The following is a 144,179-nucleotide window of genomic DNA, read 5'->3' on the forward strand; positions in this document are numbered from 1 at the left end:
CTCTGTTTTCTATCACTAAGCCAATTACTTACCCAGATACACAGATTTTCTCCTATTCCCAGCAGTCTCATTTTATATACCAACCTTTCATGTGGCACGGTGTCAAATGCCTTTGAAAAGTCCAGATATACAACATCCACAGCGTCCCCCAGATCCAGTCTTGAACTTACCTCCTCGTAGAAACCAATCAGATTAGTCTGACAGGACCGATCTCTCATAAACCCATACTGACGCTGGGTTATAAGGTTGTGCAAAGTGAGATACTCCAGGATAGCATCTCTAATAAACCCCTAAAATATTTTCCCCACCACAGCAGTTAGACTTACGGTCTGTAGTTTCCAGGATCGCTATTTGATCCTTTTTTGTATATTGGTACCACATTTGCTATGCGCCATTCCTGTGGAACATAACCAGTCCTCAGTGAATCTTCAAATATTAAAAATAACGGTCTGTCTATCACCGTACATAATTCATGCAGAACCCGGGGGTGTATGCCATCTGGCCCAGGTGATTTATCTATCTTAGTGGTTGCGAGGCGGCGCCGTACCTCTTCCTGGGTTAAACTGTTGACATTATAAAAAGAATTTACATTATTCCTCATTGTGTCTTCCACCAGGGGATTTTCCTGGGTAAAGACAGTTGAGAAGACGACATTCAGTAGATTGGCCCTTTCCTCATCTCCTTCCACCATGACCCCCATGTTATTTCTAAGGGGACCCACGCTCTCTGTTTTTAGTTTCTTATCATTTATATACTTGAAAAATAATTTGGGATTATTTTTGCTCTCCCTGGCAATATTTCTTTCAGTCTCTATTTTTGCGGCCTTTATCTGTTTTTTACAGGATTTATTTTTCTCTCTATAATCCTGTAATGCCTCATCGCTACCTTCACGTTTTAGCACCTTAAACGCTTTATCTTTCTCGCTTATTGCTTTCCTTACAAGACTAGTTAGCCACATAGGCTTTTTCTTGTTCCTTTTATGCTTTTTCCCATAAGGTATGTGTTTCTCACAGGACTTTTTCAGAATATATGAGAAAAAGTCCCATTTTTGGGGGGGGCTTTTGTCTTTGAGAGCATTATCCCAGACTATGCCTTTAAGGTCTTCCCTTAGTTGATGAAAATTTGCCCTCCTGAAGTTTGGAGTGTTGGTTGCCCCTTCACTAACGTGCTTAGTAAAGCGTAATACAAAATCAATGATATTATGATCACTATTCCCCAGGTTCCCCCCAACCTGTAGTTTTGATACCCTATCAGGTCTGTTGGTAAGGATAAGGTCCAGCAGTGCCCCCCCTCTTGTTGGCTCCAGGACTAGTTGCGACAGGTAATTGTCTTTTGTTGTTGACAAGAACCTGCTACCTTTGAAGGACCTGCAGGTTTCTGCCCCCCAGTCAATATCTGGGTAATTGAAGTCCCCCATGATAAGTACTTCACCATGCTTTGAAGCCGCATCCATTTCACTTATCAGCATTTCCTCTACTGCCTCCATTATATTTGGAGCCTTATAACCCCCTCCCCCTTTTTTATTTATACGATCCTTTCTAAAAAGACTATAACCATCTATAGTAACAGCCCAGTCGTAGCTACTGTCCAGCCATGTCTCGCTGATACCCACTATATCATATTTCCGTTCCAACATCAAGAGTTCCAGTTCCTCCATTTTGTTTGTGAGGCTTCTGGCATTTGTGTACATACACTTTATATGGTTTTCCCTGTCCGTATTCCTTTTGTCCTTATTCCCCAATCTCATTCCAGCCCCCCTTCCTCCCCCATGGACTATGGCTCTTCCCAGATCTCTATGTACACCGTCTATTTGCCCTGCACAAGTGTAGTTGCCCTCCCCCCAGGTCTCTAGTTTAAACACTCCTCCAACCTTCTAGCCATTTTTTCCCCTAAAACAGCAGCCCCCTCCCCATTGAGGTGCAGCCCATCCCTACTGTAGAGCCTGTAGCCCACAGAAAAGTCAGCCCAGTTCTCCATGAACTCAAACCCCTCCTTCCTACACCAACTTTTGAGCCACTTATTTACCTCCTTGATCTCCCGCTGCCTTTCTGGCACTATTTGATTCTGTGCTTTACTGCAATTGGAGCACTAACCAATAGCTATTGTGAGGCCTGTTAGGTAGGTGAAAGGAGTTGTGGGTGAGTCCAGGGCCTGCACCCCCTTCTCTATCGTGACAACCTTCTTGTGTTTTTAATGATTCCATGAATCAGAAGAGACGATACTTAGACTGATTGATTTACTAGTGAATGCTCGTGAGCATTATATAACAATTGATGGCAGATAGAATTAACTAGGTTTTGTAGGGCGAAGAGTTGTAAGAGGACAGCCCAGTGTGGCCTGATCCTGACTCGTGTGAGATTAATTCCTGGGACTTTACACATTGGGGCTTATTTACTAAGGGTCACGGATCGCACTTTCGCCGGACTGTTGCTTTGACAGGTATTTAACGGGTTTGCTCTGGAATTGTGTTGCACACGATTGAATTGTGGCGCAGCTGTCCTGGCTTCCATGCAAGAGAAATCGGAGGGTGCCGTCGGACGATCTGACTGATTCGGACTAAGTGGGATTTATGATTCAAATTCTGTCGCAAGACAATGCACTTACATGCACCAGGAAGAAGAAGGTGAACTGTGTCGGACCTGAGCGGGGAAGCAACACGAGCAGGATATCGGCCACACAATCTTAGTGCATTATTGTCGGACGATGCACTTTGGGTGAACTCCTCCGACAGGTAAGTAAATGTGCCCCATTATGTGTATCACAGAGATTGAGAAGGGAGAGAGTAAAGGGCACTCCCAACAAACATAAGGGTGATGCCACTTTTTTGGTCCACTTTTATGCAGCCCGTTAAAAAACGCATGCGTTTTTTAAAGGACTGCTTAAAAACGGACCCAAAATGGTTAAAAACGCCATGTGTGGCATCATCCTAAAGTAGCTGCTGTAGTGTTTGTATAAGGTATTGGTATAGGTAATTCTGCCATACTGGACACTGAGAATTGATGGATACAATTTATAATTGAAAGGATTTTGCTGAATCATCAGGGTTTGAGCAAGTTCATTGTCCCAGTGACAAGAGGAGGCTATGGGATAAGCCTTTTTGCTATAAAATTTTATATCGTGGCTATAATTTTCATTGCCATGCCTAAATGCGATGCTGTATTACCTGCCATCAATCTTTATTTATTTTTTAAAATGGATATACAGATAAAAGTATTCAGTGCCAAAGCAATCAGCATTTCACATGGTCTGTGCCAATTTTAAGCAGATGGCAATTAGAAGATGACAATTAGAAGATGCTTTATAACTATAGGCTATAAGGTCAGGGACAAGGGGGTAGCCCTATCATGCACCATTAGCTATTGGGAAGGAAGAGTGCTATTCTTGTGCATGTGAGCCTTAGGTGACTTATAGAGGGAGTAGATTACAAGCGCATACGTTTTCAGTCCATTTAAAAAACGGTACAAAAACGGTCCAAGAAGTTGACGTGTGGCATCACCCTTAGCCAAGTAATGCTTAAAGAAACGCTCCGTTATCAATTGCTGAGTGTGAACACTGGTCTAGTATACAAATCCTCTCCAGCTTATAACCGTATAACCTTCCAAATACACCTGAGACCGTACATGGAAACAAATTCCTTTTTATATACCAACCGGAACACACACCCGGTGTGTCCGGTGATGTTTCGGAGGAAGGAGGAACCGGGCGCTCAGCGTTTCAGTGAAAGCCATGAAGATCTGAGTGTGGACTTTGATATATGCACTACGACATGCTAGCCAAAGAGTGGTGATGTACTCATGCCTTATGTCGTTTTAGTAAAAGTTGATATATAAAAAGGAATTTATTTAATCTTCTGCCAAAGTGTTAAGCTCAGGGTCTACAAGTATCTTGGGTTTTATACCAGCTAAAATCATGTCTCTGGTATCAGATTAAATAATTTTCCTTTCAAACCCCAGCAGAGTTGGGTGGATGGGCTTGGACAACCTTGTAATGTTTGGGGCAAAATCCCACCTCTCCCCAATGACATTTCTCAGGGAAGATAAGGATTGTACACAGTGGGGCAGGCTGGCTATATATTGGGGGGGGGGGGCTGGCTATACACTGTGGGGGTCGTCTGGCTATATACTGTGGGGAGGGGGCTGGCTATACACTGTGGGGGTCGTCTGGCTATATACTGTGGGGGCCGCCTGACTATATACTGTGGGGGGCTGGCTATATACTGTGGGGGCCGTCTGGCTATAGACTGTGGGGGGCTGGCTATATTCTGTGGGGGCCGTCTGGCTATATACTGTGGGGGGGGGGGGGGTTGGCCATATACTGTGGGGGGGCTGGCCATATACTGTGAAGGGGTTCAGACTGGCTGTATACTGGGGGGTAGGCTGGCTGTATACTGTGGGGGAGATGGCTGGCTATATACTGTGGGGGGGTCTGGTTGGATATATACTTGGGGGGGACTGGCTGGTGTTTTATATGGCAAAGTAGAAGTAGTAATAGTAGTTATATACCTGTACACAGGGGGCAGTATTATAGTAGTTATGTTCTTGTACATAGGGGGCAGTATTATAGTAGTTATATTCTTGCACATAGGGGGCAGTATTATAGTAGTTATATTCTTGTACATAGGGGGCAGTATTATAGTAGTTATATTCTTGTACATAGGGGGCAGTATTATAGCAGTTATATTCTTATACATAGGGGGCAGTATTATAGCAGTTATATTCTTATACATAGGTAGCAGTATTATAGTAGTTACATTCCTGTTCATAGGGGACAGTGTTATAGTAGTTATGAAGATCGATAAGGAGGGAAGGGGAACCAGCACAGCAAAACATAGTCAAAAATTTAATCTTCACGTTAAAAAAAACATATTGGCGAAAAAATACATGGACACAAAAAAGACAAAAAATGTAATACAAAAAACAGCAGCGGTAACTTCTACATCTCAGTCCTTAGTCATACCTACTATAGTAGTTATATTCTTGTACATAGGGGGCAGTATTAGAAGCTTTATTCCTGTATAAGGGAGGTAGTATGAGTTTCTTTCTCTGCTCTGTACATGTTAATTTAGACCATCTATAAACAGTTTGTGTGGAGTTTCTAAACTCCACCCACATTGCATGACCATGCCTACTTGTTTTGACCCCACCCACAAAAGGGGGCCGCTTTTACAGTTTTTTCCAGGGCCACTTTAAATTTCCAGTCCGCCCCTGTGTGCACTGTACCCCCCCCCCCCCCCCCACTGCACTATGATGTATGCACTGTACCTCCCCTCTGTACTATGATATACGCACTGTACTCCCCACCCCCCCTATGCACTGTAATGAGTGTACTGTATCCCTCCTGCACTATGATATTTGGACTGTACTCTGATGTGTTCACTGTACCACCCATCAGCACTATGATATGTGCACTCTACACCCTCTGCACTATGACGTGTGCACTGCCCCCCTCCCTGCACTATGATGCGTGCACTCTACCCCCTCTGCACTATGATGTGTGCACTGCCCCCACCCCCCACTATGACGTGTGCACTGCCCCGTTCTTCACACTATGACGTGTGCACTGCCCCCCTCCCCACACTATGATGTGTGCACTGCCCCCTCCCCACACTATGACGTGTGCACTGCCCCGTTCCTCACACTATGACGTGTGCACTGCCCCCCTCCCCACACTATGATGTGTGTACTGCCCCCTCCCCACACTATGACGTGTGCACTGCCCCGTTCCTCACACTATGACGTGTGCACTGCCCCCCTCCCCACACTATGATGTGTGTACTGCCCCCTCCCCACACTGTGACGTGTGCACTGCCCCCCTCCCCGCACTATGATGTGTGCACTGCCCCCCTCCCCACACTATGACGTGCGCACTGCCTCCCTCCCCACACTATGTGTGCACTGCCCCCTCCCCACACTATGACGTGTGCACTGCCCTGTTCCTCACACTATGATGTGTGCACTGCACCCTCCCCACACTATGATGTGTGTACTGCTCCCTCCCCACACTGTGACGTGTGCACTGCCCCCCTCCCCGCACTATGACGTGTGCACTGCCCCCATCCCCGCAATATGACGTGTGCACTGCCCCCCTCCCCACACTATGACGTGCACTGCCCAGTTCCCCGCAATATGACGTGTGCACTTCTCCCCTCCAGCACTGACGTGTGCACTGCCCCTCTCCCCGCACTATGATGTGTGCACTGCCCCCTCCCTGCACTATGATGCGTGCACTGCCCCCTCCCCACACTATGATGCGTGCACTGCCCCCCTCCCCGCACTATGACGTGTGCACTGCCCCCCTCCTCGCACTATGACGTGTGCACTGCCTCCCTCCTCACACTATGACGTGTGCACTGCCCCCCTCCCCGCACTGTGACGTGTGCACTGCCCCCTTCCCCGCACTATGACGTGTGCACTGCCCCCTTCCCCGCACTATGACGCGTGCACTGCCCCCCTCTCCCCGCACTATGACGTGTGCACTGCCCCCCTCCCTGCACTATGACGCGTGCACTGCCCCCCTATCCCCGCACTATGACGTGTGCACTGCCCCTGCTGTCACCCTGTGGGCAGTACAGTAGTTGTGCTCAGCAGTGAGGAGGAAAGTTGACAAGTTTGCAGTCCCTCCCGCTCTCCTCCCCCTGTGCTCAGTGACACAGCAGCAGATCCGCCTTCTCCTCACCCTCCGCACATCCATAGGCTGCACTGCTCGTCTTGTCCCGGTCCCTGCATAGCTGTCACCCTGCACACAGACATCTGCTCGGAGGTAAGTGGGGGCTCAGGCCCCAGGTGCCCCCGCTATGAGGAGATGTGGCCCCCAGGGGCGGGCGGGGCTGTGCCAGGCCTGGACTTGCTGTGTGCAGCAGGGATTTCCATGTGTCAGCCGCTCCCTGTCCCAGTGCTGTGCCGGCCGGGTGCTGGGGGAGGGGGCCATCCTGTCACCGGGGCTTCTCTGCAATGGCGTGCAGTCTCGTACCTGTCACATATTGTGGGAGCCACAGGTCTCTCCATGTACTGTACGGGTATGACTAGGCAGTTATTTATGCTTGGAAATCTGACGTTTGTGTCATAGTGTACTGATGATGTCATCAGTTTTACATGATGTCATTTCTTTTTTGAAGGATGGTTATACGTGTAAACGATACACAATGTGACACAGTACAGGGAACATGTTACATTGACTTACAGAGAGATTCTTTACAATTGTGGCTAAGGGAGCGATGGTGGAGACAAATGTGTTGTTACTGTAGGAGACCCCTGAGAAATGTGCAGACTGTTTCTTTCATCAGGCCTCATTATCAAGAAAAAATTATAGGGACCGAATTGGGACGTTCTGAATAAAAATCAGTGGTTGGTCCGTGGTCACAGACTGTGCTGTGTCCTGTGTCATGGACTGAGTACCAGTGAGGGGGATTTAGTGCCCCCACACACTAACTATAGCTAGAATTGTGCCTAATCCACCTGATAGATCTGGCGGGTGTTGGGGGAGTTTGGAGTCCCTGCTTCCCTGCAATACAGCAGTACTGAGCTATAATGACTACAGTTCTGCACTGATGTATTCAAGAGACTCCTTGTATCATATATCACTATGATGCAAGGAGTCTTACCCCAGTTCTGTGAAATCCCTGCCCCTCCACAGCAGGATAAAAGTAACAATTCCTAGCTGTGCACCCCCATTGTTTTTACTGTTTAATTCCATGGATAGAACACATCCTCATGGGTTCACACGCATGGTTGTGATTTGCACCCCAGATCCCAAGAAAACATAGCTAAGGCTGGGTTCACATCACGTTTTATGTGTATGCTCAGTCTATACATTGGGAAAGATCCTGATGGATACGCTGAGGGCATACATTTACATATAGTGGTAGAGGGAGGCATAGTTGTTGCCTCTGACTGACCACTATATGTTGGATGCTGCCTCCTGCTGAGCAACAACAATTGAAGCCTATAGGGAGCTTGCTGAGCAGGTACACCGCTGAGCAGGAGGAGGGTGATGTCACTGTCCATATTAGGACATATGGCAAATAACATGATGTGAACCCAGCCTTAGTCCGGGAACATGTGGGACATAAGTCCAAAGATTTCAGCTGTGGCTGAAGATGGACAGAAACTGTTCCTGCATCCTCGCACGTTACCTGCAGGGGATGGATGGGGCTTGTCTGGCAAAGGATGGAATAGGCGAGGAATCCATGTGTTTTCACTCCATCTAACCTGCGCCCATATGTCCTTGGCCTCCGATATACAGTAGTGTATAGTAGCTTTCTTGCCATGTAGTAAAGTGTAAAGCCAGAGCCATGAGCATGTGTGCATTTTGGTTTTTTTTTCTTGCCTTTTGTGGTGCAGATCTTGCTGCAATGTGGTGATAACAGCTTGGATTTGCTGTTTTGCGGGGAAGAAGGGACAACTTGTATCACAGACCGAACACTGGGATGAGGATGGAATGTAGGGATTCATGATCCAAGTAGTCCCTACTTGCCAATCTGTTATCACCCACCACACTGAGTAGCCAGTCTTTGGTTGTGCACATCTGGGTTGGGGTTTGCTTGTGCAGACTCCTCCTTGCAAAAGGGCAATGTTTAGTTTTTTTTAATCTGCAATGGGCCCATTCTAATCAGTTCTCATAAGAGTTTACCCCTTTAGACTGTGTTCACACACTGGGTTTGATTTGCGTTTCTAATGCAGCATGTAAACGTGGCCTCTGGTTCACCATGGATTTTCAGACACATTTTATAACCAATTCTAAACTAACCCTAAGGGCGCGTTCACACGTTGCGTTTTGGTTGCGTTTTCATTGCGTTTGAAACGCATATACAACAGCTGATGTGAGGTAATTTGCCTAATTACATTACCATGCGTTAACATCGCGTTAACATTGCGTTTATGATGCGTTTTGTAAACGGAAACGTTAACAGTGATGTAATTAGGCAAATCACCTCTCCTCAGCTGTTGTATATGCGTTTCAAACGCAATGAAAACGCAGGTCAAACCGCAACGTGTGAACGCGCCCTCACACAGCAACTCAGAATTGCATGTAACAATAAAGCTGCTTTTGACCTATTCACTATGGAGAGATTTCAGGTCATGTTGGAATTTATAATATATTCACTAGGGTGCATGGGATTTTTTTATGCCCATAGAGAGTAACAGAAGTCTCGTGTGACTGCGGCTTTCATGCCACAAGCATATCATTAAGTGACTGTAGTGTGAGATTGTATTTAGGGATATCTTCTTGATGGTTACCTACCTTACATGTCTTACATGTTAGGTTTATTACGACTATATGATCGTCTCACTGTATATATATATATATATATATATATATATATTATGACATATATGTAATTGGTGTAGAGTCGATCCCTCTCTTCTGGGGTGATCTCCTCTCCTGCTGTCAGGCAGATGTCCATGCACAGTAGTGTCACACAAGTAAACATTGTAAAGCTCCGATGTTTACATGACACATGGCTGTAAAGAGGTTGTCCAGTCACTTTTCCACTTTTCTGGATTTGTGGGATATCGTGATTCATTCTCTTCCAACATAACATGGAGATGATTTGCATGTCATTACAGGTATGGGAGGACATGAATATTCCAGCAATGTATATTTAACCCTTAGGTCCTTGGGGCCCACTCTCTAGAAATTAATATTTGTTTATACGGGTTTATTAGCTTTTTATCAAATTTTCTTTATATAAATCTTTTTGATATTTTGCTAATCACACATAGTGAATCATATGCTCTGTAAGAGAATTATGTATAAAGCGAACATCTGAACAATGTTGTGCTGCTCATATGGCGCAGTACAGATGGTAGGAGCAGTGTGTTACTTTCTACACATGTAGTTGTACAATGTGCGTGCAAACAAGAAGGGAGGCTCAAGGCAGAAGAGAAAAGCTTCCATGTGACTCTCTTAGGTAATCCAAATGATCCACGGGTACTCTTAATTCAGACATTTATGGCAAATTCACAGGTCCTCGAAGACGAAGCCTTCTCTATTACAATAATGGTAAAGATGACAGCTTGGTTTTAGAATACTTGGCTTGGAGCCATTTGTAAGTTATGCCCTGTTGCTTCTAGGGTCACATTTTGCATTCCTGTAAAAGAATGTCACGCTCCTTTTGTGAATATATCTCCCAAACCATAGTGTACATGTAGAAGATGTATCACCGTGAATTATATAACAGCAATATCATATCATTTCAGCTTTTACACCTAGCCATGCATTACACATACAACACAGCACTGATAGCAAGTTGTGTATATTACAGCATCAAATAGCAGATGGATCCAGAACTTCTTTGTATGATATTAGATTGTATTAGAAACTAGACCCTGTTAGTGGATCCTTACACTGGGAGCTTGTAGGTCCTGCAAGTGCAGTTATGTTCATTGGTGGATAGCTATAAGGTATTTTTGTATCAATAGTGTGAGGGTCTGTCTGCTGAGACTAAAGTGAAGCCGCCGGATTCGATGATATGGGAGGGACAGAAATTGCAGAGCACAGCGCTCTGTGATCTCTGGCACTGGGGGTGCTGGAGATAAACATAAATTTCTGATGCTTCCATTGTATTGAATGATGTGGGAGGATGCATCCTTGACCTTCATTCAATTACAACAGGATCCTTGTAACCGTGATCGGAGTGGGCCCCAGCAGTCGGATCAGGAAAGGGGATAAAAATATAAGTTGGTAAAATCCCTTTAAGAAGCTATGTTTTATGACAGACACATATCACCTTTAAAAAAAAAAAAACACTTCAGAACCATCCAGGCCAGTATAAGGAGAAGAGAGTGTAAGGTTGATGATCAAAATTAGGTTTATCTCCTCAAAACCCTTTTTAGTATGTGATAAATGTCGGACAAATGGTATGAGGAAATCCTTGGTTACCCTATAGATGTCTCTTGTATACTGCGCAGATGGACAGGCTATGTAAACATCCTTACTCGGCAGCTGATGGGGATTTCCTGCTGTGCCACTCCATGCAGCAGTATAGAAAGGGTTAATGGGGGAAGATTCACTTCTAGGCTGAGCTTCCTGATTTATACATGTTTACAGTGTGCAAGATACATGACCAGTACATTCATATTGTTCTATTCTCATATGGGCGCTAAGTATTCTGAATTTACTAAATATGGTTATATTTTAGCTTTGGAGAACAAAGAACGAATAGCTCAGGGACCATTTCCCAGTTGTAGGTTTCAAGCATTTGCTGGCATTTCCACAAATATGTGTGTATTTAATACTTTTGGCATCCAGGCTGTGACATATCTAGTTGCAGTTCTGTAACTTCCTCTCCCCGGGCAGGTGGGTGTAATAGAATCTTTTCACAACGCTTTTGCGTTCTCAGGGTCGTCTGACTGTATGCGATGGGGCGTTATTTGATGGTGGTTTGGATTTTTATGTCTCATATTCTGTATTTGCTGAGAACTTCATTGTTTTTGTGGTTGTGCTGAGTGCGAGCAGCTCTTCTCACTCCCAATTACGTCCGGTCGGCTGATAATTACGCTCCTGCCAACTCAGCATATAATAGCTTATACCAGTTGGGTGAGAGCTCCAGTCACAGAAAGTTTCTTATTATTTCTAATTCACCTCCATATAACACATAATAATAAATCCACACTGCCCAATATTATAGAACATTGAATCTTACAGCCGCTAAAGCTAAGACAAGGTCCATGACACAAAGGGACAAATCTTTTAATTTTATTTTATTACTCTGTACGTTTAATTCCTGAATATTGACAATAACAGTACTGTACTACAACACACAGTGGTCCGGTTACCCAAGCCTTCTATGGTCAATACGCCTGACCGATTCCTTCTGATGGGTGATTATGTGAATGTTTTTTCCAACAGTCAGCCATATATAAGGAACAGATCCTAATACATATTACAGGCCTGGGACATTTAATTTGGCCAATGCACACAAACTCTGGCTAACCCCATAGCCCTCTATTGGGCACGTCTGTGTTGCATGCATCATGAGGTACCATGTTGTACCGCACTGAGAAAGTGGCGAATGCATATAATAATAATAATTCTTTATTTATATAGCACACACAGATTACTCAGTGCTACACAGAGCTTGCCAAATCAGCCCTCTCCCCAATGTGGCTCACAATCTAATCAACCTACCAGTATGTTTTGGTGTGTGGGTGGAAACTGGAGGACCCAGAGGAAACCCACGCAAACACGGAGAGAACCTCTTTGCAGATGTTGACCCTGGGATATTTACCCTGGTCTCCAGTGCTGCAAGGCTGTAATGCTAACCACTAAGCCACCGTGCTGCCTCTGATCACTTCCAATGAACATTGGCTTGATGAGTGGCTCTATTGTGCCGATATCAGACGGGCAGCGAGTAACGACACACAGCCTAAGAATGTGGGAGAAATGCCTAATTTTTCCATGATTGAACAGGTTTATTTGCATGTCACAATATCTCCATCCTCTGCAATATCACAGTGTGGCATCTTCTTTCCACTCTGCATAAATTGATAAATGAATTCTTCTCTACCGCTGTAGGTATAAAGGCCGGGATGTATGGATTTTGAGAAAAAGCAAAGCTGTATGTGGTGTGACAAGCTGGATATAGTCAATAATGGCTTCTGAAAGTGTCACAGCAAATTGCTCTCTGCATTTCTTCCATTTAAAGCGGCTTTGATCTCCCGGGATGTTGTGTTGTCCTTCTGTACATTAAAGTTGCTGCATAATTGTGTACAATGTGCACTTATGTCTGTTCTTAAACTGCCCTTCTGTTGCATTTGGCATTGATTTTACTCCTTGATTTCATGGTAAAGTCTAGAAACAGTAGACTGCAAGGACACTTATGAAACTGCTTCACGGCAAATGGTGGTCAAATACTCTGACAATCATTTAAGTTGAAAGACCTCTGGAAGATGGGCGTGGTCTCGTGAGTAGGTCTAAAGTAGGAACCAACAGTCTTATACTGCATCAAAATTCATCATCACAGTGATAAATCTGGCGCAAACCTGTAAACTTAAGCAATGAGGTCCTAAAGCTGTATGCAAATGACCTGTGAAATGTCCAATGAGTCATTAGCATATTCAAGCTGTCCAGCTTATTCATGAGTGGGAGGTACAGCCACACCCCCAGTACTTGACTGACAGCTGCTCCATGTAATGGCTGCTCCATGTGCTTGCTGGTGGTCATGCCTCCTGCAGCCTGTGTGTGTGTGTATAGGAGAGATACAACAGCTCCAGGATGCAGCCATGTTATATCAGAACATGTCAGGTACTTGTGTAGCTGATGTCTGTGTCTCTCACATGTGTATAGCAGAACATGTCAGGTACTTGTGTAGCTGATGTCTGTGTCTCTGTGTATCAGGAGGATGCAGCATGTCAGCAGACACAGCACACACACTAGCAATGCTTTACTACACATTACACATGGACATGAGCAGGGGGAGGAGAGGGGAGAGGTAACAGGGATGACATCACTGCCTCTGACCATGTGACCAGCCTCATTTACATAATAAAGAAAAGATGATTTTACAATGATTAATGTATGAATTGACTAGATAAAGGCTGGGATGGGATCCTTGTGAGCTGCTCCAACAGGTAGAGGTGACAGGACAAGTGACAGAGACCTGATGACAGGTGTCCTTTAAGAAGTAGTCACGCAACATAGGTTTTGCAGGCGACCCTTTTATGTTGTGGCTGCACTATTCCTGATGCAACAGAGATGTCTGCACTGAGATGGGCGTTCCGGTGCTTATTCTGAGTGTGCACCAGATTTAACATGAAAAGTCAGAAAGAAATGTGGTGCACCAAAAAAAGTGCAGTGCAGGGATCGCCAGATTCATGAAGAACAGACGCCACAATGGCGCCCTCTGCACACTACACAGGTAAACTGCACATAGTACAGTTTGCACTGTGCTTAGTAAATGTGCCCCAGTGAGTTGAAATGAACCAAAATCAGTTAGACGTTTTTTTTCATGGGCCTAGTTTTTTCAATATTTCACTTTGTGGTCCAAATAATACCCCCCCCCCCCTTTTTTTATATTTTATCGCTGGACGGGTGTTTGAGAGTTAGTGTCTGCACATGCGTGATAAGTGCGGAGATCTTGGTGACGTCACTGCTCTTGGCACCTGAAGGAGAGCAGGTAGAAAGACGGAGGCATGAATAATTAACTATCAGAAGGCATCTACAGGCAGCTGATGACATAGGGGTAGCACCGGAGGGCTCATTTACATAAATCGCTGTGCCTAACCAAAGTATGTGCCAACATCAGGATTAAATAGACTACAGGGTGGTGTGCAGTGGTAGGTTTCTTTCAACATTCTCCATGTATGTGGTAGTTGGAGTTAGGGAAATTGAGGAATCGGAGGTTTGGCTTACCGACTCCACAGCCCTGCTGTTTATTATTGCCTGCTCTATTTTGCAGATGATTAAAGGAAACCTACCACTTGAAGTGGCAGGTTTCAGATGGAAATACCGAGCACCAGCTCAGGGTGAGCTGGTGCCGGAGCTTATTTCTGTTAGTGTTTTAAACCGCTGTATTGCGGTTTAAAACACTTTTTAAACTTTATAGCCGGCGCAGGGAGGTACGCGCTCGGCGCTTACCATGCGCGCGGCTCTCCTTCACTTCCTATGTAGCCGCGCGCACGGTAAGCGTCGAGCGCGTACCTCCCTGCGCCGGCTATAAAGTTTAAAAAGTGTTTTAAACCGCAATACAGCGGTTTAAAACACTAACAAAAATAAGCTCCGGCACCAGCTCACCCTGAGCTGGTGCTCCGGTATTTCCATCTGAAACCTGCCACTTCAAGTGGTAGGTTTCCTTTAACAGTTTTCCTGGTCCCACCCTGAAAAATGTTTTTGCATATTTCCCAGAATCCCCTAGTGAAGCATCAATGTCTAAAAGTCTCCATATGCCTTAATTGGCAAAGTGGTGGTCTTCAGAAGCTTCCAGACAGACTGCATGGTGGTCCTTACTGAATCCATCATAGATGTTACCAATAATACATACATTTTTATCCTATTTTATTCAGTGTTTTTTTACACTTTGAAAAGTTGTATTGATTATTTTAAATTCAAATCCTTTAAAAGTAAGTAAAAAGGAAAGAGATTGATTGGGGCAGCATCAGGTAACATCCTGAGAGTGGACAAACAGCCTGCAGTGTATCTTGTTATTATTGTGCATTTACTGCCCTGGTGGTTCTGGCAGAGCCTCATCTATTGTGGTTAGGTAATGAGCTCACCAGGGAATGGTGTAGGAGGGAACAGTCCCAAATCCCAATACATGTTCTTGTTATCTTTAGTATCATAATGTAGAATGTGGAGCATGTGGCGGTGATGGTGGAGAAAGAGCCTGGATATGATAATTGTCATACTGTTTCTTGTATATTAGGGTATAGTCCATATTGCTACTTTTTACTTTAATTAAAGGGGTTGTCCTAACTAAGCAAGTTGGGCCTTATCCAAAGGATAGGACCTAACTTGTTGATCAGTGTATGATCTCAGTGATGGGACCAACACGGATCACTAAAAACAGGGCTCGGATGTACACCCGTCACACCCCGATCTGACCGGAGCAGCCAGTTGTGCTTGTTGGGCTGCCCTGTTTATCTCTATGGAGCAGAGGGTGTTAGCCATAGACAGTGAGTGAAATGGGGTACACCGGAGAACCCCACCATTCAAAAATGTATCCCCTCTCCCATAACCTGTTGTGACTGGACAACCCTTTTAAAATAAAAAAAAAAGGTTTATACAGCTATATGACGATGCTTTGAAGTAATGGCTTGTCATCTTGACTTGTGAATGTCCTTTAAACATAATCTCTGGGAGGCTTATTCGTGTAGAGGATGCGGAGCTGGCAGCTTGGGTATATACATAGTCCTGTATATGTATATGCTTGTTTGCCTCATTAGCCGCTTTAGATCTTTTGAGAATGTGTGCGTTTGGATCCATATGGCACATACATCAATAATCTGACTTCCACCTTGTATATAATACAGTGTTTAGATTAGAAGGTTTTCCATACAGGATCTCCTTCCGTTTACGCCTTCATCCCATGTCGGGGGTAATATTTTCTCCTATAGTGCGAGAGATAATAATAATCATATATCATACATACTAAGGAAAAAAAGAGACCACATGGCTTGAAGGATTTCATAAAAGATAAAAATAGAAGTAATAAATCAGATGTCTTTTATTTCCATGCTACCAGCTGACTCATACAAGATACACTGACATCTCTGGTACAGAAAATGTTGTAGGATGAAGGGTACAAAAATAAGTTCTCTCCACAGATCATGTGGAATTAATGTCATAATTTCTTCATTTTTTAATAGAACACAGTTATATTTGCATAAACAGACGTATCATTGTCTGATAAATCTTTGTATGTTGAGAATAGAGTAACAATATATATATCACAATATACAGTGGGCAGTCCCATAAGGAGTCATGGGGGTGGTCCTAACCACTAGTTAGCCATATCTTTATGTTCATTCAGGGAAGGCAGTCATCTTTAGGGAGCGATTTCTACTTAACAGCCTCCAACAAAACTAAGGCTCCTAAATCTTCAAGGCTCCAAACTGTAGTCCATTAAGTGATAAAATGTAAGGGAGTCTTCCACTCTCTGTTAAGCAGTGATGTTTTATGTACCCCAAAAGACACATTTTTAACTAGATGAAAAGCGAAGTGCCAGCAGTGATTTTCTATTTCATCTAAAAGTTGCCCTTTGCTGTTCCTTATGTTGACTATCAGATCATTTCTAGATCGGGCACAAATATGTCTGTATAGTGACTGTACATGTAGTGGATAGAGAAGTGTAGTATATCAGGACTAAGTGCATCACTTTGGTTCAGTAAGTTCCTTGTTTACTTCTCAAAGAAGCCGCAAAGAGCTGTTGTTCCAGGCATTAGGAGAGGCATGTTCAGAGCGGACAAATCCCCTGCTTCCCGATGATAGACGCTCATACTTCATGCAATTAAAAACCTGTCTGCCATCAAGTGCCTTGTGTTGTTCTGATCCTTTGGAGTGCTCTGTGGCATACAGTCATTATCAGGGGACGGAATAAAGATGATGCATCTGTTTACGCCTTGCTAAACTGTAATATACACTTTAACCTTTCAATACACTGGGGCATATTGGCATCCATCCAGACGTAGCTTTATTAGCCAAGCGTGCCATTTTAGCTACATGTTTTCTATGACATAGACACATTCTTAGTATTCCAGCAATTGTAAGCCTATTATCCATTGTGAAACCTTTCATGGCTTTGTCAGCTGGTAGCCCCCCATCCTGAAGCTCCTAGACTACACACTTCCTTTACATCAGCAGAGACCACTTGTAGCTTTGTACTAGAAGTGTTCTTCTCAATTCTGTCTACCATATAGTAGAATACAGTGAGTGGAAGTTTTGGATTTACAGGTTGGCCTTATCAGAAAACTTGATTACCGTATTTTTCAGACAATAAGGCGCACAAAAAATCCTTTGATTTTCTCAGAAATCAAAGGTGCGCCTTATAGTCCAGTGCGCCTTATATATGAACTGTACTTACAGACAACAGCTGCCTTGTAACTGTGCACAGGTCTGCCACCTGCTGGTCATTTATCCTTATAATCAGGTGCACCTTATATATGAACCTAAACATTTTAGCAGGCATTTATTGATGGTGCGCCTTATAATCCGGTGTGCCTTATATATGAACCTAGACATTTTAGCAGGCATTTATTGATGGTGCGCCTTATAATCCGGTGTGCCTTATATATGAACCTAGACATTTTAGCAGGCATTTATTGATGGTGCGCCTTATAATCCGGTGTGCCTTATATATGAACCTAGACATTTTAGCAGGCATTTATTGATGGTGCGCCTTATAATCCGGTGCGCCTTATAGTCCGAAAAATACGGTACTCATTATTGGATGCATGCAGCTCAACTGCATAGAAAACTTTGCTATGGAAAACGATATGGAACAGATACAGTTTTCAGTTGTTCTTGGCTCATACAGTTTGCATAGGTAGCCTTTGTATACAAATTCATTAAAAATAATGTTTAGAGATGGGGAGATGCTAGGCATGTGTGTCATGATGATGAAGAGGTAGGTACCTAGAATTAAGATCACCTATTTTCTGCTTAATGAGCGATCCACCAAAGCATGAACAAGAACTGAATGCTCTATCCAGACATTTAATAGAGATAAATGACAAAAAAGAGGAGAGATATCTATACAGAGGTTTATGTCTTCCGAATCAATACCTGGAGCATCATGATGCTACTTCCAGTACCGTCCTAAAAGCCTATTGAATGTATAATTCAAGAGACTTTGAGCTATTCTCCATCATTTCTTATTACTGGAATAAAGAGAAAGTACGAAATCAGACTTGTGATAAAGTGTGCCTCCATTTATATTTATTCCAAATTTCCCTACAATGCTTCAGGGTTGTATTTGTTCCCTGTTTCAACTGCATACTGAGGTCTTGTTAAACGCTGACATCACATGGTCTGGTGATGACAATATTCAGTGCAGTTACTGTATGTATGATGAATGTAAAGCTAAAATAAAATATTATATTGATGTATTTTTTGGAATGATAATCTTTGGGATATCCTCTAGATGTATCAGAATATTTCATTTAGAAAGTAAGGCTATGGGGGTCATTTACTAAGGGCCCGAATCACGTTTTACCGGTGGGTTTCGCAAATATTTCCGATTTGCGTCGATTTTTCCCTGTATTGCCCTGGGATTTTGGCGCACGTGATCGGATTGTGGCGCATCGGCGCCGGCATGCACGCAACGGAAATCGGGGGGCATGGCTGATTGAAAACCCGACAGATTCGGAGAAACCGCAGCATTTAAAAAAAAAAAAAAAAAAAGTGTCGCAGGACATGCGCTTACTTTCACCAGGAATAGGATTGTGCACTCTGGCGGACCTCGGGGAACTTCAGTGCAGCAGCGACACCTGGTGGACGTCGGAGGGACTTCCTTAGTGGATCAGCGGAAGACCCGAATCCACTGCAGAGAACGCACCACTGGATCGCGAATGGACCGGGTAAGCAAATCTGCCCCTATGTGCACATGGTAAGGCCAGCGGGACTACTGCACATGTTTCACTTGGAAAATCTGTGTGTAGTATGCAGCAAACGTGGGCAACCTTAAAGATATTGGCCTCAAAAGTGAGGCAAAATGTCTTAGTGCCTTAGGGTGCGCCAGATTATTCAATACTAGCGCACGGTCTTCAATTATCTGCAGTGCTCTGGAAGTCTGCAGCTTTTATATACAGCGTGCAACACAATTCTGCCGAGCTCCTTTGATAAATGTGTCGTAAACTGGGACAAAGCACTAACAAGTCCTTTTGGGTGCAGATTTTTCTAAAGTTTGGAAACACAAAACTGACACAAACAATTCATAAATATATGTGCAGTCTCCAAAGAGACAAATGCAGACAGAAAACTAATGCAGCCAGAATAATAGATCTGGGCTAGTGTGAATGAATCATTTACGCTTGGACTTAGGCTACATTCACATGATCGTTGGGGGGGTGCTTCGTATATACATCCCCCATAGTCTGGCAATGGGCATACGGAGCAGTACGGTGCAGTACACGTGCGGCACCATACCATTCTGTACCCGGGGAAAAGACAGAACATGTCCTATCTTTCCCCGTATTACGGGCCGTGCGCCATGTATCTCTATGCAGCACTCATCCCCTCCTCCTCTCTCGTGCCCTGACATGTGTCCGTTTTACTGTTACTGTACTGTTTTACTGTTTTACATTTCTGCAAAACCTGTAAGTTGCATAGGGCCATAATACTGTGTAGATAGAGTTCTGTTGGCGCTATATAATATATATATATATATATGTATGTATGTATATATGTGTAATATATATATATATGTGTGTGTGTGTGTGTGTATTGAAATCTCTGCCTACTATGACCAGGTTTATATTCTTTTTCGGTAAATGCCTTGAGTCACCCATGCTTCATATTTTAAAGGCTTTTTACTAAAAAGTTAAAGTTAGTGTTTTCTGAAATGCACTACCTGCTGCTAAAAACCATGCCTCTGACATCACAATGAGGGTCTGTTATTTCCTAGTTTTTTGTATGTTATTGTTAGATGACATCTGTTTTCTTTGGTATTGAGAAATAGTTAAAGGACGGCAGGCTTTTACTAAGATGATTTATCAAAGCTCATTATTTTCATGGTGAATACATGGCTGACCTAATTTCGGGAGGTGACAATATGTCAACAGTAAAATGGGGAAGCAGGGATGAGAAATGGTTTCACCTTTGTGTGTTACAAATTTGCCTGTTATTATCTTCATTCATTTCGCTTTAATGGAGATTTATAGCAATTGTCATTTATCAGTGAAGTATTATTCCATTAATCACGACTGCTGTTTACTTACCTATTGCATGTTTAAAACTGGGAGCTCAAATGCAGATCTATTCCATCTAAAATTTGTGTGTCCAGAAAAAGTCTGATTGTGCTGGATAATGGATATAAAATGTACTTGTACATTGTGACCAACCTCTGATTCAGGCCCGAAAGTTTGCAGGTTATAGCGCAATTCTACATCAGGCAGGACTGCCGCAGAATTGTCCACCAGCGCAGCCACCCAGTAGATACATCCAGAGGGCCGTGGACTTCATACGCCGTTGTAGGAACATCTGCATATGATAAATGTCCATATTAAACCACATAAAAGAAATGTGGGTATATGCCTTCCAAAAATTAAAAACTAAATTTATTACACATTAGACACAATAGATATGAAACCATTTGCAGTTAAAAGTAAAAAGCCATATAATAATTAACTCCAACAATAAACCCTGATAAGTAATTTTACACATAGAACCTAACATGCACTAAATATATATTATTATAGCATAGCCCTCCAATACATAAATACAAACGGTATCATGTATAGATGGTACCACCAGGTAGTATCCAAAGTACATATAACACACACATAATAATGAGTTGTACTAGGTAAAGACGGTAATCAAATCTTACACCATAATGGAGTGAGTACCACAATGAACCCTCTAAACCCAGTAATCAAGTGGTGAACTTGAGCACGTGATAAATGGCTTCCCACGCGTTTCGTTGCCAATCTCGAATGGCATATGATAAATGTCCCCCAATTGTAAGTGTTAAGGTCTACATCCACCAGCGATTAGAAGAAGCTCCTCCTTAATGCGCTTGAATTGAGTTTCTAAATTCGATTCAGTTGCATTGTGTGAATGCGGCCTAAAGGATTTTTATTTTCTGTTGCAGAACATAACTTAAAAGTTAGGTCTAGAGAGCGTTTATACACTTGTAGGATGTTTTTTGTAGTGGGAGCGTATCCTGTGCTAATTTTTTTTATCGCTATTTGTATCTTAGTAAAAGGATAAAAAAAACTGTTTGTCTCGCCTGGTAATGAAATGTAAAGCAGGTTGTGGATATAGGGGCTCCTGTGCTATACATATAGCAGCCGCCCCTCATGGTCTACACTGTGACCAGGCCCATCTGATAAATTCTGTCTTGTCAAGAAACAGAACCCCGGCTTTTTTATTGCGGGACCCAGCTGTTTTCCATTACAGAAGGCTAAAAGACAGTTAACATGCTCCAAATAAGATGAATATTGCTTTCAAGGCCATTATGCAGAACATTTGTGCCAACCTGTGCTTATCTTGCTGCGAGAATCACTAGTGATTGCGGTTGTCATAGAAACCGCTAACATGATGCTTTTCAAGTCTAAGCAGAATCTGATGTTAATTTGGCAATAAATTAGTTAAATACCGCTAAGTAAATACCATTGATAATACCATTAATATCCAAGATTAATTTTACTACGCTTGATTATTCCCATCTAAGCTTTGTTTATTGATGTCACCAATGGGGTAACAAGATGAAAAGGATTCAATGTTATATAACATCTAATATTCCCTGTTACTACATTATTACAATCATCTGGGCAAGAGTCTATATTGAAGTGAAGTGGTTAGGTATAATAATATTATCTGAGATCCGCCTTAGTGGTAAAGCCTGTGCCTTGTAGCAGGGGGAAGTAGAATATATCATGTAGGGTACCCAGATGCTGGAATCACACGTGCAAATACCGTATTTTTCGGCCTATAAGGCGCACCAAAAATCCTTTAATTTTCTCAGAAATCAAAGGTGCGCCTTATAGGCCAGTGCGCCTTATATATGAACTTATACAGAAATGTACTACAGACAAGATGTACTGTACATTTACCAGTGTTTAATAGCTCCATCCCCAGAAGTTTCCTGCACCTTCCCACACTGTACACAGGGTCCCTAGCTCCTGAAGTGCCCTGGCACCACAACTAACATTGTGCCCATCCTGCCCTCCCCTAGCACGGAGAGACCGGGGCCGCCATAGTGCCAACCACGAGGCAATCATCATCATCAGTAAACAATCCCCCATACCTGCCAGCCCTGTAACAGGGGAAAGAGAAGGAGCCACAGAGAACCCCACAGGAATAACACCCTGGCTGAGGAGGGAAGGAGAAGGGGCAGAGGGAGACTGCTTAACCCCTGCTGCATCACCCTGCATTAACCCCCAGCAGCCCATACCTCTGAGATCGGAGCTCTCTGACACGCTGAAGACAAGTTTCCCGGGAAGTGTAGCTGGCTTGAACTGTGCACAGGTCTGCCACCTGCTGGTCATTTTTAGGTACTGCGCCTTATACTCCAGTGCGCCTTATATATGAACCTAGATGTCTTAGCAGGCATTTATTAGAGGTGCGCCTTATAGTCCGGTGCGCCTTATAGGCCAAAAAATACGGTATTATAGCCGGCTATGTGAAAGCTTGTATGCAAGGTCCAAAGGAAAGAGTAGCTCTTCTACTGCCTTCTATAGTTACTCTCAAAACCCTTTGCTTATACAAACTCAATAAAATGAACTCAAGTTTGAGGGGGGCTCATTGGTGATGTTCACATTTGCATTGGAAACCCCTTTGCCCTTGTGGGTCTGCTTCCTGTGCCAATCTCTGTGTATTATCTGCTGACCACGATTGATCTGTGGGGGTGCTGAGTGTTGGACTAAATTGGATCAAATTGATATTGGTAAGTGTTCCTTATAATAATATTTTAGCCGAAAATACCCCTTTAAACTTATGGATAGTGATAGTGATAGTGAAAGGAGTCTAAGGGTACACATGGTATTATTATGTTATTCTCCCATGTGGTAGATGCACAGGGTAATAGATTGGCATTGCAGTGTATGAGTATATGTGTATGTTTTTTGTCAATTCCATACACACATTGTGGAAAAAAATCTGCAGCCAAAGTGCCTCTACTGATTCACTGCGAATAAATATGTCACTTATTGCTGTGGATCATGGTGAGGAAATGTGAAGTTTCAGGGCTCTTTCCCTTAGTTTTTCACATCCGCGGTTTAGTGATTTCCATGGATGCCTCACCAAGCCATTGATTTATATGGGTGTTTTCACATTGACTTGAATTTTCACTGATCCGTTGTCCATGGAAAAAATGTCCTATTTTTTCACGGGTGCAGATAACGGAAGGCAATAGAAGTCTATGGGTCTGCAAAAAAAAACCTGCAAGTGCGCTCCCGTACGGCGCTGTGAGGCCATAGAAGTGTATGGGGGACGTGTATATATGTACGTCCCCCATATGTTCGTTTGAATGTAGCCTTAGTACTATAAGGGGTTACTGGGGGATTTCCCTTTCTCCCTCTGCCAAGGCATTATACGCAATGGAAACCAGATGAATTGGGCAGGTTTCTGTTCCATGTGTAACAGCTGCAGACGTTCTGCTGGGGTAAATCCATCTACCATTCTGTAACAAGCGCAGGTACCCTAATACATAATATCCACTTCATTGGAAATGATTTCAAGCAGAGCATCCTTGTCCATTTGGCCTAATAGAAAATGCATTATGAAAATATTCCCAATACGCTGTATATTAAGAGTCTATTTTGAGAGTGGTTTGGATAATAGAGCAGAACATGACATTTTCTACAGCTGATACTTTTCCAACCTCTCTTCAGGTCTCCGGCTCCTGTATTATAAATAGACGGATACATCCGTCTCATATAGTGCGGCATATAGGTATATAATTACGATTGCAGTCCATTAAGCGTGTAGGCTCTGTATTTACAATGTATACTACTCATCCCACTTACAGATTAAAGTCCAGACAACGACATACTGTAATGTATCCTGCCTAGCTGTGACAGTCCAGGAATGGGATGTCTGCTGTCCTTGGCGACCTCCCTCTATACTTCAAGCCTCAGAATAATCCTGCTGAATCAACGCCTGGGAGGGCAGAAGAAACATTATATACATTGTGGTCAAACAGCTCAAGTAACTGCAGAGTAAATACCTGATTAGAGCAGCTCCCTCCCGGGGATTACACATGTTCTTATTGCTTCATTTACATATTGAGGCATTTCACATAATCTGAAAAGCCAATAGGTTTTTCGAATTTAAAAAAAATCCTAAATTTTACTGCAATATGTAGAAATTTAATTAAACTTTTCAAATATTTTCCTACACACTTAATAAATTTCCTTGGTTGAATGCAATAACCCTTTTTCCAGAAAATAATAGATCATTCATGAATATAAACCCAAACGTTTACCAAAGTACTGTATATTGGGAGTAACCGGATTACGTACAGGATGGGTTCTTTAAGTTTGTACTTAATTTGAATTCGCATGTAACTAGGAACTGGTATATTTTATAATTGTAACTCCAGAAAAAAAACCATTTTTATGGTCCCAGTAACAATCGGATTTTAAAAATTTTGTGCTGTCATGGGAACGAGGATTATCAATAAAACTTCATTACAGACGCCTTACAGCTTATCACTGCAGCCTGGGACTAAAGGGGACTAAAGGACTAAAGGAGGTCACAGTGGGCAGAGAGGTCAGTCCATAAGTTGGGTGTCCTCTAGTCGGTGTAATAGTAATGTTTCAGACATTTAGTGTTTCCCCTCTCCCCTCATATCTATATAAAATTTCACCCATTTCAGATAGGGGGGGGGGGCAGTCATTCAGGAATTAGCTGAGAACCTCACCATCAGCCCAGAGAATGAAGCCCAAAGTACTGCTCCATTCTGTTCAGAAACCGCTTTGAAGTGAACTTGGCCACTTACCAGATAGCGGATCTGCACTTCGGGCTCCTCTCTACTTGTTGATCCAGACTATGGTGCGCCACTACTTGATGATGGCATCTATGTGACAAAATACTTTGGAACGGTCAGTTTCTTCTTGTGGTTTTGACATTTTCCTATGTGGTTATAGGGACGGTAATCTGTTCTCCTTTGTCTTTGATGGGATCTGAGCATATCATGGATCTTTCCCTGATTCGGTTCTGTCTTTTTTAGCAGAGTTTTCAATTTGTGCATCTTTAATTTTGTGTCCTTCTAAAATGTTTAAATTTGTTACTAGAGTAAGAGAAAGTTGACTATCAATAGCTTCTGTTTTATAGGAGAAGAACAACATAAACTACTGATGCACACAGAGGCCCTTTCCATTTTGGTTATGCTGGCTTTCATGCACTGAAGGCTAGCCTGCATCATCCTTGTGTTATTTATAATAATTAATAATTATAATGATTCTCCTTCACAACATGCGCTGAATGAATCCTGGTTAGATAGTCGGCCAGTCAATATGTAGTTATAGTTTTGATGTGTGACAAGTACATATATATTTCCCGTTTATGTGTTTTAGTATTTTTTTTGTGACACTGTATCTAGTTTTCTCTGTGGTTTTGGTCTAATGGCTTTTGAATATTCATTCTGGGGGAGATATTGAGGAACTATTTATCTTGTTACTATGGAAGCACATTTTGTATGCTACAGATATGATCACTGGCGGCTTATAGTATTCTAGATGGTAAAACTGCAGATAGTATTTGGGAGATGCATGCACGGTGTATTGGGTTTATAAGAACAGTATGTTATCCTGCAGGGAGGCTGCATATATGGCCTTTGATGGCAGCAGCTTAAAATAGACAAGTGCCTGATCAAGTGAGAGGTCTCTTAGGGTGAGTGGCACGGATGTTGAAACTATCACAGAAGGTTCTTGGTTAATAGTTAAATGTAATATGATTCAGATTTCATTGCTAAAATTTAGATATGGAAAATATTTTTTCTCAAATTTAGATGACCATGAGAGGTGTATGGATAAGTTCTCAATAGGGGGTCAGCACCCACCCCCGCACCATTCAATACCGTATAAACAGAGAGCACTGGGTTTTTCGTCCTAATTGTGGCTGGACAGCGTCGCTACACCATGAGATCCTAAGTTTTAACAGTTTGGACACTTGCCCCCTCCGAGGTCATGAAGCCATCAACGCACATGAGCTGTGTTTATTGAAGCCCTGGCTACCTATTAGGTGCATCCTAAAGATGGGCATCAATCCCTGGAAAATCACTTTAAGGGAAACCTTCTGTGATCCATGTTTCGTATTTGTTTACTTGCCTATGTTTTCTTTACTAAGATATTGTCCTGGAATTCCTGAGCTTCCTGTTCTGCTGAAGTAGGAAGTGAGTGGCTGATCCAAGAGTAAACATCCGAGACATAGTTGGATTGGTGTGATATTGGTCATTCTTGAAGAGAAAGTGATATTTTTACAGCTATGTAGTGTTCTCTCTTGAGCTGGTTTGTACCTGGGCATAGTATATGGCCGGGTGCAGGAAGGAGAAGGGGTTGAGCACTCCCTAGGACAGTGATGGCGAACCTTTTAGAGACTGAGTGCCCAAACTACAACAAAGACCCGCTTATTTATCGCAAAGTGCCAACACAGACATTTAATTTGTGATTTATACTCCCTTCTATGTCACAGTTTTCATTGATACCAGTACCCGAGGACACCAATGCAGCAGAAAATAGTCCCAGGCAGCGCTGTCACTTTAAAATAGCTCTGTGCACAGCAAGTCCTGGGCTGTCTGGGACTGCAGGAAGATACCTGGAGTCATCTCTGGTGATGGCCTGAGTGCCCACAGAAAGGGCTCTGAGTGCCACCTGTGGCACCAGTGCCATAGGTTAGCCATCACTGCCCTAGGAAGTTGGGTGACACGACTATGACCGGTACAGAGGGCCATTCAATTACATGACCGTATTACCGATTGAAATGAATGTCACCATGTGCTACCCATATTAAGTCAGGACTGTACGGATAGCACACGGCCATAAAAACACATTTGTGTGCAAGGGTCAGTGTAAAACCGACGTGTCCTCTATACATGTAACCCCATTGCTTGCACAGTTTAGAAACTTTACATTGCATTAAGTTGAAATTGCTATATCGCTGTGAAAAATCACACTCTTATGCATCTTCCTTATCACCAGTAATTCTGAGCTATGAAATTCCCTACATGCAATTTAATAGATGGTAGGATGCTGGTATGTGAAGGTTGCAGAGGGGTGAATGTGCATGTAAGGTACATTAGCACTGCTGACCACTATCCCTAAGCAATGCTCACAGGGGTTCCTATGACTTCATCAGGTTAGTAGCATTGAGCGGTGACAGCCAAGCAGCCAGACATGGTGAAAGTGATTGCTGACTGTGCAGGATTTTCTGTCAGCTGTAGAAGAGCAGCTGAATGTTGGGGGTTGGGACACCTTATGCTGCACAAGCTTTCCTATTGAAGATACAAGTCTAAAATTGACATGAGTTGCTGAAACACTTGATGCCTATTTAGAAATATTACCCATAGGAGCACTTCTTTGAGAGCAACTTTAATAAAGCCGAAAGATTTTTTTACAAATCTATGTGAGATCTGACTAAAACGCATTAGTGAAAAATAGAGGTTAAACAAATAACGTGGAAAACCATCACATGCAGTATATAAGATGCTTTATTTTTCTATACAAACAATAGGCAACCAACAATAGCGAGCTTCTGATTTTACATTTTAGAATTATATCATTTCTGCCATTTACTACTATACAGTTCCTTGGTTAATATTTAAGACTTACATGCACACAAATGTTGTTTTTTTGTGTGTGCTATCTGTGTTTTTGCAGATGGCACACTTAGGGTGATGCCACACATGGCGTTTTGAACCTGTTTTTGGTTAGTTTTTAAGCAGTCTGTTAAAAAACGCATGCGTTTTAGTTAGTGCGTTTTCAGATTGTAAAAAACGCATCAGTTTTTTAAAAATGCATCCGATTTTGTTCGGTTTTCTGAATTTGCGCAATTAAAAACGGACAAAAACGTATTAATTTTCAAAAACGCATGCGTTTTTTTTACAATCTGAAAACGCAACTAAAAATGGCACAAAAACTGCCTAAAAACATGTGTGGCATCACCCTAAGCCTATTGCATTCTGGGGGGGGGGGGTGGAATTTATCACTATAGTGCCTGGTTTGTTGTTCTACTTTGAGACTTTTTGTCTCAGTCAGACAAATCTCTGCCTCCAAAGGCCGGCGCCACACGTAGCGCTTTGTCTGCGCTTGATAACGCAGACAAAGTCGCGCCCACCGGGGCGAGCCTCGGCCCGATCGCATCGGCGTTTCTATGGAAACGTCTGCGATCGGGAACGAGCCGCCGGTGTTTTGCGTTAAATTAACGCAAAACACCGGCGGCTCGTTCCCGATCGCAGGCGTTTCCATAGAAACGCGGATGCGATCGGGCTGAGCCCCGCCCCGGTGGGCGCGACTTTGTCTGCTTTTGCGTTTGCAAGCGCAGACAAAGCGCTACGTGTGGCGCCAGCCTAAGGGTGAAGACACACATGGCGGTTTTGGGCCGTTTTTGGGCCGTTTTTACTAAGTACGTTTTCAGATCGTTAAAAACGCATGCGTTACAAAACGCATCTGTTTTTTAAAAACGCATGCGGTTTTGTCCTTTTTTCATTGCGCAATTTTGGAAAAACGGACAAAAACGCATGCATTTTCAAAAAACGCACTTAGTAAAAACGGCCCAAAAACGCCATGTGTGTCTTCACCCTTAGTTGAGTAGTAATCCTGCAGAACGTCATCCATACTGTGCCAAAGCCCCCTCCCCGCCTGTGCAGGTAAGGTTTTCAGCTATGTGTGTTTGCGAATTACAAAAATCTTTTACAAATCCCATATGGCAGTGGTGGCGAACCTATGGCACGGGTGCCAGAGGTGGCACTCAGAGCCCTTTCTGTGGGCACTCAGCAAGGAATTTACCAAATAGGACTCAAGGCTTCCTCCTGCAGTCCAATACAGCCCAGGACGCGCCACGCTCAGCACTATTTTAAAGTGACACCTATTTGGCTGCCAGGACTAAAGGAGGAGTGAGAAGGTGTGGACAGAGATGGATTATCGTTGGAACTCCTGCTTTGGGTCCCCTGATTCTTCCTCTTCAGGGGACCCTGGAGGGAAGCTACAACCAAATGTCTCCCACTTTCTATTGTATTGGTGTCCTCAGAACGCCAATACGATTGAAACTTGGCGCTGAGATCAATAGGTTACTGCTCAAATTGTCATGTTGCGACACTTTGCGACATAAAAGTGGGTTTTGGTTGAAGTATGGGCACTCTGTATCTTAAAGGTTCGCCATCACTGCCATATGGGATAGTTGGAACCAAATATTTTTACTTCTACAATCAGAATATCTGTTGTTGTCAGCATGATGTCTCTGTGTGTATAATGTATCAACAAATCAGCGAAAACCAGTAACTAATCCATCACGTAGATTATTTTCTTTCATGATGTTTTCATGACTTGCCTCATTTTCCTTAGTAATCAGACATGTCACCTCCCTGCGACCATAACATGAATCTGCAAGAAGTTTTGCTGTCTTCTCTGACTAGGCTTGCTTATGTCGGCAGATAATGTTAGCCTTCGATAATAATTATTTAATGCCTTTATTTTTGCTATCACAATAATACTATAATATATTTATGCTTTTAATTCCCCTAAATCAACCCTTCTAGCCCAGTACAGATGCCCCCTCACTAAGGAGAGAAAAAAAAGATTTCTGTATTTAGACATTTTACTGAACATTTTAGCTGCTTGAGAAGTAATTGCTGATCACTTGGTCTTATTGATCCATCCATTATGACTATTTAACCTACGGATATGCTCTCCATTACCTCTCAACTCAGCTGGATGTGTCTAGTTACAGATATAGCCATCCTTGAACAAAATCTGATTTTGTTGCACTATGTTATTGCACAAAAAATACATGTACCGTATATACTCGAGTATAAGCCGACCCAAGTATAAGCCGAGGCCCCTAATTTTACCACAAAAACCTGGTAAAACCTATATATTTTTTACTCGAGTATAAGCCGAGTTTGGGTTTTCAGCACAATTTTTTGTGCTGAAAAACTAGGCTTATACTCGAGTATATATGGAAAATGATTGCTAAGTTATTATTATTAGGTTTGTACGTGTGGCCTGTCTAGTCTAGTCTGAGGGTGCTGCCACACAGTGCGTTCTTGGACCGTTTTTAAACATGCGTTTGGCTGGTTTGAACCTGTTTATCTTAAAGGGGTATTCCCATTTCAGCAAATGAATGTTATTGTTTGTATTATAAAAATGTATACAATTTTCCAATATAAGCTTCTATGTTTACTTTGAGTGGACAGAAATCTGACCATGGTCACACAGGTGCGCGGCTCGTTATATCCCACCGCTCTGATTACTCTCTGATACTAACGAGCCGTGCACCTGTGTGATCATGGTCTGATTTCTGTCCACTGAAGTAAACATAGAAGCTTTCTATAGAAGGACAGCAAGCAGAGATCTAGACAACTGTGAGGAATTGATACAGAAAGTATATTGGAAAATTTAGAACTTTTTATAAAAAAAGCAATAACATTAATTTGCGGAAATGGGAATATCCCTTTAATTTCTAGAAGTGTAGGCAGGTGAGAAATGGATTAAAACCAGCCAAACGCATGGTAAACATACCATTTCGGTCCATTTGAAAACTGTCCAAAAATGGTCTAAGAACGCCCCGTGTGGCAGCACCCTGATGCCACCTATTAGTTGGCTTTTTTGGCATACAATGCTGCAACTGAGGATGCGGTCACACGTTGCAGTTACAACTGCATCACAATCAGTTTTTAGGTGGTTCTAGGTGCAGTTTTGTTCATTTAACTGATTTGCAGACAGTTGATGCCACTGGCATACAAAGGCGTGCATAAATTACAATCTAATTTGCATAATTTTTGAAAGTCTATATATTTTAATAATGCTAGTGTAGCGGGACCCAATTGAAACAATTTAATCCCCTAGATTACACGCAGAGCAAGTAAGTTACAGTAGTCTACATCGGTATATCTGATGGTAGATGTCCATTAATATATACACACATAAGAATGAGGGAAAGGTAAATACAGGCGGTCCCCTACTTAAGGACACCCGACTTACAGACAACCCATAGTTACAGATGGACCCCTTTGCCCACTGTGACCTCTGGTGAAGCTCTCTGGATGCTTTACTTTAGTCCCAGACTGCAATGATCAGCTGTAAGGTGTCTGTAATGAAGCTTTATTAATAATCCTTAGTCCAATTTCAGCACAAATTTTGAAACTCCAATTGTCACTGGGACTAACGAAAAAAATTTGTCTAGAACTTCAATTATAAACTATACAGTTTCGACTTACATACAAATTCAACTTAAGAACAAACCTCCGGACCCTACCTTGTATGTAGCCCGGGGACTGCCTGTACGTCAATTAGTTTTTTGTTGTAATGAGAATGAAATAGTGAGTGTTTTTTGGTGGTTGTTTGACTTTAACCCACTTTTAAATACACTAATGGAAATACATTTTGGGGTTCATTAATGGGACCTACATTTGACAGATGTCAGACATTCAGGTGAATGAGCAGCCACTTACTACATACCCTCTTTCCAAGGGCACACCGTTCTGGGGGAGAGATTCCCTATAAAGACTTACAAAAAGAGGTCATCTTTATTTAGTGATCACTTTGAGTTCTTTCATTCCTGGTTATTTTGTGCAGATATTTTCTTAAGATTAAATGTAGGACACTTGCAATCATTATTTCTTGTTCCCATCAAGAGAAAGTGATTGTTGTACAAGTGAAGTGTGAACAGGCATCAGTACCGTGTCCGGGATGAGGGCATTCAGAAAGTGATGTTGTCTCTCACAATCAATTTCAAGAACATGGAGTGAAGAAGATTCCATATTCTGAATCATTCGGATGCATTAGTACTGCTTTAATAACTCCAGATATTGTAAAACATAAACATAACTCTCTAAATATATACCATATATACCCGAGTATAAGCCTAGTTTTTCAGCACAAATAATGTGCTGAAAACCCATACTCGGCTTATACTCAAGTAAAAAAAAAAGGTTTTACCAGGTTTTTGTTGTAAAATTAGGGGCCTCGGCTTATACTTGAGTCGCCTTATACTCGAGTATATATGGTAATAACATTGCTTTCATTTTAAAAGGATAATACTAATAAATCTTTATTTATATAGTGTCTTCATATTCCCCAGTGCTTTACAAATCATTGTCTGACCTTTAATAAAAAGGGCTTATACTTACTTTATGTACCTATTTCCTGATCCCTACTTGTTTATTATAGTAGCACTTTGCTATCTTGCCTCTCTGCTACATGGTCTTGTAGCCACCATTATTTCCAGGGATTAGCTTTGGGTCAAGTGTTGAAAGGACGGGATTTGTAACCCATACATTTCTCTCTCAACTGTTACTTTAGGGCAGTGATGGCGAACCTTTTAGACACGGAGTGCCCAGACTACAACCAAAATCCACTTATTTTTCCCAAAGTGTCAACATTTAAGTAGAATTTAAGCAGTAATTTCTTGCTGTTATAGCTTTCAATCGTATCAGTATCCTAAGAACACCAACACAGTAGAAAGAAAGCGTGAAAAATTCAGGTTCCCCTGAATAGGAAGAATTTTCGGGCCTGGAGCTGCAGCTACAATAATATTCCAGATAACCCCCCCCCCCTTCCCATTCCTCCTGTCGTCTTGGGCAGCACTGTCTCTTTAAGATAGCACTGAGCGCAGAAAGTCCTGGGAATCCATGAAGATCCCTTGTGTTCTCTTTGGTGATGGCCTGGGTGCCCACAGACAGGGCTCCGAGTGCCACCTCTGGCACCCGTGCCATAGGTTCGCCACCACTGTTTTAGGGGAAATGTAACATTATATTATTGAACCACGCACTGATCTAATGATCTATCCTGATGATAGGCTATTAATTGTGACTCTCAAGCATCCCATTACAGTTTAGAGAAGAATTCATACAACTTGTATTTCCTATATGTTCTTGCTATGCTGAGAAGTTAAGGAGACGGCCCCAACATTGATTGGCAGTTTTTGCTGTACATAGGAGGCAGTCAGTCACTGGTCTTAGATGTATCCAGCCAGTAGTCTTATTCCTGAGCTGAATAGTAATAATGACGTTTACATTACATTTCTCAATAGACAAAACCAGGGCATGGCAGCAGCTATACCAACAACCTGGATGAAAAAATGGGACTTTTCAACCACAATGGAGTAAAGATGCAATTTATCATTGGACATAGAGTATGTGAATGCCCACTAATGTTATTGAAGCATATTATATTTCATAACCCTTAATGGCAGATTTATGAATGTTCTCGTTACAGAATTTGTGCCTTCATAGGAAAAAGGCGTGTACAAAAAAATAAGCAAATGCGACAGAATTTTGGCAACTTTTCTGGCAGTAACTAATTTAACTAATAGAAGGGGCAAAGCAAAGTCTTATCAGCATCAAGCACATTGATAAATCTGGTGCAGAATAAGACAGTCTTGTCTAAAAATTCAGTTACTTTTAGATATTTTTGGTAAATCTGCCCTAATCCAGAAGGCGGTGGGAGGGAGGAACATGTATTAAGTTCTCGAAGGGAAGAGGTGGGATGGGGCTGGATCATGAATCTACTGCTGGAGCTTCTTTAGTAAGAGCAATCCATATGGTCGATTTCCTTTAAAAGGTGCATTTCTGGTGCATCCCCTGACTTCAGCTGTATCCTGCGTCAGTTTTCTGGCGGTTTTAAGGCATTTCGGACCTGGACCTCCTTATTACCTGCCTTCCCAATCATTTTTAAATGTGATGACCAGCACACAAAAACCCCAAAAAGCCACAATTTTGCTCCAGAAATTGCTACCATACTTTTTCATGCTGTGCTTGTCACTAAACTCATATGTAGGACATGATAAATCAGCCCCATTGAGGGAGACTTGGATAGCCTCACAGGGAATCTGTCACCACATTTTTCACAAATGCAGGTTCCCTTACAAAATGACACCCTTCTTTTAGCCAAACATTGTTCCCTTCGCATCCCTATAAAATCAACTTTGTTATCTTACCAGGCATCACAAATGAGTCAGAAAGGGCTTGTCCTGCTCAGCCAAATCCAGTGGCTCCATGCTTCCTTCCCACTGTATGCCTATACATCGGGATATATTGCTTGGGTATCCCCTCTCCCCTCTAAATGTGGGGGGTGGATTGTACATGGCCAGCAGCCAATGATTGTCTGCCGATGAAAAAGGTGTTCCCCTATTGATGTCACTGTCCTAATATGGACAGTGACATCACCGGGTCCCCTCGTCCTGTGTGTATGCGCTTGGCTGGGCTGTGGGGAGGAATGCAATCCGATCCCCATAGCTGTCCCTTGCCTCTGCTAAGTGCATACATCGCTCAGGTGCAGGATAGAAAGACATAGCTTGACAGTCAAAGCATTTAGTGGCCAGACAGAGCCTATAACTATCTGTCCGTCTGCCTACGTTTGTCAATGTATACGCTAAGCGTATACTTCGGGTGCTTTCCCTACATATATGCTTAGTGTATATGTCGAGTGCTTTCCCTCTTTATACGCTTAGAGTACACAAATAACGTGATGTGAACCCAGCCTACCATATATTGCCATACTACATGTCATTGGCACATATTAACAGATCTTCAGAAATTAAAAATCCTCAGGTCTTATAAAGACCCAAGGCTGCCATGGTGACAGATCGTGGCTTCCCAATGACATCACAGGGAGCCAATATATCTGCACTCATGTGACGGCGGTGGAAATCAAAGGATTAACACGATCGAAGGTGTTACTGGTGGGCAGTTGCTTCAACTGTGAGCCCTCTCCATACTCCCATAACTGATGTGTGATGTACTAGTACGTCAGACTTTGGAAGGGGTTAATATGGCTCTATGGCAGTGGTGGCGAACCTATGGCACGGGTGCCAGAGGTGGCACTCAGAGCCCTCTCTATGGGCACTCTTGCCATCAATCCACCGCAGAGTTCGCCAGGCAGCACTCAAGGCCTCTTGCAGTCCAAGGCAGCCCAGGACCCTAGAAGGAAGCTGCAATGATAACCAAAGCTTTTTCTTCTTCTCTCTACTGTATTGGTGTCCTCAGGTCCCTATACAATTTAAACATGTGACACAGCAGGGAGTAATAAGTTACTGTTCAAATTGTCGCATCTGCACTTTGCGAAAAATATGTGGGTTTTGGACGTTGTTGGGGCACTCTGCGTCTAAAAGGTTTGCCATCACTGCTCTATGGGAACCTGTCACTAGCTGTATTTGTGAAAAATGTGGTGACAGGTTCCCTTTAATACCTTTACACGTATAATGAGATTTAAAGGGTTATTGCATACATCTGTAATGTCCTTATGACCATGGAATAGCTATTTTGGATAATAAAGTGTAGATTTCTGGATTGGATCTGCTTGTAGTTTCAGAGAGTGTTTTGAGTGCCCCAGACATCCATTATTGCTTCTATCAAGTCTTTATATCACAAAGTAATGTCAGGTTATGTCTAGTTACTGTAGCTGTGTTGTGCGTTTGTACCTTTGGTCGTGCTGAAATTTTTCAATAAATTCTATGGTGTTGCCTATTGCCTGCGATTTGTAAACATATAGTTTAGGTTATTTAATTTCTGATTTTATGCTAATGATTAGATGGATAGATGGACAGAAGGTATTCCAAACTGTAGATATATATGTAGATAAAGCAAAAAGATGGAAAACAGTAGACATAGTAGATATAAGGATAGTGTGATAAATACAGTACAGCTCATTCCCTTTGCGTCTTCCTGAAGTGCATTACATGTCTAAGTGCATTAAGCGCAGTATCAGTAAATAAGGGTTATGTCAGCCACTAGGGAGCTACTGTCTCTGCTACAAGGTGCTGTGGGCTAATGTAAGATAAATGTCAACAGAACACCTTAAAAAGGGAAGGTGCATGATGTATTTACTTGCTGGGATTGTTTGAGCCATCTGTAATGCTTTTACGCTGCAACTATCATTCTTGTAAGATATTTTCCAGATGAGACACTTAGGCAGCCCAATTCCTTTCAAAGGCAGACATTAGCACCTCCAAGAGCTGAGAGCCAACTAGTATGGAGTTATCTAATAGAACTAGAATGACATGTTACAGTGATGTCGTGTTCTTCTGGCCTTTGCTGACCGCTTGTATATCTTATAGATGTTCACCAGGTGTGCTCTTATTGAAAAGAATGACACATTTCAAGTGATATGTGGTACACACAGGTTTTTATACACATTTATGCTACTTTTGTTGTGTCCAAGGGCCAACTGTTTACACCAAAAGCACTAGCGCAGTAGAGGAGGAATTGCCTGGGCGGACTCCTTCTTACTCTGTGATATACTAGCCTAGTGGTAGGAATGACGTGTCCGCACTACTGGGTTCACCATTTGGATCATATGGAATAATATACTGTACAGCGGGAGTCTGAAGCATTTCACCATTAGTGCTGCAGATATGCAGTTTGGTGTGCTGTGGTATCTGCAAGGCCTTGTGGCTGTAGTATGATTGATAAAATGCAGCCATATTATCTCCATCTGGAAGGGGAGCGCCTAAATCTTACTTGCAAACGTTGACGTGATGTTTAAAGCCTTTGGCCATATATTCCCATGGTGAAACATTTTATCACGGACATTGAGAAATACAGCCATCCCACACCCCAACTATTTTGATAAGCCAAAAAGTAGGGAGACTGCATTTGGCTGAAACAGATATTCTCGCTAGTACCATAGTAGTCATGAGAAAAAGACCTTGAGCCGCTTTGAGAAGTAACACGGAAGGAGTATCATGACTAATACCTTCAAAGGGGTTTTGCTACATTTTCTTTGCGTCCAGACCCTGTCTGGGGCCTCCCTCTTTTTCTTTTGGCCTCTGGCATCACTAGTTGCTTGCCCTGTATGACAAGTCATGACGGCAGCAAAAAAACTGGGTAAGTGGGAAATAATAAGGCCAGTGAATTTTTAGGCATTGTATACTGATAAATTATAAATGGTCAGACATCCCCTCAAGCATTTCTAAAAATAGAAATGTAAAGGTTTTGGAATAATATTTATTAATATAGGGCAGTGATGGCAAACCTATGGCAAGGGTGCCTGAGGCGGCACCTGGGGGACCTGGGCCATCACCCGAGCACACTAGGCAGGACTCAAAGAATCTTCTTGTAGTTCCAAGAAACTTAAAAGATGCTGCTTTCAGTAATATTTTGATACTTACTTCGCTACTTGGGACTGTAGGAAGAGGGAGAATTAGACGGGGTAAAATTATTTTTGGATAACCTCCTGCTGGCCCCATGATTCTGGAAAGAAGCTAAAATGATGACAATTTCCCAACCTTCTACTGTGTTGCTGTCCACAGGAGGCAAATACGATTGAAAGTTGTTGAAGAACAGGGAGCAGTAACTTACTGCTTTAATTTTTGACTGGCACCTCACAATAAATAAGCAGGGTTTTGGGTTGTAGTTTGGGCAATCGCCCGCTAAAAGGTTCGCCATCACTGATATAGGGGAAATTGGAAGCAGCCAAATGAACCACATTTACATTGGGGACATACAATGCATCCTTATTCTGCTTTGTATTAGAGGATAGGGTCCAAGGGCTGATAAACAGCTTATAAAAGTGAAAAGGGGGTTTTCACAATAAAATACTTCTATCCAATGGAGGACACCACTTAAAATACACAGAAAAGGAGCAGAAGACAGACTTAAGGACATAATGGGTTTTCTTCTGATTGCAGTCTGTGTTTTTCCTGTGTTTTGGAAGAAGTGGATCAGTGGCTTGGCATTAGTTTCTCTTTACTGGAAGTGTACAGACGGAGCAGCCAGGGACATGTTGTACACACTGTAAAGTGGCCCATTTTACTCTACAACCCGTGTAATGAGCTGTCATATATATTTATAGGGACGCACAAAACAGAAAATAAGCGCCTGTCACCAATGTCCAGGGAAAGGACTTTTCCACTAAGCCTTTATTGCATGGGGCTGGTATCTGTGATAAGGTATTACAGTCTTCTACTTTATGTTATTCTGATTTTCATGTTTGGCTTTTAAGAAAGTGAGGGATCATAGCAACGGAGAATTGTAGTGCATTCAAATAACAGAATTTGAAGGCGTCATCTTATCAGCGTCAATCTCTTTCAGAGGGAAGCTGTCACCATCCAGGCTTGTACCCTGTAGATTCTGCAGGTTTATTGTATGTATGACCAGAGGTCGCATTAACGCCTCACCACGCGTCATAGACGCGTGATGAGGCGCCATTACCCCCCAAAATAATTGCCATGCGTAAAGTTACGCATGGCAATTATTCCCTGTAGCGCGCAGGCTGAGAGGCCCGGCGCGCGCTGCAAAGGAGGTACAAGTCAGTAGCGTGATCGCAGCGCGCGCCGGGCCGCTCAGCGCGACACGTGACACAGTTTCAGGGGCGCGCCGGAGAGACCCGAAGTGAGTGCACCGGCCCCGGGGGAGACTTGTGGGCTGCGAAGATGATGCTCCCCGTCCCGCTCTACCTGCCCGCAGCTGCCTGCGTTTGTGATCGAGGAGACCTAGAGCAGTGCTGGGTGAGTGTGTGCAGTGTTGTAGTGTGTGCTGTGCAGTGTTGTAGTGTGTGCTGTGCAGTGTTGTAGTGTGTGCTGTGCAGTGTTGTAGTGTGTGCTGTGCAGTGTTGTAGTGTGTGCTGTGCAGTGTTGTAGTGTGTGCTGTGCAGTGTTGTAGTGTGTGCTGTGCAGTGTTGTAGTGTGTGCTGTGCTGTGTTGTAGTGTGTCCTGTGCTGTGTTGTAGTGTGTCCTGTGCTGTGTTGTAGTGTGTCCTGTGCTGTGTTGTAGTGTGTCCTGTGCTGTGTTGTAGTGTGTGCTGTGCTGTGTTGTAGTGTGTGCTGTGTTGTGAGCGGTGAGTGTGCAGTGTTGTGAGTGTGCAGTGTTGTGAGTGTGCGTGCTGTGCAGTGTGTGGGTGGGTGCTGTGCAGTGTGTGTGTGTGTGCTGTGCAGTGTGGGTGGGTGGGTGGGTGCTGTGCAGTGTGTGTGTGTGTGTGCGTGCTGTGCAGTGTGTGGGTGGGTGCTGTGCAGTGTGTGTGTGTGTGTGTGTGTGTGTGTGTGTGTGCTGTGCAGTGTGTGCTGTGCAGTGTGTGTGTGTGTGCTGTGCAGTGTGTGTGTGTGCTGTGTGTGTGTGTGTGTGTGTGTGTGTGTGCGTGCTGTGCAGTGTGTGGGTGGGTGGGTGGGTGAATGTGTGCTGTGCTGTGTGTGTGCGTGCTGTGCAGTGTGTGTGTGTGTGTGCGTGCTGTGCAGTGTGTGTGTGTGTGCTGTGCAGTGTGTGGGTGGGTGAATGTGTGTGTGTGTGTGTGCGCGTGCTGTGCAGTGTGTGGGTGCTGTGCAGTGTGTGTGTGTGTTGTAGTGTGTGCTGTGTTGTAGTGTGTGCTGTGCTGTGTTGTAGTGTGTGCTGTGTTGTGAGCGGTGAGTGTGCAGTGTTGTGAGTGTGCGTGCTGTGCAGTGTGTGTGTGTGCGTGCGTGCTGTGCAGCGTGCAGTGTGTGTGTGTGTGTGTGTGTGTGTGTGTGCTGTGCAGTGTGTGTGTGTGTGCTGTGCAGTGTGTGTGTGTGTGTGTGCTGTGCAGTGTGTGTGTGTGTGTGTGCTGTGCAGTGTGTGTGTGTGTGTGTGTGTGCTGTGCAGTGTGTGTGTGTGTGCTGTGCAGTGTGTGTGTGTGTGTGTGTGCTGTGCAGTGTGTGTGTGTGCTGTGCAGTGTGTGGGTGGGTGCTGTGCAGTGTGTGGGTGCGTGCTGTGCAGTGTGTGGGTGGGTGTGTGTGTGCGTGCAGTGTGTGTGTGTGTGTGTGCGTGCATGCAGTGTGTGTGTGTGTGTGCGTGCATGCAGTGTGTGTGTGCGTGCAGTGTGTGTGTGTGTGCGTGCGTGCTGTGCAGTGTGTGTGTGCTGTGCAGTGTGTGGGTGGGTGGGTGAATGTGTGTGTGCTGTGCAGTGTGTGTGTGTGTGTGCTGTGCAGTGTGTGTGTGTGTGTGTGCGTGCTGTGCAGTGTGCGTGCTGTGCAGTGTGTGTGTGTGCGTGCTGTGCAGTGTGTGTGTGTGCGTGCTGTGCAGTGTGTGTGTGTGCGTGCTGTGCAGTGTGTGTGTGTGCGTGCTGTGCAGTGTGTGTGTGTGCGTGCTGTGCAGTGTGTGTGTGCGTGCTGTGTGTGTGTGCGTGCTGTGCAGTGTGTGTGTGCTGTGTGTGTGTGCGTGCTGTGCAGTGTGTGTGTGTGTGCTGTGCAGTGTGTGTGTGTGTGCTGTGCAGTGGGTGGGTGGGTGCTGTGCAGTGGGTGGGTGCTGTGCAGTGGGTGGGTGCTGTGCAGTGGGTGGGTGCTGTGCAGTGGGTGGGTGCTGTGCAGTGTGTGCTGTGCGTGTGTGTGGGTGGGTGAATGTGTGCGTGCTGTGCAGTGTGTGTGTGGGTGTGTGTGTTGTGCAGTGTGTGTGTGTGCGTGTTGTGCAGTGTGTGTGTGTGTGTTGTGCAGTGTGTGTGTGTGTGTGCGTGCTGTGCAGTGTGTGTGTGCGTGCTGTGCAGTGTGTGTGTGCGTGTTGTGCAGTGTGTGTGTGCGTGTTGTGCAGTGTGTGTGTGTGCGTGTTGTGCAGTGTGTGTGTGTGCGTGCTGTGCAGTGTGTGTGTGCGTGTTGTGCAGTGTGTGTGTGCGTGTTGTGCAGTGTGTGTGTGTGCGTGTTGTGCAGTGTGTGTGTGTGCGTGCTGTGCAGTGTGTGTGTGCGTGCTGTGCAGTGTGTGTGTGCGTGCTGTGCAGTGTGTGTGTGCGTGCTGTGCAGTGTGTGTGTGCGTGCTGTGCAGTGTGTGTGCGTGCTGTGCAGTGTGCTATGTGTGCGGTGTATTACCAAAATTTTCATACTCCTCCTCGGGTAAAAATACTCCTCAAAAATGGTGAGAGGAGTATTTTTACCCTTTTGGAAAAATGTTAGTGCGACCTCTGTGTATGACTATTCTCCAGCAACTGATGACCTTTTAGCGGTACTGGATGCACCCATTCAGCACTGAATCAGATCATAAAAAGGCTGCTTGTAGTGTTTTTTCTGTGGATTCTGCATAGATGTAGAGCCGTACTGTGCAACAAGTGATGCTAGCTTTGCCTAAAGGAATCGGCTCTGGAATCGGTTTCCTTTCTGCATTCTTTCCCCAAAGCCAGGGTGACATTGATATCTAGTATATATGTATATGAATGAGCCCATTTATCCATGGCTTAAGTCTGCAGGAATTGTAGCCATGTTTACTGGACAGTACTCTGATAGAAGGACATATGTTGTGTTTGTGAGGCAACCCATGTTTGAGCATGGCAAATAGCTAGAAAGTTGTCCGAGACTTGTATTCAGCTAGCACTTAGAGGATACTTCTACAACAAACGAATATCCTTGGTATTAACATTACACTGGGTTCTAGACTGGTGATTGCATTGTCTGTATGCCCAGTCAACTCCCAAGTGTAAACTAGTGTACTAGCAAATACAAGAAGAAACTACTGGCTTGTCTTGTCATAGATCAGTGATGGCGAACCTTTTAGAGACCGAGTGCCCAAACTACAACAAAGACCTGCTTATTTATCGCAAAGTGCCAACACAGAAATTTAATTTGTGATTTATACTCCCTTCTCTGTCACAGTTTTCACTGAGGACACCAATAAAGCAGAAAATAGTCCCAGGTAGAGCTGTCACTTTAAAATAGCTCTGTGCTCAGCAAGTCCTGGGCTGTCTGGGACTGCAGGAAGATACCTGGAGTCATCTCTGGTGATGGCCTGAGTGCCCACAGAAAGGGCTCTGAGTGCCACTTCTGGCACCAGTGCCATAGGTTAGCCATCACTGTCATAGATGGTCTGCTCATTTAGGAACCTAATAGCAGGTTTTATTGCTCCATTTATTTAGAGACAAAGTGACAATCCCACGGTCATTGGTACGAAGTGCCCAATTCCGGCTTGCAGTTTTTTCCGTATCCTAAAGGAAAAATATGGGTGTAGTATATATATATACAACTATTTCCTACTATTGACATGTTCCTTTCCTGCTGGCTAGTGATAAGATGGCTATACATTGTGTCCGTGGTCACAGCAGTGGGGTGTATGCTATAGACTGCAGTGTCCCTGCAGCAGGAATGGTGATCTGCTGGTGATGCTGCTGCAGAGAGCACTGCTGTTTACTCAGCAGGATGGGGAAGATTTCACTGCAGCTGTTGCTGAGTTACAGTCCCCATCACCTTCAGCCGCTGAGGATCCTGGGAGTTGTATTTCTGGTGAAGGTTGCTTACCCCTGCAGTAGAGTGATGCAGATGCCTTGATCAGATCCTCATGTGGGTGACGCTGAGATTCTGGAAAGGAAATTCCATTTTCATCGGTATGGATGTTGTTTTTGCCCAGCAGTTCTGCTGTAATGCAGTGTCAATCAGGATCCTTGAGCCAGTGCAGAGAAACCAGGGATGAGGGACTTGCCGCTTATTGGTTCCTGTAGACTTGGAGGGATTGAAAGGAAGGGCTGCAGATTTCCAGCGACACTCTACAAGCCATCTCTCTCTGCTTCATCATCTGATGGGAAACCCCTGGAAGGGCAAAGCATCTGTGAGGGTGCCAACACGACAGGGGCAAGACAGCTAATTCACCAGGCCAGGGAGAAGGATGCTGCTGTGTATGAGAGCAGGCTGGACGCTCAGTGCTCACGAATAACAAGTGCTGGGAAGGTAAGAGCAATTCTTACTGCTCCTCTATGGAAGAAGAGTTTGCTGCAGTCTGCTGCATACAGTGTGTGCTATGCACAAGTCAGGAGCAGTAAATAACCTATGTAATGCTAGATGTCATCCCTTCATCATAAGGGATCTTACTTTGCAGGATTTGACAGCTCAGGCAAACACCTTATGTTAAGTGCCTATGCTTGGCTTCAGGGCGCCCTCCTTCTCCCTGGGGTACAGATGAAAGTGTAAAGGGTTACATAATCTGCCTGGTTTGTATTGATCTGGTGTATACCGAGTCTATAGATTGTAAGTGTATATTGGATTTGCTATGATAATAACGCCTACTTCAATTATGCCATGTTCATGCAATATTAATGAGGACGCACAGCCAGCAGAATAAATTAATGGCATGAGATTTTTTTCTTTCCCTGAAAAGTCATTCTATTGCTTGAGCTCTTTATCAACTTTCTAGTTTTCCCTCAGCCATAGAGGTCTATAATAGCTGTTTGATATTTCTGTGGCTATAGCAAAGGGCAGTCGGCAATACTACCCTCCCTGTAGCCCTGCCAGTCAGACTAGGCCTCAAGTGCAGCCGAGACTGGTACTGGACAGAGCAGAGACCTCCTCTAAGCCAAAATTAGCTCGCTTTATATGAAGGTAAGACATCTCAGCTGCAAAGCTCAACAAGTGGGGTGTGAATAAAGTATTTGTTGTGTACAATGCAGTTTCTGAAGACCGTGAATTCAGTCCTTCCATGTTCCAGATAGATACGTAGATAGATATGAGATAGATAGATAGATAGATAGATAGATACACACATACATCTATCTATCTAACTGCAGCAGTGAGGAGCCACTTTACAGTAGTGGGAGCAGTAGACTGCAGCACCTCTGCAGTGTATATGTCTAATTGGTGCCTGCAATTTAGGGAAAAGTATGCAGTGCCATAAAATGCTCTCAGCAGGCACTATAGCCTAAAAAATATTCATGGGAATACAACTGGCTACTTTGGATTAACCTATGTTCCATTTAAATCACCTTTCCCATATTGTTCATTTTAGTTCAATTAATTACGAATACATGTTTATAAAAATTTTCAATTTTCATTATTTATTCATTTTTCCTATTTTCAAGTTAAGCATTGCTTGCGTTATTTTTCCACTGCAGTGCTTATATGTGGTGTCACGGGAATGTGTTCTTTATAAAATATACTCCAACAAAATATAGGCTTGGAAGTTTAGATAGTCGTTGTGGTTCCAATAACTATATGTAGATTGTCCTGACAGAAGGGTGTAGTTACCAGTGTTTTAAACAAAATACCCTTCTGTAGGCGCTAGGAGACTAGCATAGTTTTGGGGGCTTATTTTGACTTGTTTTTGCTTGCCACATAGATTCTTAGTTTCGTTAGAGAAAGGAAATTGTTACTGCCATCAGACTGATCTCTATCATACCGTGAAGCAAAAAAATAGCTAAACCTGGTTATGATGTCTTGTTTCCTCAGTGATATTGTTATAGGTGAGTGGATTAGTCTTAAAGGGAAGATATATATGCCCCTTTATACACTCTCCCTATTAGTCAGAGCAGACTAATTTTTCCTCCCCTACATAATTCCACAATTCTCCTGCAGGGGCAATGTGCCGATAAAAGCAGCTATTCCAGTGGTATCAGCTGATCTTTGGTGATAAAGGAATAGGGTTGTCCACTTGGTAGGACCTCCCTTTTGGTAGGCTTTAAATAGTGATCACTTTACAGCTGTATAAAGTATGTTGTTTTTTTTTTAACAACAAGGAGGGTCCAGTCATACTAAATCAGGATTTCTGGAAACAACCATGTGCCTTTTTTTAAAAAAAGAATGCAAATAAGTTTTCCAAGGTGTTAAATGGAAAACAATATCTCCTTTTGCTACCTTGAAAGGCAGGCCCCTTAACATCAAGTATGACCTACAAGAAGTCTAAAAACATGATGTGGGATTAAGCCAAACCAGTATATCTATTCCAGAAGGAATAGTCTCCCAACTGTAGACAGCACTGTTTCCACCTGGTTGGGTCTCCTTAGTACAGCGTAGGGAACTCATTTGGCTATGTGAGAGGCTATTGACCACCTTATAGGTGGCCTTAATTGGCAATGTCTCCTTAAGGAGAACACCTACTGTCTGACCCTTTTTTTAAAGGCTGTTGGCACTTTTAAAGAATCGGAAACCTTATTTTAATGTCCATGTCCTAGTCACGGCCATTTTTCATGTATCACTCTAAGTATATAGTTTATGAGGAAACCTTTAAAATGGTTGCCAGACTGAAGCATATTGGGTGTGATAAACGGACTCGAACGTCCCTTTTGCATGGCCACTTTTGCCAACATTTGTGTACAGGTAGCTTTAATAGAGCTGTGAAGGTGTGAAGTCAGGAGCTGAAGTGCAAGAATCAAAGGAAATATAAACTAGAGGTCAAAATTAGAGAACAGCAGACATTTTCATAAATGTCAAGGTCATTGTGTAGTCCTATGTGAATATATCCTACCTTGAATAAAAAAAAAAGCTTTATTTTAAGCTTACTTCATAAATTGTATATACTATACAAGCACAGAATAAAATAAATAAAATGAGATAATTGTAAAACACAAACTCATTCAAGTACCCTAAGAAGGCTGGTTGCCCTCAAAAGACAAATGCAAAAGAGGATTGGATAATGCTTCAACATTGCAGTTGAAATTTCTCACCAGTTCAGCACTGAACAGGGTAAGGATTTGGCTTGTCATACAATGTCTAAAGGTTTAAAAGCCCACTCTGCAGTGAACAAACCTCTGAGAAGAAAGAATTAAAAGTCTAGACTCACTTTTGCGGAGAAGCATGTTGTGTGGGCACAAGAGACCTGGTCCACAGTTCATTTTAGTGATGAAAGCAAGTTTAATTTATTTGGATCTGATGGGAAATATTATGTTTGTTGACAAACTGGAGAAAGACTGATAGTGTGCAAAGCGGTCAGTTAAATGTGGTGGAGAAAGTGTCACGGTTTGGGGAATGTTTCTGCAGCAGGTGTGCAAGTGTGGTTCCTTCCTTGCGTTTTTCACCCAATCTGACAACCATTTTCAAGCAGGACAATTACCCTGTCACACAGCAAAACAGATAAAGCAGTTCCTTGAAACAGAAAACATTGAAAAAGTGAAATGGCCAGCCCAGAGTCCTGATCTAAACCCAATAGAAAACCTCTGAAAAATCATCGGTAACAAAGTTATGCCCAAGAAACACACAATTACAGAACTGTGAAAGAGACTGGACCCAAATCCCACCAGAGCAGTGTGAGAGACTAGTGATGTCCTGTGGTCACAGATGTGCTGAAGTCATTCACAGCAAAGGCCTGTGCACTCCAGAAAATGTAATTATAATCTTTCTCTGTGCTACAGTCATTGCTGTTCTCAAATTATGAGCATTACATTTTTTTAAAAACAAAGGCCTTACATTGATCTACTTTGGTAAATTTCAGAAAAAAATTCCAATCAAATACAAATCAAATGTTAATCAATGGACATTACATTTTTAAAAAAAAAAAATCAAGTGACCATACATTGTTCTCTAATTTTGCTCTCCTGTGTAGGTTGAAGATCTCTATGGCCAGGAAGGAATGTAAAAAAAAGCTATAAGGGAGGCAATTCTTATGTCTTCTGGGCTTTTAGTTACATACTTTTTTATTCTTATTGTTCTTATTCATATTATTGTTACAATTTGCAGTAACTATGGTTGACAAATGAATTGTTATACTGGTTAAAAAGTAACCGTCATTTCAGATCATTTTGAATATTGCGTGTGGGTGGAAGTGTTGTGAACATTTTTCTAATATGCTTAAATAAGAAATTCTGTGAGTGCTAACCCTTCCTGCTCTCACTCTGGCTGTAGTATGCAATAAGCAGTATTTACAATGAGCAAGTTGAAAGTGAAGGGGTTTATCCTCCCTTCTCACAGCTGTTTAACCAAACACAAGGTGATGAGATGTGACACACACTAGACAGGCTGGGATACACATCTCTATGTGAGGGAGTAGCTTGATATTTTTTTTCAAACTAAGCAGAAGTTTGGTAAGTACTGTATATTAGAAAATGTTCACCACATCCCCCCACAAAGAAATTAAAAATTATTCTTTCAGCTTAGTGATGGGAGCAAGGCGTAGCACATAGAATATTCCTAATTGCCCATGGAAACCAATTGCAGCTCAGCTTTCATTTTACCAGTGCTCATGAATATTTGTGATTGGTTGCCATGGGCAACTAAAAATATTCTGACTTTCAGACAGCTTGATAAATCTGCCCCATAATGTACATTAGGTACATGGGTAAAAATGAAATGATACTTAAACATTATGATACATAAATTTCATCTAATAGACAAAGGTCTATTAGGGCTATTAAGGTCTATTAATTCTGGGTTGTTCTCTATGTGTCTGCAGTTAGCGCTTTTATGAGGGACTCAAGAAATTTGCATTACAAGATATATGTACCCCAGGGAGTGTCAGATCGAGAAAACATAACAGTATTTTAATTGGAACAGGGAAAAAAGATATTGCAGTTGCATTGCAGTTCTGGTGCCCCTGGGTGTCCTTACAATTCAGAACGTCCACCTCCTGGGATATATTACTCATACACATCGAATTCAATTCACTAAAGAGACTGCACGTTCCTATATGAAGGACTCTATGACTGATATATACCTATGCAGAATTATTATTTTACAGCACATATTTTCTGTAATGGGGATATTTACAGTATAAAGTCCTACCACATAGCAGCACATATAGATGTATTGCATTTAGCTAGTCAATGACTGGAGTCATTTACATACCCTGTGATCAGTAGTGTGTGTGTGTGTGTATATATATATATATATATATATATATATATATATATATATATATATATATATATATATACATACTATATATATACACTCACCGGCCACTTTATTAGGTACACCATGCTAGTAACGGGTTGGACCCCCTTTTGCCTTCAGAACTGCCTCAATTCTTCGTGGCATAGATTCAACAAGGTGCTGGAAGCATTCCTCAGAGATTTTGGTCCATATTGACATGATGGCATCACACAGTTGCCGCAGATTTGTCGGTTGCACATCCATGATGCGAATCTCCCGTTCCACCACATCGTTTTTCGATTGTCTTGACCATGTTTACATGCATAAATGCACTGAGTTGCCGCCATGTGATTGGCTGATTAGAAATTAAGTGTTAACGAGTAGTTGGACAGGTGTACCTAATAAAGTGGCCGGTGAGTGATATATATATATTATATATACACAGGGTACAGTCATATGTACTAGGTAGCATTTAGCCTATACCTCCAGGACATTTACCATCTAAGGTATGTTTTGCACTTACCGTAGCGGCAGAATTGTTTTGGTATGTGTGCCTCTTATTAGGGTAGGTGCTGTATAGTTCACATCTAGACATCTGCATCTTTGGGCCCCTATTTCATGTGGTGGCATACAGAAGCTTTTTCCCAGGTTACTAAAACAGTTGGGGGGTATGCATGTTCTACCTTATGCTATATTATGGAAGTCTTCTCCCTTAGGCTCCTTTTACACTTGCGTTTTTTATGTATGTGTTCTGCACATGCTTTTGATGTGTCAAACTTACATCGCACTCGGACCCATTGTATTCAATGGGTTTTGTCAACCTTGCAATTTTTTTTCACACACACACAACAACATAAAAATCTCAGCAGGCCCTACTTTGGCAAGTTACACAAATGAAAACGCACCATACAAGTCTATGGAGACTAATCAAAAACGCTTTGCACTCTGAGACACACGCACGTACAATGCGTTTTTAACGAATGGGTTGTGACAAAAAGGCAGGAAGTGGCAAGTGTGTACCAATTGAGGAATCATGTGATTTGAAATATGTGAAAACATGTGAAAAAAACTCACTGAAAATCCAGTAAAAACGCGCATGAAAAATGTGCCGCAAAACCATTCCAGTCCCCTCTGTTTGTAGGAAATACTTAGGAATCAGTTGTACAAAGATAACAGCTTTTTTGTGACTTTTTCACCAGGGAACAAGTCACCAGGTTTTACCACACTAAACTACTAGCACACTGACCTAGGTTATGAAATGACCTTTGTAGAATAGAATTTAGAATGTAGAATTTATGAGAAATCCCCCCTGTTTACCTATGAAAAAAAAATATCCTTCAAAACTGCCAGTTATGACTCTTCTTGCCTCATTTTCCGTTTCAAGTTTATTGGTTGCAGGGGTAGAGTAACTTAAGAATTCCCTGTCTTTGGTTCTATAGCACCTATAAACATGACTATTCTCAAGTGTGAATGTGGGAAGTCATATTTGGCTGACTTTGGGGGAGATTTTTTTTTTATATGTAAACCGGTGAGATTTCACATAAAAGAGGGAATTCTAGAAAGGACAATTCATAGCCTACTGGAGGCGCTAATTTGGGGTTAAGTGGGGTAAAACCTGGTACAGGTTCTCTTTAACACTTCATGCTGCTATGTAGAACATTGAGAGAGAGCTCTGCTACATCATGGACACTTTGTGTCATGTGACCAGGGTGATGTCATCTAAGGTACATGTATGTATCTGATCACATGGAATCACAGTATGCCTCCATGGAGGATGGGGAGGAGTAGAAATCTATGGAGGCAGCTGTGATCATACTATGATACTGCCATGTGATCAGATACATACACGGGGTACACATTGCAAATATACCTTAAATGACAATGGTCACATGACATGCTGAGAAGAAGCATGGTACATGGGGAGGAGTAGATGGTTCGGCCGAGCAGGAGAAGTCACTTTGATGCCATGTAATGTAAGATAAAGTGGATTTATGGGAATGTAAGGGAAATAAGTTTTAGCTAAAAGTGTGTTTGCTTTATAGGAACCTGTCATCAGCTGTACTTGTTACAATGTGAGGACAGGTTCTCCTTAATACAGTCTAAAATATAATCACGGAAATTTCTAGTTGTCTTGTGTGGATAAGGCACTAGACAGTATGTGGATGGTTTTCTTTAACATACTGTTACAATGTAAAATCACTGGTATTTTATTTATAGATATTATCACTTTTCACTTATTGGTCTTGAGTTTAGAATGTGACCAGAAGTCAAGCAGAAAACCGTGGGAAGTATTATGAGATCTGGGGTAGATATTTTTGTACTGTAGGATGTGTTTGTGCATACTACACTCCCCAAAGTGATAACATTAGTTACACCCTGTACGTCAATAATTTCTTCTTTTGCAATGCACCCCATGGATTACAACTACTGTAATGCAGTGTCACTGCCAAATGTTTATCCCTTTACTGAATAAAGGTGAAATCTAGTTGATAAGGAAAGATCTTGTTACATGTTGGGTAAGAAGGATAACATAGAATATTTGTTTGGATTGACATTTAAAGGATGATAATTCTTATAAATTATTCATCAGTACAAAAGGATTTCCTTTTTGTTTTTTATTTTAGATTTTTCTTGTAGACAGGAGGCGGAGATTGTAGACAGACGCAGTGAGAGTGAAAATTTTCTGTCTATGGCATTGTTTAGAGGAGGTTTTGGTGCAGATGCAGTTTTGGGACCTTCCATGGGGAAAAGTGACGTTGGCATAGACCTTGCTTGTGACAAATTCATTAAACTGGTTTAAGCTATTTTTCACAAAAGGAATGAATTCATGTATTGTGACACACGATTTGTTGAGAAATGACTGCATTCCCCCTTCCCAGGTGAATGTGCTGCCACTTTATAGGAATTTTGTGACAACAATCATGGAATTAGGACACTACAAACAGATTTATTTAAGGGGTTAAACAAATCAATTATTTACTTTAAGCGCCCCTTTAATTTTTAAGTCACCCACTATCTCTCTAACTCTCCCCCATCCCACTCCATACATATAAATTAAGGCTGCGTTCACATGTGGTGTTTGCATTGCATTCTGAATTGAAAGGCAATACAACAGCTGAGGAGCAGAGATTTGACTAATTACATTTCTGTTAACATTCATGTTCAGAAAAAAAAATGTGTGTGTTAACACCATGTTAACATTTACGTTTTTAAATGCAATGCTAACAGCAATATGATTAGGCAAATTTCTTCTCCTCAGCTGTAATATTGCAATGTCAACACCATGGGGTTAATTAATTATTACATTTTGTCTTTGACTTGGTTGTCTGTGTTCAATTCCATTTTAGTTTTATCTGAATTCGGCGAGTATGTTGTAGCATTTTATTTATTTTTTTGGTCTGTCAAATAATATTGTTTTTTTTCGTGTTTGTCACAAAATGTTATTTTTTGGCGCACTTGTCCCTCTAAGGAGCAATTGGTCTTGATAAATTTGACAGTGGTTTTTGTCCTATTTCTACGCCAGGGGCTGACTAGAGTAAATTTATGATAAAACATGCGCCCAAACGAAAATTTGCACCAAATTGTGAATAATGAATTTAGTTCAGTATTGTGAAAACTAGTCTATGCAAATAATGAATTTGATGAATTTCTCCCCATGTTTAAATGTGGCCAGAAGGGGGTGCACACCTGGGTGAAATGTAGGAAGGCTGACCTGCAGTTCCATCTTACTCAGACTGAGGGTGGGTTCACATGCTCATTTTTTCAAACCTCTCAATGATATCATCCACACCTGCTTTTGGCTTTGAAAACTGCATCTAAAAAACTGAACATGTAAAAGGACCCTGAGAGTGTGGTCATAGGGTGTGCCATGGGTCGATCGCATTTGCTTTTCTATGGAATCGCATGCGCCTGGAAGGCTGGAATAACAAACATATAAAACCCAGTTCACATCTCATTTCTACAGCAGTAGCAGTAGTTTTTAAAAGTCTGTGGCGAAACCATCCAAAAATAACTTAAAATTGATAAGTGTAAGCCAATGTGAAGGCCTAGATTTCCAGTATAAATTATAGTTTTTAGCAACAGATGACAAAATGCCCCTTTGGTTGTACATGTAGACACATATAAAGTGATGGTCTCTTGTTGCTAAGGAATAAAGTAGAGAATATTTACTGACATGGTACAGAGACGGTGCCCAGAAGTGTTGTCATGGGGAAATAGGGGTGAGAACAACTTCAGGATTCACTGGTAGCCTGAGCCATTACTGTCCGTTACCAAATGTAGGGCTTGAAGTAGTTTCCCATTGATAACACTATTATACAGATTTTCCCCAGGTGCTATATGTATAGTGCAGGACTGTTGATGTAATGTCTGTTTTAAGCTTTTACTTGTTTACTTGGACTCTGCTAAGTAGTTCTCCATGTATGGCTAGGTGCCTGAGCGGCAGGGAGGCAATAACTCATGGTAGTCATAGAAAGCTGGCAGACCATAGTGCCACACTTCATAAACTAATACCAACTGCTTCCTCTATTCTTAGTTTATGTCCCACTTTGCAGTGTTTTGGGGTATCTAAGGCTACAAAGCAGTTAACAATATAGAAAATAAGTATATGTAGTACAAGAGGGGATTGTAATTTAGCTTTTCTCTTATTTAACTAATATTGTCATGTGTTCAATAAACTTATGCCAACAGTTTCCTACAAAAGTCTGAATATTTGTGTATGTTAAAGCTTACGAATTCAAAAAAGCATTTTTCCACTTTTTATTTGATGTACCCTATACATAGTATAAGTTATGGCTATAAGGATGGTGGGAGGTCGAATTCTCAGGACTCCCACCAATAGGCTTAACCAGCTGCCTCTAGCACCAAAATTATCACTTAGAGCAGAGCCAGAGGTACAGCCAGATGAACCTCTATGTATATAATGGAACTGTTTACCCCATCTTGTTCTCTGTGCCCAACATGCAGTACTACATGGACTTCTACTCCTTTCCATCCTCCATTGAGGCTGCTGTGATTTCATGTAATCACATACATGGTGTACAGTTTGCTATTATTAGAAGGCTAAAGGACCTGCGATGATGTCACTCTGGTCACATGTCATGAAGGCATCGGGTAAAAAATGGACACAATGGGGCACTTTTAGTTACCTGGTCCCTGCGCAATTCCCAAGGTGCGTTGGCCGATGAGGATGAAGTCTTCAGCAATTCAACAAGATTGTGCGTCCGAGATCCTGCATGTGTCGCTTCCCCGCTCAGGTCCACTGGAGTTCACCTTCTTCTTCCCGGTGTATGTGAGTGCATTGTATGCGACACAATTTGACTCGTTAAATACCGCAAGTAGTCCGAATCCGTCGGATTGTCCATGGCTCCCCCCCCCCCCCCCGATTTGTGTCGCGTGAAAGCCGGTGTGATTGTGACACAATCTGTTCGCGTGCGACCGATCCCCGGCGCGATCCCTGAAAACGTTGTAAAACCCAACAGACATGCGGCCGGGGGGCCATAGTAAATAAGCCCCAATATTTCCCATCTGTACATAGAGCTTTATATGTCTGTAGTTGAATATTAGCAGACGTCCCTAAGTACAAGGAGGCAGGGAAGTGAATTGAAGAGACACAGAGCTGTCAGTCAGATTAATGGGGCGTGGCTCACTGCCAGCCTGAGAGAGAAGAGTCACAGATGCCAGACATGAGCCACAGAAGCTAATTTGCATATCAGAGAAACATTTGTAATTAAGGTACAATGCCCCACTGAGAGCTAATGTTAGGTGATATGGGGAGGACCAGCAGGCATTGTTAGTCAGGGTGATCAAAATCTGGTGACAGGTCCTCTTTAAGGCAATTAATACAATAGAAAAGATGGAGAACCCCTTTTATAATGATAGAACTGGCATATTTGGGAAAAATGGCTGTAGGCTGGTGTTACTTCAGTATTAGGTTACATACAGGTATAGCTGAGATTTTCTGTGGGTCTTTCTGCAATAGAGACTAGAAAGTTAAAAACTAATAAAGAAATCCAATGATTTCTCTTAATATAATATTACCTATCAGTGACATAGCACCAAGATGTATCATCACTTTGATATTCCTGGTGCAAAATCATATCTGTAAGTCTTCCAGAACAGAAGAGGTTCTTTCTCATCCACGTCCAAATAGAGATCCTAATCGGGATCTATTGAATGGGGTTTCTAAAACCTAAATATTGATGACCGTTCCTAGAAAAGGTCATCAATATAAGATGAATTTTGGCCCATCTTTTGACTTTCCACGCTCGTGTCCCAGTCAGGAAACCCCCTTAGGTCAGAATTCCACAATAGGGTATATGAAATATATTTTAGCAAAAATAGGTAAAAGTTCTGATATTTTACAAAAATATCTCAGTTTTTCATATTTCCAACCGTCACATATAAGGCAGTCTGCAGCCGTCATCATTAGGATTATTATTTAGGGTCTTTTAGGTGGGCTGAAAAATGTGCTCCTGCATAGACGGCAATAACTGTAATAATTCCAAATCTGGTCTTAAACTTTTACTTATCTGCCTCTGAATGTTATTAGGAGTTCCTTATTGTGACTATGTAGGCGTTTACAGATAGTTAAATGTCAGGAACTGTAGCATATTCTATTATCCATCATGCCCTTTACATGCATTGCAGTCAGAATAATCTTTTCTGCCTGTGACGACACCATGGTGGTTAACACACCCGAAGAAATACTGGCAAGCCGAGCAAATTTTATGTACAGAAAATATAATCTCTAGGACTAAAATCTGCTATTAATTGGAAAAGGGAGTCTTAATAAATTGGTTAGGAGGCTAAGCACATTAGAGGGAATTGTTTTGGAAGTGGCTTGTCTAATTATTGTGTCTGCAACATTCATCCATTTGTGAGTCACTCCCATGTGCTGGATAGAAGCCTAGAATATTACAGCAATACCAGCTCCAATTGGTTCTTGTGCTGTCACGCAGATCTTCTCTGGGAAGGCTGAGAACAGAGGCTTGTATTATGCACTTGGTTTATGTGACACTTCCTCCTAGGAAAGGTGGGGTTCGTCTTTGATCTGTCTTTTCGTTTAACCCGTTTTTGAGCATTCCTAACCTTGTGCTGTTTGTGTTTTAGGTTTCCTGCTTATTTGGAAAGTGCCTGTTTCAATGTCACTTCTGCCAATGAGTGCAACAGCGGACTCCCATTAAATGCCAAACACCTACGAGCCTGCCCTGAAGTCTCTCCCAAGTTATTGTCGCTGCCAATGATTCGTCGAGAAATGGACTGAATCTCTACTGCATAGAGGGACATAGATTGGAGATTGTGGAAGACCAAGATTTTGTTTCTATAAAGTGACCAAGAAGGAAGTCATATTTCATACTGGACCACCCCTAGACTTGGTGTACTTTATGGAAAGCAACTACGCAGTAAGCCCATATTTCCATCTGTAGTATGTCTTCTCAGCCAAATTTGTAGTGCGACTTGATAGATGTCTAACTCAGTGCTGATTCACTGGCTTTTTTCATGCAGCTTTGTGCGTTTTGGACTCCATTCAGTGGTCCGGTTCATCTAAAAAACTTTTTATTGCACTGAAGGCTGGTGAGGAAGGTAACAGGCACCAGCTTGACTTGAGCTTCAAAGGCACCAGATAGACTTTGGTTTTCCCTTCATTTCTCCAATATGGCTTTGAATGTAGCTCCAGTGAGAGACACTAAGTGGCTGACCCTTGAAGTGTGCAGGCAATTCCAGAGGGGCACATGTTCAAGATCCGATGAGGAATGCAAATTTGCACATCCACCCAAAAGTTGTCAGGTTGAAAATGGACGTGTAATCGCCTGCTTTGATTCCCTGAAGGTAAGGGAGAATTAAATTCTTTCTCTAAAGTTAATTATGCTGTATAAAGAAATGTTGGTAACTATGTTTCCATGATTCTAGTCCCTTGGAACAGTTTGTACCTGCAGAGGTTTCCTATTAATATGGAAAACCCCCAGGGCTTTGAGTTGTGAAAAAAAAAACATTTCCCTATTCCATACTTCCGGTTATCAGACCTGCATCCATCCAGAAGTTCTTGGGGGTTATGGAAGCTACTTTGACTAATCGGTGGTCTTCCCATACCAGGGTGCAGGAAGTGAAGTCATGTAGTCCGAGCAGGAGGCCCTAATTGGATGAAGCAGGTCCCATGACTGGCCTGGGAAAACCACTTTCATATGATTGTGCTGTGCCAGAAAATCCTGAATTGCATATGCTGGTACTGGGCATTTCAATCTGTCCATCCATTAATAAGATTTGTAGATATTACCCTAAGGGAGGTTATCTGTGAATGATCTTGTACTAGCCAAGAGGGCGATCACCACCCATTAGATTGCTCATTCACATATAAGCTTCTGAGGCCATATGTTTTACAGATCATATTAAGCAGCATAAGTTAAACTATGCAAAACTTAACTTTAATTTTCTTCTACTGATTATTAATTTAGCCATTATAGTCCAGAGCACCATTCACAATTGTGCAATTTTACAACTCTCAGCTTGCTTACTGGATTTCGGAATTTTTTGGAAATGGGTCAAGGGGGTTGAAATATTCACTAATATTTCAGGACCACATTCACAGGATCCTGGCTGCAGCGCTCATGTGGGTAATAGGTTGCATCATAGTATACGGAAGCCATCACAACAGCAATGAATTCCCTTACTGTCCTCATGGGCCCCTGCATCCAATCACTAGCCAGTAACACTGCAGTGTATCACTTAGGCCAGTGATGGCGAACCTTTAACAGACCGAGTGCCCAAGCTACAACTAAAATCCACTTATTTACATGGCATTTTAAGGAGTAACTTATTGCTACCTGTTCTTCCTCAATTTTCAATCGTATCAAACCCCTGAGGCCACCAATACAGTTGAAAGACTATATGCAGACTCTCATTGTAGCTTCTCTCTGGGGTCTCTCTGTAGAATGAGAATGGTGGGTCCAGCAGCGGGACCTCCGAGAACATTGCAGTTATGTCAACAGCCTCTCACTTTTCCCGCAGTTACTAACAGCCAATGAAATGTCGTTTTAAAACATTATCTCTTAAGTTGCCTGGGACTGCAGAATTTGGTCCTAATTGGTGAACTCTGTCCTGAAGTGATGGTCTGAGTGCCCACAGAAATGGCTCTGAGTGCCACCTCTGGCACCCGTGCCATAGGTTCGCCACCACTGACTTAGGCCATTGAATACATAGCAGGGACACATTGCTACAGTGCAGACTGGAGGTAAGTACCAAGTGCCTGCGTTGGAACAGTGAGGGATTTTTTTCAGGTGGAAAATGAGACTCATTATTTTATGGCATTTTACACCTATTGACCATATTAATTATCTTGAAAAATCCCTTCAAGGCCACTAGGCAAAAAAACACGGATGGTTTTCTAATGTAGTTTCTGTCCTGCCCAGTTGGTTGCCCAACATTAAAAAAAAAAAAAAAAAAAACGGGCCGCATACGGATGTCATGTTGGATCCATTGACTTCTATGGAGGTCTGGGTCCTAATGTGAGAAAAAAACAGTGCATGCTCACAATCTACACACCAGTGAAAAAAACAGATATGGGAATGGACTCATAGAAATTGATGGGTCAGTGTGCAGTTCGCAAAAAAAAAAAACAGAACGATCGTATACTGATGTAAAATACGCCTGTCTGAGTGAGCCCTTAGGCAGAGGGGGAGAATGTAGATCATAGACAAGGTACCAGCGGTTAGCAGCGGTTACAAAAGGGAGCCCCTGCACTTACAGCTGTATGTAGGTGCCTGTCCCTGGTCGTCTTGGAAGCTTGTATGCATAGCTGGGAAAAATGACATCCTTTCCTTCATTGTGGTTTCATTTTGAAGAACTTGATAACTTGAATTTAATTGGGTCATTGTGGAAAGAGGCAAAAGACACATATTTGGGGGTTACACAACTACATTGTATTGTACATTACAATATTGATTCAGAATTAATTTACTTTCCATTTGTTTTGTTACTGATCTTTTAGATCTCATAGAAGACACAACTGGCTTTGCAGAACTCGGTGCACCTCATTATTAGTCTTGTGATGCTGGAACATGTCCTTATACTATAACATATCTTTCTTAAACGTAAGAGTGTACCACTCCCTAATGTGCCTGGGCAAGCCCTTATTTCCACAGAACTATCCCTGACTATTTCCCTGTGTCTGAAGATCAGGGCGGCCGTAGGTGCTTTACAGGATCTATTAAGTGTTTGTACAGAGAGAGGGAGTAACTAACTGAATTGGCCTAGAAATACCTACAATATGTGACCCCTGGGATTATTTGCTTAGTTGCCTTGGAAGTACAGGGTGGTTTGCATTGGCCTTCCCTTATCATACAGTCAGTATTTTCCTGGGAGAAGAGAAGCAGCTGCTAGTAGAAGTTCAGTGCTGTGACGGCTGCTGGTAACATAAGAAGGCGTGATCATGTTTATATACTTGTCTACATGCCATAACATTATATCAGTGTCCAGCTATAGGTCCAGATCCCCAGTGCAGCAGACACATGTCCCGCACTGTGTCATACACGAAGCTATAACCTGTGGATTATATGATATATACATGGACAGGATTGATCCACCATACAGTTAACTAGATATTGTGGATACTTCCATCAGCTGACGTCCCCAGAACAGTTTCTAGCCTATTCTGGCACAGCTCCCGATGTATTTATTTGATGGACATTTAACTATAGGAAATGTAATCTGTGGCTTTAGTAGAGATGATGGAAAGTTATTGAAACTGCATCCAAAGCTAAATAGTAGCCTGCTACATGCCCAGGGATGTGCATTATCCGTACTGGGGTTAGAGGTAAAGTAAAAGGGGTTGTCCTACTGTTCAACAATTTCCGGGTGGCCTGGCACTCCCACCCGATACAAGAGATAGGTGGGCTTGCCAGGCTGCCCAGAACTTATCGGGGCAAAGTTTCTATTCCCGTGTCAACAAAAAGGGTCAGGGCTCTGACAGATCGCAGCAAGGGAGGTTGAGAGCGATGGAGGAGGTGAGTACAGGTTTATTTTTTTTAAACCCCTCCCCAGCCGGGTTGGTCATTTTTAGAACAGTCGGACAACACCTTTAAATGAATAAATAGGAAATAATTGTTAGATCATTAATTTCCTTCTTGATATGTGATATTTGTGTGTATGAAAATGATGGCGGGTCCTCATTGTCAAATGTAGATATTTTTTTAGATTTTCAGTACACATCATGACAGTGTCTTCCTCCAGTACACACCATGACAGTGTCTTCCTCCAGTACACATCATGACAGTGTCTTCCTCCAGTACACACCATGACAGTGTCTTCCTCCAGTACACATCATGACAGTGTCTTCCTCCAGTACACATCATGACAGTGTCTTCCTCCAGTACACACCATGACAGTGTCTTCCTCCAGTACACATCATGACAGTGTCTTCCTCCAGTACACATCATGACAGTGTCTTCCTCCAGTACACATCATGACAGTGTCTTCCTCCAGGACACATCATGACAGTGTCTTCCTCCAGTACACATCATGACTGTGTCTTCCTCCAGTACACATCATGACAGTGTCTTCCTCCAGTGTACATCATGACAGTGTCTTCCTCCAGTACACAACATGACAGTGTCTTCCTCCAGTACACATCATGACAGTGTCTTCCTCCAGTACACATCATGACAGTGTCTTCCTCCAGTACACACCATGACAGTGTCTTCCTCCAGTACACATCATGACAGTGTCTTCCTCCAGTGTACATCATGACAGTGTCTTCCTCCAGTACACATCATGACAGTGTCTTCCTCCAGTACACATCATGACAGTGTCTTCCTCCAGTACACATCATGACAGTGTCTTCCTCCAGTACACATCATGACAGTGTCTTCCTCCAGTACACATCATGACAGTGTCTTCCTCCAGTACACATCATGACAGTGTCTTCCTCCAGTACACATCATGACAGTGTCTTCCTCCAGTACACATCATGACAGTGTCTTCCTCCAGTACACACCATGACAGTGTCTTCCTCCAGTACACATCATGACAGTGTCTTCCTCCAGTACATATCATGAACAGTGTCTTCTTCCAAAACACATCATGACAGTGTCTTCCTCCAGTACACACCATGACAGTGTCTTCCTCCAGTACACACCATGACAGTGTCTTCCTCCAGTACACACCATGACAGTGTCTTCCTCCAGTACACACCATGACAGTGTCTTCCTCCAGTACACATCATGACAGTGTCTTCCTCCAGTACACACCATGACAGTGTCTTCCTCCAGTACTCACCATGACAGTGTCTTCCTCCAGTGTACATCATGACAGTGTCTTCCTCCAGTGTACATCATGACAGTGTCTTCCTCCAGTACACATCATGACAGTGTCTTCCTCCAGTACACATCATGACAGTGTCTTCCTCCAGTACACATCATGACAGTGTCTTCCTCCAGTACACATCATAACAGTGTCTTCCTCCAGTACACACCATGACAGTGTCTTCCTCCAGTACACACCATGACAGTGTCTTCCTCCAGTACACACCATGACAGTGTCTTCCTCCAGTACACACCATGACAGTGTCTTCCTCCAGTACACATCATGACAGTGTCTTCCTCCAGTGTACATCATGACAGTGTCTTCCTCCAGTGTACATCATGACAGTGTCTTCCTCCAGTACACATCATGACAGTGTCTTCCTCCAGTACACATCATGACAGTGTCTTCCTCCAGTACACATCATGACAGTGTCTTCCTCCAGTACACATCATGACAGTGTCTTCCTCCAGTACACACCATGACAGTGTCTTCCTCCAGTACACATCATGACAGTGTCTTCCTCCAGTACACACCATGACAGTGTCTTCCTCCAGTACACACCATGACAGTGTCTTCCTCCAGTACACACCATGACAGTGTCTTCCTCCAGTACACACCATGACAGTGTCTTCCTCCAGTACACACCATGACAGTGTCTTCCTCCAGTACACACCATGACAGTGTACCTTCTGCCCATACACATTATAGTTTCTTCTGAAAATCTTGCTGCATGAAAAAACAGTGTACATCTTGTGTCACAGTTGTTTTGCAACTCACAGGGGATAAAGATGCAAAACTACAAATTGGCCTCATTCCCTTGTTATGTCTTGTTTTTCATGTAAGCAATGAACTGATATCTTCTGATGTAAATCTGACATTCTTAGTAACATAAAAGCTTAATTTACAAACCGCATTTATACTTTACCATCTCATACACGTTGTTGGGGAGTACAGAGATGATCCATCTAACAAGCAACATGTATAGGTAAGTGTAAAAGCTGCAATAAACACAAGGAAAGTTCAGCAATGTGTGATGGATTTACCGCCTACTGCCTGTTATGGAAATATGGTTTGTCAGAATTCAGTGATGACAGGTTGGAGAAAATTGTACTGTCCTTTTTGATTTTCCCAGTTGAATAATTGTTTTCTTCAAAGTAGATTGTCACAGCAAGTCTTGGCAACAGTTTACTATGTCTCCATTAATATAGATATAAATCACAATCTGGTGGACCATATGATCTTCATGTATCTAATGTATAGCAACCTTTAGGGTCTCAGGGGATGTGACTGCTGAGATTTACTGCCTTACACATTAGAATGTACAGACAGTTTCAGAAAAAGCCCACATGAGAATGGCAACCACATACACCAGTTTCTGTCACCCTATCATTGTCTGTTAAATACTGTCTTAGGCTGCATTTACATTGACGTATGCCCGCACTGTTACAGCCGGGCAGGCATTTGTCAGCTGTGATGGAGAGGAGGAGGGGTCGCTCCTTCCCTCTCCTTAGCGATCCATTGCACACGGCACGTAAATGTCCTACCTTTTCCCCGTGTACGGAGCGGGCACCTTATCGCTCCGTGCGGCCATTGCTTTCTATGGGGTCGTATGTACCTTCACCACATTTTTCACAAATACACCTAGTGACAGGTTACCAAAGAGCCCTATTAATTAATTGACACCCTTTATTTAGCTAAAAATTGTTTACCTCAGATCCCCATATAATCAACTTTGTAACCTTGCCTTAAATATTGCAACATCAAGAGTGAGTCAGAGGGGGTGTGGACTTTTACTCCTCCCCATGCTCCCTACATGGAGGTATGCTGTGATTTCATGTGATTAGATACATACACGGGGTACTGTTTGCTAATATTAGGAGGCTAAAGGACCCTTAGATGTCATCCTGGTCACATGACATTACGTGCTGATTTTGAGAAGACATTCAGCTGCTAGATTCAGCCTGAGGAGGCCACGCCCCTTCTGATTTGCTCTAGATGTGGCTATATGCGAGTCTAGGTTATAAATAGGTCATAAATGTCTTTTTCATGGTCCTTCCATGACACATTGGGGCATATTTATCAAGCTGTCTTAAAGAGGACCTGTCAGCTCGGAAAACCCACAGACCAAATGTGGCCCCCATAATCCTCCCCGCAGCCCCTTTCTCCCTAGCCGTTTTTTAAAATTAATTTATGTACAGTACCAAATAAGAGGTCGGATCGTGTATCTGACGCGCTGGCCGTCGGCGTTATTCATTAGGGGGCGTGCCGACAGCACGCCCCCGCCAGCGGTCTCATTGTAGGAGAAGCCGGCAGTTATTCCTGTATTCCAATAGCTAGGATGTAGCGCTTAATGTTATGTTTCGTTTCATCTTTTTCTAGTTTATGGTCCATAAATTTGTCCATCTACCTCTTAAAAAACTTACTTGTAGATCCATCTATTCACTTGTACTTGCCCATACCTCAGCCCATACTTAAGATGGTGCGCATCACTCCGGTGGCGGCGCCTGACTTCCGGTTCACAATGACGCGCACACTATGCGCGTTGTGCGTCTTCCGGAACCCGGTCCCGCCACCTGATTGGTATTATGCAACACCCGGGTGGGTAATATGCTTGGTTACAATCAAAATTGGATATACTGTGATCATATTGATATTTGTGCATTTGATAATGCTTGCTACGCATTGAATGACTGGTGACCATCGCCACACTCTTGTTTTTGTGGATTTTATTACATGTTTTAATGGTTTCTTTTTTGATGGCCATACTTAATGATAATAAAGTTTGTGTAATGTTTTCATTAATTAAGTAGCAATGAGTATTATTTATTGATTGGAAATATTTTGGTCCTATACACCTCTATTGGTATTATATGTTTTGGATTGGTAATAGGAGCAGTTTACTTAGTATTGGGTTTTCTTTTTTTGGTATTTAATATTAGACACCGGCTCAATTCTGTACCATTTCATTACTGAAACATTTAAATCACCGCTGTTTTACATAATAATAATAGCTTTCACTTGTTCCAACAAAGACCTTCCCCGGCTCATTGCATTCAATAAATACATGAAGATTGGATTCCATTTATCTGAATTAACACTGTTTTATGAATTTCACATCAGATTCATTTATAAGAGCAATAATGATAATTATGCAGGATTCGATCTCTAATCCTCACCAAAGCTAGATGTGTGTTACAGACCAGGAGATCCTAAGTAAGAGAAGAAGGGCCGTCTCAGTACCAGTGCGTATGTGTAGCGGTGTCACTGGACTGATGGATGGGATAAATATAATCATTAGACTAATGTCTGTGTACGGTGAAGATGAGCGCTTGCACCAATTATATGTTTTAGCCGAAACCACATTGGCACTTTTTGCAAACATGTACTTATATATACAAAGACAATGTTACAAATATTTTTTGCAGATGTTGGGCTATTTCAGCGAGAACTACAAAGAATTTAGTAAAAATCGATGTAATGAGACTAAAATATAGTTTTGGTAATATATTCAATTATAAGCTCACTTAAATAGTAGTAGTCTCCAAAATAGATAAAGCACCCAATAAAGGATGATGTTATATTTACAATTGGTTCTGCAGTTAGTTTTCTTATGGTTTACTGTGCCTTACATATTGGCTATAGACCCCTATAAAGTTTTCACTCTTTGTTTTATTGCAGCCAATGGGTAAGGTCAAAAAAGTTCTTATTTTGCTCATTAATATACACTCTGCATCCCATCTTAACATTTGCTTTGACACTCATATTTAATTCACCTGCTGTCCATTTCGTTCTAATCCTCCTTGAGATGGTTTTACTCCTTCATTGGAGTCCAGCTGTGCTTAATTAAACTGATTGAACTTGATTAGTAAAGTCACGCACCTGTCTATATAAACAGCTCACAGTGCATGTCAGAGCACATGAGAATCATGAGACCTAAGGAACTGCCCAAGGACCACAGAATTGTGGCAAGCCACACAACAATGTCAGAAGGGATAAGGGTATTTCTGCAGGCGATATGCCACTGCCACAGGTGTATTTACTATTTCTGAACAGAATGTGTATGTGTATTGAGAGTTGGGAGAGAGAGCTCTATTTCTATATTTCCTATAAATCCACATCATCCTGTTGATGGTTTTTTTAAGAGATTCTTTTTGGGTACCAATTTTTTTTAACGATAATGAGTACCTTGAATTTAATTTGTATAAAGTCTTTAAATGTGACATGATTTAAAGGATGTAGATTGAAGATGGGATTGAGATCTTAAGAAAAAAAATGAGTGAAAAGTCTGCTTCTGGATTTTAATTAGGAGCGTTAAGTGCAAAGTGAAATAATTAGTAGAATGACATACTTACAACCCACTAAAATAGCTGCCGCTCATCCTGTTATTAACCCGGAGTCTATACCTTGAAGATGTGCAAAATTATTCTTAATAGTTATGTGTTTGTCATATATTTTACAGTTCCCAGCACCAAGCCTTTACCCACTGTGGGATGGGCAATGTCCTTGTGCCCATGACAAATCATGTGATGTAAATATGTAAAGGAACTGCACTACTCACTCGCATACTACAGGTGCCAGCACCCTTTACACAACATATTACAGACCCCTTGTGTCCATGGCATTCTAATCACAATTCTTGATGTGGTGAGGTATGTGAAGGTCGATTCTGGGAAGGTCGATAATTACCTCTAGTAAAGGTCCAAAATGACAGTGTGGCAAATCCACTGGGGTGCTGGTGTGCAGATTCCCCTCATGACTTATTGGCTGTGATAACTAGTGGGCTATGCTGCCCTGTAAAGACAACAGATTATATGCACAATAGGAGAGCCACACATCACAGGGGACGAGAGACTCGTCACAGGGAGTTGTACGCATGCAAACTGAAGCCCGAATCTCCGCCAAAGCTAATGCAAAGGCGTGTGTGGACTGGGAGGAATTTTAAACAAAAGTGATTTCTCCATCCACAATCCAAACTAATGTGACCTAAAGTGTATCGGGCATAAATATCCTCCATCACTAGGTAAAATGTAAGCCAGGGATTAAAAAAGGTTGGTAGGACCCTATTGGGTGGAACAAAGCCAATACCTATAATGATAAGTTCGAAAAGGCAGTAAATACACAAAAAAGGAATAATAAGAATGGACAATTTAGTGAATGCACCTAATATATATAGGCGGTCCCCTACTTAAGAACGTCTGACTTACAGATGACCCCTAGTTACAAACAGACCTTTGGATTTTGGTAATTTATTGTACTTGAGCCCTAGGCTACAATAATCATCTGTAACAGTTATCAAAGGTGTATGTAATTAAGATTTATTGTTAATCCTCGTTCTTATTACAATCCAACATTTTTAAAATCCAAAGAGACCAAAACAATTTTGACTGGAGTTATAAAGTATACAGTTCCGACATACATACAAATTCATCTTCAGAACAAACCTGCAGAACCTATCTTGTACTTAACCCTGGGACCACCTGTACAGACATTTCTAGTAGTGCATTTTGAACCTAGTCCGGTCATAAATAAGGTGTTGACATTAGGATCCCACTCCAACAGTACCTTGTAAGAAAAAAGGGTGAATTTGTTACAGAAAGCAAGTGAAGCTCAGTTGTTCATTTAAACCAAGTGGAGCTGCTGTCCTCAGGCGAAATATACAACAGGCGTGTTTTTGTCAGGTACCAAATCAGGATCCATTCTGAATACATTCCAATATTATGGCTAAAATGCTCTGTATTTTGGTGGATGCTCCATCATATGTTCCAATCAATCTAATTGTTGATAAGGCAATATTTTAGCGTTAGGTGTCGAGAATTGATCTGTCAGTTTGTAATGCTCTTTTGAAAGCCAAGCGAAGTACTGCATCAGGGTATCGTCTGACCTGGATTGTACTATGGAGGTTTTGAGACTGATGAACTCGGTAAGGTGAAACATGTCATGTTGGGATGAGTTTTGAAGTAACAACAATTGGATTACTCTCTTTGACCATTCTAACCTTTACAATGATGCTAGGTCATTACCAGGGTCAGGTTCCAGTCATGTTGGTGGCTATTTAGGGCCACGGCTCTGAGTTGAGATTTTAAGGGCGCAGTAGAGGATTTGTGTATCTAGGGCCTAGTAAGGACAGTGACTTTTTGTCAAATGAAACTCAGGCTGATGATTTAACCTTCTACCTACGCCTCTTTCACCCTTGTGTGCGCTCTATTTGACGTTCTACACAATGTATTCACTGTGAGCGGTGGAACAAAAATATGCACAAGTCTCTTGAGCCATACGACCAACAAACTCTTATGTTGTACAAGAATGAGAAAGGTGAGCTCTCCTTTTTACCACATGGGTGTATGAGATATAAATATTATCCTACGTAGACTCCTCTTCCTATCTCTCCTCTCTTTTGGCCACAATGGGCCATGCTTGTTGAAGCTTACATTGTGATTGTTAAATTCTACTTCATTAGTTTTGATAAAAAATAATGTTTTAATCACCAGGCACATTTGTAGGATTTAAAAGGAAGAGTTATGATGCCTGTGGTAGTTTCTTGAAACAATAGCCACCTTATAGGAAGTGGAATATGATGGCGCTATATAAATAAAGATTATTATTAGTATTGGCTGATTTTTTACATGTCGCAGTAATAATTTTGACAAATATCGTTGGTAATTTGGACATAACATGACGTTGCTTATTGTCAAGCCTTCCTTGCTGGGACCTCTTTGCTAGTATTCCTGGCACTCCGTGTGGTACATTTTCCTCATTTCCTCTTCAGCAGATGGAGGGGTCAGAGTCTCAGGATTATCACCTCAGGTACAACCAGAGCAGGAAAAATTGACGTATTATGTTTCAATTGCAAGGCAAACTACCCAGCATAGACGTGGATACTGACGTGGGTCTGGCTGTCATTCTGCTATTTGAGGAAAATATCCTACAAATAAAGAAAAGTGATATGTTTTATTGGCTCATGGCCCAAGACAAATTAATTCATTTTGGCACATTATGAATATGCATTACAATCCAGAGTTTCTGAGGTGTTTTTAACATATTTTTTCTGTTGAAGACCAGTTAGTCAAAATCTTGTTTTTTCTGTTTCTGTGAGGCATAAATAGGAATACACGCAATGGATATTCCATAAATTTTTGACCCCGTCATGCTGTGGATACAGTATATCCTTAATATGCAGGCTTATTGGTATACATATGTCTAATATTTTGTAATGCACATGTATAGTGGATAAAAGAGTACTCATTGCTTATTATTTAGTTCTCTGCAAATTTGCATTAAAGACATGTTTACTTTACTACGATTAATTATGCTAACAATAATGCAAAACCATGCTGTAAACCAAAACATGAAACCCTTTAAGGTTCCCACATTAAAAGGAACCTATCAAGAGCTTTTACCTCATGAAACTAGAAGCCCCCTCACATAGGGTATGATGTATCCTTTCTAGAATCCCCTCTTATATGTGAAATCTTTCCTGTTTACCAATAACAGAAAAATCTCCCAAAAAATCTTAATCTTCAGCTCTGTAGTACAGACACGCGTCCTACAAACGGACCACTCTGCCCAGTGTAAAACCTAGTGACACCTAATGAAATTAAATTCATTTTAAGAATGAGCTTGTCATGTGATAGGATTGACTGATTTAGTAAAGGGGTCTCTAGGGAATATACAGTATGTTCTCACACGGGCTAACATTTCTCTGATCAGCATTTGTAAATCCCCTGCAAGATCCACCTGATTGGTCACAATCAATAAGCAATTTAATAATCGTAAGCATTGAACCTGATCAGCTCCACTGGGTTTATATTCGCGTCCCTTCCCTATAGGCCTTGGACATCTTTATCTTTCAGATCCTTTTCATGTGTTAGTATTGGAGCTGAAGGTTTCCTGTCATGTTAATAGCTTTTCTATACTCCTCTGTTCTCTAGCAGGATAAGTTTCTTAAGAAGTTAGCTGGTTTATCCTATTTTTAAGCATGCCAGCGCGGAGAGTGCATGCAGGATGTGTTTAATAAGCTGAGGAGTTTATTAATAGGTTTTAAGAATGAGACTGCGCTCTGTAATGAGTTATTAACCTTTAAGTCCATGAAGCACAAAGGGACACGACTCAATCTGTGTCATCTCAGCCATTTTAACTTGCCTGCACTTAATGTATAATCCATTTCTTTACTGCTGTACTCTACATTGTAGACATTTCTAATCTGCCTGCTCTAGGATTGTGCTACTATGTAATATTCTACGTTCGCAGATTAAGTCACTGCTTTGTTATCTTAAAGTCCTCTGTCAATACTTTGTCCCATGTTAATAGGTCTACTTGAAGTTCAAACCCTAAGTTCATGGGTCAATTACAAAAGGAAACAACCTGTATTTTGAGGACACTGAGCGTTGGTGACTTGAAAACAGCTGTAACCATTTGTCCTCAGCCATTCACCTGTCTAACAGGGAATCCATTACATAGTTTAATAGTGAAAGGACTATATTTTGGACAGATATTCCATGTAGAATGCAGAACAAAATCAGGGCATATAGTTATAGAATTGAGTAAAAGTATGTGTTGACCCCTAGTGGTCTTAAAGGGGTTTTATGTTTTTAAAGGTCTTATGTCATGTGGGGGTCAGACACTCAGGTCCCCCTTGACCTGAAGTCCTTTAGAAATCTGTTGTGTGAAGTCTGGCACAAGATTGATTTTCACAGGACTATTAGAAGGGAACGGGGCACATTTACTTACCCAGTCACTGGAGTTCAGTGAAAGTACACTGTCCGTCTACAATGCAGCGTGCGGCTATTCATTAAGATCGTGTGCCAGAAATCATGAATGTGTCGCTTCCCCACACAGCTCCAACAGATTTCATCTTTTTTGTGGTGCATCTTAAACATAGGGCTTGCAACACAATTTAATAGTTAAATACGGCGCTAAGTCCGAATCAGTCAGACTGTCCGGCAACACGCTCCCTAATTTGTCTCGCATGGAAGCCAGCACAGCTGCGCCACAAAAAGGGTCAAGTGCGCCACAATCCAAGCACACACACATCTTAAACAAAAGTGTGCATCGCGGCCACTTAGTAAATGAACCCCAAAGTCTTTAGTAACGTAGGACTGTTAAGGTTTATCTATTTGGATCATGTTTTTTCATCAATATATTGTTTACATTGTTATATATCCCTACAGATGTAGCTTTTTTTAGTTATTCTTTGTAGCAATGCTAAACAATATCTTGAATGTGTGAGATAAAGTAATCTCATTTATTTCTAAACTTGCAGATATGATCAAATACATGTTTGCTATAGAGATGTGTTCTAAAAATAGGAAGCAATGGCTGTCGCTCTTTAGCTACGTAGCTGCTAATGTGTAATACACAGGCTCCTGTTCTTCAGAATGCTCGGAATATTACTATATAATCATAATTACAGCTATTTATGCCTCTCGATACAGTGGAAAGGTTTTTTCTCTTGTAAAGAGAATGTTCACAGTGAATCTGTACAGAAAATCACATTCACAACACTAGGAGCACCATCTGTCTTTGGCATTTGTCATAATCTAACAATATAAAAAGGCTGTAAACAGCAAAGTGATAAAATTCTATGTTAGAATGTGTGGTCACAGCAGTCTATCAAAATGCCAAAGCTTCCATACATAGGTCATGGAAGTAAGAGCTCTTCTTACAGAGATTGCCAATAAGGACCTCCTTGCATGCCTGTAGAGAGTAACAGTCATTGATGCTTCACTGGAGGATTCTGGGAAATATGCAAATATGTTTTCCAGGATGGCATAAGGAAAACATTGCCTCTAAAAGAGGACTTGTCACCCTAAAAAAATGCACTAAGAGCTGCTTACTAAACTGCTACTCCATTTTTAGCAGTGTTAAACGGTTAGCTTTATCAGAACCCTCCGATAAAGCTGGCAGACATTACTTACTTTAGTAAGCAGCTCCTATTGCGTTTTTTTTAAGATACCTTGTAGCTTCATGACTATTTCAAGAAGCCTAATGACATTATGTGGGACAATAGCCAAACCAGTATATGAGAGTGAGAGGCTTTTGACTGTATACAGTCAGGAATGTTAATTTACCTATAGGAGGGTTGAGGGAAGGGAGACTCGTATACCCTAGTGGTCTCCAATCTCATGTAGACATGGGCAAAATAATGTTATAGGTAGCTCAAGACTTTCGGGATGTCGTGGAAAAAAACCATCAAACTCAAATGCCAAATATATCACCCTCTAAAATAAATTAAACAAGCCCAAAGGTTGCCATTTATGTGACATTTTCTACTTGTAGACTTTAATTTATGTAAGAAACAGGTTTTATAGTTATAACAAATATATTTGCCCAGCAGATGAAATGATGGTACATAGTGGAGAAGATTTTCCAAATTTATTAGCCTCTTATTGAATTAGACACATGGGAGATCCTGTCGAAGGAAATTCACATCTCGCCTTCTGTGTCTTGTAAGCGTTCTTTTAAAGAAAAAAAATGTTATTACCGTATGTCTTTAAAGTACATGCATTATATGTATTCACATATCATGATTTCTTTTCCCATTTTTCCACAACCAGTACTGAGATTTGTGACCACTGAGGGTATGTGAGGCAGTAATTTGAGTATCCTAGAGGTCAATCCTTCTAGAATGTAATGATTTCAGAGACTGGCACGCACAGAAATAGAATGCAAGTATCTAAGGTCATTTCTTAATCATCTGTGTTCTTAATGTCTTAAGACTGTCTGACGAATATTAATCATAGTTAAAACAGACTATGTATATTCTTTTTTGGGGGTTGTCCCTTTTGAGCAACCTCAGTATTGTAGAAGATTTTCTCCATGACCGTCGGTCATTGCTGGAGGTATGGCTTGTTCATTGTCCTCACAAGTTGTCCATGAAGCAGCCCTGTGACTGGTGGAAGGAACTCCCTCTATGACCTCTGTATCCCAATAAGACAGGCTACCTTTCTGTTCTCAAGTTTTCCAAGGCGCAACAAAAAATCTGTTAGTAAGTCCATACCAACTCTTACTTTACATTGTCATAGCGGTTTAAAAAAGTCCATCAAATTACACAATTTGCGCTCGGTCCAGCATTCCATTCCTTAATTTGACCACCGCTGGTGAAAAGATTTATCTTCTGGATTTATTTCTACATGGCTCTTTCTCCACATATAGGGCCACCACGAGAGTAAGGTCTTTTATTACTAAATGTGTAGCCATGTCTGTTACCTTTTGACATGCTGTCTAATTTATTCACAGAATAATAGCTCTGCAGGTTATGGTATTTTTTAAATCAGTAAATACACATAGTTCTTCCGGAGAAATATGAGACTTCTTCATCTTCTCCTTACAGCCAGATCAGACACAAAGCTGACTCAGAAGATATTTGCTCAGAGGGATAAAGTGGACCAGACTGGCCATGAGAAGCTTAGCTATCTGATACATTAAGATCTGTTTATATACTGAAATAAATCCGAGACTGCCATCTGCCAGGGTGTTGTTTTCAGCACCTCTATTTGGCAAGACCAGGCCTTTCCTCAAACTGCATTATGGGAAATTGTTGGAGAACTTGCCTTAGAAAAGATGGCACCAGCATGAGCAGATATTCTATAGGTTTTCTCATTTAAGATTCAGCAAAGAAGAAAAACCATCATGTTCACCCTTTATGTTATCATGGTATGAAATTATCATCATTCCATACTTGTCAGGATCAGAGTTAGTGGATCCTCTGTACCACCGCAGACGATGACGTAAGCTGACACATGGGACTGGAGTCTAAGTGGTACCCTGTTTTCACCAGAGCCTGCTGCAAATCGGGTTGGACTTGTTGCAGCGTGGTACCACTAGGTCGTTCCACAGGCGTGGCGGCCAAGGCGTAGTACAAAATCGGCAGGCAAACTCATGGTCGGGACAGGCAGGAGGTCGAGACAGGCAGCACAGGATCAGAGTCAGGAACGGAATCAAGGTTACAACGAGAAATCAGGAGAGGTGTCTGCAAATAAGATTTATTGCTAATTCTGGTTCTTATGGAAACCCAACATTTTTAAAATCCAATTGTCAAAGAGACCAAAAAAAATTCTGGCTGGGGTTACAATTATAAAGTATACAGTTCCGACTTACATACAAATTCAACTTAAGTACAAATCTACTGAACCTATCTTGTACATAACCTGTACTGCCTGTTATTTGTTTTTAGCATAACATAAGCCAAGTAATATGTGATATAAATTAAGGAAAGCCATCATCAACTGTGATATAGCTGGCACATTTTTAGATTGTTTGTTAGGTCTATTAGTAACTCAGAACTAATGTGTTGGTAAATGCGGTATTGGGAGAATTGGGTATTTGACACTCCCAGCCTGATTCTCCAGAACCCTTCATTCCCTAGGTCAGTGATGGCAAACCTTTTAGAGGCCGAGTGCCCAAACTACAACAAAGACCCGCTTATTTATCGCTAAGTGCCAACACAGAAATTTAATTTGTGATTTATACTCCCTTCTCTGTCACAGCTTTCATTGATACCAGCACCTGAGGACACCGATAAAGCCGAAAATAGTCCCAGGTAGAGCTGTTACTTTAAAATACCTCTGTACACAGCAAGTGCTGGGCTGTCTGGGACTGCAGGAAGATACCTGGAGTCATCTCTGGTGATGGCCTGAGTGCCCGCAGAAAGGGCTCTGAGTGCCACCTCTGGCACCAGTGCCATAGGTTAGCCATCACTGCCCTAGGTGATGAGCTTGAATTCTCTGTTACCCCTGGTGGGTAGATATTAGCTGTCATTATATCTGGCATACAGTGCACACAGATAGTAGAGGAGAAGCTACTTGTGTACTGAAACCTTCTCACTTATTCAACAGGATCATACAGGACATTATAGAGAATAAAAGCACTTGGGGTGAGCTATCATTCTCATTTATCAGTGTTTGGCTTCGGCTCACTCACAGATTTTGCAGGAGCTTTAAGTTATAATAACATCTATGTTCCAGGGTTTACGCTATGCACTTCCGTCATAACACAAGCGTGACAGACAAGCGTGACATCTAGTGCATGTAACACCATGGGATTGGAAGGGGAATAGAAGCTCTTCCATTTACCTTCAATATTTCCCTTCCATAATGGAAGCACATAAGAGAAACCTCTGACACAGAAATGAACTTGGCCTTATGCTATTGGCAGTAGTTTGTTTGTGTATCCCGAGGAGTAGATGGTACGTCAGGTAGGGGTAGGTAGTTTGTAAACTGGACAAAGATTTATTGATGCGGTGTTACTCAGAGCAATTGCTACTATGAAAAGATGACATGTAGTCTGTATAGAGTGTGAATACACCAGTAACCAGAGATGTCGTCTATGATCACTTACTTTTAGCTCTTTTAGCTTCTTATGCCCTTGTTTATAAAGGACATACCACCAGGATGAATGATTGTAACCACACACACTGACATACTGGTGTGTGCCCCAGGATCTGCTCTTCTTTAAGCTTTTTATGCCCTTGTTTTTAAGTAAAAAGGCTTTAAGCATTATGCAAATTAGCCTCAAGGGCTCCAGGCTTTATAAAAGAGGACCTGTCATCCATAAAAATGGCACAAGGAGCTACCTACTAAAGTAAGCAGCTCCTAGCGCTACCCCATTTTTAGCAGTGATAGACTGCTAGCTTTATGGGCAACCTCCGATAAAGCTAGCAGACACTGCCGTGGTGTACAATAGGAATGCCGGACCGTGCTCACAGCGGTCAGACATATTCATGAAGGGGCAAGATTAGGAGGCAGTCACTGTGGGAGGGTTCCGATAAAGCTAGCAGTTTATCACTGCTAAAAATGGTGTAGCGCTAGGAGCTGCTTACTTAATGGGTGACAGGTCCTCTTTAACACCTATGGAGCATGAAGCCCCTCAGGCACATTTGCAAAATTTTAAAAGCTTTTAAAAAAAAAAGAAAAAGAAAAGAAAAACTGAATTGAGAGGCTAAAAGAAGAGCAGATCCTGCCAGAGGGAGCACAGACCAGTATGTCAGTGTACTTGGTTTACAATCCTTCATCCTGGTGGTAAAACAACTTTCTTGGCAGCATTAGCTTTTCAGTAAAACCTTCAGGTCGAAACATCATGACATGATGTTATGACACTGTTGCAATAAATCTTTGACTTATTTACATATTTATACTATCCCAGTCCCTTTTGATGTACCTTCTACTTAAATTGCTTGCTCTTTATACCTCATAACTAATTATTTTCACTCTATATGTATGGCGTTAGATCAATGCACTGTTGTTTTATAGACTTGCTGGGCCTGTATCTCTGTTCAACCATTTCAGACAGAATGTAGCACCCAAACGTGACCCTAAATGTGGAGTGTATTTCACATGTATGTGGATAACCTGCTGCATAGAGATGTACTAATTTCTATTTCAGCAATGAAAGAATGACTAACTCTAAGAATTCTACATTTTTTTAGGGACGTTGTTCAAGGGAGAACTGCAAATATCTCCATCCGCCAACGCACCTAAAAACCCAGCTAGAAATTAATGGCAGGAACAATCTCATTCAGCAGAAAACAGCTGCAGCTATGCTTGCCCAACAAATGCAGTTTATGTTCCCGGGTACACAGCTGCAGCCAATGGTAAGTACCTTTCCACTGTACATCCACTTCCTCATGTATGTTAACATCTACCTGGCTTTGTTTCCTTCAGGGGTAACCATGATGAGTGGCCCTGTAATAATATAGTACCAGTCTTCTGACATGAAGAGGGACAGGAAGGGGAAGGTCTGTGAATGGTTCTCCATAATCATTTCCAAACTTTAACATACAATAACTTGTACAGAATTACTGGTTTCATTTTAGAGTTAGTTATAGATACAATTTTTTTGCTCTCTAAATTCAAAGGGACACTGTCAGCAGTTTTTATACCACTATCAGCATCCTCGGGTACTGTTTGAAATTGTTTACCTATTAAAAAATAGGTATAAAGTTAAATGCAAATAAAGTAAGGAGAGTCACTTTTTAAATGATATGAGTCTCCTTTGGAAGCTAGAAGGGACAGTGTCACTGCAAATGCCTATATCTTTGGCTCTATAGTACCTATAACCATGCTCTCATATTTAAGATAAGAAAGAATCTCATCTTTCAAATCACATCAGGCTTGTGCTAGAATGGGGTTATGGGCAGTTTAAGGCATAGTTGGAAATATGAGAGTTGTGATAATATCAACAAGAAATTGCCAGGGACAATATTTTACAGTGGGAGCAAAGCAAACTAGTCTTTTATTATTTTTGTTTGCTACTTCCATATTTACTTCACAAGCCCGTATCAGCCCAAAAAATCCATCATCTTTTTTTGTCAGCAATAGATTTGTTGGAAAACCATCCAAAATTGTCAATTTTGAGTTCTGGGAATATGAATGTCTGATACAATAAACCATAATGCTATAAATAAATGAATACAAAAAAACTCATTATTAAAAAAAAGTCATTATTTACCAAATGGAGCCTAAATAGTTTGCTTTTATGATTCACAAAATGTTATGGGCTTTCTAAAGTAGGCAGAGTCTTCTCCAAGATGGTCGACACAGAATACTACAACTCCAATGAGCCCTCAGCTCCTCACTCTCATGTTTCCAGACTGTTCTGCTCTGTTACAATATTAATGATGTGTTTGTAACTGCACATTACCTTAGTCTCCCTCAGATTGCGTCTCACCAGAGCAATGGCCATAGAGGATGTGTTACTTACTTTACTGGTGTACCAGGTATAGGGCACTCCCTGAATCCTTCCAACATAATCCCATGCAAATGCACCCCTCCTGCCCCCCCAGCCTCCTAACCATGGAGTCTCATGTAAATGCACCCCTCCTGTCCCCCCAGTATCCTAACATGAAGCCTCATGTAAATGCACCCCTCCTGCCCCCCCCCCCAGTTTCCTAACATGGAGCCTCATGTAAATGCACCCCTCCTAACCTCCCAGCCTCCTGACACGGAGTCTCATGTAAATGCACCCCTCCTGTCCCCCCAGCCTCCTAACATGGAGCCTCATGTAAATGCACCCCTCCTAACCCCCCAGCCTCCTAACATGGAGCCTCATGTAAATGCACCCCTCCTAACCCCCCAGCCTCCTAACATGGAGCCTCATGTAAATGAACCTCTCCTAACCTCCCAGCCTCCTGACACGGAGTCTCATGTAAATGCACCCCTCCTAACCCCCCAGCCTCCTAACATGGAGCCTCATGTAAATGCACCCCTCCTGTCCCCCCAGCCTCCTGACACGGTGTCTCATGTAAATGCACCCCTCCTGTCCCCCCAGCCTCCTAACATGGAGCCTCATGTAAATGCACCCCTCCTGTCCCCCCAGCCTCCTAACATGGAGCCTCATGTAAATGCACCCCATCCTGTCCCGCCAGCCTCCTAACATGGAGCCTCATGTAAATGCACCCCTCCTGTCCCCCAGCCTCCTGATATGGAGTCTCATATAAATGTACCCCTCCTTTCCCTCCAGCCTCCTGATATGGAGTCTCGTATATATGTACCCCTCCTTTCCCTCCAGCCCCAATAAATGACATCACTATTTTAAAATGACAACTAATTGCATATTAGCCTATATTTTAATGACTTATTCCTGGAATACCCCTTTTACTCCTCTCTCATCTGTGGCCAGCTTTCGTGTTCTGGATCTAAGCATGCATTCCATAAAATATGCAACAATACATGGTTTATAGATCAAACTGTTTTGCAGCCATATTTTTAAGACACAAAATGATTTATGTAGGTAGGAGAAACTCAGTAAAGGAAAAACTGATCACAGTTTCAAGTCATAAGGTAAGATGTGCCAAGCAGTCCTATCATATTCTTCTTTGCCACCTACATGGATTCAGGTGTGCTGGTCCATATAAACTCTCTTTTGTATCATCAGGTTCCCTTTCTTTTTCTTTTTTTGCTCACTCCTATTATACCTACTTTTGTGACTGGCATACTTTTCCGTTACAACTCTTTGGACTTTTTATATCTTGAAAAGTAAGTGGGAATTAAACATGGCTAGAGCGGTGAACTGTTGCATCAGCCAAATTTATCAAAAGATAAAAAGTCACAGAATTGTTGGACTATCATTTCAGTAAGTGGGTGGTGTAGAAAGTGGAGAAAGATCTTGGGATCGGAACAGCTGAGTGTCTCTTCATATCCCAGCCTGAGGAGACAGGAGGTCCTCTCCCTGTCCACTTCTGTCCTTACCAGAATGCTGTCCCTCTCACTGCATGGTGAATTTAGAAGTGATCACTGTGTGGAAAATTGCAGATCTTCTCACCTGCTTAGCACAGCAGCGGTGGGTTCATCATATACAACGGCAGAAAAGGCTTGGAGAGCGATTTTTACTGGTGGGAGGAGCGGATTCAAGTTGGGGCACCTGCACTGCACTTTTCAACAAAGATACATTTGGCGAATGAGTAAAGTTTATTGTGCCTGTTCTGTATGACAGGTTCCCTTTAACACCATTTTATTTTACCTGGTTTATGATGAAATACAACAACTGACCTTTTTCCATAAGGGTCAGGAACATGAGGGATCATGACTAAACTGCTGTCTTTGGGAGGACATTCTAAGCAGGGACGTAACTAAGGGAGGCAAGGCCCTATAGCAGACTTCTGAATGGGACCCACCTCCCCCCTCAGAAAATATACATATTTGTATACTCACACATTTATCCAGTTTTTAGCACACATTTATGCACTGATATATTAATGTATACTCTTAAACGGTACTGTCCCAGTAGCTGCTGACTACATGGGGGAAGTACACAGCAGGAAATAAAGATGAAAGATTCCTAGTCCTGTTGTCCCATCCCTTTTTCCCATGACATTTCTTATCTGAGCTGCCCATTTATTCTGTGTACTGTGGAAGATATGCATTGTTATATACATATCATGCTGTACAATGTCCAGCATAATATGTGTATAATGGTGCACATCTTCCATTCTTTAGTGTGCCAGATGTTGGGGCCCCCTGACACTGCGGGCCCCATAGCAGCTGCTGTGGCTGCTACCAGTGTAGTTACACCCCCGTTTCTGAGGTCTGCTTCATTACAAGCCTCATGCACTGGTAAATAGACATGTATCTATGAAGATATATCTCCATATTCTAATACATTGTACTTGTTTTTATACCAAGTACATGATACAAAATGTAATTTAATCAAAACTATTTTTTGTGGCTGAGTATCATTGTGGCGTTGAGAAATACGATACTACACTAAGTATTGGTATCAAATGCCAAATTCTTGTAATTTGTTTTTATTTTCACCACTTTTTTTTTCATTCACCATACAATATATACCATTTTCTGATGCGCTTACTAATGTATTTCTCTTCCAGCCCACATTTCCCATAGGTCCAGCATTAGGAACTAATACAGCAATTAGTTTTGCTCCATATCTTACCCCGGTGACACCAGGTGTTGGATTAGTCCCGACTGAAATACTGCCCTCTACACCTGTTATTGTTCCCGGAAGTCCTCCTGTATCCGTTGCTGGTTCTACCGCCACTCAGAAACTTCTCAGGACAGATAAATTGGAGGTATAGTATACAACACCCTTTCATATTTACGAGTACATCTGGTTTTGCGCAAGTGAGTCAACAGGCTTTAATTTGTTAATATTGTTGATATTGCTGTTGGGAATTTGCATGTCCATGTGAGGTGTTATTGTAGGTATATAAAATGTCTATCCAATCATTTCTGTCTTATGTAGGTATGCAGGGAGTTTCAGAGAGGAAATTGTGCACGGGGAGAGACTGATTGCCGCTTTGCGCACCCAGCAGACAGCACGATGATTGATACAAATGATAATACTGTAACCGTTTGTATGGATTACATTAAGGGTCGCTGCATGAGGGAGAAATGCAAATATTTTCACCCTCCTGCACATTTGCAGGCCAAAATCAAAGCTGCACAACATCAAGCCAACCAGGCTGCAGTAGCCGCGCAAGCCGCTGCTGCAGCTGCAACAGTAATGGTAAGTGTAAGTAAAGTACCCACTTTCAATATGGTTATGTATGAACAAGCTAGTCCAGTAAATTCACAGGCAACTTGTTGGGTCATACACACAAATATCTGTTACTATAGGGTAAGCAATAGTGTTCACAAATACTGTACATCACTCAGCAGAAAAGGTAGTGTAACCTGATGGCAGCTCATATTGTAACAGATGTCACCAATTTTAGACTTTTTTATTTTGTATCCACCTCTTTCCACCAGGCACCGCGTACTTTGCTACTGATTGGCACAGAACCTGTGAACTCCTGAAGGGCTAAAGGTCCAGGAAGAGCTTTAGCTTGTATAATCTGCAGGAAAAAATACAGCACAAGGCTACATTCACACACATGTATGGGGGACGTATATACGGCCGATATACGTCCCCCATACACTCCTATGGGCTCACAGCCCTGTACGGGAGCGGTACGGTGCGCTGTATCTTCCTATGGAGAGGGGCGGGGGTGAGCAGCGCTCATCCCCTGCTCCTCTCCGCAGCGCCGATGTATGCCCGCCGTACTACGGTACGGCGGGCATACATCGTGTGAATGTAGCCCAAGTCAGGGTACTCTTCACCAAACATAGCACATAAACGTAATTTTATGTGCTTGATTTCATGTTTTATTTTTTTATTATAGTTCCTTATTGTTCTTTTTAATTCGTTAAAATTATAATCTTATGTAAATTTTTGTACAAAAAATGAACAAATATACAGTATCTGTAAAAGACATTTCAACAGGATGATATTCTTGTAGCATATTAATTTATTGATATGCAATGTATGGGATATTGAAAAAAAGAGGCCAATGTATTATATAACTCATACCTTGAGAAACTATATTTGGTATTTTTGGGATCATAGAAGCCACTTCATCAGGCATCTTTAGAAATCAACGAATTAGAAAACAGTTAAACATTTAGAGGCCCTTTCACCACAATAGATAAGATACATTACAATGTCATAGCTCCCAACTGTCCCGATTTTGACGGGACGTTCCCGTTTTTCGTACCTCTGCCCCGCGTCACGGGCAGCTATGAGATTGTCACGGATTCTCCCCCCAGGTCCCGCTGTGTCCCGGCGCTGTGTCCGCATAGTAAATACTTTGAAAGTCTGAACTCACAGTACAGAATGGCTTCTACAGACATCGGGAGGGAATCCTTTTCAGAGAAGTGTCGGGCTTAGCGGAGAGAGCAGAGACCACGTCATCAGCTTCAGATCAGCATCTGTCCATATATGGTCACTGCATCTCCTAGGGTTCCCCAGAGCAGACATCGGGCAGGGAATCCTTTTCAGAGAAGTGTCAGCATCAGGTCAGATCAGCATCTGTCCATATATGGTCTCCAGGGCTTCCCCAGACACAAGCTCTTTATATAATTAAATAAAATAAAGTTTTGGCCAGGCTGAGATTCGAACCTGGGACCCTGTGCACCATAGACAGGAGCTTAACTAACTGAGCTATAAGCCCAGTGATACAGAGCTGAGGATTTCTGGTAACTAAGACATGTTATCTGCCATTTACACTGTGACACAGACTAATGCACTGATATATAGAGAGGGATCTTCTCCGAGATTATTATTGTAATTATTGAGACTATTATTATTATTATTATAAATGTTATTATTTTTATTATTATGGAGATGATTATTAATAATGGTAAAAATAATAATAATCATCTCAATAATAATAATAATAATCTCCATAATAATAATAATAGTCGCAATAATTACAATAATCTGAGAAGATCCCTCCCTATATACCAAGGCAGTATATAGTCATAGTTCTTAGTTACCAAAATTCTCCACCTTGTTAATCACTGAGATTATAGCTCAGTGGGTTGAGGCGCTGTGTTATTATTGTACATGGACACTGCAGGTTCTGGGTTCAAATCCCAATGAGGATAATTTTTTTTTTTTTATTGAGATGATTTTTATTATTTTAATATGGCTAAAATTTGGGGTGTGGCCAGGGAGTGATTGGGGGTGTGGCTTAGGGGGATCGCTACGCGTGCCGCCATTTTGTCCCTCTTTCCTTTTCACAAATGTTGGGAGGTATGCAATGTGTTTTAAGCACTTATATGAGATGTTACTTTTAGTACATGACATAATGCATCATTCAGATAAAGCAATAAAACTGAGGTTTTGTTACAGATAGAAGGACATTATATGTGAAGAGTGTGGAGATCTGGAGTAGGTTTGAATTGTATCCATGTAATGGCTAATAAAACACAGGGGGTATTTAACAATGTGTCTGATTACGCCAGTCTAAAGTCAAAAAACACTATCACTGTGATAAAATCTGGTGCAGCATAAGACTGTAGATTTCTACTTTGGACCCATTTTTATCTGGTCTTAACTGTGCTCCACACATTTTTTGCACACAGACTATTCCCTTATCACAACATCATGCCACCTTAGTTGGACTAAGGAGAAAAGTGCCAAAAAAAAGTTTTAAAAGTCTTGATAAATGTGGCTCAAGGAATTTTAGAATTTTTTTTTTGTTTGTATCATATCTACCAGAATTACTAGGATGGATAGATTCCTCGAAGGGGGGAGGGGGTTACTACAATTACCGTAATTGATGGGGCAGATGGGCCTAGTTCAGTGCTGTTTTCCTGGCTCGCAGGTTGTAGAGTTCTTTTTATATTTGGGACAAACGAATGTCCCAGGCTCTTCCGATGATCTTGGGGTGTGTGTGGTGAGATAAGATATGGTGGGGTAAGCCAGTGCAGAAAAGGAAGTGATTTGGGGAAAAAATTTGAAAAAAAAGAAAGAAATGCTCGGAACAGATGTACAGGCAGCCACTAAGTGCAGTGAAAAAGTCTTAATACCAAAAAGAAATCTTAAAGAAATCGGGGAAAACAAACTGATGAGAACATTCCAATCACAGATACTAAGTGTAAAACTGACACCTGGATTTATGAGATGCTATATGGGCAGGTTTCTAGTTTTCCCCTCAATTTTCCTTCAATCTGTAATGAAGTTTTATTGCTTTGGCTTATCTGTCACCTCATGTACAATGTCTTGGTGTAGCTGCAGTATCCTCTGAAAGTGCACAAATATCATCTTTCTGGTAGTCACTGAATTAAAGGGGCAATGCATTGTTAAATGTTCCCCTAGTAATTCTACATTGTATACACTGGGGCACATTTACTTACCCGGCCCATTCGCGATCCAGCGGCGCGTTCTCTGCACAGGATTCGGGTCCGGCTGGGATTTAAGATGGTAGTTCCTCCGCCGTCCACCAGGTGGCGCTGCAGCGCCGAAAATAATCTTAACGCCCCGGAATGCACCATCCCATAGAAGGTGAAGGTGAGCGCTCCCCAAGCGACACATTTTCGGTTTTTAAATGCGGCGGTTTTTCCGAATACGTCGGGTTTTCGTTCGGCCACGCCCCCCCCCGATTTCTGTCGCGCGCATGCCGGCCCCGATGCGCCACAATCCGATCGCGTGCGCCAAAAACCCGGGGCAATTCATGTACAAGCGGCGCAAATCGGAAATATTCGGGTAACACGTCGGGAAAACGCGAATCGGGCCCTTAGTAAATGACCCCCACTGTGAACACAGCTATGCTGAAACACAACTAAAAGCACCAATTTTAGTAACCAGTCTACTGATGTGTTTCCTACCCTCCCTTCACATCATATCTCACATGAAAGAAGGTTTGGACATGTTGAATATCAACAACAATTTTAAAGTTACTTCAACCAATAGGCATCCAATTTCAAAAGAAGATTTTTAATATGTTTATGACAGAATTCTTTCCTAATTTGCACCCAAAACTTAAATGCCTTGCTACATATTTCTAAAATATTTTAGAAAGTTTTTAAATACCTTTATATCTACTTTGAGACACTTTTGATAAATCTGCCCCATACTGTACAATATACTTATATGTATGTTATTTTATAGGAAACCTCAATGTTATCTCATTGAATGATTGGAAACGATAGTCCAGGCTCCCAGCCCTTCATCGGTGGTTTTACTCTTAAATGGATCTATTGTTACTTATATTCTAATATCCTTTTGTCAGTATACAAAAGGCCATTGTCCATATTAGTAGTGAGAGACAATAGCTAATAATACATTTTACATATAAGCGTGTCATTTCAAATCAGATGTGTGGATAATAGCAGCATTCTAACTCAACAAGTACTACTATACGCGACTAATGTGCACAATTCTGTCACTCATATGCACATTGTAATGAGGGAGATGAATACAATCCATTGTGATTTCAGTAGATGCAAAGTTTAACTCTTACATTTTGGATATAGATATCTAGCACTACAGCTTCCTATATATCCCTGCAATCCTGATGAATAGGGAGCACATGGTCGCAATAGTTATAAGTGTCATTCAGATTAGAATCTCATCACGTAGCCCCCATATACATAACATAGATGTGTTCATGGACACTGCTACTAGAGTACCCCATGGTGCATCAGCAGAAACATTCGTGTCTAGGGCAGGGTGCTCAGCCACTAGCAGTCTCCGCAGCAATAGGAGAGGCTAGGAAGGGAGGTTTGTGACTTGTTTTCTTTAAACTATTGGGCTTCCTGCACATTAACATCCTGTGACTGATCCATGAAAAACAGGTTTGACTGGGATGTGCTCTACTTCTTAATGAATCGGTCTCATGGTGTGTTACAATAATGGCTGTGGGCACGGATCCATTAAAAACAATAGCATTTAGTGCAGCCGTGTGCCAATGTGAAATACTAACCTTAGTATTAGTGTAATGCTGTGAACTAAACTCAGGATTGGAGGAAGATTCTCTAGGCACCGAACTGTGAACTGTAATCACAAAGTCACCAAGCTAGGACTAAGAATATATATGTGGCACCAGTATTTGTAGACAAGTGCAATGATTTTGGGACAGAATTACTGTAGCTAATGTAACTGGTGAACGGTAAAAATCAACACAAATACACACAATAGCATAAAAATAAGATCCAAATATGCCAGAACTGTGTAACCTGTCAATTAATCCTCCGTGTCGGCAAATTGATCAGTACTCTGTAATCCTGCACCTCGCGGAGTACACCCCAGTGAGATAATTTGTCTTCAGTGAATGGCGTCTTTCTGTAGGTGTACAGAAGCCAGTCTTATAATCTTGTTTTCACGCACATCCATATTATTCTTTTTCTACACTTGAAAAGGATTTCATCTCTAAAGTACACCACATGTCCTCATAGCACTGAAGGAGTAAAGCTGTTGTACTCATGCGCTTGCCAGTTTCTGAGTCATGCTAAAGAAAACATTGTTTTTCTGGATAACATGGAACATTTTAAGCCCACAAGAATTACAAAAAATACAGCAATGCAACTCAAAATCCTAAAAAGGAACAGGCCCTGCTGTCAGTCAGGAGGATTACCGAAAATAGTTTGGGAGCACATTTTATCAAAACAAGACTGTTCGAGGGTGTCCAACATCAGACATAGATTTATTATATAAGAGTATATTGCAGATGCATAGCAGCGCTTGTCTTCATGTCTATCAGATGATTGTTTTGTGATTACATTCAGGATATAGGCCAAGGCATACACTAGATACATACACTGAACATAGCCATAGACACTCATTAACCATTGCAAGCCAATCGAGGGGAGTCTAAAAATGGGTGCTGAGCTTGGTGACATCAGATGGAGAGCTGTCATGTTACTTACCTGTTCTGCTGAGCAGATGGAGTGTTAGCACTGTAATGTAAATACAGTATGTCTTCTGTTTATTATGAAATACACTTTATTCATGAGACTGTACAGTATATATCAATGATGATCCAATGTTAAAGCACAGTGCAGTTCAGGTTACTTTTTTTAATATAACAATTAATTAATTCATTGATTTTCCTTAGTATTTTCCGGTAAATCCTTATTTCCTCCCACCAGACATAAGTATGAGATAGTATAAGGAGAGAACCTCATGCACTGCCAATTGTTGTGTAGAAAATAAGCTATGGATTTAGATTTGCCATGTTATTTATTGGCTTTCTGTGTGATAGTCAGTTCTGAATCTCATCCTCTTTATTGTTTGTGAAGAAGTTAAATGTAAATGCTATAGCAACAGTGACGCTTGCAGACAGTAAGGCTCTCCTAATCCTAATGGAGGGGAGTGCCTATTGTTTTATTCCCTGTGTTGTTTCTAATCTAACCAAATTGTATTGTTTGCATAATACTCAGTCATATTGATACATCTATTTCTATATGTATTAATGACTAAACTGGTGACAAACATGGTGCTATAATTAAAAGCTTTCCATATCTTTACATCAACAAGCCATCAGCGGGCATTGATTATATCTATAGATCAAACTTGTGTGAAATATTGTCAGAAATGATCTGACATCTTCTTTCATTACATTGCAGTTCTCTTTAGATGGCGCTGTATGGGACTGGGCTTAATTTTAGCTCTGCATCTGTCATGTAATAGAATTTTTTTTATTTTTCTATTCTGCTATGACCAAAGCTACTGTTGTAATGCCTCACTGTTGCTACAATATTTCTGTATCTTAACAAGCAGTGTTTAGTCGTTGCTTATTAAAGTCTCTGGGCTACAGTTTTAACAGTAAATCTAAGAAGTGTCTTTTTATTGTTTTATTCATTTATTCAATAGATTTTGTACAGGTGCAAGTCTTTTTTTTCCTTAAATTTGAATCAGATTGGACCAAATACAGAGCAATTCCATCTTGAACCAGTGGTATTTTTGTGGCAGCCATTATTTTTTAATGAATTTAAAGGAGTACTAGGACAAATATTGCTCATGTGCCATATAGGGATTAGAGATGAACCGATCCCAACTTTAAGTTTAGATCCAGGCAAAATAACGCCCCTACCTACAAGCCATGGCTGTGATAAGCCAGCTGGGGACAGCCCTGTCCAACAGCCATGGTTAGTAGCTAGGGGCATCAATTTGCTGGATTGGTTGCACGGCTGCTAATTTGGAAATATGTCTGGGTACATGGTACACACCTGAACCCTGGTCCCGAACTTAAAAAGAAATCCCTCTCATCTCTAATAGGGACTGCTCCAGGTCCATTCTTTCTGGGGGGTTTTTAGATATCTACTAAATGTCTGGCTGGCTGTAGATTTTTGGGGGGCAAAATCAAAGGTTCCTTATCAAAGCAGGATTTTGCATAACTGACACCTAACCACATAATGGGGGATTTATCCTCACTTGACCAAATTTAACAGTTCCATTTAAGGACGATTTGGGAAGCTTAAAGGGAACCTGTCATCAGCTATTGGCATAATAAGCCAATACCAGAATATTGTCAGCGTAACACCTTCTAGTTTTTCTTTCTTTCATGGCCCAGTGCGGTGACATCATCCAGAAAATCAACTTTGAAGTGAGGTGTTTTTTCTTTTTCTTATTTTTTTTTGGTATCAGATTCAACACTATGAAGCAATTCGTTCATTTTAGTTCTGTTTTAATTTACAGTTTTCCCCCAATATCATTAGTAAGACATTTAAGGGGATATTCCCATTATTACTGTTAATGTGCAGCCTGAAGACTTTGATAAGTGAGCCATTAAGGTAGCTGATTTCTATATTTGGTGAAATATGTGTGTGAGATGATATGTTAGATGTAATTCTCTTCTAAATAGACAATGGTTAAACTCATCTTGCAATACAAGAACTTAAAATGATCACAGAAATAATCTATTATTTCATTTGCTTTAAAGTTACTAGGCATCAATATACTTTTAAGAGCAGTAAAATACAATGCCAATGTTTGGTTCAGGTGGCAGAACATAATAAAAAACATAAAGCAACTAACTTCTTGACTGCCATGGTGGAAGCTATTTAATCTTGCTATGAATTGATCTTTAATTTGCAAATGCCTAATGGAGTCTGAGAGATGCCATATTAATTTGATTTACCTGAAACATCTGTATTTTACTCTCTTATCTGCTTTAACTAAGGTACAGTAGATGCATTTTGCTTTAGTACTAATTCAAGGTGTAATATTCATTTCTTTAAAGAAACATTTTTGTTGTTGTGCATGCCTAGTGTTTTATATGTTGTATATTGCATTCAGAATATTTTTTTCCTTCTCACCTATCCACAATGCAATGCCGTTCCCATGATGCACCTCTGCTTGCTGTTTACCTGTATGTTAATTCGCTTGAATCCCATTGGCCCACTGCCATCATGTGCTCGCTGCCTGTTATTAAAAGACGCAGTCGACTGCCAAAGCAATGAAGCGACCTCTCGAAGCAACTGTAGATCTGGTACTTTGACCTTTCACCTTTTGCTTTGCATGTAGCTTTTTCAATGATGCAACTAATATTTTTTTTGTTTTATTGCTTTTTTTTAACATCATCTGAGACAACCAATGCATATAGCTAATGTATGGAAATGATCAATATCGTAATTAGCCATCTTCATTATATTTCATATGTTACCAATAAAGATTGCTGTTACACTGCTGACATGGCTTCATTTTGAAGTACTTGTATACAAGATAAAGCTGAACCTATGTCATTCATTACAATAGCAGAGAAGTTTGGCAATATTACAAATTTACATGCAATGTAGTAAATCTCCTAGTATATGTGTCTGTATGTGATCTGCACAGATGCTATAATGCTCATGTAAAAGATGTCACCTCTGTAGTCTTGTGACTACAGACGTAATGTTATGGTAACCATGCTTTTGCTACCAATAACCAAATCTCACTCATTCTGCATTGCCTCAGTTTGGGTTAAGGTGCATGGCAAGGCATCTTTATTTTAGTTTAATTTTTATTTACTTCAAATTTTATCACAACACGTAATTTGTTGTTTATGTGTGTCTCCAGGATTGCGTAGACTTTCTGACCTCTACAAGTGTCATCTAATTCTTTGTTAACAGGCTTTCCCACCCGGCGTTCTTCACCCTTTACCAAAGAGACCAGCTCTAGAAAAAAGCAATGGTGCCAGCGCACTTTTTAATCCTAGTGTCTTGCACTACCAACAGGCCCTAGCCAGCGCACAATTGCAGCAGCCAACAGCATTTTTTCCAGCAGGTATGTTATATAATGTCTGCACTACTGAAAATACAATATATATATTTCTGCAAACCCTCAAGGACCACTGTGTTTGGAAAGGAATAGTTCCATGTTATAGACAAAGTTTATCTATCCTATAGAACTTGTGCTGAGCCAAATAAGTAGTTATGATAATACAGTCTGTCATCTCGTTTAGGGAAATCGCTGAGGCTTGAGGCTGCTGTATATCAGGCCTCAATGATCTTAATAGTGCTTACATGTCAATAGTGCTCCGGTCCCTAAAATAGTCCACTGTGTGCAGATAACAGCTGTATTCAAGTTCCTTCTCCACAGTCTCTATCTATCTATCTATCTATCTATCTATCTATCTATCTATCTATCTATCTATCTATCTATCGTATGTTGTGTGCACACCACTGTCAGATCTAACCTGTGTGAATTTGTAGATAAAGGCAAGTTACAAAGATTGATCTTGTCTTAGGCTGTCCCCACTTTTTGCTTGTTGGCTATGATCATTATATACATCTGGAAGGTATCTATTTGCTATACACCTCACCACATAGTAACTGTGCTTTTTAGGCTGTATTCACACAGCTGTATGGGGAACGTATACACAGCCGATGTATATACAGTGTATACACGTCCCCCGTTCTGTAGCCAGGAAATAGATAGGACATTTCCTATCTTTCCCCATAATATGGCGCTGTGCCCCACGTTTCTCTATGGAGAGGGGTGTGAGTGAGCAGCTCCCGGCGCCACCGTGTGCCCACCGCGCTGAGGTTCGGTGGGCACACGTTAGTGTGAATGTAGCCTTAGTTTGAAGAAACCTAAAGTGAGTATCCACTTTTTGGGACACCATTTTTTTCATATAGAGCTTTAGATGGAGTCAAATGAGCTTGCATCATATTATAATGATGTTCACATTATAACAGTTTGCTGAAAGCTCCTCATTTCTCCCTGGTGGTGGCTGAAGGCATACTGATTTTAATACTTAATGGGTTTGCCCAGCCACCTTGAATTTTTCTTACTAAAAGCTAAGAATGGTTTGAAATAAAGAATGAAGTAATACTCACCTTACCAGTAGCTGGTCTATCCCTGGCTCTTAGCCTCCAGTGATAACTTTTTGGCCCTGGCTGTAACAGACACAGAGGCCAGAATTCTGGGACAGACATCGGATTGAGGAAGCAGCAGAAGGGTAAAGGTAAGGTAAGTGATATTTAGTTTTTTATCTCAAATCATTCTCAGCTTTTGTGCAAATTCAAGGGGCTGAACAACCTCATGAGCTTTAATTCAGAGCCCTGTATGAATAATGTATACATTATGTTACACATTACAGGTCAGTGGCAATTGTATACAATACAATTGCCTGCATTCATTTTTTTTCTGTACAACATGTTTTTTTTGTTTTTTTTTGTTAACATTATTTTTTTAATTGAAAACCAGACAGTAGTTTTCCATTTTTTTTTCACAAGCTTTGACATAGTTAGTGGGCACAGTTTAAGCAGTTATATGGATGTTACTAAAGGAAAACAAGCATGTGTATTGTGAGTGATAAAATGACAGATGCTCACTGGATGGAAATTGGATAAATGCATGAAGTTTCTGCTTGTGTGCACTCAATTTGATCAAATATACCACTTAAACTTTCCATATCATACATGTATAATTGAAACATATTATCCAATGTTTTATTACATTTTAGGTATCCACCTATCTATAGGTGTGTAGATAACCAATCAGTTATTAGTAAATCTATTATCTAATAAATAATCAATAGTAGAGCTCCTTCAGGGCACATTTACCTGTGCTTGTTAGTCGGCAGTTACAATTATCAGTGTCATAGTTATACTTTTGTTCTCGCGTGGAGGTAGATTGTTGGCCACCAAAAATGGACATCTTTTTCCATTTTTTACAGTCTATTTGCTTCAGTGTGTCATCTGATTGACCTAAACCCTTATGTGCATTGTTAATCACAAAACACGTGATACTATTTCGGGAACGCAAGGTCTAAATGCATCTTCTTTGGTAGACCCTGCACTTGGATTGTCATCCACCTAGTAATGCACACACAACAGAACATCCAACACCATGCAGCATTCAGCAGGATATTATAGGGGTATCAAATTGTACATATGGGTATACCAGCATTAGCCTCCAGAACCTGCATCCCCTACAGATGAAGTAAATAAAACTCAGATCAAGTTCCAGCTCTAAAATTATCTTGAAGGGGTTGTCCACTTTCAGAAAATAATTGATATATGTGTAGTGAAAAGTTATGCAATTCCTCACAGTTTTCTAGATCTGCTTGCTGTCCTTCTATAGAAAGCTTTTATGTTAACTACCAGTGGATAGAATCTGTCCATGGTTGTGTGATGTCACACAGGTGCACAAGCTGCTTTTACAGCATGGCCCTGATTGTTCTCTATGATCATAACAGCTAATGCACCTGTGTGACATCACAAGACTTTTCATTACACAAACAATATCAATTATTTGCAGAAAGTGGACAACCCCTTTAACTTGCCTCACTAGCATTGATCATTTTCTGCATTATACATAAACGAGCTTAACGTTACAGTTATAGTTATATCTATGATTCAGGGTTTTTATCACAGTATGTGCAGTTGTTTTACATCACATGTATTTGCGGGGGCAAGTAGTTTTGACAAGTCACGGTGCGGCCATTGAGGCCACAACAATGGAGTTCTATATGACATTTTGCATGTTGCATGTTATGATTTTGTTGCATGGACATAATAACCTGAAAGCTGTGGAAACCTCATGCACATGGATGTACAACAGATCTGTGTTATACATGTGCTTACACAACTTTGCATAGATCCATAATATGCTACCCATATCCTATCCTTCCCAGGTTATAAGGAGTCTTTTTTTCTCATTGATTCGTAAGAATTGGTGAAAAAGAAGAAAAACATGTCATAGTATTGGATGTTGTATTGAGTATAGTGTTTTGTGCAGGCACTATGTAACACAGTAGTGCACCTATACAGATTACAGTATATGTACATGACTCTTCCGTACACCAGCTGTAAGTTTGAACCTTTCAGAAGTTTACATGTAAAGTTAAGCATTCTTCTCCTTTCACTGAAGCTTCACTTCTGTCCCCTCTGTCTGCTCTTGCTTCATCATTTAGGGCCCTGTTTTATCGTTCACAGCTTCCTAGACAATTAATACTAGTTCTCACTAACAGTGTCTGCCTGTCCAAACCTATGGATCCAGGCCTCCTTGATCTCCTACACATCACTGATATGCATTGTGGTTTGGTTCCCTGTTCTGAGATGATTTGCTATGCCACAGTGTTTTAGCTAGCTGGAATTTGTTCCCTTGCAGCAGTTTTTTTAAAGAATGTCTTAGCAGCTCCTCTGTCAATGTGGTGTATTTTCTATGTGCTGCCCTTCACACAAGGCCATTCATCAGTTTCTTCCCTTCTGAGCAGTATTAGCTCATCTTCATAGAACAGCGGCTGTATTACATGTACCTACTTTCTTCAGATGATGCATAGAGATTCTTCACACCTTTGATTTCCACGTCCAAGTTTAAGTATTTTCAGACCCCCTAATATACCATGCTCATTCATTGTGGGCTTTACAAGATGACATTTTTTGCTGTGTTTCAAGACGGATTTCAATACTCACCACCTTTAGGTAACCCTAAAATGATGGCAAGTTTAAGGCCCAGTTCACACCCCCATTCTAACCTCTGCTGTTATCTTCCCCCACTGAAATGATAATAACGTAGGCCTATAAGATTCCATTACTTTGAGAAGAAAAAAATTTAAGGAAGCAGTAATGGAAGTGGTACAAATGGACACTAAAGGAAGCCCATTGAAATCAATGAATATTTTAATGGATACATTATACTTCCATTATGTTCGTTTTATTGATGGAAGGTAATAGTGGAGGACCAAGCTCAGGTGTAAACTGTGCCTAAATCTCTGTTTGTGGCGATGGCTGTGTGCAAACATGACTATTTTATGCAACAAAAGGAAGATATCCAGCACTCTAAGCATCAGCTTTAGGAAAATCCATCCTTTATTATTAAAAGCTTAGCACTACATACAAGGTAGACTGTACAGGCAGATCAACGCATTTCGACAATTTCTATCTTGGTCATAACCTGATATGAACAAACTTCCAAATCACTAAAAATACTCTCCCAATGACCACATGACATAGGTGGGACGGATTGTACAATTAAGGCTAGGTTCACTCCAACTTTTATGTATAGGCTAAGCATATACGCCGGGAAAGCACACGACATATACGCTTAGTGTATACATTGACAAATAGTTGTTGCCTCAGTCTGGCCACTATACATTCTGTAACCTATATACAGCTAAGTCTTTCCATCCTGCAGCCTCCAGCTAAGCATCGCATGCAGATGCAATGGACGGTTACGGGGAGCGGATGCAGCGTATTGCATATTCCTCACAGCCTTCGCCGAGCGCATACATCCCTCGACAGGAGGGAGGATCCGGTGATATCACTGTCCATAATATGACAGGGACATCACTGGGGAACGCCCGTTTAATCAGCAGCAGCCAATGCACACTCCTTTCTGCACATTCAGGTGAGAGGTTCCCAGGGCGACATATCCCACTGTATAAGCATACAGTCTGTGCCATACATTGAATCCCCTGACATGTCCTTACAACATATGGCAAATAACGCGGTATGCCTAAAACCATGACTATTTTATGGTGCATTCATACATGCAACACAACCTCTCTTTAAGCTAAGGATTCAATCAGACCTATTGACCCTAAAGTAGTTATGATGGTTCTCTACAGAGCCTAAATGTGCTTATACACTTTAAATATATGTGGCCTATACCATTATAGTTCAAATAGATCAGATGCCTATTGGGTTTTTCTAACCTTCTCCCAATGATATTGGGAAGATAAGTTATAAATTGTGTTAAATTTTAGCATGCCCAATCAGTTGTGTCTGCAATTATATCAGCAAGACTTATCAGTGCTATTATAGTTGTAGGGAAACTGTTTGGATGCTCCTGATAATGGCAATCTGGCAGTAATACTGACATGCTGCGGGTCCAGAAACCATGAATGGCCTCAGTCAATGATGTTTGCACTAACTGCTAATGATCTATACCTGTGCCTGAATTTCACTCCGAATGTTAACTCTGTGTTCCTAACCTGTTTCTCTCCCTTTATTCATTTCTCCCCCTCTCGTTGCATGCCGTGCAGGGTCAGTTTTGTGCATGACACCAGCTACCAGTATTGGTAGGTTCCTATCTACTTTTTTGCTACTAAAGTTTTCCTTCTGTGGTTCTCCATGTTTTTTCTAAAATGTTCTAGACTATATCCAGCTGTTATGTGTTACTGTAGCACTCAGTGCTTAGAATACTCATCTATAATATGTCTTCTATTACTCTGTGGCTTTATCATTTGAATTCTCGCATATTAAGTTGAAAACAAGAAAGAAGTGTTTTTTATTTTATTGTATGAAGTTTAGTTGAAGTGTAAGTAGTATCACCTGTGTCTTAACGTGTCATAGTGTTGTGCTTTTTTTCTCCTTTTTGCTATATTTAGAATATTTCATCAGCGTTTCCCAGAAACCATAAAAACATAGCAGTATATAATGTGCTCACAAACAGGCAGAACAATCACAATGTAGGGTGAGTGGATTTAATAGGTAAACCTATTAAACTACAGCCCACAACACATTTTTGTGACAGCCCAAACACTAGAAATAACTGTACACTCATTTAATCTACAAAAGTGGATCATATTGTATACTGTCCATCAATTCAGTTAATACCTTGACATTTTACTTTGTCCCTATGGATTGGGGGAAACATAGGGGATAAATACTAGAGGTCGATACAGGCACACGAACCATTTTACAAGTAATGTTGTCCTCCTAGTGAAATAACAAGTAAGCTGCACACAAAATATTTATTCTTTGTGTATTATTTTTTTAAACCATAGTTAATCTGGACTGGCACATATAATTTTAAGCTGTCTGCCATATTAATCTCCTTTTTCTGGGAATCACTGGTAATATATTTTTTACAAACTTCCTTTAATTGTACCTGTAATAAGCTTATTTTCCCTTTTTTATTTCTCTCCCACGCTTCCTTGCTTTGCATTGTGATTGCATGCCATCTGCTGGTTTAACCCATGATGGCTTGCTGCTATGTGATATTCACCATGCCAAACCACTTCTATTACCATAATGCTACACCCTCCTGTTCATTGCTTCCATGGTTCCCCTCCTGAAAGTACCCATGATGCACAGCGCTACGTCCGCCACTGTCTCTGCAGCAACAACTCCTGCAACAAGTGTCCCCTTCGCCGCAACAGCCACAGCCAATCAGGTTTGCTCCTTTTAAAGCTTTCTTTCACAAATCCCAAACTCTAAATGAGTGCTAATATGTTAAAAAAAATTCTTTAAAGAATTTTTTTTATAAGTGTCTACCCATCAAATTTTATTTTATTATTTTTTTTCACAAAATGTGTTCATAAGCAGTTTGCACTTATTCAGAGTTAACATGTTTGCAAGTATTGGTCTTTCTGTTTTATGTTTCCTTGAATGTTTTGCAATTCTTGACTAAGGGGGCATTATAATCCATCTCCAGCTTTCCCCATGGATATGTTAAATAAAGGCTGCTCTACATGATATTAGTTTGTCATTTCACTATATAAAGCAGTAGTAAACCCAAGACTTGACCCAGTCAAGGAGCCTGTTCCAGTACTTGATGTGTAAGTGACATTGGCACAGAGCTTGACAAATCACTATGAGCCTGGTGCCTGGTAGTATGTCTAGAAATGTGCCACCTATTATATATGATTTAAGTCCAACATGATTCTTTTATTCTATGGTCCCAGGGCTAATGCTAATGTTGTGACCCTGACCTTTAAATGTATACAGAATACATGATCTAATAAAGATTTTGAAATATTCATATGGTTTTCTACGCAAGCAGGTTCTTATCTGCTTTTGATCATTAACCTGCATCTACAAGTTTGAAGATTTCATGGAAATATTTGTATTATAAACAGATTAATTCATACATTTGAATCAAGTACAGCAGATTTAGTGGTCGTACACTGGGAATAATAAACGGTTTATATCAAAAGACTACACCTATAAAGTCATGCCACAGATACAATTTTCCTGAACCAAAAGTGGACAACTTTAAATCTTTTTGAATATTCATCACAGTATTGCATTGTATAAGTTTTTAGCATTATTCACTAGTTAGCGTGCACACTTTTGTTGTTGCAGAGTATGAGGGAATATTCCATAGCCCTTTACTTTTTGGTGAAAGAGAGATACAAATAAAATATATTGGATAACTTAACATTACAGGAAATTATAGACGGCCTGTGCGTCTGTAAGGATAGCTTTTAAGAAACTTAAGTTATGGTGCAGTATCAGCACTTACTCATCTTTTTCACATGTAGTGTGTGATGGTAGGATCACAAAGTGTAATATAGGAGGCTCGTGGCCAACCATGGACTAAAGCTCCATAGTTTTTATACCATGGCAATAATGCCAACATCTTAGGAAAAGGAGAGAGCTACATCAGATCAATTTCCAAGCTTTAAAGGGATGGGCTCCAAAAAGGACTATCTAATGTTAGTAGCACACAACGCTGGTCGATCTGTAAATTGTGGTCTGTGCACTGGCCTGATTTGTACAGACCAAACAGTGTGGAGGATGGAACTCAGTTCTGCACTGTTGTATTGCACTGATGCACAGTGTACGGTGCAGGAAATCTAGCCAACGCATGGTCTGGTATTCACAGAACGACCATGGTTGTGTGCTTCAAGCCTTAGTTGGAGTATATGGTAAATGTGATTGTAAAGGTTAGCACAAAAACAAAGGGCTCAAAAACAAAAAAAGACTGAATGCATTTCCTGCATAAATCTATTCTAGCCTGGGTCTATATTGTCTAAGCGCACACAAATTACGTAGTGGTACACAGAGCTTGCCAAATCAGTCAGTTTGCCTCAGCATTATCCTCCTGTATCCACTTATTTAAGACAAAATCAATCATGGCAAGCACCAAAATACGACTTTTTGCATGCCAGTTTGTATTGTGCAGACATGATAAAATGCCATCATAATCTTTTTAAACCTCCTAAAACCTACTGTACCATGACTTGTAGCAGCAAATCTCTGCTTAGCTTATGACTGAGGCTGGCCGCAACTGTAGACAGACAATCTAGCAACAACAAAGATGTTCTGCTGAAATTTGGATTTCTTCTCACAACAAGTTAGTGAAAAATGCCACAGACATACTAGTGGAAATAAAACACAGCCATTAGACATTATTCATATGATTTGTCTGCTTTTACCTCGACAAGGACTTGTGATTCCAATTAATGTTACCTTGTATTTTCCAAATTGTAGCACCAGGTGACTGCTACCTCCATGACAGCAAGGCTAGTAATCCAATAAACCATTTGTCTGTTACACACAACTAAGGTACCTTTTAAAGGTTAGGGCACCCTAAAATATTCTACAAACTGTAGCCTATGGGTTTCTCTTAAATAAACTTACTAAAACCAAAGTAAAAGAAAGATACTTTCCTGTACTTTGACTTACAAAGATGAATGTTTATCCAGATAAGGAAAAAGGAATGCATAACAATCTTCAGTGCCATTAATATGAGCTGGAGCAGTATGGGACATGACTCTTGGCAATTTGGATATAAATAATAAGTAGTAGAAGTATCATAAAAGACCAGAATATCAATATACCGTATATAAGACGGGTATAAGCCGAGACCCCTAATTTTACCATCAAAAACTGGGAAAACCTATTGACCCGAGTGTAAGCCGAGGGGGGGAAATGCATTGGTCACAGACCCCCCCCCCCCCCCAGTAGTATACACATAAATTGATTTAAGAAGAAAGTTAAAAAAAAATTGTGCCACAAAAGATAGACTGGTGGTAGCCTTATAGCTGTTAGTCTGGCTGCTGGGACCCCCAGGAAACAGGTCACTGAATATGGAAATGCACTCATTGCACTTCCATGGGATTTCCAGGATCACTAGGAACGCTTGGTGCAATAGCTAATTCATACCGGACAGCCTCCAAAACTTAATCTTTTCAAATCGTATAGCCGGCAAGGAAAATGAGACTTATAAAACCTAAAAGCAGGTAGCAATGTTTCTGACATCAGCAGGTGGAGTTTTCTAGCAAATTTACATCTACTTTCCAAAACATATAACAGATTAGATAAATGCCACATACATATCTTTATGAAAACATAATTCATTTTCAATACTTGCTAACAAGCCTTTGCTTTATATGTGCTTTCAACCCCCTGTGTCTTAGAGGCATTCTGCTGTATAATCTCTGTGCTTGCATTCTCTAGGTGAGAAATATATCATTAGAAGAGTATAATTTCTCAACAAATCTGATTATATATTGTTTCCCATGGGCTGAATAAGTATTGGATGTAAATCTGAGTATCTTGCTTTCTGTCTCTGGCCATGTCCACATTGTGAGATGCTGTAATCTCCTAGCATTGTATTTTGTGGATGTATGAATAGCGGTGATAAGCATCATCATGATTGTTATCCATGAGAATCATGCACATCATCTTTTCTTCACTGTTTAGCCATTACAACACACTATTATTGAGGTCTTAAAGAAATGGGGATATAATGGACATAAAGTAGTTGCATTTCTAGTGTCTTACTTACATTTGACTGATCCTTCTTTCCAACTAGTCCTCCTGACGGCCAGCATAAAGCACCTCTGAGAGGGCCTAGATCTGGTCATATAGTCCTTAGAAAGATACCTTTACTAATATTCTTACAGAAGGGGTAAGCAAACACTGGACAAACATAACAATATATCTCTGAACACCCCAGTCATTTTACCAGACTTATCCATCAATTGGATATTATTAAAAGGTTCTCAAAGTAGATTCAAAACCTTTTCATGGCATAATATTACATTAGTATTATTATGTCAAAATGTATACTGTAAATCCTGGCTTCAAGGTCTCATTGGAAATGTACATGTTTTTTCCAATTATTAGTTTCATGGTATTTTTCCTAAAGAACCTCCATCATCTGAATCATCAGCGTATAAATTCACATGTGACACATGTAAGGATTTTTGTGACCTATGTAGCAGTACATCACTGCTTAACACCTTGGTACAGACATAAAAACGGATTTACAAATAGAAAAGTTTTGTTGTCTCTGCCTTAAGGGCTGGTTGAATATTTTTTTACAAAGTTTTAAACAATACAAGTTTCCATTGTCTGTAACTTTGTCTTTTGCTTCCTTAAAAGTAAATGTATCTAGAGATATCCTTCATGGTGGAATGATTCTATGAATATGCTCTTCTGTTTTTGTTGTCTTGATTTAAGAAATAACTTGCATCATGTCTTCCTTTTACCAGATCATACTGAAATAATAACCAAGAGCGGAGTAGAGCACCAAGAAGATTCACAGAAGATAGCAAAGCATTCATATTGTACATACTATCCAGTCTCCTCCTCTATAGAGTTGCCACAAACTGCATGCTAAACAAAAAGGATCTTGTTCTCTTAATGGACAAACTACAAACTCTTAGAAAGCTAGTGCTGCTATATTCTAAATTGATCATATATATGGTATGCGTAATATATTCCAACATAAAATAGTTAACTACCTGATACCAGCTGTGATGTTAGTGGGTAAAGTTTACTTTTTAATATTTTGTATACCTGGCTCCCACTTGATAATACTGTCTTATCTCCTATCACATCCCAAACCAAGGGTTTAGCCCTCCCTGTCCTAATGTATATTGTAAATGTTGCGAAACATTTAGGAGACACCAATATTTTTGTGTTCCGTTGGCTAATATAAAATATTAGATTGTGAATATGAGTAAAACATTAGAGATTATTTTAGCCATTACTTTAGGGGTTTGTGAATGTCCCATTTGTAGAGAAGACCAAGAAGATTAAAACAATTTCTCAAATGTGGAAACAAAGGCTTAATTTAAAGCACAAATTCTAAGCAGAAAAACTGGTCTTGTACGCAGTGTAAAAAAAGAGAAAGCTAAACGTTCTTGTGTTGGAATAGATGTGAATTCAAAAAATAAGCAAAAAGGACAAAAAAAAAGTGTTCATTTGCACAGTATGACTGTCATACACAAGAAAGTCTTGAATACCTTTATTTTAGTTGTGAGCATATAATGTTTTTTAACCAAGACTTTGCAGAAGTGCCTAAATTTCACCACAGTACAACAAACGCAAAAAGTATACGACTGCTGCCAACCTCCCAGTTACCAACAAGTGCAAGGTTAAGAAATAGAGCAGGTTGGGTACCAGGTTATTACAGCTTGACAAGGCATTGGAGGAGGAGTTTTCTTAGATAATCGAATGTACAAACGTATATATATATATAAATATATATAAATATATATATATAAGTCAGTCACAACATAAGAGTGACTCTAATCTATAGAACATATTACATTTTTTAAATGTAGTAAGAGTTTTATTTCGACCCTGTGCAGTGCTCAAGGGGCCTGCAAAACACTGCAGAGCAATGCATTACAGGCCTACAGTGCTGAAGCATGCAGCCACAGCAGGCGCTAGGGAGGATTTGTAGGATCACACGATTGACTGCAGGGTCTATAGTGTTATACATTTTTATAATTGGATTTAGAGAGTTGTAACAGGATTACAGCACAAGACTAAATAATATTGTGTTTAAAGCATATTTTATGTCTGAAGAGTTATGAAGAGTTGTTGCTTATATGAGAAATATTGAAGACAAAAAAAAATACTATGGATAAAGCAAATTTTTTGATGTTTACTTTTACAGTAGGCCGTTGATTTACATGGTAATGTCTGTACAATTAATATGTAATTTAGTTTATTTCAAGCACTATTGTACCAAATACTTCATGTTTCTGTGTTGCACATATGTCACACAAAGTATGTTGTTGCTGAATAATGGATATGAAAACAGAACAGCTGTTATACCTGAATAGTATACTTAAGTGTTAGAAATATGTTATTTTTTTCTCTTGTAAAAAAATATTAGTGATTGCAGTATTTTAAGAAAAAAAAATTCAAGAGTTGAATGTAAGCTATTTTTAATGAGGGCAGCCTTTTCTAAAAGAAGGCGCTGTAATTCTATAATCGGTGATCAGGAAAAGATTCTGCCTTTTATTTTTATTTTGTGTTTTATTTTGTAATATATGTACAATGTTTGATTTCCGATCTTCTATTAAAGAAGCAGGTCTGATTACTCAGCAGAACTAAATTGAAATCCACTTGAAAGAGAGTATTTTAATATTTCGTATGTATCACTGAGGTGACCTATTCAAGCTTATGATCTAATCTATAGTGACGTTTTTTTTATTATTAGTTACCGGACCAGTGACCAGCCATCATATTCCATCACTAATTTCAGCCATTTAACCAAATACAGCCTGAAACTATTTATATAACAAATAGTACCATAATAGAGGCATTGTTATACAATATACCAATATATTACAACTCATAATAGTCCTGTCTTTGACAATTATAGCTTACTCATATACCAAATCAGTTTTATCTTACCATGAACATTGCTTTAAATGTAACAAGTTCACCTTAATATTTATACTAGGCATTTTAAGGGATTTTTTTTCACTCCAAAAATCTTCTTTCACCAACCACTTGTAGGTTATGGCATCATACTTACTCATATATAGTGTATCAGTTCTATCCAATATACGAGTGGGGGCCTAAAATGGCTGGCCTGTGTTTAAATTTTTACTTATACCTATATTTTATTATTTTTTAAAGAAAATTTTACTTTTGGATGACTTATTTGTGTTTTTGTATTTTTGTTTTTGTAATGTCCAACAATTAAAGTAACCTCTTAAATAATGCATAAAGTATGTAATGCTTCTGTTACATGGACAGCAGCAGCAGGGCGCGTTCACACTAGCTTCTTTTTACCATTTGTACAGTAGTGTTTTGTAGTCTGCACTCCATGCACTGCAATTGAAGGAAAAGCCTTCAGAGATATGCTTTCCCTTACATTTCGTTTCTGTGGTGTACAGACTGGAAAACTGATGCAAGAATTAACTTAAAAGGTAAAAAAATTAAAGGATTTTAATGTGAACAACTCATAAAGTTCTAAGACAAATATGATTGTTACGATTAGATACATAAAAACCGAGTACTGGGCTGTTTTAAAGCAACCTGTTCATGGCTGCTCTAAATGACTTTCCTTGCATTAGACTATGTACATTTCCCATCATAGGGGAATATTACAGGAGCACAGGAAACTGCAATAAAAAAGTGCCATAACATACAGAAACCATAAAATCATATCTACCACTATTTTAATAATTATAATAGCTACATTTAAGATAACGGTAAACACCAAGTACTGTTACCACACACATTCTTATAAAGGATTAGAACATCATGGCTGAATTCATTGAGAAACAGCGACCACTCTTATCAGTGGGTCGTTTGTGGTATTGAAGCTTAACTAGATTCAAGTGAATGAAGTTGATCTACAACATCACGTTCCTAAGGAGTGGTGCTATTTCTGGATGAAAGCAGCCATTTTAATCTAATCTAACACAACAATCATAAGGTAGAAACCCACTGCCATCTAATTATAATCCAACAAATAAGGTAGTCAATATATATAATTTCTAAGCAATAGTAATGCCTGTTATATTGGTTTACCCCAATCTCTATATAGTAAGAAGTCATTTATACCACTGCAGAACCTTCTTAAGGCAAAATGTTTAAAGATTGTTGAAGACAAAGCGTTCTTTTTATATGACAAGAAACCAAGACCAGCACCAAAATCCCCTGTCACTGATGTGTCTTTATGAGGTTGCTACATGCGCAAGTTAAGAAGAAAAGACGACGTTTTGCATCTGCACTGTCCTACTTCAAGGTCTTCTCTTTGTATGGGGATGTAAAATATTGCAAAGTTTAATAAATTATTTTGGTGCAGGAATTATTCTTGTTTATATTTTTCCAGTAAGATTTGCAGCTACCTTTTTAGTAAATACTGGACATTTGCACTTTTCAGCATATAAACTAATCTCCTTATTTCTACATCATTGTTTCTGTTTTGTTTTAAAATTAATCCATGACCACAAAGAAAAGAAAATAATATTATAAATATAGCGGCTACGGAGCCTTACTTTTAACTTACTTACAAGTTTAGCCTTTATAACTATTTTGGGGTATATATTTTTATTTACATTTTTGATAGTGAATGGAAAATAGATAAAAAGGAGAATGTTTGTTTACACTTACATTACTTACACAAGTAATGGTTAATCTGCCATTGTTTGTAGTGCAAGCCCTGTGCTTCATGCCTACCTGCTCACCCAGTGGTAATCACAGGCGACAATTGTCTGCACAGAATGGTAGACAAATGAAGATACACAAGGCAGACTACTATGCAGACTAAAGAATAAAGACAAAAAAACAGAGACAACGGAGGGCGGCGCCTCAGGTGATATCGTAAGGCAATTAGTAAATGTAAAGAAAGTCCAAATAGGGTGCTCACCATTAGCCACTTTGGCTAGTATGCATCGAGTCCTATAACAGGGTAGCAAGGTTATGGACGCGGTCACGGTCTGCTGCTCCTCTAGCCCAAAAACGAAGACCAATTCCAAGAAGCAAAGTCGGCAGTATACAATATATAAAGATGGGTTGGCTAGATTCGACCAGCGCTGACCACCGACTGAGAGTATCAGCGAATGTATCACTGGTTACAACTCCAGATTGGTAGAAATAATTTATTGATAAAACCAGAATGGTAAAACAAAAGTACAGGAATGTATAGTATATCCTCCTAACGCGTTTCGGGTCGGACGACCCTTTCCCAAAGATAGGAATACCTGTCCTAGACATGTGATTTCCTTTTTAAATACCTGTATACTTACCATTACAGTATTCCTATCTTTGAGAAAGGGTCGTCCGACCCGAAACGCGTTAGGAGGATATACTATACATTCCTGTACTTTTGTTTTACCATTCTGGTTTTATCAATAAATTATTTCTACCAATCTGGAGTTGTAACCAGTGATACATTCGCTGATACTCTCAGTCGGTGGTCAGCGCCCGTAGAATCTAGCCAACCCATCTTTATATATACTATGCAGACTAACATTGAAAAAAACTAGATAACAGCAAGGTATAGGATCCTACGGCAGAAGAATAGTCTAGGTACAAACAAAGGTCAGTATAACAGCAAACACAACAGGAAGTATAAATATCACAACTAGCAAAAAGACTTGGCTAATAAGCACTGAATTACTGTATATACTCGGGTATAAGCCTAACCAAGTATAAGCCGAGACCCCTATTTTTACCACCAAAAACTGGGAAAACCTATTGACTCGGTGGGAAATGCATTGGTCACAGACCTCCCCCCCCCAGTATATAGCCAGCAAGCCCCCAGTAGTATACAGCCAGCCTAGCCTGCCACCTGTAGTATACAGCCAGCCTAGCCTGCCCCCTGTAGTATACAGCCAACCCAGCCTGCACCCTGTAGTATACAGCCAACGCAGCCTGCCCCCTGTAGTATACAGCCTGCCCCAGTAGTATATAGCCAGCCCAGCCTGCCCCGTGTAGTATACAGCCAGCCCAGCCTGCCCCGTGTAATATACAGCCAGCCCAGCCTGCCCCATGTAGTATACAGCCAGCCCACCCTGCCCCTTGTAGCATACAGCCTGCCCCTTGTAGCATACAGCTAGCCCAGCCTGCCCCTGTAGTATACAGCCAGCCTAGCCTGCCCCCTGTATTATACAGCCAGCCCAGAACGCCCCTAGTAGTATTCAGCCTGCCCTGTGTAGTATACAGCCAGCCCAGCCTGCCCCCTGTAGTATACAGCCAGCCCAGCTTGCCCCTAGTAGTATATAGCCAGCCCAGCATGCCCCCAGTAGTATACAGCCAGCCCAGCCTGCCCCGTGTAGTATACAGCCAGCCCAGCCTGCCCCTTGTAGCATACAGCTAGCCCAGCCTGCCCCTATAGCATACAGCCAGCCTAGCCTGCCCTCTGTATTATACAGCCAGCCCAGTACGCCCCCAGTAGTATACAGCCAGCCCAGCCTGCCCCTTGCAGCATACAGCTAGCCCAGCCTGCCCCTGTAGTATACAGCCAGCCTAGCCTGCCCCCTGTATGTATACAGCCAGCCCAGTACGCCCCCAGTAGTAGTATACAGCCTGCCCCCAGTAGAATACAGCCAGCTCAGCCTGTCCGCAGTAGTATACAGTCAGCCCAGCACTCCTCCAGTAGTATACAGCCAGCCCAACACAAAAAAAAACTTATACTCACCCTCCGGCGGCCCCGATGCGCAGAACGGCTCCTCTTCTGTCTTCAACGTCTGTCTTTCTTCGGAAACATCCTGCATCCCACCAAAAACTGGGAAAACCTATTGACTCGGTGGGAAATGCATTGGTCACAGACCCCCCCCCCCCCCCAGTATATAGCCAGCAAGCCCCCAGTACTATATAGCCTGCCCCCTGTAGTATACAGCTTGCCTCCTGTAGTATACAGCCAGCCCAGCCTGCCCCCAGTAGTATACAGCCAGCCCAGCCTGCCCCGTGTAGTATACAGCCAGCCCAGCCTGCCCCGTGTAGTATACAGCCAGCCCAGCCTGCCCCTTGTAGCATACAGCTAGCCCAGCCTGCCCCTGTAGTATACAGCCAGCCTAGCCTGCCTCTGTATTATACAGCTAGCCCAGTACGCCCCCGGTAGTAGTATACAGCCTGCCCCCAGTAGTATTCAGCCAGCTCAGCCTGCCCCCAGTAGTATTCAGCCAGCTCAGCCTGCCCCCAGTAGTATACAGTCAGCCCAGCCTGCCCCTGTAGTATACAGCCAGCCTAGCCTGCCCCCAGTAGAATACAGCCAGCTCAGCCTGCCCCCAGTAGTATACAGTCAGCCCAGCACTCCCCCAGTAGTATACAGCCAGCCCAGCAAAAAAAAAGTTATATACTCACCCTCCGGCGGCCCTGATGCGCAGCACGGCTCCTCTTCTGTCTTCCACGCCTGTCTTCTTTCTTCGGAAATATCCTGCAGGGTGCGGCCAGGGAGCTGCGCTGTGCATTGGGACCGCCGGAGGGTGAATATAAAAGTTAGCATTTTTTGTAAGTGCTGTATTGCTGTATTGAATCGTGTATAAGCCGAGGTGAGGATTTTCAGCACATTTTTTGTGCTGAAAAACTCGGCTTATACACGAGTATATACAGTAAGTCACAAGTGAGTTAAAATGGAGCGCCTGAGATCCAGCAAGATGTTAATCCCCGAGCCCTATGCAGAGAAAACCTATTTGTGACACTAATTTTTGAAACTGCAGAACTTAAACCTGTCAATACAATTCAGTATTTTCTTCCATTGAACTTCTGCAGTTCTGCTGGTGGTCTCCATCCCTCCGGAGCGGCTCTAACTTTTTTTCCCCTTTCCCTCCCTCCCTAGATTCCTGCTCAGGGAAGTGGCTGATGGACAGTGGGAGATATTCCTGACTGTACAGACTGTGCCTGCAAGGATTACCGTATATACTCGAGGATAGATTTCTTAAATGTCAATGTTTAATCCTATATAAATATATCCTAACTTGATTAAAGTAGCAGTATTTTAAGATTATTTAAAAGGAACATGTCGCCACATTTTTCACAAATACAGCCAATGGTAGGTTTCCATAGAGCCCTAGTAACTAACTGACACCCTTCTTTTAGCTAAATATTGTTCCCCTCAAATTAACATATATTCAACCTTATAACTTTTCCTGGTATCCAAGTTTGTCTATTGTGAGTTTAGTAGAGCATGGCTTACTCGTTCTGAATCCAGCAGCTCATCCCCATGCTTTCCCTGCATGCAGCAGTAATGTCATGTGGCCATGGTGACATAATTGCAGGTTCTTCAGCCTTGTAAAATTAGAAAACTGTACACCAAGCATATATATCACATTCTATCACAGCAGCCTGCATGAAATGAGTAGATATGTACATGCGGTATAGTTTGCGAATGTTAAGAAGCTAAAGGACCTGTGATGATGTCACCCTGTACACGTGACATTAATCCATTCCCCTCGACTCACTCTATAGATCCCTAGATGTCAGGAAAGTTTTTAGCTTTGATTTTTGGGGATATGAGGGAAACCATTTTTTAGCTAAAATAAGGGGTCAGAAAGTTACTAAGTTACTAAGGCTCTAACAGGTTCCCTTTAATAAATTGTACATATTCTATAGCATAGAATAAAAATGTAAATGACATGATGATTGTAATTAGAACACTGATCAAAATTAGAAAACACTTTCTGACATCTGCAAAGTTATCAGTGTTAATCTGGCACCTGTGCTAATTTCCTCAATTATCTGACAAACCCTATTTAACTGGAAGTCTAATTTATATAGTCTAAGTTATTAATGACTGAAAGCCTCTGGTAGCAGGTTGTCCAGATGAAAGCTATAGAGACCCTATCAGCTGTAGCAAGAGAAGTTAGCACCAAGTCTCTGATTTCTAGAATATTGCATCTTTACAACATCATAAACTCATTCAAGTACCCCATGAATGCTGGTAACCCTAAAAAGACAAGTGCAAGAGAACACATGATAATACAGAGAATCTCCACGGGTAATAGTTTTGTCATACAGTGTGTTAACAATTAAGAGCATTTTGTGGTGAAAGCCCACTCTGCAGTGCAAAATCTCTCATAAGCCAAAAGAATCAAAAGGCTAAGGTATAGTCTTGGGCAAACGGGGCAACTATGGTGATGCTTTTTGTAGTGTAGTGGGGGATTTTTTTTAATCATATGGTGAAATGTCATTGTCTTTTTTATGAATATTTATTAATATTCATTTTTGTCTTTAAGAGCCTAAGTTGCAGGGGTAATGACCACCTGTGACTGGGGATTCTGATCAGAGCTGGACTGGGATTAACCCCATTAGAGTCTATGGAACCAGCGGCAGTCCTGGCTCTGCTCCTTTGTGCATCACGCTCATTCAGCGCGGTGCTGTGAGGAGCAGAGAAGCAGTCACCTAGTATTCCTCCGTAATGCAGGACAACCACAAAGATCGTCCCTCCCTACACTAAATTGTAGGCATGAAACAAGACAAGTAAACAACACAAAATAGACAAAACAGGAACAAATACGCAGATATAAGGGATAGTCAAGAACAAGAGCCAAATTGGAAACCAGAAGTAAAGAAGCAACAGTAGCAAGGACAATAGAGTTAGCAAAGAGACTTTTACCAGCAATATCTGATAGAACAGGGCAAAATAGAAATGGAGTAATGGCCTCAACAGCCGTACATCACTCAATCCACAGCTGCAAATAAACTGAACTCAAACACAGCTTTCCCCAAGGAAAAGATCCAACAAAGTCCATCGTACACGCAGGGTAGAGCCACTAAAAATGTTAAAGCCCAAGGGTAGGAAAAATACTCTTTAGTTTAAAAAAAAACTCTTTTGGTGCTGGTTGACTTGCACTATTCCTTTTTTCCTCTACAGCTCCGTTAAGCTCTTAAGCTCTCCATGAGACACGCTCAAGTTCAGAGACTCCACCCTTGGGCTTCAGCGTGTCTCATGGCTCTACCCCCCACAGATGGTGGATATTGTGTTTTTACCCTTGGGCTTCATCGTGTCATGTGGCTCTACCCTGTTGACACCAATGGCCTATGGTTATAAATCTTTCTACATTTAAAAAAAGTTAATAATACTGGTGGAGTAAGAATAAAACCCTGCTGTCACATGACACTAAGATACATTATTATTTCATGTACACAGGGTTTTCTTATTAGATGATGGATGTTAAACTTTAAAACAATTAGATGTAAAGAGTGCCATCTTACTGCTGAAAGCATGACATTAAAAGACACTCTTCAAGCTTCCTCTCATTAAGATCTAATCTTCACAACATTAATACATGGAAGGTTTTTTTTATGCACATCTAACAGCAAAAAAAAAAAAAAAAGAAGAATTCCACTTCATATAATTAATGATTTAATGGTTTTAGGAGCTAAGTGGAAAAGACTAACAAGAGTACTCAAAATGTATGTTGTAATGGCCGGATGTTTCCCATTGAACATATTATCCTACTTTCTATGGAATATTTCCACTTTCTATGTTACCAGCAGACGTACTCTACAAAGAAATCAAGAAATGCAAGTACAAAGAACCCATGTATGTCTGCATAGATTTCATATCATATCTATAGACTTTCTTAGGATGGTAAAATGGGGGATATTTTTAAGGGCATGTACACCAGTTTTCTTTACACCTATTTTAACATCAAGTTAACATCACGTTGCAGTAAACACAATGTTAGTTTCATAGTTTCATAGTTTATACGGTTGAAAAAAGACACTTGTCCATCAAGTTCAACCAAGGAAGGGTAGGGATTGGATGAGGAAGGGATTTAGGGGAAACAATCCTATATAGCATAACAATCAATGTTATTTAGCTGTAAAAAGGCATCTAGACCCTTCTTGAAGCTATCTGCTGTCCCTGCTGTGACCAGCGCCTGAGGCAGGCTATTCCATAGATTGACCGTTCTCATAGTAAAAAAGCCCTGTCGTCCCCAGTGATTAAACCTTGATTTCTCCAAACGGAGACAGTGCCCCCTCGTCTTTTGATTTGATTTAATCTGGAACAACTTACCACCATATCTTTTGTATGGACCATTCATATATTTATATAAATTAATCATGTCCCCTCGTAGTCGTCTCTTTTCCAGACTAAATAAATGCAAGCGCATGTTAGCGCAATGCAATTAGGCAAATCTCCTCCATACAACCTTTTCATAGTGTTTCACAAACGCAATGTAAATGCACCCTTCCAAGTGATACTGCAGAACATATGTATACAATGCAGCGACCATAAAACACAAAATAGCTTATTTACTAAGGGTCCCGCGGAACGCACTATGGTTGGATTTTGGAAATTCTTGGGATTTTCGCCGCTGGGACAATCATGCCGACTTTCATGTGACAGAAATCACGGGGCGGGCTGACAGGCAGTCTGATGGATTCGGACTGAGCGCAGGATTTAACTTTAAAATTGTGTCTCAAGACAATGCTTTACATCCACCAGGAAGAAGAAGGTGAACTCCGGTGTCATCGGGCAATGCACTTTTGGGAACTCCTCCGGACCGGGTAAGTAAATGTGCCCCAAAGTATTATATGGTGAGAAGGTTGCGGGAGTATTGTATGCATGCTAATGGGCCAGTTATAAGCACATGTCTGCTGCAGTAAATGCAGACATAATAAGAAAATAAGCTAAGAAATAATGTGTATGTTAAATATTGACTGAAAGTACACTGTTTAATGCTCAATTTCTAGTGCAAAATAGATCTGAATATTGTAAAAAAAAAAAAAGTAAATGTGCCATGCAGAAACCAGTACTCTAGTACTGCAATACCAAAAATAGAGCAAGTGCAATGCAGTGTGGGGATTTTCACAGCTTTATTAAGAGATCTGTCAGAGTCAGCATTGCAGTCATGCAATTTATATTACAGCTAATGTTTATAGCTGCATAAGTGCTCTTTTTAATAAATTGTATCTGCAGTGATAACTTACTATAAATGTGTGACTTTACTGTATATATTTATGTATATAAATATATATGTATATATATATGTATATACTGGTTATCAACAATGTAAGATCACTTGCTTTTTTCAGAAATAATGTAATCTACATTGATCAACATTTTATGGATTTTTGAGGGGTACATCATGCCACTAGGACACTGTTTTACATAATTACCAACGTAGATCAACAGAACAACATGACCTTTAGCACATATGCAGCCACATGACATCTCTAGTCTCTCACACTGCTCTGATGTGATTCTGGTCCACTATTCTTCCAGTCTCTTCCACTGTTCAGTGACTGTTGTGGGTACTTGGTCATAACTTTGCCACAAATGCTTTTCTGGGTTTTTTTTTATGATTTATATAAGGACTCTGTTTCTGTTTCAAGGAACTGTTCTGTTTTGTTGTGTGACAGAGGGCATTGCCCTGCATGTAAACTGCTGGTTGACTGAGTGATGAACGGAAGGAAGGCACCATGTATTGTTCAAAAAAGGTTCTGATACAGCTGTATGAGAGGTCCAACTCCTTCTGCAGAAAACATCCCCCAAACCATGACACCACCTTTTAATGACTTCATTACACACATTAAGTTCAATCTTTCCCCAGTTTGTCAACGGGCATAATGTTCCCCATCAGATCCAAATAAATGAAACTGGGTTTCATCACTAAAATGAACTGTAAAGCACTTCTCCTCCCTTCACACAACATGCTCCTCGGCAAAGGTGACTATTTCTGCTAATGTGAGGTTTGGTCACTGTAGAGAGGGCTTTCAGTCCAAATGCTCTTAGACATCGAGACACTGGGGGACATTTACTATGGCGTTTCCGCCAGTTTTGTGGCTCTTACCACATGTTCTGCTCTCTGACCTAATTATTACCTGGCGGTGCCAGAAAAAATGAAAGTAGACCAAAAGAAATTTGGTCTAGCAGGGACACAAAACCGTGCTATTGCACTCACATTAGGATGTTTTCTGCCTCAGGACAGATTTTGGTCCCAGGGACAGAAAATGGTCTCAGTGCCAGAAATGTATGTGCACAGCTCCACAATATTAAATGTATATCTTCTTTCCGAGAGCAGGTCGGTAACAAAGCCAGTGCAGACAGTAACATAGCCAGTTAAATGTAACATCCCCCACCGGGGCCTAGCCTTTTCTCGGGGCCTGGAGTCAGCCGGGGCATGCAGTACCTGAGTGGCTGGCGGTTGCGGCCTAGGCACGCTAGTGTCACGGTGCTTGGTATGGGGAACCGGAGGGCTGTCCTACAGCCTGGCAGGTCTCCAGTAGGGTGGTGTTGGCAAGAAATGATGAGGGAGAGGCTGCTATAGCGGATCTCCCTGGGGCATCCCTTTGGTGTCTAGAGTATGAGTCTCTGTGTAGTGGACAGGGTGCCTGTGATGATGGCAGCTGTAGTAGCAGGGACCAGACGGAGGCAGAGGTTGAACAAAAACAACTTACAGTTCTTTATTGGAACCGACAGGAACCGCAGCAACGTGCCTTTAACAGAGTAATGGAGTGCTGGAGAGGTAGTTGGAGGGAGCCACAGGAGGTAGATCATCAGCCTGGATGCAATGGCAGGCTGGGAGGTAGCTGTGTCCTAGAAGGATGCTTCAGCTTGTCCTGGGTTGCTTCAGATATCACCCTTTAAGGTAGAATGATATCCCTTTCCTCTCTCTCTGTCTAACTCACTACACTCTTGTCTGCTGTGCTAGCTGCACTGACTTCCTTAGCTGTCCCCCACTGTATGATGAGGCAGATCCTTACTCTGTTCAGTGCTGAACTGGTTAGCAATTCCAGGTGTAGCATTAAAACAATTACCCATGGAGATTCTACACATTTTCCTGTCCTTTATTGCATTTGTCTTACAAGGGTGACCGCCAGTTAAATTGGCACCAGGTGCCAAATTAGCACCAATAACTTGCAGGTATCTGAGAGTGCAGTCACATGTGCCATTTAACGTTTTAAAATGCAATGCAACAGCTGAAGAGAGATTTGCTTAATTAAACAGCTGTTAACATTCATGTTTAGAAAATAAAACAGTTAACAAACACATTGCGTTAAAAGTTGTTTTTGTAAACGCAAATGTTAACAACTGTTTGGTTAGGCAAATCTCTCTTCAGCTGTTGCAATGCATTTTGAAATGTATGTGTTAAATGTCAGGTGTGTGAACTTAAATTGTTCTCTAATTTTCAGTGTTCTTTTACAAGTGTTCTCTGCTTTAGAATATTTAAAATTTATGAAATGAGCTTAAAATACTGCTATTTTAAACGTTAGGATACATGGATACATTTACATCAAACTACACAAAGATCTCAACATTCAGGGAATTGTGTGTTGTTCTCTAATACTGATGTCATATATACAGTATATATATATATATATATATATATATATATATATATATATATACCTAACAGACATGTAAACAAACCTTTCTGAAGTTACCAGCCCTTAATCTGACTTCAATATATGTCAGGTTCTAATTGTCATTTCATTTCTGGCTGCTGCCTGCACCTAAAAAACCATGGACCTAACGGTATATGGAAATGGGCCGATTCTGGAAATCACTAAAGTTAAAAGTTTTTACCCAAAAATTTTGAAGAATTCTGTGAATTCTATTTTGGGACAGCAGAGGGCGTCACTCTGCAGTCAGTAAGTTAATGTCTGGTGTTGTTGTGTCGGTAAGTTAATGTCTGGGATAATAGCTAAGAACACTGGCAATGATCCTATCTTGTAAAGAGCTTGTAGCATACTAATTAGCATGGGTAGCAGCAGCTATAGGATATGTTGGACCACTAATTGTTGTTTACACCTTCTGTCAGCGAGCAGAATTCAGAATATTACAAATCTTCTGATCTGAGAGCCATATGGTTTGAGGTTAGATAATTGACCAGTCAATCCTGAAACATGTCCCATAGTCCTAATTGAGTTTGGCATTTAAAAGCGGATTAAATTATGCACAAGGCAATTTTTCCAAGACGTATGTAAGGTCTGTCAGGGTTACATGTAGTACGTAGCGATGATCACCTTTGCTGTCATTCTTATCATTCCTACTACTGCAATTTACTCGGCGGCAGACCAGACAGGTGGTGCTGTGTGCTTGTGGTGGCTGTATGAAAGCCATATGAAAGCCCAGGTTCTAAAGTTGGGTTTCAGACTCCTGTCATATTTATAAAGAATATCTAGTAAAAATAGTTAGTAAAGGCTATACATAAGCTCTTCCGAACTTGCAACGTGGGGGAGATTTATCAGGGTTTGTTCGCTAGTTTTCTGGCATAAGTGCCCTGAAATAATCCCAATGCCTAGTGGATGCAAAATATAAAGAGAATGATAGAAATAAACAGATAAGGTGTGAGAGGGTGCAATTATTAACAGAAAAATGTTTGAGAAAACAATACAGGTAGTCCACTGGTTATGTACAAGATAGGTTCAGTAGGTTTGTTCTTAAGCTGAATTTGTTTGTTAGTCAGAAATGTATAGTTTATAATTGTAACCCTAGACAGATTTTTTTTTTGGATTAACGCCGAAGCCACTTTTCACCTTCATGACACGGCCCATTTTTTTAAAAATCTGCCCTGTGTCACTATAAATGGTATAACTTTGAAACGCTTTAACATAGCCAAGTGATTTTAAAATTGTTTTCTCGTGACACATTGTAATTCATGTTAGTTGAAAAATTTTGGTGTTATGTTTTGCATTTATTTATGAGAAAATCAGATATTTGGTGAAAATTTGGAAAAATTCTCGATTTTCGAACTTCAAAATGTTCTACTTTTTCCACACATAGTCATAACAGCAAAAAAACTTAATAACTAACATTAACCGAATGTCTACTTTATGTGGACATTGTTTTTTATGCATATTCTTATTTTTGTAGGATGTTATGGGCCTTTGAACGCTAGGTGCGATTTTTCACATTTTCAGGTTTCAAATCACTTTGAGAGGCCTAAATAAAAGTAAAACCCCATAAATTACTCCATTATAGAAACTACACCCCTCAACGTATGTAAAACAACTTTTATGAAGTTTGTTAACCCTTTAATTGTTTTGCAGGGGTTAAAACAAAATCGGCTACAATTTTGAAAGTACATTTTTTTTGTACTTTTTCAAAAAATGTACAAATTCTCAGTGGATAAAATACCAAAACGCTCCACAAAATGTTATACCCAATCCCTCCCGCGTATAACAATACCCCAAATGTGGTGGTAACCTGCTGTATGGGCACAAGCCATACATGCGCATGCTCAGTGTGCTACAGCCGGGTCCTGCCAGAAGGCACGGACCCGGGTCACGGAAGAAGATTGCGCAGCCCCGGGCACTGGCAGTCCCGGGGCTGCAATCGGAACCATGGACCCCCCTTCCCCGGTAAGCGCGACCGCGGTGTGTTAGGGGTTAACACCCGCGATCTGAGAAATCTCCGATCGCGGGTCTTAGAGGTGGGTGTTGGCTATAATATATAGCCGACACCCGCAGCTTCTGGCCCGGCTCCGTTCAGGGGCCAGAAGCTTGACGTAATAGTACTGCATTTTGTGGGAACGCACCTCCTGCCATGCAGTACTATTACGTCAAATGTCGGGAAGGGGTTAAAAATGTTGGGTTGTCATAAGAACCAGAATTAAAAATAAAGCTTAGTTGCAGACACCTTATATAACTCCTACAGCTGATTATTGTAGCCTAGGGCTAAAGTACAGTAAATTACCAACATCCAGATGTCGTTTGTAATTAGGGTTCGTCTGTAAGTCGGGTGTTCTTAAGTAGGGGACTGTGTATACATGTAACAGAAAGCAACTGTTAAACATGATACAGTAGAGCATCAAAATTTGAAGGAACTCTGTCACCAGATTTTACCACATTAAACTAACAGCCCCCTCTCTAGTTTCCTCTTATATGTGAATTCTCACCCATTTAGCTGTAAAAAATCTCCACAAAAGTCATATGAAAATAAACAGAGAAGAGTCATATTTCAATCCACTGGAAGTAACATAGAAGCTTTCTATAGAATGACAGCAAGAAGATATCATGAGGAATCGATACAGTGAGTATATTGGAAAGTTTATGACACCACATTACCATTTGTCATAAACTGAGCCCTACGTATGTAATAAAAAGTAGTGTGCTAGAGGTTTTCTAAAGGAATTATGTTTTTTATTAAAAATTATCTGAACTAAAGTAAGCTACATGACCACTAGACAGTTGATAGAGATATCTGCTACTGTATGTTGAGTAGTTCTTATGCTGCAGCTTTTTGTCAGTGGATTGGTGAGGGTACTTCTGAATTACACCATACACTTTTTATCTATGTTTAACCTGAAGATTATTTTTGAATTTGTAGTAACAAACAGCAAGGTCTACAGATGGATGTATTTTTGGAGGAGATTTGCTGGTTTGGCGTACACGCAAGGCTTTTCCCTGCTAACAGTAGGCTATTCCCTACCAACATATCACACTAGAAGCATAGTTGTTCTATACTCATTCAGGATTCTATATTTGCATATACCTTTTTAGATATATTAGATGTTTTATTTTAGATGTTTCTTACAATGTTTGTTTAGTCTTGTGTCCAATGACTGTAATGATTTAAGTAATATACTATATATGCTCAAGTATAAGCCGACCCGAATATCAGCTGCGGCTCCTAATTTTACCACAAAAAAATGGGAAAACCTATTGACTCGAGTATAAGCCTAGGGTGGGAAATGCATTGGTCACAGCCTCTACCCAGTATATAGCTATTCAGCCCCCTGCCTCCAGTATATAGCCAGCCCGCTGCCCCAGTATATAGCCAGCCGTCTGGCACCCGGCATAAACTCAAGTCTGAGGCGGCTGACGTCAGAGCCTGTGCGCTGCAATGTCACATGAACCTGCCAATTCCAGATGGAAGATACAGGAGGTAGGGAAAAAAAGATTTAAAGATTTTATTTTTTATTTTCCAAAATTACAACAATACACAAAAGGCAACAACATCCGCCTCAGGGAAGTATAAGGCACAATCATAAAGTTAGGGTTAGCAGCACAAACATATGCCTCACAGGAGGAAACCCCTTCCCCAAGGCAGGTTAACGCTCACTCACTCCCTCATTCACACCTCACACACACAGAGTTATCCCTCCTCCTCTCCTGAAGCAGTCTAAACGGTCACCCACACATCCCAGATCAAGGAAAACTGGTCCGGAGCACCTCTAGCAGTTTAAGTGAGTTTATACATTGGAAGTTCCGCATTAATCAGTGAAATCCATTTGGCCAAGGTGGGGAGCTTAGGAGGCTTCCAATTTAGCAAAATAACCTTCCTACCGTAAAACATTAACAGCCGGAACAAAACCCTCTCTGATTTTGCTTGGAGGACGTCTCCTACTAGGCCCAGGAGACACACCTGAGTGGAGCAGACACCCGGAAGACCCAGACGCCCATTGATGTAAGAATGAATGCCCACCCAATAATCCTGAATGGACAGGCATTCCCAAACCATGTGGAAGAAGGTACCCGTACCCTCCCCGCACCTAGAACAGACAGCCGAGGGGAGTCTATGCATCTGGCGTAGCCGCAGAGGGGTCAAGTACACTCTGTGCAACCACTTTACTTGTATCAACTGGTCTCGGGCACTAATAACTGTTGAGCGCCAGTTGTGTGTAATTTCTTTGAGGTGATGGTCCTCTAAATCAGGGATATCTCTTTGCCATGCATGGAAACTTCTCTCAGCAGGAGAAGGTTGGGAATCCATCAGTTGTTTATAGAAGGTGGAGGTGGGTTTCTCAAGGTCCTTAGTTCTAGCAATGACCTCAAAGGGACAATGTTCCAATTTTAATTCCTCCCTCCCAATTTGGACCCCCAGTGCATGGCGCAATTGCAGATATCTGTAGAAGGCTATTGGAGCTAAATTAAATTCTTGGCTAAGGGATGCAAAGGTTCTAAGACACCCATTCTGGTACAACTGAACCAAATATTTAATCCCCTTTCGTGCCCAAAACTCAAAGTCTGGCAGAGATCTCAGCTCGGGCAGGAAGGGGTTACACCACAAGGGAGTTACTGGAGACCAGGCCCCAGAGTCCTCCCCCCGATAATCCACTACTCTGTTCCATACTGTCACAGTTGCTACCATATTTGATGTATAGTAAGGCCCATGAACCTTTCCTCCCCTGTAAACAAAGTTGGTTACGAGCCCACAAGTGCCGCTTCTAGGACTACCGCAGGGTTATTGGAGTCCGCCTTTATCCACCACATTGCATATGTCAATTGTACTGCCTGGTAATAGTTGTGCATATGGGGTAAAGCTAGTCCTCCTCTGTCTGTCGGGGCCTTCAGGGTTTCCCTTGCAATTCTCGGTGGACTAGTCCCCCACAGAAATGGGGTCAGGAGCTTGTCAATGGCTAGGAAATGGGACCTGGGCAGCAGTGCCGGAGCAGCTCGATAGAGGTAGAGGAGTTTAGGCAGAAGGACCATCTTGAAAATATTAACTCTACCTACTAGAGATAGAGGGAGATTCTCCCAAGCCTTAAGCTTTGCGGTCACATGTTGCATAGTAGGAAACAAATTTAGGGATGCAAATTTGGAAATATCTTTGTGAATGACTCCAGGTAAGTGAAATGGTCCACCACCATGAGATTGGAAGACCGAGAGATTAGATCAGGGTCAAAATCATCCACCATAAGGAGGGCGGATTTGTGCCAATTGACCTTTAGCCCTGAAAAGCATCTGAACTCATTCACCACTGCCAGCAAGGCATCAAGCAAGGGACCCGGGTCAGCTAGGTAGACCAGTAAGTCATCTGCGTAAAGAGATAGCTTTTCAGTGATGCCGGCGATATTCCAACCCTCGATTGCTGTGCTACTATTAATCAGTGCGGACAGGGGCTTCAGCACTAAGGCAAAAAGCAAAGGGGAAAGTGGGCATCCCTGTCTAGTTCCCCTCCCCAGCCGAAAGTACTCAGATAGGTATCCATTGACCCGCACTCTTGCTCTGGGCCTATGGTAGAGAAGCCGGAGCCACTTGACAAACCCAATTGGAAAGCCCAGTCTATCAAGCACCTCCCACATGAAGCCCCATTCAACCGAATCGAATGCCTTTTCATTATCCAGGGAAGCAAGTACTCTCCGCCCTCTATTGTCGTGGGATACCTGAAGATTGGTGAATAGTCTCCTTAAATTAATATCCGTACATTTCCCTGGCATAAAACCCAATTGGTCCACAGAGACAATTGACAGTATGATCGTGCTTAAGCGTATTGCCAATACTTTGGCCAGTATCTTTGCGTCTAGGTTTATTAAAGATATCGGCCTGTAAGAGCTGCATTGGTCAGGGGGTTTGCTTGGTTTGTGTATGACCACTATGGTGGCCTCATGGAAGGTTTCGGGAAGCTCAGACACTTTCCAAGCATACTTAAAGGTCGCTAGTAACCTTGGGCTAATCTCCTCCACCTGTCTGCTGTACCACTCCGCTGGAAACCCATCCGGGCCCGGTGCTTTGCCGGGAGCCAGAGAGGAAATTGCATGTGCCATCTCCTCAACCGTCAAGGGGGCCCCAAGGAAATCTCTATCTGCCACGGATAATCTCGGGAGAGACATGGTGTTTAGATAGGCCCTCGTGGCCTCTAATGGGAGATCTACCTTAGAGGCATAAAGTCCGGAGTAAAACTAAACAAACTGAGCGCATATACCGGCTGGGTCCGTTACAGTGGAGCCCAATTGGTCAGAGATGCCAGCCACCACTGTTTGGGGGGTCTCAACCCTAGACAAATATGCCAATGTCCTTCCTCCTTTGTCCCCATCAGCAAAGATACGTTGTCTCTGATTCAGCATTTTTTTTGTGGTATATTCTGTCAAGTGTAAGTCATATTGTCTCTGTAGCCCCAACCATGTTTCTCTAGCAGCGTTGGTCTGTTGCATCTGATAAGTCTGTTCTGCCTCAAATAAGTCAGCTTCAAGCTTAGTGCGTGTAAGCCACAACTCCATTCTATGTGCTGCGATCACTCCAATAAGAACCCCCCTAAGGACCGCTTTGTATGCATCCCACTCCGTTAATCCAGTACGCTTCATTCTCTGTCTGACAGCTCACCTTCACTGGTATAACATCTAGCCAGTAAGGATTCAGTCTCCACATCCACCCTGGGTTACTAAGGGGTTTTGAAAGAGAAACCAGCAGGGGAGCGTGATCGGAAATGCCCCCGGGGAAGGTATCTCACTTAAGCCACCTGGGTCAGGAGATCCCAGCTCGCGAACGCCAAGTCAATCCTACATAGTGAGTGTGTCGCAGGAGAGTAGCAAGAGAACTGGGAGGCCTCTGGGTGTCGCCACCTCCAGACCTCCGTCAAGTTAAGGGCCTGCGCCCAGAGTACTAGGGATTTATCATGTCTAGGAGAGGGATGGAGGCGGTCTTTTTGCGGGTCTAACGTAGCATTGAAATCCCCTAGAATAATATATGGGGTTTGGGGATACAGTGCAATTTTAGTAATCAGCTTCCTCAGTACTGAAATCTCAAAGGGAGAGGGGACATAGACTCCTGCCACCACGTAAGGGATGCCTCGTATTGAAGCATGGAGGACCACAAAGCTCCCCGAGGGATCTAAGTGCACCGTGTGTAACTGAAAGGGAAGAGATTTACTCACTAGGATCGATACCCCCCTAGCATGAGTTGAGTACACGGAGTGATATGCGTGTCCAATCCAAGGTCTCTTTAGGACCAATATCCTCTGACCCCTCAAATGCGTCTCCTGAAAAATAAGTATGTCAGGGTTATGGGTTTTGAGAAAAATACCAGAGCTCTCTTGATCTTACAGTTTAGGCCCCCGGACATTCCAGAAGACAATCTTACATCCAGCCATAATACACACAGCAGAAGATTACAGAGTACGAGATAGCTCTCAGCATCCATTCCCACCTGCATTGCTTCAACCACACCTCATTCTTCCCAGCACACATACCACACATTCGCCTCACACAAGTCATATATACAACCTGAAACCAAGAAAACCCCTCAACCCCACCCTGCCCATACCACCCCAACCCGGTCGGGCCTAAATCCCTTGAATTAGTAATAAAGTTGGTCATACTTGAACCTTGAACTCAACGGGCGGTGTACCTATCTACACCATAACAAGACAACCGCCTACTCTCACAGAGAGAGGAGCTCCTATCTAGTAGTCCTGTCTCTAAGTTCTCCCTACACTCAAGTTGGAGAGGGAGAGCTCCAAGCAGGATCAACTATAATCCTGCTGCCAAAAAAAAAAAAAAAAGAAAAGGGGGACTTACTACAGAATGTGGATCCTGCCAAGTTAACCCCTGGAAACTATAAATGAGGATACCAGAATCTCCCCCCCCCCCCCACACACACACACACACAGACAGGCATAACTGGAATAGTTATAGGAGGGCCGCTGGGTCAGCGAGCCTGTCGAGGTCTGCAGTCAAGCCACTCTGAGGCCTTTTCAGGCGTTGCTAAGAAATGGACCCTGTCGCCATCTTGGACCCGGAGACGGGTTGGGAACAGCATGGAGTACTTTAATCCGAGATCTCGGAGATGACCACGGACAGATGAAAATTGCCATCTTCTACGTTGGACCTCAGCCGTAAAGTCCGGGAAAAATGACAATCTAGTGTTCTCGTACAACACCTTCCCTTTGCGGTGTGCCGCCGCCAGAACACCATCTCTGTCTCTATAGTTTAACAGCTTCAGGATGAAGGACCGGGGTGGGGACCCCACAGGTAATGGATGGGTGGGGATGCGATGAGCACGCTCCACCACAAAGCACTGTGACAGGGATAGCTGAGGAAACAAGTCTTTAACGTTTCCATAAATACTTCCGGGTGCGTCCCCTCCGCTCTCTCAGGAAGCCCCAGGATCCGAATATTATTCCTGCGATTAGATTCTCAGCATCCTCTGCTCGCTCATGCAGGGTTTTAACCTGCCGCACCAATGACTGGACTATCTGCTCTCTGGAATTGGCGGAGTCCTCCACTTCTCCCAAAAGGCGCTCAACCTCAGATGTCCTAGCTCATATTTTTTCGAAGTCACAGCGCAGGAGGTTAATGTCCCCTTGAACATGATCAATTTTCATAGTAAGCGAAGCTTGGCACGCAGCGATGGCCGCCATAATCATTTGCGTGTCAGAGTTTGCGGTCGCAGACTTCCCTTCATGTTGCGTAGGGCTTTGTTGGCTCATCGTGGGGGTGCTGGAGTCCCCGACCCCCGCTCTCTTGGTGACTGATTTAGGACCCATACAGAGGGTGTGCTCAATACACATCAGCCAATGGGTGCGTTCGCACAGTAGCAACAGCAGAGTCACGGGTCAAATAATCGGTAGATATGATGTAATCATCAAGGGTGCTCACCTTAGCTCTTCTTGGTATCAAGGCATATAGTATAAAGGTAGGTCCAAGTCCACGGTGGGCAAGTCCCAAGGTTCAGACTGGTGGTGTCTTTTAGGGGTAGGTATAATGATAGGGTAGGCAGCTATACTGAGCTGCTCACACAACTCCAAAAGCCCGGACTCCCAGAGGGGCCGGTAGTAACAGTATATACGGGAAAGTAAAGAGGAACGGAGTGCTCGTGGAGCGCTTATAGTGCCAATGCCCAAAAAATCCAAACTACCAATACAGTAGTAATCTTAAAAAAGCAATCTTTTAATGCTTCAAACTTACAGATATAAACACGATTAAAATGTCCAATATAACGCGTTTCGGGTTCTAGACCCTTTTTCAAATAACGGACCAAGCTGTAAATTACAAATTGAGGCAACTGCTGTCAGAAAACTCAGCAACTCTTAACACTAGGGGTTAAAAAAGAACCACAGGTCCATAGGACAAAGCTTATCTTGATATTTCAGCAATGATTTCCTGCACTTACATTTCAGATTTCTTGTGAGAAAGGCCCTCACATTGTTTAATATTATTCTGTCTGTTTGTATATGTACCCCATGATTTATAAAGCACTGTAAAATATGATGCCGCTGTAGAATTTATTATTATATAAATAAAGTTTTAGTATTTACAATTAATGGTCAAACATAAAATGCATAGATCCATCAGGTGTCCTATGCTCTGGCAAATGGCTCAAAGTTTGGTGAGATCTCTGGTGTGTGCCCAGATACCAGAAAAATTACTCTCTAAAAATGAGCTCTAAACACTATGAAGCGGCCAATTACGTCATAGTCATATGGTCCCTTAGAAAAAAGACTGTGTCCTTGGATACGGCCACCTCTGCTGGAGGGATTGCACAAAGAAACAAAAGGTATTTGTATATGAAATGTCCGGGAGTTACTGCATGTCCCACAGCCGTCCTGGGGTGATGAACGCTGAATCCAGGTGGTCAGGCAGGACTCAATAGCACATGTCTGGCCACCACTGCCAAAATATGAGGTGGTCTTATCCGAGGAAGCTATCTGGTTTCTAAGGAACAACATGGCTGCATTTATGAAAAATTATCTTCATACAGGAACATTTTTTTTAATAACATCCAATGGAGGCTGTGATGGGACTTTACTTTGGGGACTGGGCAGAGGACATTTCTTTGGGGGACAGGAAGGGGACATTAATTTGGGGGCCGGGCAGTGGACATTACTATGGGGGCTAGGAAAGGCACATTACTATGGGGCTATGCAGGGGACATTACTATGTGAGCTGTCATGGGGACATTACTTTGGGGGCCGAGGACATTACTTTGGGGGCCGGGCAGGGGACATTACTGTGGGGTCTGTGATGGGGACATTACTATGGGGGTTAGGCAAGGCTCATTACTATGGGGCTAGGCAGGGGACATTACTTTGTGGGCTGTGATGGGGACATTACTATTGGGACTGGGCAGGGGGACTTTATAATGGGGACGGGGCAGTGGACATTACTATAGGGCTCTGTGCGGGGGAGATTACTATGAGGGCTGTGCAGGATTGACATTAGTATGGGGGCTGGGCAGTGGACATCACTATTGGGCGCTGTGCAGGGGACCTTACTATTGGATCAATGGCGTAAAGAGAGTCCACTGGGCCCCGGGACAAAATTTTTAATGGGTTCCCCCCCCCCCAATTGTACCTAAAAAAAAAAAACTATGCCCCATGCCCTGGTGCCATAATGCCCCTTTTATATTTAATCTGTCTTCCCCCATATGCCCCATGCCCTCCTGCTAGCAGGGCATCAGGAGGGCATGGGGCATATGGGGTAATGATTTGAGCAGCAGCAGGGAAGATTAAATATTAAAAGGGCCATGATGCTGAATTTGTGCATAATATCCTATTTTTAAGTAGCCGGCTGCCGCCCTGACTCCTGTGGTCAGGAGTGTACCTAGTCTTTCTGCTACCTGAGGCAAACTTCAGAAAGACCCCCATTTACCATGACATATACAGTGGGATACATTGTGAATTCTCTCACCATATCATTACAGCAAAGAAAATGCTGTGTGAATACAGCTTTATCTGCAGTACAAATTATACTTGGTAGCAGCAGCATTTCATATTCCATGCTGTGTACCGGAAAAGTGGAAATAAATACCATTTGCAAAACTGACAAAAAAAAAAAACCGCAATTGCGGCATTTTCTTGTGGTCTGTTTTACAGCTGTCACTCGGCGTACCTCCATGTAGTAAAAGTTAGATACAGCATACCACCATGTAGTATAAAATGCATACAGCATACCTCCATGTAGTAAAAGATAGATACAGTGTACCACCATGTAGTATAAAATACATACAGTGTACCACCATGTAGTATAAAATGCATACAGCGTACCGCCATGTAGTGTAAATAAATAAATATCACGAATACTGCATATACATACAGCATATATGAACACACATACAGTATATACAACATCTACACACATACTGAGTAAACATACAGCAAATACAAATATACAAACAGTATATACGGCATTTACACACACTGCACATACATACAGCAAATATACACATCTATACATACACTCACCGGCCACTTTATTAGGTACACCTGTCCAACTGCTCATTAACACTTAATTTCTAATCAGCCAATCACATGGCGGCAACTCAGTGCATTTAGGCATGTAGACATGGTCAAGACAATCTCCTGCAGTTCAAACCGAGCATCTGTATGGGGAAGAAAGGTGATTTGAGTGCCTTTGAACGTGGCATGGTTGTTGGTGCCAGAAGGGCTGGTCTGAGTATTTCAGAAACTGCTGATCTACTGGGATTTTCACGCACAACCATCTCTAGGGTTTACAGAGAATGGTCCGAAAAAGAAAAAACATCCAGTGAGTGGCAGTTCTGTGGGCGGAAATGCCTTGTTGATGCCAGAGGTCAGAGGAGAATGGGCAGACTGGTTCGAGCTGATAGAAAGGCAACAGTGACTCAAATCACCACCCGTTACAACCAAGGTAGGCAGAAGAGCATCTCTGAACGCACAGTACGTCGAACTTTGAGGCAGATGGGCTACAGCAGCAGAAGACCACACCAGGTGCCACTCCTTTCAGCTAAGAACAGGAAACTGAGGCTACAATTTGCACAAGCTCATCGAAATTGGACAGTAGAAGATTGGAAAAACATTGCCTTGTCTGATGAGTCTCGATTTCTGCTGCGACATTCCGATGGTAGGGTCAGAATTTGGCGTCTGCCTTGTATCAATGGTTCAGGCTGGTGGTGGTGGTGTCATGGTGTGGGGAATATTTTCTTGGCACTCTTTGGGCCCCTTGGTACCAATTGAGCATCGTTGCAACGCCACAGCCTACCTGAGTATTGTTGCTGACCATGTCCATCCCTTTATGACCACAATGTACCCAACATCTGATGGCTACTTTCAGCAGGATAATGCGCCATGTCATAAAGCTGGAATCATCTCAGACTGGTTTCTTGAACATGACAATGAGTTCACTGTACTCAAATGGCCTCCACAGTCACCAGATCTCAATCCAATAGAGCATCTTTGGGATGTGGTGGAACGGGAGATTCGCATCATGGATGTGCAGCCGACAAATCTGCGGCAACTGTGAGATGCCATCATGTCAGTATGGACCAAAATCTCTGAGGAATGCTTCCAGCACCTTGTTGGATCTATGCCACGAAGAATTGAGGCAGTTCTGAAGGCAAAAGGGGGTCCAACCCGTTACTAGCATGGTGTACCTAATAAAGTGGCCGGTGAGTGTATACCATATATATATGTATACACACACAATTATACATACATATACATATAAACATACATATGTATACACACAATTATACATACATATATATACACACATCTATACATACTTATGCATACATACTTATATATACATACATATACATATATACATACTGTACATATATATGGAAGTTAACTTCTTCTTTTCTTCTTTTACGGTCCTGGCAGGTTCAGTGGCGGATGGGGGGGGTGGCTACTGGAGCCGAAGGGTACCGGAGCTGGAGGGGGGTGCTGGGGGGGGGCGCAGACTGGAGCCGGAGGGAAGGGGGGGTGACTGGAGCCAAGGGGAGCAGGGACCAGAGCTGAGGGGGTAGGGAATTGAGTCGGAGGAAGGACCGGAGCCGTAGGGGGAGGAGGAAGCCGGAGCCTGGATCGGAGGGCAGTATGCGGGGAGTCGGGGAACCCAGAGCGGACCGGGACAAGTGAGGCTGCAATGAAGTGGATGTGCCGGCGGTGATCACGGGGAAGTGCTGGATGTACCGGCACAGGGCACAAGTACGTATCTGCCTCGGCCGGCACACGCCCCAGCCCGCCCGGAATCATTTAATGACTGGCAATGGATGACTCAATTGTCTCAATGGCGACCGCTGCGACCACGGACCGTACGCCACTGTATTGGAGTCTTTGAACTTTTGAGTGGGCCCTGCTTTGGACAGTTTATTAATGAGGGGAGGCTGCTGGACATTTCATTAATGAGTAGCATTTGCCACCCTAGGCTTATACTCAAGTCAATATGTTTATTGACCAGTTTATTTTGAGGTAAAATTATGTGCCTCGGCTTTTACTCAGGTTGACTTATACTCGAGTATATGGGGTATAAAATGGGGCTAAAGAAAAAGGAGCACTAACAGTAGGGGGCTACATGAAGGGGGAAACTATAAAAGGGCATACAGAAAAGGGAGGGGCTACAAAAAAGGGGCACTATAAAGGGGGCTAGTAATGGGAGTGAATTACATAAAAGAAAGCCCTATAAAGGGGGGCTACAGAAAAGGGAGGGGCACTATAAAGGGGGTCTACAAAAAAGGAGAATTTTAGATTGGGGGCTGCTAGGCACACAATATTTTTTTTCCAGGGACCATGGTTGCAAAATACATGTGTTCACTGTGTTATCTATATAGTGATGTCTAATGCTGGTAAAACACAGCTGGGGGGGATATGTTCTGTCCGTGACTTGCATGTGTAAATTCTGCCTAAAAGAAACAACAAACAAAAACAAATGTGGTTTCAATAACCTTAAAAATAAAACTTAAATTGACACTTATTGCAGGCAAACGTTATTTTTGCTAGACGCTTTGCCCCAATATTTCAGTACATGTAACTGATTCTAAACATTTGTTTTCACCCTGCCACCTAGTGGTAAATATCTGTACACAATAGTAAACTATAAATAACTTGTGTAAAGAAAACATGTTAGTATTTGGTTTCTCCCTAAATATTGCAGCTGATAAGCATCAATGGATCTTTTAAATGTTATCCTATGCAATTCTGTGCAGGCTGCTATATATAGACACATCTGTATGGCTTCTGTGGAGAGTGAATCACATCATCATGAATCCCTTCTAGACAGAAGCCATTATATAAACCTGTTTTTTATTCTGCTTCATTTCCCAGCTGCATGAATGCAACCAGTAATGTCAGTGGGATGGCTTCACTCTAGTTTCCATGGCTACTTCCATTTAAGTGTACACTACATATCTATACTTCTACAAGGTCAGGAAAATATATTGATGGAACATTTTTGAATGTAGCTTGAAAGTGTATTTTTGTACCTGGTTGGTTAACCCATAAATTACAATCTACAAGTTGATCATAGATGGGTGACAATGACAAGTAGATTGCAGGCTGGTCTCTAGATAAATTCTGCAAACAGAGCATCTAAGCTAATGCTAATAGATTGCATAAAACACTAGGTCAATGCAGATAAAGTCTCCACTTTGCACTACTAAGGCTGGGTTCAAATTAAATTTTTTGCCATATGTTGTAAGAGTATGTTGGGCAGATTCTCGGCAGAACACCTAAATTACAGACGACCTCTGGATGCTTTACTATAGTCCCAGACTACAATGATCAGCTGTAAAGTGTCTGTAATTAAGCTTTATTGATAATCCTTGGCCCAATTACAGCAAAACATTTTAAAATTTCAATTGCCACTGAGGCAAAAAAAAATTGTTTTGGATCTACAATTATAAAATTGTTTCGACTTACATACAAATTCAACTTAAGAACAAACCTATGGAACCTATCTTGTACGTAAGCCAGGGACTGCCTGTAGTAGAGAAAATATCCCTGCCTAAGAGGAATAGAAGAGAAAATAACCCTGCTAAGAGGAATAGTAGACCGGAGCCTTCGTTGTCTAAATCAGACAACAGAAATTGCACCCAATTTCAAGCCATAAAATCAATAAAATCATAATGTCAGCATAATTGGCAGAGAAGAGGTTAAAGGGAACTTTCATGGTTTTACCATTGCCTGCATTATCTTAAAGGGGTTGTCCACTTTCAGCAAATATTTGATATGGTTTGTATAAGGAAAAGTTATACAATTTTCCGATATACTTTCTGTATCAATTCCTTTTCTAGATCTCTGCTTGCTGTCAAGCTACAAAAGCTTTTATTTTTACTTCCAGTGGGTAGAAATCTGTCCATGTGATGGAGGTGCAGGTGCACCAGCCGTTATTATCACACAACTCCTATTACGATTCGTACACATGCATGCATGGTCGGACTGGGGGACCAAGGGCCCACCAGTGAAATTGATTTTGGGGGCCCACCTACTGCTACATGGGAATACTGACCGTAAATACTCGAGTGTAAGCCAAGTTTTTCAGAAAAAAGAATGTGCTCTTACTCGAGTCAAGAGAAAAAACAAAAAAATGTGTACTCACTTTCCGAAAGGTCCTCTTCTATCGATTGATGTTCCGGCTTCAGTTCTGTGTCTCCGTGCGGTGCCGTCGCTAGTGTCATGACGTCAGCTACTTACTGACATTTGTGTGTGTGCGCTGCCATTGGCACACGCTATGATGTCAGTGAACAGCTGACGCCATGACGCAAGCGGCCTTATCGGACAAGGGAACTGGAGCCGAAGCATCAATGGAGAGAAGAGGACCTGCCGGGGAGGGGAGTGGGGGGTGTCGGAAAGTGAGTACACATTTTGTTTGTTCTTATACGCTGGACATTCCTCAGGGAGGGTCTTCAGGGTATTTACTGAGGGCAGGGGCTACAGGGTTTATACTGAGGGCAGGGGCTACAGGGCTTATACTGAGGGTAGGGGCTACAGGGTATATACTGAGGGTAGGGGCTACAGGGTATATACTGAGGGCAGGGGCTACAGGGTATATACTGAGAGCAGGGGCTACAGGGCATATACTGAGAGCAGGGGCTACAGGGTATATACTGAGGGCAGGGGCTACAGGGTATATACTGAGGGCAGGGGCTGCAGATAATATATTCTGGGGGCAGCGGCTACAGGTTAATACCGGGGGCAGGGGCTACAGGCTATAAACGGAGGGCAGGGGCTACAGGTTATATACTGGGGGGCAGGGGCTACAGGCTATATACTGGGGGCAGCAGCTACAGGTTATATACTGTGGGCAGGGGCTGCAGGCTAAACACTGGGGACAGGGGGCTGCAGGCTATATACTGGAGTCAGGGCCTGCTAGCTATATACTGGGAGGGGCAGGGGCTGCAGGCTATATACTGAGGGACAGGGGCTTTAGGCTACATACTGGGGGGGCAGGGGTTGCAGGCTATATACTGGGGGCAGGGCCTGCTAGCTATATACAGGGGGGGGGGGGGGGCTGCAGGCTATATACTGGGGGCAGGGGTTGCAGGCGCTACAATAAAAATTGTGGGTCTCTCTCATTTCCCCCCTGTTATTGTGGTCTTTCTCTTCTCCCCCCTCTAATTATGGGCTCCCTTGTATATACCCCTCTTATTGTGGAATTGCTTTGTCCATCCCTCATTATGTAGCCCCAGGTAGGAGACCGTGCCCCTTACGAACACCGTCCCAACTCACACCAAACCTGGGACTAATACCAGCGTTACAACTTTTCTATAACTGGGTGACCGATGAGATAGATAAGTTGCCTCTTGACAAACACTCACAAGAAAACTTGACCAAGAGAGAAAAAATGGTCATACAAACCCTTAGATCCAACACCGAATTTGTAATCAAGGAGGCGGATAAGGGGGGGAACGTGGTCCTCTGGCCTCAGGAGATGTACCTGGATGAGGCCAGACGACAATTGAGTAATGCAAGATACTACTCCCCCCTTCCCTCGGACCCTACCGAGGTCTTCAAGAAGAAACTTGACCATCTTCTACATTCGGCACTAAGTTACGGCATCATATCGAACAAGGAATTCAAATTTTTATCGGTGGAGCACCCAGTGGTGCCCACATTCTACATGCTTCCCAAAGTCCACAAGTCCCTGACCTGTCCTCCTGGGAGGCCGATTGTGTCGGGGATTGGTGGACTTTGTGAGAAGCCATGTATGTATATAGACCACTTCTTACAACCACTTGTTCTAGAATTGAGGTCATACATTCGTGATTCTACGGATTTGATACAGAAAATCTGTGACATCAATGTACCGGAGAAGGTCTGGTTGGTAACATTAGATGTCGAATCTTTATATACTAATATCTCCCACAGTGACGGTATTTTGGCCATTTCCACTTTCTTGGACAGATTTTCAACTGGCGATAGACGACACGATTCTTTCTTGATTGACCTCTTAGGGTTTGTTTTGAGACTTACTTTGTCTTTGACGGTAGACACTACAGACAGTCTTCGGGAACAGCAATGGGTGCACGTTGTGCGCCCTCCTATGCCAACCTATTTTTGGGTTGGTGGGAGGACGCACACGTGTACCCATCCCCCTATTTTTGTCAACATGTGCTGGGATGGTTTCGTTTTATAGACGACATCCTGTTACTTTGGGATGGACCATTTGAGTTATGTGAAGAATTCATTACATCGTTGAACCATAATGCGCTTAACATCACCCTCACTTGTAACTCTTCACAGACCTCGGTAGAATTCTTGGACTTGAAAGTCAGCGTGGTGGGACACAACTTACAAACTGACCTTTACCGAAAGAGCACTGCAACGAATAGTCTATTGCACTTCTCCAGCTTTCATCCCGAGCATCTAAAAAATGGAATCCCTACTGGACAGTTCATCAGGGTGAGGAGGAACTGCACTACTCTTGGTGACTTTCGGAGGAACGCTGGTGACCTCACACAGCGCTTTAGAGATCGAGGATACCCTAAAAAATCAATCTCAAGGGCTTTTCAGAGAGCGCGTGACTCACAAAGAGAAAATTTGTTACAACCTAGACAACAGGCAAAGGAACCCAGATATGGCATCATTACCACTTTCAAGAACCAATGGAGGGATATCCGACACATTTTGAATCGGAACTGGAATATCCTTCTGGCAGAACCAAAACTGTGCCATTTGATATCGGAGCAACCTTGCCTGATAGCCAGAAGAGCCAAAAACCTTAAAGATCGCTTGGTATCCAGTCATTATCAAAGACCGAAAAGATCTCTGATGAGAGGGATTAAACTCACGGGATCTCATGCCTGCGGCGAATGTTCGATTTGCACACTCATGCAGACGAGAAAGGAGATTGTGGACTCGGCCAAACAAAAAACCTTTAGGCTGCGGGAGTTCATAAACTGTAAATCCAGGAATGTGGTTTATGCTCTAATTTGCCCATGTCAAAAACTCTATGTTGGGCAGACCACGCAGGAGCTAAGAAAAAGGGTGCAACAGCACCTTTCGAGCATTGTAATTGCGAACTCCCACTTCAACCAGGGCAAGGTCCTCTCAACCGTGGCGACACACTTCAGACGTGCACATGCAGGTAAGACCCGAGGTATAAAGTTGTGGGTCTTGACATTGTGAAACCTAGTATCAGGGGTGGGAGTGTAACCACTGAACTCCTCAGAAGGGAGGCTCGGTGGATTTATAATTTAGGGAGCCTTGCTCCCCGGGGGATTAATGAGGACCTCTTACTTTCAGGCTTCTACAAACAGCGGTGATCGAGCTCAGACAATCCGCTAGAACGGCTCTCTCACCTGTCTTTATTGATATGGTGGAGCCTCTTCCATATAACCATTTTCAAATGGATATGACCCCATTACTTCCCTCGCCTTCTCATCTGAACCGACGGCTGAAGTACCCTCGTCCCTTCAGAACTTTTCTCCATTTCCAAGAATTATCTATGATATGAGAAAGAATAAAGAAATGGAAGAATGAAGTGAGAAAAAAGATAAAAACGAGTAACCATCTTCCCCATTCTGACCTCAATTTCGGATTCTATACAGCCTACCTGAATAGCCTTCTTGCCTTTTGGATCTCATTAATTCACCTACCTTCTGATATTACTTATTTTGTATTATCCTTTTTTTTGTTTATTTACCGGTCTTTTTGATACGATGTGCATTAAGGTATTTTGCTCCTTTTTAGAAAAAAAATTTTGTATTAATGCTGACGTACTGTTTATTCGGGGTATTGTCTGCTTAGGGCATGTAGACATTAGTTATCCATACTTGTTTGTGGGGATTGATCAAAGACATTTTTGGGCTGTATGTGGATTGACCTACTGTGTCTGGATCCACTTGTTGTCTGTGTATGTGTATTGTTACACTTTTTAATTGTTTTTAAAGGTTTACCTTATTGTATGTGAATAATGATACCTCAATAAAATTTGTACCATTTTATGCCTATGCATACTAGCTTTCTTCTCTTGTTATACATTGCCTTCCTGTATGCGGGCAACTTTGTGACTTTTCTGAACCTCCCCCACCCATCTAGTATTTCATTATGTAGACCCCTCATCTCCCCCAATCTTATTGTGAGCCCCCTGGTATCTCCCCCTCTTTTTCTGACCTGCTCTTATTGTTGGCTCCCCTCATCTTCTTTGCCGCCTCTCACCTCCCTTCTCTTAATGTTGACCCTTGTATCTCCCCCTCATTTTGTAGCCCCTCTACCGCCTCTTATTGTGGATCCCAGTTATCCCCCTCATCTCCCCCTCTTTTTCTAACCCATTCTAATGTCCCCCTATCTCCCCCTCCCCTCATCTTCTGTTCCCCCTCTCACTTGTGGTTTTCTCACCTCCCTCCTCTTAATGTTGTATCTCCTACTCTTATTATGGGCCCACTTTCATCTCCCTCTCATGTTGTAGCCCCCTCATCTGCCCCCTCTTATTGTGCGCCCCCCTGGTTTCTCCCCTTCTCATTGTGGACCCCCTGATCTTCTGTACCCCCTTTCTCATCCCCCCCCCCACCCTCCTATGGCCCCTCGACCTCCCTCCTCTTAATATTGTCCCCTTGTACCTCCCCTTCTTATTGTGGGGCACCTGTTATCTCCTTCTTTTATCTCCCCCTCTTTTTCTGACCCCTGCACAACTCCACCTCTCATTGTGGGCCCCCCATCTTCTGGGCCCCCTCTAATTTTAGCCTTTTTTATTGCCCCTCTCATCTCCATAAGTGGCCCCCACTTATCTCCCCATAATTTTGTGGGGCCCCTTATCTCCCCCCTCATACTGTGGCCCTCTCTCCTCTTTGTAACATAAGTTAAAAAAAAACAAACACCACATACCTCACCTTTACAGGTTCCCCAGCAGCTCCTCATCTTCTGTGCTGCTCTGTACAACAGGCCGGCAGGTGATAACATCATCATATCGCACCTGCTGACCTGCTGTACACAGCTCACAGCTCTCTGCATCATCATTACTTTCCACTCCATCGGGCACAGTTGAAGTCCCGAACCGGGAAAAAGGGGGCGGAGTCAGCGCGGTTAGGAGTCGGAGTCGGCGCGGTTAGGAAGCGGAGTCGCGCGGATAGGGGGCGCTCCGTGTCAAGGCCCACCGGGGCTTTCACCGGCACCCCGGTGGTTCAGTCCGGCGCTGCATGCATGTCCATCACATCAGATGGACAGATTTCTATCCAATGGAAGTAAAAATAGAAGGTTTTATAGCAGGACAGCAAACAGAGATCTAGAAAACCAAAAGGAATTGTTATAGAAAGTATATTAGAAAATGGGATAACTTTTCCTTACACAATCTCATCAAATATTTTCTGAAAGTGGACAACCCCTTTAAAGAACAGGTGATATCTGCCGAGACTAGATGCGGGTGACCACTGTGTCATAGCGGCACTGCTCAGAGTCACGCCTCCATGGTATGCCCTTTACTTGTGGGAATAGGAGGTGGAACCAGTGTCGCTATATATTTTTACCCTTACATATTCATTTTGTGGTGGGAGTCGCTACGCTAGCCTCTGACATTCGCTGTTGGTTTGGTTACAAACTGTGACATGCTGGCACTGTGTGATGAATGTCTTCTGGATAATTTTCAGTAATTATATGCATGTGTATATCCATCTTACATGCCGTCAGTGCTGCACAACAATATTATACATACCAAGTGGGATATTTATGTGTAAATATATAATGTATTCTTTTTATTCTCCCTCCGGGGGGGATTTAAACCCGCCTTGTAACACTGTTTCACATAGCTTGAGAATGGCTACATGGAGTTTGCTGAAACGTTGCATAATATCCACATGTGAATAAATATTTGAATGAGATGGAGTGCTGCTTTCCTGTATTGGATTTGTTGGATTTTGGGGTCTTGAGCCATTCCTTTGTGACTACTACATTTTTGAGTGTTCCATCTAAAATTGATACCAAAAGACTACTTGAAGCAGAATCCAGGAGGTTGATTACACTAAACCTACACCTGTCATTACTGGGTGAATACTACCGTAACAAGATGATCTCACGAGGACTCAGACCATATTTGAGGTCCGATTCATTTCGTAACAATACGGAATTTTGCCAATTTTTAGATGGATTTACCAATAGGTACGCTCTGGATATAATTTTGCTTAAAGAATACCCGTCAGGCAAATTACCCCCTCAAAACGAAATATATTTTCATGAACTGCCATTATAAAGCATTGCCCCTATCCCTTCATTGTCCCTCTACATGCCTGTAAACCTAAGCAATGAGGTCCTAAAGCTGTATGCAAATGACCTGAGAAATGTCCAATGAGTCATTAGCATATTCAAGCTGTCCACCTTATTCATGAGTGGGATAACTGTGAATATCACATGTGTTTACAAGAACATGCCAGGTACTTGTGTAGCTGATGTATGTGTCTCTCACATGGGTATGGGAAATGAGAGCATGCCAGCAGTTAAAGCACAGACACTAGGAATGCTTTACTATACATTACACACAGACATGAGCAGGGAGAAGAGAGGGGAGGGGTAACAGGGGTGACATCACTGCCTCTGACCATGTGACAAGCCTCATTTAATAGATGCAAGGGGTAAAAAATGGTACGGGGAAAATAGATTGACGCGCTACATCCAGAGTAAAGTAATGGGAATTTTATTCGTATTTTTTTGACAACGTGTTTCAACACCATAACGGTGTCTTCATCAGGTCAGAGACTGTGGTAATAGCATAGGATGAAAAAAGTCAAGACAGAACAAGGACACGTAGAGTAGATTAGTAAATTAGTAACTATCCACGTTAGGTATAAATACAGGATAATTAAGTACATATATGCGGGTAAAAGTAATTGATGGATAAATACACAAATCAATAAACACATAAACACTAGTTAAAATCCAAAAGCAATAATAATAGTAATAAATGGACGAATAAATGAATAAAAATAGTAATAACGTAATCCATAATGTAATAATATAATCCATGACAATAATGCTAATAATGCAAACAGGTGGATAGGAATGAGTGTATACATATACATAGGATATGAAATGATTAGGAGTCAGAAAGTTGGTGTGCATTGCATTGGGTAGAGAAGGGAGATGCTGAATTCATTGGGTACAATGGGCTCATTAGATTCATATAAGGCATTGAAATATTATTATAAAGCATTATTATTAATTAATTACTTAATTGATTAGTTGGAGATTAGGTGGACAGTGGAGCGGTTTGGAGCGATCGCGCGCCAGAAAGACGCGTGGTTATATGGCAGGCGCATCAGGCTGGTAACAGGTGATGGGATGTCGTGTGCGGCTGTAGCCGTGGGGAGATAGAGGGTCAGGGATGAGAGGAGAAAGTAGCAATATAGTGGGCTGATGGATTTGTCATGATGTTGATGAAAATAAGGTTGAGATTAGATGAGTAAATAAATACATGAATGAATAACAGATTAAGGGAATAATTCAAGAGATGAATGGATATAAATTAATAGTGCAGACTGGGTATTCAATACTAGGTGAATAAATGAATGAATAGATGGGTACTTAAGCGAGTAATTGGGTGGGTGGGACGGTTATGAATAGTTAAATAATGGGTATTCGAGGTGAATGATTAGTTAATTGTTTGGAAGATTGATTAAAAAATAAAAAAATATATTTATTAAATAATTAAATAGTTAAAGGATCGAGGGATCAATTTATTGGTAACCAAATAATGCTGGAGTAATCATTGGTAATCAAATGATACTGAAGTAATGGTGGATCAGTAGATAATCAGTGGATGAGGAGACAGGATAGAAAGGGAGGTTCGGTATGTATCAACTGGTATAGCAATCGTTAACAAGACAATTGTTATATACGAAACAGTTAATGTAAATGGCTGTAAAAACATAAAAACATAAGTGAAAACCTGAATGATAAACTGGTTGGATTAATATATTGTGATAATAAAAGTCACATGTCTGTCAAAATCAATATAAAAAAGTCCTGGGATGAAATTGGAATTAGAAGTCCTGGGGGAGTGGTATAGAAATTAAATTAAACTGAAATAAATTAAAATTAAAATGATGTTTCGACCATATCGTTCAAACCTGAGGGCAAGAGGGTATCCAATTTTTAGATCCAGTAGGATTCGCGTTGGCGCAGTTTCTGGAATCTGTTGCTCACGGTGGAGGGTATTTGTTCGATCGGAGTGATCCTGATGCCGCTGAAGTCCATGTCATGTTTGAGTGCAAAATGACTTGAGACACTGGGGCAGATTTACTTACCCGATCCATTTGCGATCCAGTGGCGCGTTCTCTGCGGTGGATTCGGGTCCGTCCGGGATTCATTAAGGCAGTTCCTCTGATGTGGCGCTGCTGCGCTGAAGAGCATCGAAACGCACTCAAGTACACCAGCTTATTCCTAGAGAAGGTAAGTGCAAGCTCCGCTACACATTTTTTTAAAAAAATGCAGCGTTTTTCCTGAATCCGTCGGGTCTTTGTTCGTCCACGCCCCCGATTTCCGTTGCGTGCATGCCAGCGCCGATGTACCAAAATGCGAACGCGTGCGCCAAAATCCCGGGGCAATTCAGGGGAAATCGGCGCAAATCGGAAATATTCGGGTAACGAGTCGGGAAAACGCGAATCGGGCCCTTAGTAAATGACCCCCACTATGTTTAAGGAAGCCGTTGGTGATGTTGCAACTGTGGTTGTTCTGTCTATGTATTGTTGCATGGGCACTCCAGTAGGTAAATTATGTAGGAGGAAAGGCAATTGAGAAAGGAGAGAATTTCTAAGGTTTCTCGAAAACATTATCCCTCACCCAGACTCAATGCCTTCACCCAAGCAAACAAACAACACATTCGCTTCCAAACCCCCCCCCCACTCAACTTCATTACCACATATAACACAAGCCACAGTAACATAAAGCAAATTCTCACAAAACATTGGTCCATTTTACTCAGCTATCCACACCTCAGACTCTCTTTACCCAACCAACCGTCAGTTAACTTTAGGAGGGCTAGAACCTTCCGGAACATACTTGCCCCCAGCAAACTGAAGGCAGAGACCAAGACCCAGTCCACCACTTTCTTGACCCTTAAAGGAGCTTTCAAATGTGGCTCCTCTAGATGCCTGTGCTGCCTGAATATTCAGCATAAGAGAATATCACCACTGCAGAAACCTTAGAAATTCTCTCCTTTATCAATTGCCATTCCTCCTACATAATTTACCTACTGGAGTGCCCATGCAACCTACAATACATAAGCAGAACCACCCAGGAATTGCACACCAGAATCAACAACCACAGGTCCACCATCGCCAACGGCTTCCTTAAAGGGAACCTGTCACCAGGAGACCCATTTTTAGCACTCCCCCAGTCCCCACAGAGCATAGTACATACACTGCCAAAGTGTTTTTGTATTAAAAATTGGTTTTACAGAAAAAAAGATATGTTATATTGTACCTTTCATTAGCATCTGCTGTGTGACTAGGCAGTTGCCAAATGGGAGGGGCTGGAAAGGAGCAGTTCCCCCCACCCTTGGGGAACAGCTTCTCCATGTGACCTTTTCAAATATATGAAAACACCCATCACTGGGCTTAGCGACGCCCTCTGCTCCTCTACAGCCAATCCTGAGTTTAGGGAGTTATTCATATATTGAAAAGGTCACATGTTTCCCAAGGGTGGGGGGAACTGCTCCTTTCCAGCCCCTCCCATTAGGCAACTGCCTAGTCACACAGCAGATGCTAATGAAAGGTACAATATAACATATCTTTTTTTCTGTAAAACCTATTTATTATACAAAAACACTTTGGCAGTGTATGAACTATGCTCTGTGGGGACTGGGGGAGTGCTGAAATGGGTCTCCTGGTGACAGGTTCCCTTTAACCGGTTAAGGACCGGGCCCGTTCCTGTTTTTTCATGTCCATTTTTCACTCCCCACCTTCAAAAATATATAACTTTTTTATTTTTACACGTAAAAACCTGTGCGACGGCTTGTTTTCTGCGTAACCAATTGCACTTCATAGTGACGGTATTAAATATTCCATGCCATGTACTCGGAAGCGGGGAAAAAATTCCAAATGCAGTGCAAATGGTGAAAAAACGAATTTTCGACATTTTCTTGTGGGCTTGGATATTATGGCTTTCACTGAGCGCCCCAAAAGACATGTCTTCTTTATTCTCTGGGTTGGTACGATTACGGAGATACCAAATTTGTATAGGTTTTATAATGTTTTCATACATTTACAAAAATTAAAACCTCCTGTACAAAAATTTTTGGGGGGATTTTGCCATATTCTGGCGCTAATAACTTTTTTATACTTTGGTGTACGGAGCTGGGGGTGGTGTCATTTTTTGCAACATTTGATAATATTTTCAATAATATCATTTTTAGGACTGTAAGACCTTTTGATCACTTTTTATAATTTTTTTTTTATATTTTTCAAAATGGCAAAAAAGTGCCATTTTCGACTTTGGGCGCTATATGCAGCAAAGACTTACCGGCTATGGAGAGGGGTCAGCCCGTGAGCCCTCTCCATGCAGAGAATACAGGGCGGGCGGTCGTGAACCAGTTAAACATAGTGGGGGTCATTTATTAAGGGCCCGATTCGCTTTTTTACGGCGGGTTATCCGCATTTTTCCGTATTGCGGCGATTTTCCCTGAATTGCCCCGGGATTTTGGCGCACACGATCGGATTGTGTCGCGTCAGCATGCATGTGACGGAAATCGGGGCGTGGCCGTATGAAAACCCGACGGATTCGGAAAAACCACCTCATTTAAAACATTTTTTTTTTCATTTTTTTTAATTTTTACATTTTTTAATCAATCTTCCAAACAATTAACTAATCATTCACCTCGAATACCCATTATTTAACTATTCATACCTTCCCACCCACCCAATTACTCGCTTAAGTACCCATCTATTCATTCATTTATTCACCTAGTATTGAATACCCAGTCTGCACTATCATTTTATATCCATTCATCTCTTGAATTATTCCCTTAATCTGTTATTCATTCATGTATTTATTTACTCATTTAATCTCAACCTTATTTTCATCAACATCATGACAAATCCATCAGCCCACTATATTGCTACTGTCATCCTTTCCCCTCTCATCCCTGACCCTCTATCTCCCCACGGCTACAGCCGCACACAACAGCGCATGCACATCGCCATCCCATCACCTGTTACCAGCCTGATGCGCCTGCCATATAACCACGCGATCCCTCCAAACAGCTCCACTGTCCGCACGCAGCTTTATCCCTGCGATACTGGAACACAAAGGTAAGCCCTTCTCTCCACAAGGTTCATTTACCTTCCCTCTGATACCCCGTCTCACCCCCTTGCTCCTTCTTCTCCCTCAGGTTTGGTCACCGGCCAGAGCCCACACTCTGCCACCCCTCCTGCAGGACCCCGAAAACCCCCTTCCTGCAGGTACACATTCTCCATTATACTATCCGTTCTACCCAAACTACCCCACATACAGTTTTATCTTCTATCTATCTTTGAACTAATCTCCAACTAATCAAGTAATTAATTAATAATAATGCTTTACAATAATATTTTAATGCCTTATATGAATCTAATGAGCCCATTGTACCCAATGAATTCAGCATCTCCCTTCTCTACCCAATGCAATCCACACCAACTTTCTGACTCCTAATCATTTCATATCCTATGTATATGTATACACTCATTCCTATCTACCTGGTTTGCATTATTAGCATTATTGTCATGGATTATATTATTACATTATGGATTATGTTATTAGTATTTTTATTCATTTATACATCCATTCATTTATTACTATTATTATTGCTTTTGGATTTTAACTAGTGTTTATTTGTTTATTGATTTGTGTATTTATCCATCAATTACTTTTACCTGCATATATGTACTTAAAGGGGTATTCTCGCCTGGGCATTCACATTCAGTTTCACTAATCTTCCATTTATAAACATTTCTTCAATTGGATGTTATTAAAAAAAAAATTCCCGTTTGAACATAATTTCTCATAAATGTAGTCATTCTGTCCCTTAGAAACCAGATAGCTTCCTCGGTTACGACCACGTCACACTCTGGCAGCGGTGGCCAGACATGAGCTATTGAGTCTTGTCTGACCTCCTGGATTCAGCAATCATTACCACAGGACGCCTGTGGGACATGTAGTAAATCCCGGACATTTCATATACAAAAACAATTTGTTTCTTTGTGCAATCCCTGCAGCAGATGTGGCGGTATCCGAGGAAGCTGATCTCGTTTCTAAGGGACAAAATGACTATGTTTCTGAGAAATTATCTTCACACAGGAACATTTTTTTTAATAACATCTAATTGAAGAAATGTTTATATATGGCAGATTTATCAAACTGAATGTGAATGCCCAGGCGAGAATACCCCTTTAATTATCCTGTATTTATACCTAACGTGGATAGTTACTAATTTACTAATCTACTCTACATGTCCTTGTTCTGTCTTGTCTTGTTTCATCCTATGCCAGTGATGGCGAACCTTTTAGAGTCTGAGTGCCCAAACTACAACAAAAATCCACTTACTTACCGTGAAGTGCCAACGTGGCATTTTAAGCAGTAACTTATTGCTACCTGTTCTTCCACATATTTCAATCGTATCGGCCGCCTAATGCCACTAATACAGTTGAAAGAAAGAGGGCAAATAGCTTCTCTCCATGGTCTCTCTGTACAGGAAGAATGGTGGGTCCAGTAGGAAGACCTCCAAAGATAATGCAGTTCTATCAAAACCTTCTCACTTTTCCCTCAGTTCCAAACAGACAATGAAGTGTTGCTTTAAAATAGCGCTGAGTGCAGCATCTCTTAAGTTGCCTGCGTCTGCAGGAAGATTTGGTCCTGTTTGTCGAACTCTGCAGTGATGGTCTGAGTGCCCACAGAAAGGGCTCTGAGTGCCACCTCTGGCACCCGTGCCATAGGTTCGCCACCACTGTCCTATGCTATTACCACAGTCTCTGACCTGATGAAGACACCGTTACGGTGTTGAAACCCGTTGTCAAAAAAATATGAATAAAATTCATTTTTTTTTACTCTGGATGTAGCGCGTCACTCTATTTTCCCTGTACCATTTTTTACCCCTTGCATCTATTAACTCCTTCTGGACCACCATCCAGCCCCGGGGTCTGACGCTGCAACTCCGCCGTGACCTGAAAAGTCACTCCCCACCTCGCTCCCCCCATTTGTGCACAGAATCTTAGGCGCCTGGCTCAAAAAATCCCTCTACTCCATTTTGTACCCTAATTTCACAAGCTTCATTTGCATGATAAAGAAAATACGATTTTACAATGATTAATGTATGAATTAACTAGATAAAGGCTGTGATGGAATCCTTGTGAGCTTTAGAAAAATCGGCACAGATTTTCTCTAAATTTAAGCAGAAACAAGAAGTAGTAAAACGACACAAGTGGCATAGGAACTCAAGAGACCGGTAAAGTGTATAATTGGCAACAAGAAGATAAAGGTTTTCTGATTTGCAGAACCACAGTATAGACTTGGAAAAAAACATTTTAAAACATATAAATGTCCATGGAAAAAAGACCAAAGCTATTCAAAAGGAAAGGATTATGCACAATAGAAACAATTACAAACTATGACGACCGATTTATGTATAAAAGAAAAGATTAGACCCACTTTAGACACTTGATTAATATTTGACAAAGCCTTTCTGTACATTGTACAAGTCAATTGGCCGGCAAGTACAGATTGTTTGGCTGTATTTGTCAAAGGAAATTCTGAGAATAGTTATAAATGCTTAATACTTAAAGTGAAGTCTTGTAATAAATGCTGCAGAATGTAGAGTTAAAAGTACTTTTTCTCTGTCTGCACTGACAACAAGATATATAATATTACATACGCTGCACAAGATGTCCTACAGATGGACATGAATATATTTAAAGGATGGGCAGTAAAATGGCAGATGTCGTTAAATGTGGGTACATTTATTATGCATTTTAGCTATATAAATAGGCAATAATGTATTGCACTATATTATTGTGAGCTAACATGATAATGTCAGGTAAAAGGCATATTCAGACGTGATTTTGCACACAGCTATATGAATAATCCAGGCAACAGAACAAATGCTGGTCAAGCATTTAGTGGGCGGTTGCTTCATCAACACTATAATATAATAATAATCTTTATTTATATAGCGCCATCATATTCTGCAGCGCTTTACAAATCATAGAGGACATATACAAATATAATATTACAATAGAACAATAGAAGCGAGGGCCCTACTCGCAAAGAGGAAGAGGGGTGACACAAGAGGTGTAATAGCTTGTATAATGATATAGCAATTCTTTAGAAGAGAACAATATAAAATAATTTCATAAATAAAAATGTTGCTGCTTGAACCAGCCATCAGCCGCCATCTTATTTACAAGGTCCAAGGTGTAAGTGACGACTGAGAGAAGACTGGAGCTTGGTTTATAACGGGGGTTTGCTGGATAACCAACAGGGGGAGGACACAGGATTGATTGGTAAAGGGAGATGAAATTTCATGCAGTTAGGGAATGTGATAAGCCTTACTAAAGACCTGAGTGAAGTTGCCCCCCCCCCAACCTTGTTGAAATCTATTGGTGTCAAACGTTTGTGCTAGATTTCTGCTAGTTTGTACAGCAGAAATTTTTGTCTGTGCCGGTATTGTTTTTAAGATATTAATAAAAGTTTCCAGAGATCATCAGATGTCAACCAGCCCCCCCCCCCACATTGCCCAAAATGGAACAAAACTGGTGCCAATCAATTGTGCTACATTTGTGCTGCTTTTGTTTTGATTATATGAACAAAGTTGTAAAGGTCAAAAGGTCAGCCAGCCCCCCTTCCCACACACACACATTAACTAAATCAAACAAAACTGCTGTCAAACGTTAGTGCTATGTTTGTGCTGGTTTGTGCAGCAAAATTTTCATTTGTAAAGCATACGTCAGTGTACATACAGCCTTACTGTTAGGCTGCTGCTGCCTCCTTCTATATCTGTTTTGGTCTGACCCATCCTGCTCTTCCTCCTGTAGTCTCCTTATTGTTGCCAATCCTTCTCATGGAAACTTCTCCTAGTCGTGACTTATCTGTGCAGAATTTGCCACCTTGGTGACTCTCCACACTCCGTCCCTAAAAAAAATCACAGTCAATATAATGTCCCTTAGATAACAGCTAAGTGCCCCCTGCATATACAAATAATACACTGAGACCCATCAATATACTATAATATATACTACCATATAATTTCCCCCTCATTAATACAGTAGCCCCAGCACACTACCCCAGTATATAGGTAGCCCATGCCCTCAATGTATAGGCAGCCAATATATATCCAGCCAGCCTCATAGTATATAGCCCCTGCCCCCCAATATATAGCCAGCAGGCCCCCCTCGGTAGTATACAAAACCAAATTATCAGCACAAGACAAAGAAGTAACATTGGTTCCAAAATAGACCTTCTTATTCGAACCCACATCATAGACTATTCAACACATTCCAAAAATAAAAGAGTGTGAATTGGTTCATACAGATAAAAAAATATTTTTTTTTATTGAAAATAATCTAAAAAACTCATTACAACATTTGTAAATAACCACAAGAAAGTATTAGTTAATTCCCAAAGGTCCATATGATTCATCACCATAACACTAGACAATTCATAGTTGCATAAAGCGCATCAATATGTGCAAATCGCTATATCTCACAAAAAAGTGCTGATGCCAGTGCTAAGGTTAGCTCCTAGTACATGTCAACCTGCTATATTAAAGTGCCAATGCATAGTTACAACAACCCATGGTTTAAAAAGTGCAAAAATGTAACAGAGCAATTTTCCAATAATATTATTATATCTATTGACCTAAATTTGCTTACCCGTGATGTATAGTGTATGTAGATGAAGTACCCCGACGCGCGTTTCACGTGTCACCGCTTCCTCCGGGGACCTGTATCGTACTACCCCCTTGTTAGTATATAGCCAGCCTGCCCTCCCTCAGTAGTATATAACCAACATGCCCCCCTGTATATATAGCCAGCCTACCCCCCCCTGTAGTATATAGCCTGCCTCCCTGTAATATATAAGCAGCCTGCCCTCCTGTATTATGTAGCTATCCTGCCCCTCTGTAGTAAGTAGCCAGCCTGCCCTCCATGTAGTATGTAGTCATCTTCCCGCATGTAGTATATAGCCAGCCTGCCATTCTCTAGTATATAGCAAGCCTGCCCCCCTGTATTATATAGCCAGTCCCCTGTAGTATACAGTCAGCCTGCCAGCGTCCTTTCACTCTATTAATGCAGCCACGTGCCTGTGCCAGAAACCAACATTTTTTGTATCTTAAAGATACACATATATCGCTGGTCGCTACGGGGACTCTCAGTTCTGAGACACTCAGTTCTGTTGCAGTAACACATGCAAACGTGGGAGGGACAGGTCGGGAGATGAGAGGGTAAATAGAAAGTCGTAGGTAAATAGCTTGATATGACATTGAAGCTTTATGTCTACATATCTTTTAGAAAGTACTCCAAAAAGAAAGTTCTACAATTGTGGTACTTGGGTCAAAGGGAAGGAGAAGAGAGATGAGCTCTTCTGTATTTACTATGAAAACAAAACGGGGAGGAGGTGGTCTTGGAAAAATGTGTCTCCTACAAACAGATGACATTAGGTTTCTGTTTCATATAATCAATAAAAGTCTTACACCTCTTAGACGGGGATTTAAAGTGTGATATACACTGTTCTCATTTC

General features: G+C 41.7%; 1 protein-coding gene across 11 annotated transcripts; it reads left to right on the forward strand.

Moving 5' to 3' along the window:
* Window positions 1–6,581: 6,581 nt before the first annotated feature.
* MBNL2 (muscleblind like splicing regulator 2) lies at window positions 6,582–101,984 on the forward strand. Of its 11 annotated transcripts, none has more exons than XM_072135444.1 (10): window positions 6,583–6,759; window positions 54,852–55,571; window positions 74,461–74,625; window positions 78,358–78,558; window positions 78,732–78,995; window positions 87,190–87,243; window positions 87,866–88,019; window positions 93,229–93,264; window positions 94,267–94,361; window positions 98,413–101,984. In XM_072135444.1, the coding sequence occupies exons 2-10, from the start codon at window positions 55,398–55,400 to the stop codon at window positions 98,425–98,427; spliced, it is 1,158 nt and encodes a 385-aa protein (XP_071991545.1). In that variant the 5' UTR covers window positions 6,583–6,759; window positions 54,852–55,397; the 3' UTR covers window positions 98,428–101,984. The 11 variants fall into 11 exon arrangements, with proteins under 11 accessions (XP_071991552.1, XP_071991545.1, XP_071991544.1 ...); XM_072135443.1 differs by lacking the exon at window positions 94,267–94,361 and having other exon boundaries at window positions 54,852–55,144; window positions 55,248–55,571; XM_072135446.1 differs by lacking the exon at window positions 93,229–93,264.
* The last annotated feature ends 42,195 nt before the right edge of the window (window positions 101,985–144,179 follow it).

This window comes from Engystomops pustulosus, chromosome 2 (assembly GCF_040894005.1).
Source record: "Engystomops pustulosus chromosome 2, aEngPut4.maternal, whole genome shotgun sequence".
Classification (NCBI taxonomy): domain Eukaryota; kingdom Metazoa; phylum Chordata; class Amphibia; order Anura; family Leptodactylidae; genus Engystomops; species Engystomops pustulosus.

Bases quoted from the DNA above. Each gene is read 5' to 3' on its own strand.
- MBNL2 (XM_072135443.1), top strand. From the start codon at position 55,398: ATGGCTTTGAATGTAGCTCCAGTGAGAGACACTAAGTGGCTGACCCTT. The intron at 87,244-87,865 runs GTACTTTGACCT...CTTTGTTAACAG, and splicing joins TCGAAGCAACTGTAGATCTG to GCTTTCCCACCCGGCGTTCT. The intron at 88,020-93,228 runs GTATGTTATATA...CATGCCGTGCAG, and splicing joins AACAGCATTTTTTCCAGCAG to GGTCAGTTTTGTGCATGACA.